The sequence below is a fragment of the Amaranthus tricolor genome, chromosome 1 (genome assembly GCF_026212465.1).
Source record: "Amaranthus tricolor cultivar Red isolate AtriRed21 chromosome 1, ASM2621246v1, whole genome shotgun sequence".
Taxonomy (NCBI): Eukaryota; Viridiplantae; Streptophyta; class Magnoliopsida; order Caryophyllales; family Amaranthaceae; genus Amaranthus; species Amaranthus tricolor.
In genome coordinates, this window is record NC_080047.1 from 17,758,377 (window position 1) to 17,902,555 (window position 144,179).

At 32.3% G+C, this 144,179-nt stretch overlaps 9 protein-coding genes and 1 long non-coding RNA gene across 16 annotated transcripts; 4 read left to right on the forward strand and 6 right to left on the reverse strand.

Moving 5' to 3' along the window:
* Positions 1-16,478: 16,478 nt before the first annotated feature.
* On the reverse strand, positions 16,479-23,213 carry LOC130825108 (mitogen-activated protein kinase homolog MMK1-like). Its single transcript, XM_057690530.1, has 6 exons — positions 22,800-23,213; positions 22,576-22,705; positions 19,236-19,373; positions 18,084-18,416; positions 17,361-17,541; positions 16,479-17,008 (listed from the first exon to the last, which is right to left on the reverse strand). The coding sequence occupies exons 1-6, from the start codon at positions 23,045-23,047 to the stop codon at positions 16,833-16,835; spliced, it is 1,206 nt and encodes a 401-aa protein (XP_057546513.1). The 5' UTR covers positions 23,048-23,213; the 3' UTR covers positions 16,479-16,832.
* A 7,197-nt stretch (positions 23,214-30,410) lies between these two features.
* Positions 30,411-31,067, reverse strand: LOC130806887 (uncharacterized). The gene is made up of 2 exons (XM_057672116.1): positions 30,896-31,067; positions 30,411-30,787 (listed from the first exon to the last, which is right to left on the reverse strand). Exons 1-2 carry the CDS (start codon positions 31,065-31,067, stop codon positions 30,411-30,413), a joined length of 549 nt encoding a protein of 182 aa, XP_057528099.1.
* A 2,360-nt stretch (positions 31,068-33,427) lies between these two features.
* Positions 33,428-37,155, forward strand: LOC130825840 (organelle RRM domain-containing protein 1, chloroplastic). 3 transcript variants are annotated; one of them, XR_009047101.1, is made up of 9 exons: positions 33,428-33,915; positions 34,031-34,128; positions 34,248-34,485; positions 34,582-34,679; positions 34,761-34,826; positions 35,425-35,499; positions 36,428-36,496; positions 36,604-36,705; positions 36,796-37,155. XR_009047101.1 is itself a non-coding variant. In XM_057691625.1 (9 exons), the coding sequence occupies exons 1-9, from the start codon at positions 33,506-33,508 to the stop codon at positions 36,868-36,870; spliced, it is 1,236 nt and encodes a 411-aa protein (XP_057547608.1). In that variant the 5' UTR covers positions 33,428-33,505; the 3' UTR covers positions 36,871-37,155. The 3 variants fall into 3 exon arrangements, 2 of the variants coding, with proteins under 2 accessions (XP_057547608.1, XP_057548424.1); XM_057691625.1 differs by having other exon boundaries at positions 36,599-36,705; XM_057692441.1 differs by lacking the exon at positions 36,604-36,705.
* An 18,603-nt stretch (positions 37,156-55,758) lies between these two features.
* Positions 55,759-56,643, reverse strand: LOC130806893 (uncharacterized). Its single transcript, XM_057672121.1, has one exon. The coding sequence runs from the start codon at positions 56,641-56,643 to the stop codon at positions 55,759-55,761; it is 885 nt and encodes a 294-aa protein (XP_057528104.1).
* A 15-nt stretch (positions 56,644-56,658) lies between these two features.
* Positions 56,659-66,399, forward strand: LOC130827403 (pentatricopeptide repeat-containing protein At3g18110, chloroplastic). 3 transcript variants are annotated; one of them, XM_057694683.1, is made up of 7 exons: positions 56,659-56,871; positions 57,068-60,383; positions 60,507-60,707; positions 61,016-61,106; positions 64,526-65,331; positions 65,829-65,909; positions 66,010-66,399. In XM_057694683.1, the coding sequence occupies exons 2-5, from the start codon at positions 57,205-57,207 to the stop codon at positions 65,090-65,092; spliced, it is 4,038 nt and encodes a 1,345-aa protein (XP_057550666.1). In that variant the 5' UTR covers positions 56,659-56,871; positions 57,068-57,204; the 3' UTR covers positions 65,093-65,331; positions 65,829-65,909; positions 66,010-66,399. The 3 variants fall into 3 exon arrangements, with proteins under 3 accessions (XP_057550666.1, XP_057549467.1, XP_057550149.1); XM_057693484.1 differs by having other exon boundaries at positions 56,659-60,383; XM_057694166.1 differs by having other exon boundaries at positions 56,659-60,383; positions 65,829-65,899.
* Positions 66,400-76,554: 10,155 nt separating this feature from the next.
* On the forward strand, positions 76,555-84,309 carry LOC130796956 (uncharacterized). Its single transcript, XM_057659741.1, has 3 exons — positions 76,555-76,832; positions 76,913-77,050; positions 83,863-84,309. Exons 1-3 carry the CDS (start codon positions 76,704-76,706, stop codon positions 84,049-84,051), a joined length of 456 nt encoding a protein of 151 aa, XP_057515724.1. The 5' UTR covers positions 76,555-76,703; the 3' UTR covers positions 84,052-84,309.
* Positions 84,310-84,427: 118 nt separating this feature from the next.
* LOC130797745 (uncharacterized) lies at positions 84,428-86,004 on the reverse strand. The gene is made up of 2 exons (XM_057660837.1): positions 85,797-86,004; positions 84,428-85,190 (listed from the first exon to the last, which is right to left on the reverse strand). The coding sequence occupies exon 2, from the start codon at positions 85,156-85,158 to the stop codon at positions 84,967-84,969; it is 192 nt and encodes a 63-aa protein (XP_057516820.1). The 5' UTR covers positions 85,159-85,190; positions 85,797-86,004; the 3' UTR covers positions 84,428-84,966.
* Positions 86,005-89,503: 3,499 nt separating this feature from the next.
* On the reverse strand, positions 89,504-90,353 carry LOC130806901 (uncharacterized). Its single transcript, XM_057672131.1, has 3 exons — positions 90,043-90,353; positions 89,755-89,931; positions 89,504-89,666 (listed from the first exon to the last, which is right to left on the reverse strand). The coding sequence occupies exons 1-3, from the start codon at positions 90,351-90,353 to the stop codon at positions 89,504-89,506; spliced, it is 651 nt and encodes a 216-aa protein (XP_057528114.1).
* A 1,545-nt stretch (positions 90,354-91,898) lies between these two features.
* LOC130798552 (uncharacterized) lies at positions 91,899-97,369 on the forward strand. Of its 3 annotated transcripts, none has more exons than XR_009039258.1 (7): positions 91,913-92,262; positions 92,861-93,031; positions 93,262-93,450; positions 93,641-93,798; positions 94,159-95,968; positions 96,033-96,447; positions 96,539-97,369. It is a non-coding gene; the product is annotated as an uncharacterized LOC130798552 (long non-coding RNA). The 3 variants fall into 3 exon arrangements; XR_009039166.1 differs by having other exon boundaries at positions 91,914-92,262; positions 93,262-93,798; positions 94,159-95,440; positions 95,516-95,968; positions 96,539-97,368; XR_009039153.1 differs by having other exon boundaries at positions 91,899-92,262; positions 93,262-93,798; positions 96,539-97,368.
* A 5,948-nt stretch (positions 97,370-103,317) lies between these two features.
* On the reverse strand, positions 103,318-110,229 carry LOC130799439 ((+)-neomenthol dehydrogenase). The gene is made up of 4 exons (XM_057662867.1): positions 110,079-110,229; positions 109,257-109,521; positions 104,838-105,020; positions 103,318-104,117 (listed from the first exon to the last, which is right to left on the reverse strand). Exons 1-4 carry the CDS (start codon positions 110,099-110,101, stop codon positions 103,722-103,724), a joined length of 867 nt encoding a protein of 288 aa, XP_057518850.1. The 5' UTR covers positions 110,102-110,229; the 3' UTR covers positions 103,318-103,721.
* Between the last annotated feature and the right edge of the window lie 33,950 nt (positions 110,230-144,179).

Sequence of the window (144,179 nt, forward strand, 5' to 3'; positions counted from 1 at the left end):
AATACGAAACACCCAATATACGTTGATGAATAAAAGTAAGAATAACCATATGATCATCATTAGATTAATACAATATATTCTTCACTTGGCAATACTAGTCAAAGATTTGCATCCTTTATGTAGCATTTCATTAGAAGGCCATGGTGATGATTTTGCTTTATGTATCAAGTTACCTGAGATTGTTCTCTCACGCGTGGATGGTTCGAACCACTGTCAGATCATACCCGGATCCAGCCATTACAATCAATATAGGTAGTTTTCAGGGGATCTGATTTATAGCAAACTATGATCAAATCGTACTTGAATCCAACCAATACAGTTAATGTAGGTAGTTTTCCGGGGATTCGATACAGATAGTTTGAACCACTGTCAGATCGTACCCGAATCCAACCAATACATTGAATTGGGCAATATTTGGAGTAATTTTTTCGACGGAAAGCACTTAGTTGCAGCTAGTTTGGAAATGTTCTACGGATCATTTAATCCTCTAGATAGTGCATCAAACCGAACTTCAACATTGGGACTAAATTTTTTAGTCATTTGAAGTTGGTTTTGAAATGTTCTACGGATCTAATAACCCATTAGAAGGTGAATCAAACCGAACTTGGGTCCGACTTTATAATAATACATCATGACAATTACTCAACTGGGTCTTTGATGATTCGGTCATAGCATAACTCAGCTACTCTCAATACTTGGAATATTTTGCGAAATTACTGGAGGCCCTTGGGGGGTCCGATTTTTTGATATTTCGGACAGATTGATGATTCGACAAAAGACAAAACTTGTATAATAACCTTAGACAAGAGAATCAGGCTATACGATGGTGCGAAACGACTCATCGCATCGGAATCCTCGATGTCACAGTTAACCAAAAGAGAACTCGACCATTTTTCGGGTTTAATTTGGCTAGTACAATTTGAGGGTCCAACTTTTTAATACTTGGCCATTTTCCTTGTTGAAGCTGGTTGAAAATATTCTACAGGTCATTAAACCCTTTTAAAGTTGCATCAAACCGACCTTTAATATTAGATGAATAAAAGCAATAAGATCGGACTTTTACATCCACGAATAGAAACAAAAATTTGGAATAATTTGACACAAAAATTCTCAATATAATAATTCTCGTTAAGTGTGTTGGCCCAAGAATAATTCAGCTTTCAATTTATCCCAATATATAAGATAATAATTCATCACTCTATTCTAATTTTTATACTGTGTCTCATTTCCCAGCAATACAATCTCTATTCTCATTTTGTAGTAATTGAGAACTACAAATTTTCAAGCAAGAAAAAAGTGGCATTTTGATAAAGCTGATGATATATAGCTAATTAATTAGACGGTCACATAGCTGGAGTTGACAAAACATGGTGAAATTGAAGAGCTGGACGGTCACACACGAGTGGGAACCTTTTTTTCCTCATAGCAAAATGATCTTCAAATCAAATCTTTATCATTAACAAATAATTTCCGAATCCTCAAAAATAATGGGTGCCGAGAAAAATTCAGGAAGTATTCACATACGGCACAGTAAAGAAGGGCTTCTGAAACTACCATCTAACGGAAGTCCTGGATCTGGGTATGATTTTTTTTAGACCGAAACCACTTAGTTGAAGCTAGTTTGGAAACGTTCTACGGGTCATCTAATCCTTTAGAATGTGCATCAAACCGAACTTCAACATTGGCACTGAACTTTTTAGTCAGTTGAAGTTGGTTCGGAAACATTCTACGGATCTAATAAGCCTTTAGAAGGTGCATCAGCCCGAACTTCAACATTTGATGATTTATGTTCATTGATGGTGAAGGAATGTATTAGGATTCAGCCGGACGTGAGCAAGTACAACTTAGTCAACCACGACAGAGAAATAATGAATCATCAGGATTTGTCAAATTAGTAATAGATAAAATCTATTAAGCTCCACTAAATCATCTAATGGAAAGTAATAGATAATGGCTAATAGATAACCGCCCACTAACTTCAATGATTTACGCCTAACTTAATCCTCCTATTTTAGAAACTGAACATCAGTTTTTGTTCACATGTGGATCGAATTCGAAGGAATAAATAGTGAGCAGTTGTCAGCAAGTAGCAGGATTTTATTATAGTTAGGAAATAATAATTAGGCAAATGGCTTTGGGAATAAGAGTAGATTTTTTTTGAATAATTATTTTTTTGCATTTGACAATTTTGGATTTGCAATTACGGTAGGGACACACGACTTTTATGTTTGTAATCCCCACAGACGGCGCCAAACTGTTTCGGTGAAGGAACAAGGAAGTGCAAAAGACATTTAAATACCTGGATATAAGGTGTAATCGAGGGGAACTGTCGGTATGCTGAAAGAGCTTATGATCCTTCTGTTGATGAGACCTCAAATCCTGCAATACAACGTTAGCCTTGTTCGGGAGGTGATTTCCCGGAAAACCCTCCGACGCTCAAGTCAGATCGGTAAAACGAAAGTAACGAATATATTATAATTAATGAATGTGTTATGAAAACAAGATTAACAGATTATAGGAAGAGTTCAGATCAATTGAAGGATAGTTGATCAAGAATATAGATTGTAAGTAGGAGGGCAGTGTCTTTTTTGTGGAGTAATGGTAAAAATATATAAACTTAGTCTAGTGCAAATGATGTATGCAACATGTATTTATAATGGTAGAATTGAGGTTGGATGGTGAATTAATGTGGGAATCATGAGTATGATTGGTGAGTGGTAGGTTATGGTGAGTAGTGGGTAGTTATTTTAAGAAGTTATTGGACCGAGCTGGGTGGTTAGGGTTTGACTAAATAAATTACGGGTTTATTTATTTGACCTCATAACAGTATCGTTTTATAAAAAATAATATGTATAACAACGAATTTTTCTAAGAACATAGTATCTTTATTTATAAATAGTCAATTTCATATAAAGAGACAGTAACTTATTAGTTAAAGTATCCTTTACTAAAAATATAATAACCTCTTCTAAGAACATAGTATGTTAAAAGGTTGTATATACTTAGCGTATCGCGAAAAGGTTGTATTATTAATGATAAATTTCCCTTATAAATATAATGGGTCATCTTATATTTAGCAAATATACCCAATACATGATTTTATTTAAAAATAAATAATAGGTGGGCTTATTGTTGTCATTTAAAGCGTATAATGGTTATCGGAAATTATAATTAATTAAATTAAATAATTGATTTAAATATATTATTTTGAGAATATCCCAAGGTTGCAAAGTTTCTGTTTTGAGCAAAAAGTAGTATTCACAGATCGTGAAACAACTCGCAGATCGCGAGAAAGGAAGGAAAAACTACTTTTTTGTGGGAGCAGCAGGTCACGGCTCGCAACCTAACTCGCGGCCCGCGAGTTTCGCTCTGTTTTGCGGGTTTTCTTTGCAATGTAAGTTTATCCGTTTTGTTAGTTTTAATGTAACTACCAACGGTTAAATATGGTTATATTAACAAGATATATTATGATGAATTGATTAAAAGACGACATTAGTTCGTGAATCGATCTTGTGTTTCATGGAGTAACGTGTTGCTTCGTGAAGAGGTGTAAGCTATTTTATAAATATAGAAGGCTTGTGTGGTTATTTTCTACATGCAATTTCTGATTTCTTTTCTTCTCTAGCACTTTCCATAGAGAACTTGCAATCCTCGATTGTAATTTTTCGTATCTTCTTCCATTTAAGTTTCTCTTACATCATTCTAAATTCTTTGTGCTAGGAATTTAGTGTAATTCTTTGTATCTCAAAACATATTTCCGGTTTATTCTCAAGCACCTTAGTAGGGAGGAAATGATGTTTTAAAAAAGAGCATCTCGCCTATAATTAATATCAGGTTCAAACAAAATCTTCTTGTTACTTTGTTCGAGATTGAAGATTGGTTTCTCGGAGTTCTCGGTGGTATACATAAGTATAGTTATTGATTGTCATATGTAATTTGTTTTCTACTATAAAATTGTAACTTTATTTTATTGTTTGTTTAATAAATTAAAGTAACATTTTACAACAATCTAAAACATCAGTTTTTCTTTGAATTACGAAATGGCAAGTCTCAAGGATTTGACTACCAACTTTGTCAAACTTGACAAGTTTGTAGGCAATGAGTTTAGCAAATGGAAAAAGCTTTTTCTCTTAACTACTTTAAAAGTTGCTTATGTGATAAGTACACCAAGGCCTAGTGAAAAGGAAAATGAGACTCCGGAGGATATCCGTGCTAGAAATAGATAGGATAATGACGACTTCATCTGTAGGGGGCACATCCTTAATGGTATGAGTGATATTCTCTTCGATGTTTACCAAAATGCTGAATCCGCTCAAGAAATGTGGTCCTTGCTTGAAACTAAATATATTATGGAACAATTTCATGAGATACAAAGGTTGTATGATAATCTTAAAAAAGCATGATGTTGAAATACAAAGAGATGGTCGAATGCAACAAGAGGGGGGGTGAATTGTTGTGTATCAAGCTTTACTACGTTTTTACTCTAATTTGCGGAATTTTAACAAACAAATAAAGCTTAAACTTAAAAAGCAAAAGATAAAAAGGAGACAAAGATTTTACGTGGAAACCTTCTTGGCCTAATAAGAAGGAAAACCACGACCCCCCGGGATTTCAAAATTCTCACTATGTTTTAAGCAATCAATTACAATTACATAAAACAGTTTGCTTCACTTGAAGCTTCTCTACTCTAGGCCTAATTCTCTTTCTCTACTTTCTCCTTATCTTTCTCTTCTTACGCTTCTCTTCTCTATTCCTTAGACTTTTCATAAGTCTAATTACAACAAATCACTCAATAACCCTTACAAGGCCAATTCTCAAGAGGATAAAAATTAAAATAATTACTTAAGAAAAATATAATAAATTAATTGGCATTTAAAAACAGAAAATATTTTTCTTAAATGATCTCCCTTTAATGGACACTCTTGGATCACCTCGGTTTGAGCAAAGTTCTTCCTATTTATAGTGGGAACAGCCATCAGTTACCTTAGACACACCTCCCACTATCCTCCACGTTCTCAAAAGAAAAAGATAGTGGAATTGCCAAGAAATAAATGTCCGGCTGTTATTTGCTCAAAGAGAAAAACAGTTTCCTTAAGCTAAAAATAGCATAGGAATTAAAAACACAAGATCCTAAAAAATAGGAGATCTCATCTAAAGAAAGAATAGGTCTGTAGGCTATTTTTAGATAACCTAAAAATAGTTTAGCCAATTAACTTACTAATTAATTTAAGCAACTAATTTAAGTTTTAATCGTTTACATCAACTCAAAACAGAATAATAAAATAACTGCAATTTTCCAGTCAATGTTTTTCTCCAGACCTGCTACGTGGGAACAGCGTATTGTCTCCATCTACAACTTCAGTCAGATTGTCAACTCTGGGAACAGTAGACCGTCTGTCTACCTTTAACGTCCTAAGTACTTATCTAACTTCTTGGATATTCTAAGACATGTACAACTTTCACGAACCAAGTCATAGGTTTCATCAACGATTTCAACAAAATCGGATATTCACCTACAAAACAATCTCTAAAACATTTTTGTTTATTTAAAAATGAAGTCATCATCAAAACCTTAAGAGCCAACACATGACATAAATGTGGATGAACTCTTTGTTGTGTCTAGTATTATTGATAAATTACCACAATCATGGAGAGATGTTAAGAGAACCCTCAAGCACAAAAAGGAGGAAATCGATCTTACCCAACTTGCCACCCATCTTTTCATAGATATTGGGATCCGTGAACAAGAGAAAAGGAAGGATCCATCCTCGGTTTCTACTATTAACATGGCAGGAGAAAATTCAAACAAGTCTAAGCTTGTGAAAAATAAGAAAAAGGGGCTCGAGTTCTTTTAAGGGGAAATCTACTAATTTTTCCAAGAAATCTACGGTTGGTGGGTGTTGGTTTTGCGAAAAGCTGGGATATCGCAAGAAAGATTGTTTTCTTTTCAAGAAAAGAATGGTAACAAGGGTGAGGCTTCTAATAGCCAAGATCCCGTGAATGAAGGTATTTCCTCACAATTAACTAAATTTAATTCCAATTTGGAATTAAATGGAAAAAATTATAATATTTGTTGTGTGCAGGATGATTCATAGTACATCGATTTGGGTGCCTCTAAGCACGTTTGCATGGATAGGAGATGTTTCAAGACCTTTCACAAGTGTGATGGTGATGAGTTTCTCTATATGGGAAATAATTCTACTCTTCAAGTTCTTGGGAAAGGTTCGGTTGAATTGCATTTCACATCGGAAAATCTTCTTACTTTGAAGGAAGTGATGTTTGCTCCTAAGATTGCAAGGAATTTAGAGTCGGGGCTGACCTTGAATCGCATGGGATATAAATTAGTATTCGAATCTAATCGATGTGTAATTAGAAGGGGTGATGTATTTATTGGAAGATGTTATTTGAATTGTAATTTATTTAAGCTTTCTATCAAGACAAATTTAGATAATAGTTTATTTCATGTTTACGATAATAATGTAAATATGTATGAATTATGGCACAATAGACTATGTCATGTAAATTATGAAAGTATGAAATATATGGGTAAATTAGATATTATTTCTATGTGTGGCTTTGATAATAAAAAATGTAGTACTTGCATGTTAAATAAGATCACTAGAAATCCTTTTATGAAAGTAGAAAGATCTTCTAACATTTTTGATTTAATTCATAGTGACTTGTGTGATTTCCATAGTACTCCATCTTTAGGTAACAAAAGGTACATGATCACTTTTATTGATGATTATTCTAGATTTTGTTATGTGTTTTTATTGCATTCTAAAGATGAGGCATTAAGCATGTTTAAAATCTTTAAGAATGAAGTTGAGGTACAATTGGATTCTAAGATCAAACCACTTAGAACGGATAAAGAAGGGGAATATTATAACCCTTGTTATTTCCAAGAAATGGGGATTGTCCATGAAACTACGGTGGGTTATTCACCACAATCAATTGGTGTTGCCAAAAAGAAAAATTGGACATTACAAGAAATGGTTAACTCCATGTTATCCTACTCAAGATTGAGTGAAGGATTTTGGGGTGTAGCGATATTGACTGCGTGTCACATCCTTAACCGAGTTCCTACTAGAGGGAAGAAGACTATTCTTTATGAACTTTGGTACAAGAGAAAACCAAACTTGACCTATCTTCAAGTTTGGGGATGTAGGAAAATTGTAAGAGTGCCCGGAAATAAAAGGAAGAAACTTGGTGAAAGAGGTTTCGATTGCATCTTTGTTGGCTATGCACATCATAGTCATGCTTATAGGTTCTATGTAATAGAATCTAATGACTACATATCGGTTAATTGGATAATTGAGTCTAGAGATGCTATTTTGATGAAACTCGATTTTCATCAATTGATAGGCTTAAAGACCTACAAGTTAGTACCAATGTTCAAGAAATTGATGAAGATCAACTTGTATCTCAAAATGTTTCATCAAATGATGAACATGTAGAGATTTCTCTTAGGAGAAGTAAGAGAGGAAGGATTGCCAAATCTTTTGGTCCAGATTTTGAAGTCTACTTAGTAGACGGTATAAGAGATTCTCTTTATACATCCTCACTTTAATGTTTAAATGTGGAGGACAATCCATCAACTTACGAAGAAGTAATGTCTTCTCGTGATAAGGCTTTTTGGGAAGAAGCCAATGATGTTGAAATGGATTCCATCATGGGGAATAACACTTGGGTCTTAACCTGCCTACCTCCAAGTTGTACTCCACTTGGATGTAAATGGATATTTACAGTTAAACGTAGACCTGATGGGTCCGTGGTTCGATTTAAAGCAAGATTAGTGGTGCAAGGCTTTAGACAAAAGTTGGGTATTGATTATTTCGATACTTATGCACTGGTTGCTAGAACTACTACTATTCGGCTCTTGATTGCCTTAGCTTCTATCCACAATTTGTTGATTCATCAAATGGATGTCAAAACGACATTCCTTTATGGTGATCCAGAGGAGGAAGTGTATATCCAACAACCCGAAGGGTTTGTTATTAAAGGACTAGAAAAGAAGGTGTGTAAATTGATTAAGTCCCTCAATGGACTTAAATAAGCACCAAAGCAGTGGCATCAAAAGTTTGATGACTCCGTGTTGTCTTTTGGTTTTGTTGTCAATGAGGCAGATAAATGTGTCTATAGCAAACTTCGATGATAAAGGAAATGGGGTTATCATTTGTCTTTATGTCGATGACATGCTCATATTTGGTACAAGTATAGAGCAAGTGGAAATGATAAAGGAATTTTTGTCATCATCCTTATCTATGAAGGATTTGGGAGAGGCTGACGTTATCTTAGGCATTAAGATAATAAGACATAATGGAGGTCTTATGTTGAACCAATCTCATTATATTGAGAAGATTCTCAAACAGTTTGATATGTTTGATAAATCTCTAGTTTCCACTCCTATGGATCCATGTGAGAAACTAATACCTTATAAAGGAGAGCTATTTCTCAATTGGAATACTCAAAGATTATTGGATTCTTGATGTATGCAATGACCCGTACAAGGCCAGATATAGCTTTTGCAGTGGGTCAGTTAAGTAGGTTTACTCAAAAACCTAGTCCTACCCATTGGAGAGCTATGAGAAGAGTACTTAAATACTTTATTAGAACCAAGGATTATGGTTTGTATTATCGCGGAGGATATTCTAATGCAACTTAGGCATCCAATTGGAATACTCAATTAGAATACTCAAAAACCTAGTCTTACCCATTGGAGAGCTATTTCTCAATTGGAATACTCAAAAACCTCCTATTTTAGAAGGATATTCTAATGCAACTTAGGCATCCAATAAAGAGAATAATTCTTCTACAAGTGGATGGGTGTTTATGTTTCGGGGAGTTGCCATCTCATGGGCTTCTAAGAAACAAACATGTGTTGCAGATTCTACGATGTGTTCTGAGTTTATTGCTTTAGCATCTGCTAGCAAGGAAGCAGAATGGTTAAGAAATCTCATGTATGAGATCCCTTTGTTGGTTAAGCAAATTTCACCGGTGGCTATCCATAGTGATAGTGATTCGACTTTGAATAGAGCGTATAGTCAAACACACAATGGTAAGTCAAGGCATATTGCTCTAAGACATAGTCTTGTACATGATCTTATCAAGGGAAGGGTCATTTCTATTGACTATGTTAATACTAAACTCAATAAGCTAAATTAGTTTACTAAGCCATTGAGTAGGAATTCTTTTGAGTTTTCGGCTAAAGGAATTGGTTTATTATCCCCATCTTCAACACCATGAGTGAAACCCAATTCAACGCTAGAAGAAAAATCTAGTCTTGAATTCAATGTGGATTGATCGCTCATCAGATGTTGGGAAGCAATTTTGAGACCCTTTAGTTGCTTTGTTCCTGATGTTGAATAACGAGGTAGTAGAATAGTCCCTCGAGGTCTCCAATTTCTAAAGATTAGAAGATCTCTAGGTTGAGTGCTTTATTCACGAAAGCATGGTAACCAGGAGAAGCTACCTACATAAGTTCAGGGTTTGGCCGCCTCAACGAAATCAAGGGGCATACTTATGATTTCATTGAACTTATGAATAGATATGGACACATAGCCTTTAACGTGTCACAGATGTGAGTTTAATGAATTATTTCATGTGTACTACTCCTTCAATTAGTTAGATATATCTGCTTAATTCAATCCGGAAGTACATTAGGGGATATGATCAATTGTAAAGATGCATGGTACTAGGTGTCAATTCAATCCGGAAGGACATTGGCATTGATGCATGAAATGGGTTGGAGATTATGGATCGCGAAAGAAGAAAAGGATTATACACTCTAAATGGGGAGGATTGTTGTCATTTAGAGCGTATAATGGTCATCAAAAATTATATTTAATTAAATTAAATAATTAATTTAAATAAATTAATTTTTGAGAATATCCCAAGGTTGCAAAGTTTCTGTTTTGAGCAAAAAGTAGTATTCACGGATTGTGAAACAACTTGCAGATCGCGAGATAGGAAGGAAAAACTACTGTTTTGTGGGAGCAGCAGGTCGCGGCTCGCGAGTTTCGCTCTGTTTTGCGGGTTTTCTTTGCAAAGTTAGTTTATCCGTTTTGTTAGTTTTAATGTAACTACCAACGGTTAAATATGGTTATATTAACCAGATATGTTGGGATGGATTGATTGAAAGACGACATTAGTTCGTGAATCGATCCTGTGTTTCATGGAGTAACATGTTGCTTCGTGAAAAGGTGTAAGCTATTCTATAAATATAGAAGGCTTGTGTGGTTATTTTCTACATGCAATTTCTGATTTCTTTTCTTCTCTAGCACTTTACATAGAGAACTTGCAATCCTCGATTGTAATTTTCCGTATCTTCTTCCATTTAAGTTTCTCTTACATCATTCTAAATTCTTTGTGCTAAGAATTTAGTGTAATTCTTTGTATCTCAAAACATATTTCCGGTTTATTCTCATGCACCGTAGTAGGGAGGAAATGATGTTTCAAGAATAAGCATCTCGCCTAGAATTAATATCAGGTTCAAACAAAATCTTCTTGTTACTTTGTACGAGATTGAAGATCGGTTTCTCAGAGTTCTCAGTGGTGTACATAAGTATAGTTATTGATTGTCATATGTAATTTGTTTTCTACTACAAACTTGTAACTTTATTTTATTGTTTATTTAATAAATTAAAGTAACATTTTACAAAACTTGTTCAGCGGATTAAGTATAGGTTAGTTTATTATTAACCAAACAATTACTAAATATTTATTTATGATCTTTTCTCTAGATTTGCTTTTAGACCAGAAACCTTTGAAAAAGTTTGCATAATTAACTGCAAAGACATATTATCAGCTCGAGCAAACAGTAAAAAAATCGATCTGCAAATACTATACGAGTGATATTGAGCCTCTGACATCTACAATGGAAATTTAAAAAAGGATATCCGTCAATATTTTAAGGTTTCTAAACCATACCCAAAACAAAAAAAAATAGAGGGAGGGAATCCCCTATAAGTGTACAAGTGTGGCCGAAGGTACTAACAGCCACGCTTATTGGCACCATCAGCCACCTTTATTAATCGTGCCCAAAACTTTACCAACACAAACAAAAACCACACATAATTAAGCTTGGCTAAATTTATTAGCCTCACATATAAGCATGCCTAACTGCATTTTTAAGCGTAGGTAAATGCAACTTTTTTGAATGTGTCTTAAACTTTTTTTAGCATTAAATGAATGAGAGGGCTCCTCATTGATCAACACAGAGTATGAAACTGTTGAATTGTAAGTCATAATCCAGTTAACAAAGATGGTAGGAAACCCCAATCCATGTAAAACCATTTTTAGAAACATGGTGGAGCAAAATTTAACAAATTATTTGAAGGCCCCATGCAATTTCAAAAATTATAATGTTTCTCTAATAACTTAATTTGTATCTCTAAATAATGTATTATATATTATATTTATATTAATTTTTAATATTGAGGCCTCTAATTTTACGGAACCCTATTCAATCGAACATGTTGAACTTACTTAGAACTTCCTATGTTTAGGAAAGCCCATTCCAGTGAATTAATACAAATACAAATATAATATAAAATGCATTACTTAAAAATTTTCAAATAATGGGTTTTGTTTTTTAAGTACTAGCATATGCGGGATAATTCAATTTATTGATTTGAACCGGGATCAATGTTATATAATGTTATAAAGCTGTGTCAGAGAAAGACTTGAGGAAGTTTTGATAAATCATTTTTATCTTATTTAGTTTAATAAATGTACCAATTAATTAATTTGAGTATTCTATGTGATAAATCTTTGTAAAGAAATCATTTTAGTTAATTATATGATATTTAATTCAATTAATATGACAATTAAACAATTTGATTATTCTATATGGCAAATCTTTTATACATGTAATTTTTCAATTTTGTTACTTAAAAACTTTGGATGAGCCTACTAGCATTCATTACCATTTATATCTCAAAATTATTGAATATTACTACCTCCAATTCAGCACTAACGTCTCATTTACTTTATGTACTTATTCAATTTTTAATATCTCTAATTGTATATTATTAAAAATTATGAAAAGTTGATATGAATAATCCTTGCATTGAGACGAATCAAACAAGATCCCACATGACTATGTTTTAACTTGTAGATTAATAATAAAATATAAATTAAGAATAAACTATGAATAATAAAAAAAAAAACACAGGGGAATGAACAGTAAAACAGGCTTTGGATGCTTTCTGTGATCAGCCCATTCCATTCATTTCCTCCTCTTCTGCTTCCCTTCTTGCTCCTCATTCAATTCATAATCGGTCATTTTTCTCAGTTTCTTCAACTTGCTTCTGATTTTGCTCATACCTTTTCTTATTCTTTTCTATTGAGTTGGAGATGGATCCACCGTTCTACTCAGATTTTCCTTACTGAAAATGTCTACAAATTCAGAAGTAATCCCTCTTTGCTCTTCCTACCAAATGGACACCTTCAATCTTTCTCATAGGTTAGCTTCAATCATCATTCTCATCTACTGTTATGAATGGTAGTGTGTGACTTGAATGCACATTAAAGGGTTGAATTCATGAGTGTGACTTTTGGATGGTGGTAACTAAATGGGTGTAGTTATGTGTGGAGTATTCATGAAGAATTATGGGTGTTAATGAAGATTAATGAAGAATATGTAAGGGTTTGATTTATTGTATGCTCGATCAAATTCTGACAGAGGAAGCAGTAAGGTCGCTCGACCTACCCGCTCGACCGAGCGAGTTATTTTGGTAGGTCGAGCGGTCAGACAGAATGCCCCAGTTTTGGCTGATACTCGCTCGACCGAGCCGCTCGACCCGAGCGAGCTCTCTGTTCAGTCGAGCGGTCTCTCTGATATGCGTGGGATGCTGTTTTTTTGACCTTCCAAGTTCCTAGAGTTATTTCATAGTATTCATTATTCAATATTAACTATGTATTTATGTGAGCCATTCATCTTCATGTATCTAGTACTATAAATAGGGCTCTCATACTCACACATCAAACACAACCCCTAAGCCAAACACATAGCCTTTCTTGTTTGTTATCTCTGTCTCAATTGTAATTCTTCATATGAAAGTGTTGTTTGTATTCTTTTGATATAATATAAACATAAACTACACACCACGGAGGACGTAGCCATCATTGGGTGAACCTCCTTAAATCTTTGTGTCCTTTTAGTTACATTGTCAAACTTTGTTTTGTTCGTTGTTGTTTGTTCTTAGCATCGTAACGTATTTGACGATCGTTTTCATCTACATTTTTCTTTGTTTAGTTTTGAACAGTAATGCATTTGCTCCACTTCCTTCTTCATTTTCATCTTCCTGCAAATCGATTATCCCCATTTTCCATTCCTGTTTTTCAGTTTCTTCATCCTTACAAATCAAAACCATCCCCATTTCCCCTGAATTTCATCCATCATTTGCTTCTTCCCTACCCATTTTTCCTGAATTTACTCATACTCATCAATTAATTGGTTTTCCATTTAATTGTAGATGATAAATTGATGATTATCTATCGCCACAAAATATTTTTCTCCTAATTTACTCACAGGCGTGAAGATCTGCTGCGATGTTGCTGTTGCTCTAAATAGCATCTCTTGATATTGTTATATCCCTGTCTTGTTTTCTTTGTGTACATATAATGTCCAGCGGGAAAATGGATGGATATGTATTTTAGCATTTGATTCTGCATAATTCAGGGCATTTATGATTGGTTATATTGTCTGCAACTCTATGAGTGTAATCCTTCTTTCTTTCTTTAATTTCCTTTTGTATTTTTTAGGGTTAAATCTCGAGGTTTTATCCAATTTCCCACTCTTCATTTTCATGGCTTCACATTGTATTAGATGTTTTGTTATGAAGGACGAGGCTAATAATCCATTGATTGCAGTTTTCCTTTATCAGTTCTAGCATCTACTTCGGCGTTAGCTTATTTTTGTAATGCCTCTTTTGATTGAATTCGGAATCTGGCAGCTTGCCTTGCCTTAGCTTATCGGTGATCGTTCAACTGTATTCCGATTTGGGCATTTTTTTAGTTTTTCTATCTGAATTACAAATGATCCTTTCCTTTCAATTCCCCAAATTTAGCATCTTCACACCCTTTTTCTAGTGCTTCACCCAATTTAGTAAATTTTTGTGTGTATCATTTTTTATCGTTAAAGTGCGCATGAAGTAGCACTCCCTCAAGTGAACCGTAATGATAATTAATAATGTTAGGAAAGGTGAAATTAATCTATGCTTTTTATGATTTTCCTACAATAATCTTATTTATTGATGAACTATAAATTATTTTAACTTTTGGGATATTTGCTTAAAATAAACTTAGGTAACCCGATGACCTACTATAGTAGGTAATTCACTAAAAAACTAAACTGAAAATTAATGTAAAATTAGAAAAAAAATTAAAAATTTACATAAAAATTTTTGAATAATAAAAAAAAATTTAAAAACTTTTTTGAACATTTTTTCTCACATTTTTTGACATTTTATTTAATTTATTTTTTTCTTAAAAAATAAAACTTGCTATAGCAAGTCTTTTGGCTTTCGGGTTTGTTGTAGAAAAATATCTTTTAAAGTTAAATCAATAAATGAGAATACTGTAGAAAATCATAAAAAGTTGAATTGTTTTAGGTAATTTTTCCCATTAATAACGTTATGTGTTAATCAACAGAAAAATAGTTCTACACGCTGTACTCCATCACCACCATTTTTGCAACTCAAAGTTGAAAATTTTCCAAAATATTTGAGCAAGAAGTCGTTGCGAAGTCGTTGTATATTAATTTCCGTTGGTGAGTAGTTTGTTACTCGCCTTCTTTCTTCAATTTTTCGTGTAAAAAAAAGGAAAATATAATAAATAGGAGTATTAATATTTTTATGGTTTTCATGAAAAGAATGTTTATGTGGATATGAAAAACTGAATCTTTGAAACAAGATTAACGATAATAGATGATGGAGATATTAGATAATAAAATTAACAGCTGATCTTGAACGAGACCATCTCAATATAAGATAGATAGTCCAATTAGCTCAAAAATAAGTTTCCTCAATATGCACTGAGTACTTGATCTATTTAAGGTTATCATTGATACCACCTTTAAGGTCAAAATTAATTTTTCAATTGATCATTTTAACGTCTGAATTGATCATTTTTTTGATCAAAATTGAAATTTTTTATAACAAAGCAGGCATGAACTCTTGATCATTTCCAAAAAGCATTCAGTAAATGGATCATTTTAAGGTTTGAATTGATTATTTTTATATTAAAATTTAAATTTTTATAACAAAAGCAACCATAAACTCTTGATCATTTTCAAAAGCATTCATTGAATCATTTGGCAAAACATAATGGAGATCAAGACTTCCTCCGTCTTCACTTCAAGGATAAGCAAACGCTACACCTTACAACTTTATTTCCAAGTCCATTATGAATAGAAGCTGTTGAGGAAAAAGCAATATCACTATTATTCATCAATGAATAAAGAGTACAAGTACTCTTATGTTTCACTAGAATCATCATATTGCATTGAATAAGAGTACTTGTATTGTGCAATGTTTTAACTTTTAACATTATTATTGATAGTTTTATTGACCATTCATTTATTGTTTGAAATTCATCTACAGGATGATAAAATAATACAATTTTATTAAACTTCGTTTTGAAAATTATGAAAATAGAACTATATTTAGGTAGATATTAATCAGTTTAACATCAAAATTGATCACTTATAGGTAAAAATTGAAATTTTTTATTTTAATTGATCTGTTTAAGTTTTACTTTAAGTTGAAATTGATACATTTAAGGTCAAAATTGATAAATACCCAGAAAATGAAAAAAATGAGGGTAAGCAAGTGAGGATGTTACACACGCGAATTGGGTTAGCCCAAATTGACGGTCTCATAATGAGACCGTCTCGTCCAAGTTTTTGTGTAAAATTAATAGAGAAAATATGAAGACTTATATAAGTATTTTTATGTAAATTTTTAATTTTTTTCTAATTTTACATTAATTTTCAGTTTAGTTTTTTGGTGAATTACCTACTATAACAGGTCATTAGATTATCCAAGTTTATTTTAAGCAAATACCCCCAAATATTAAAATTATTCATAGTTCATCAATAAATGAGATTATTGTAGGAAAATCATAAAAAAATTAGATTATTCGAAGTATTAATTTCACCTTTCCTAACATTATTAATTATCATTACGCTTAAAAAGGTTCACTTGAGGGAGTGCTACTCCATGCGCACTTTAACGATAAAAGTGATACACACAAATTTTTACTAAATTGGGTGAAGCACTAGAAAAAGGCTGTGAAGATGCTAAATTTGGGGAATTGAAAGGAAAGGATCATTTGGAATTCAGATAGAAAAACTACAAAAATGCCCAAATCGGTATACAGTTGAACGATCACCGATAAGCTAAGGCAAGGCAAGCTGCCAGATTCCGAATTCAATCAAAAGAGGCATTACAAAAATAAGCTAACGCCGAAGTAGATGCTAGAACTGATAAAGGAAACTTCAATTAATGGATTATTAGCCTCGTCCTTCATAACAAAACATCTAATACAATGTGAAGCCATGAAAATGAAGAGTGGGAAATTGGATAAAACCTCGAGATTTAACCCTAAAAAATACAAAAGGAAATTAAAGAAAGAAAGAAGGATTACACTCATAGAGTTGCAGACAATATAACCAATCATAAATGCCCTGAATTATGCAGAATCAAATGCTAAAATACATATCCATCCATTTTCCCGCTGGACATTATATGTACACAAAGAAAACAAGACAGGGATATAACAATATCAAGAGATGCTATTTAGAGCAACAGCAACATCGCAGCAGATCTTCACGCCTGATGAAATTCAGGATTGAATGCAAGAGCCTCACGATAGATCAATTCCCTCATCTGCTCTTCAGACAAAGCATGTTGCTCGAAGTCAAAGCTAAATGGGGTCATGCATACTGGCTCGTCGCTGATGTCGTGCAGCGAGTTCAGGTAAGGATGTGCTAGGGCATCTTCAACTGGGATACACAAGAAAACGTTCAGCGTCATGCCTCAAGAAATTATCAAGGAAGTCGATGATTGGTATACCAAAAGGAAGTTCTTTAACATTTTATGCTTTCTCCTTTTTGAGAAGTAGTTTTATCAATTTATGTTTTCTCCTTTTCGAGCAGTTAGTTAGAGTGCAGACAAGTTACATGTTTAGGAAACATTATGGTCAATTACATGAAAAGACGACATTGTTAGTTATATAAAAGCTCAAAGGAAAGAGGATGAGAGAAGATACAGTGTAAACTCATATGAGCTAAGAGCTTAGTGCTAATTCATTTAAATTTCTTCACAGGTTATCTTCTAATAAAGAAATTCAGTTACCTGTAATTCTCTGTCGAGGATCAAATGTGAGCATTTTTTCAACAAGATCAATAGCTGCTGGATGTACACGTGGAAATTTCTCAGCTAAAGACTGTTTTTGATACTGAGGAAGCTGACGAATATATCTCTTGGCATTTTCATTGAGAAATCCAAGCTCATGTTCTGAAGGAGTGCCTATCAGCTGCAAATTTCAGAGCTATACCATTTTAGCCAAAAAAAATAATTGAATTAAAGAAGGTATATAAATGATGATAAATTAATTTAAAATATGACCTTTCAGTGAGCATAAAAATACAAGTTTTCATGACCTTGTATGAACAAGTATTTGTTTGTTCATGTTCCAGCTCATCTAGGAAATAAACTAGTTCCAGGTCATTTCTAAAGTGAAAAAAGAAACAAGTTTTAGAATACAAGCTTGAGTAGTGAACCAAGAATTGACACTCCTAGTTTCGTTAAGATGAAGACTAGATGGGAACAGCCAAAGATGGTTGTGGAAGATAAAGTTTGGAGTAAATTAACAGAAAATCTCCACATGATCTGGAGCTGCCAAAACTTTTTTTACTTCAATTGTCAAGAGAAGCAGATTCAAAATAGTTCATGCATCAAAAGTCATCGGCATTTCTGGAACACTAGTATGAAAAATACATATTACGTTCAAAGATATTTTAATTGCAAGATTGATGATAATAATGCACTAAAATGAACCATGTCACTGTGAACTACCTCCATAAGCAGGCGTAGCTGGTGCACATGATCTCTGCCTGGAAATAGAGGCTTGCGATCCATCAGCTCCATAAATATACAACCTACTGACCATACATCAATAGCAGCAGTATAATCTGAAGAATTCAATAATAATTCTGGTGCTCGATACCATCTTGTCACAACATATTCAGTCATAAAATCTGTCTCTGATGTCACACGAGCTAGTCCAAAATCACAAATTTTTAAGTCACAGTTGGCATTAAGCAAGAGATTGCTAGGCTTCAAATCCCTGTGAAGAACATTGGCAGAATGAATGTACTTCAGTCCCCGAAGTATCTGGTAGAGGAAATACTGAAACAAGACATTTGCCAAGGCAGTTAGTGCAAACTACAATGACCTAAACAAGAGCTGAGTAGCATAATAAAAACAATTTAAAAAAATAAGGGATGCTAATGTAAACAAAAAATTAGGTGGTAAGGCAGTTACAAATTACAAAAACAAAAATAATTGACCAGTATTTGTTCTATAGCCACTGTCAGATATACGTTATCAGCACCATTGAGATGGGGAAAACTTGCTTTTGGAATGAGAAAGCAGAGTAGTCAGTTTTGAAGTCTTATGGGCATTATCCTAACCACAAGAAGTGGTAGTCCTTTTCAACATTCACCCTCAACTATGGGACTTTGCTAAAAGGAATTTGAAAACAATAGATAATTTGGGGAACCTGAAAATAATTTCAGGGAGGGTTGTGGAGGGAGGGAGAGAAGCTCTGGATCAATTAGATTATTAGAAGCGTATTTAGCAAGTCTTACATACATGAATTAAACAAGGAAGTAAAACTTCAGAAAATCCTACGAATGAACAGATGCTAGAACAATGTATTCTATTCACATGTTCTCATTGAACCTTCTGGATAAGAGATCATTTGGTAGAACAAACAAATTCATGAAAAAACAACATAAAAAGTAATGAAGATAAAGTAGGCACAAGTACATGTTCTTTATATCACACATGATAGATAAAGTAGGCACAGGTACATCCATACAGGAGTAATGAACATAGCACAAAATGAATATCAACATGGCTGTAGCATAGCAGAGAAACACAATAGACCAGGTTCAGGTCTCAACAACGATGATTTCCAAATTAAAAAGGGTTTTAAAATAATACCTGACAATGTTCTTCAGACAACCCTTGGTTAGAACGAATTATCTGATGAAGATCAGTGTCCATCAGTTCATATGCAATATATACATCATTAAATACTTCCCTTCGAGGAGGTGGTATGATATCTCTTATCGCAACAACCTGCAAGACAAATGCAAAGCAACACTGAACCTTCAGTAAATAACAATACTAAGTTATAAAAAGGAATCGTTCAGATGAGTTAATAAACAATCCAGCTTTAATGAGTTGATCAATAAGAAAAGAAGAATAGAATAAAGTTGGTATTTGCAATAAAGGGTGAATCAGAATATCAGATACAGTCTCTTTGCTATATGTCATTACAAGAGTAAGCATCCAACCTATCTTGTGTTTGAAGGATGAAGTCTGCACGGGGAAAAGCTCAATAAGATGGAGAATTACCGAATAAGAGACCTAAAAAGTCTTGAAGTCTGCAAGGATGCATTATGTGTTTGAAGGATGAAGAAAAAGGTGATCATCTTTTTTATGCATTGCAGCTTTGCGAAGGGTCTTTGGACTAGGTGTTTTAAGGTTGGCAAGGAACAAAGGGTTGCTCCAAGAAGAATTGGGAACTTCTTTTCGTGGATTTAGATGTAATAGAGACCTCAAGAAATTATGAATGTCGTTGTTATGCAAATCTATGGTCTATCTAGATGTGAAATTTTTAACGATTTGACTCTTGTATATAAAAATTATCTAGGATAAGGCAAAAAAATCAGCCTTGTTATGGATTAAGGCCAATGATCTCTTTCAATACTGTTCTTTAAACGAGCTACGTAAAAGAGATTGGAATATACTAATATAGTTGGATATATGAACCTTCAAGGGATCTCTCATTCATTTATTATACTACTATAGTTTCTTCATTAATAATATTTTTTCTTTTTAAAAAAGGAAAAATTGTTCAGAATAATCTCACCTATTGTCCATCCACTGTGAATAACCCCTACTATTGATCTAAATAATCCAACCTTTGCATATTATTTGCTGACACCTGACAGCACCCATTTCCACATTTTAAATGGCTATTATAGGTACCCACCACCAAAGAGGAGTAGGGTAAGACCAACGAAGAAGTATAAGGGGGAAGGAGAAGTAAGTGTAACGGCTAGTAGGTACCTATAGTAGCCGGATAAAATGTGGAAAGGGGTGTTGTCAGCAAACAATATACAAAGGTTGAATTATTTAGAAATAATCAATAGTAGGGATTATTCATAACAGATAGGCAATATGTGGGATTATTCTGGACAATTTTTCCTTTAAAAAAATAATGAAAAGAAGATGAATTTCAACCAAAAAAACTACGAGAACATATGTTCTTCTATTGGCTTCAAATTAATCTTTTAAGATTGGTAATAAGGAGAGTCATCCATGCTTATCAATCTTGATGAAGTTGGTTGTGTTTGGGAGACCTCAAGTTTAATTATGTGGTGTTTCTATATTGGAATTAGATTTGAGTTGCTTATTCAATTATTTTTCATTCATTCGACATTCATTAAATTATCCACAAAGAAATCAAAAACAAACCTAGTTCCATTATCCAAAAACCATAAACCCACCAAAGGGCTAATACATTTGGCCAATTCCTTAGACACAAACCCTAACTCTATAAAATTGTCTTTCCATTTTGACATCCCTAAAACCTAACCTCTTCCTTATCCCAAAAACCACAAAAAGTCTCTACCTTAACATCATCAAAGACTAGGTATGCAATTCCCCAAGCATCTCAACTTAATCCTAATTGTACTCTAATTAGGATTTCTAAAACAAACAAGGCTAAATACGAAATTCCCAATTAGGATTTCTACAACAAACGTGTATCACTCGTGATTATTCGGTGCAACATCAACATGTCAAAATAACCGAGACAAATTACACATCAAGAGTACAAAACATAAACTGGACTCAAAACAAAACTAAACAAAAATCAAAAAAAAAAAATCCTCAAATTTATCTAAAACTAATAAGAGATGGATGGGAAGCAATATTAAAGTGTTAAGATTTGGAATGCATTGTCAACGATTACAAAGTTTGTGAAATTGACCTATTACAAAACATTCGCACCAAAGTTGGATGAGATTCATGTAGATGCAGCAGTAAGATGGAGGAAGTGAGAGAGAAGATTTTGATAATTGAGAATTTGGGGCGTTAGAAAACCTTGGTTTAACTTTTTTGCTACGTCATCACTTTGTTGCTCTAAATTTAAAGAGAACTCATTCATGACCCTTAACGTATAAGAAAAATATATATCTTAACTTCATCTTCATCAAATGTGAACGGCATTCCATAAAAAAAAAGGAGGTTGACAAGAAGGTCAAAGCGTTCTTCTCTTAAAGCTGAAAGTGTAGAAGCTAAAATGGATCATTCATAACTGATGACTTGATGAGTGATTAGCATGAGAGAAAGATGAAGATTAGGGTAATGACGTAGTGGGGAATAGGGATGAAACTAGAGCATAGTGCAAAATATCACCTCGCAATCGTTTGGTAAAAAAATAGCTTATCATGACCGAAATATAGGCCTCGACTACCGTAAAACCAACCGCATTTATCGCAAAAATGTTTCATAACCGTTATCTCAATCAAAACATTTTTTAACTATGGGCTAGAGGAGGTTAAAATGTGTGGGGAGAATGACTAGGGTTTTGTTTGATATATGTATGTTTTTAAAATTATATAAATTTAACATGAATTGGGACAGCCTAATGTGGCACAACTGCTAATTGGGATTTAGGTTCTACACATTATTTTTGTAGATGTTACGCACTCCAGAAGATTTGTTTTTAAATATTCTATATATCATTTAGGAAAAACTAATCCTAGTAAACTTCATCCTCAGATCAAATCATACACAAAAACATCCTAAAAAACACCAAGACAACTCAGTACCCAAAATAATTTACTACTGAAGCAGCTGGTATGCAATAATGCATGTACGCAACTGGTTTCATTATCTTATGCATATTCCTTAAGATTTTAGCTAGATCTTTCTAGACAACTGAAAAGCTGTGTTCGGGTCTAGAATCCAGCTTAAAAATTGCCAGTTTTCAAACAGAAAAACAAATATCAACCTTCTTCTACCGACAAACAAGGATAATGAAAGAAAAAAAAAAGAGCTTTGCAGCATTAATTATCCCCACTATTCATTACATAGAGCCCTAACTAACTCCCCACCAAATTTCCAAATGATGGAAATGACTAATCCGTACTCCATTAATAAATCGATTATATAAAATAAGGAAAAAAAAAACTGAAACGAACTGACAAACAGTGAAAATTTCACCACATAGAACATACAAGGAAAAAAAAATTGATTACTCACTGACGTTTTCATGATCCATATGCCTAAGAAGCTTGATCTCACGCAAAGTCCTCTTAGCATCAACTTTATTATCAAAAGCATTCGCAATCTTCTTGATCGCAACATGCTCATTAGTCTCCGAATTCAAAGCAGAACTACACAACAAATTATCCTAAAACTTCAATCAACATCTTCAAACAGAAAAATGATTAATCAAACAAAAGAAATACTTGTAGAATTATAACATACCAGACGATGCCATAAGCGCCTTTGCCAATAGGCATAATAGGAGGTTTATACTTGGCAGTAACCTCAAAAACGTTGCCAAAAATGTTGTATTGAATAAACCTTCCACCATGGCTAAAAGTAGCCGGAATACTTATCTGCTGCTGTTGTGGAATTTGTGAATGATCGTTTGCCGGAGGTGGATTTTCCGGTGGAGGAATACCAGCATCCATCATATCAGTATCGGAAGGTTGAGGAGCTGAGGCATCCATGGATAATAGATGAGCTAGAGCCTAGAGCTGTGGATTTCTTATTTAATCAAATTGGAAGAAACCCTAGAAATTTGGGGAATTGAGGAAAGAGAGGATCTGTTTTCTGTTATTCTGTTTTCCTTTTTTCTTCTCCTTTTCTAAATCAGGATGGCTTTTTGGTAAATTTGGATTAATCAAAGTTCTTTAAGGGATTAGTTGATAACTACCGTAGAGTTGGTCCACTACGCCTGTCCCTTTCAAATCGCAATTAATAATAATATTTTTTCTCACAATATATTATTATTAATAGTGTTTTATCTGTTCTAAAATATTTATTACATTATGATTATTTTACTATATGTTTTTAAGGTTTGTTTTATATATTGTGGCTAATGTGTAAGAAAATAATATAACTAAATAAAATCTTATTTTAAATAATTTAATATATAAATAATCAAATTAATATATTTAATTGTGTAAAAAAATAAATGTAAAGAAGGAAGCAAGTAATTTAAAAGGAATCCAAAAAGAAATTTAAATAAAAGAGCCGCCTTAGGATAGTCATAAAGTTCATACATTAGTATCATATAATAAGTCCCCAACCACCCGTATCATCAAGACTCTGATTAAGCAAACAGTTTACAGTGTGTTGAAGTGCAACTACTGTATTTGTTATACTCAACTCCGGGTCTCCGGCTATTTTCATAATCCAATCATGATGTTATTATATTGTTTAAATGTTAAGAGGAATTTTACATCATATTTATTTGGAAGACTGATAAATTATTATTATGTGATTTAATTTTATAGGGGAAGTTTTTGGTGTTTTGATTATTTTTTTTTATTTTATATATTTTATTATTATGTTTTTTTTATGGTGATTTTGTAAATCACACTTATTGATTAGGATTTTTTTTTATTTTTACATATAAAAATAGTCGAGTTGATAGTTGACTAACTTGAATTGATATAAATTAAGTTGAAATGAATTATATGTCATTACTATAAAACTATAAGAGACCGTTTTTCGGTGAGATGGTATCAAAATAAAAAGTTCAATTGCTATTAATTATATTAATTAGGCTATTCAGCTTATATATGTAGAACATTTTACGATGAGATCGTTTCACACAACAATTTATATTACTATAATGGTAAGATAATTTTTAGGCTTCCATTTAAACTGAATGAATTGGTGAACGAATTTTAATTAAATTGAAAAAAGTGATGAATAAGTTCCAATAAATCTTAACAAAGTAGTGAACAAATTCCAATTAATCGAATGAAGAGATGAATTTATTACCGGTAAAAGCGGTGAAATGAATGGATTTAATGAAAAATAATCTAATTTTTTTTACTAATTTCTTATAATAATCTCAACTTTTTATAAACTAAAAATATTCTCAATTAGTGAATTGTGCTTAAGAGGTCGAATCCTTAAGAGACTTGGACAAATTTGAATTTTTGAATTAAATAAACGTTTAAGTTAAAAAAATTTTAAAATAAAATTTGAAGAAACTAATTTCCAAATTAAGTGTCCCCTTATTCGGGTTTAAAGGCAAAGTTTATTCACTGAACAAAATAAAAGTTGATCTTGAAATTCAACTCAAATACATCTTCACTATAGTAATAACGAATAAAAGAGAGTTGAAAAAAAAATGCTAATTTCAATAAATGGTCAATAAAATTTTCTTCGTGAATTCCTGACATTGCAACAATTGTTAATCCCAATTATTTGACTTTGATGGAAAATTATCTTTTCTTTTTTATAATTCCTTTGTATAATGCAATTAAATAAATAATACTCTTATAATTTAGCTTACCAATTATTTACTCGTATTTTTAATCTACTTCATATGAGAACCTATTGATGTCTGACCACTTACGACTCATTACTAGTCACCATCAATTCACGTGGTTCTGGTAACTATTGTAAAAATCTTTTGTCTTCTATCAAATATATGCACTAGTCTAATTTTTTATTTGTTTCTATGTAGGCACATACTATGGTCGATGTTGTCACACATAGATGTGTAGCATTAGATGCAGGAGGTACTCTATCACTAGAGATGGGGTATCTAATGTATTCCCAGACAAAAGGGAGCATGAACGCTCTAATGTTAGATGTGCTACAACAAGTTGGACATGGTCATCTTCTCCCGCCATACACCAGAACTCCTTAGTCCTTACGCATCTATTTTTCGGGAAGTGCTCCTTCTATAAGATTACGAGCTCCTTATCCTCGCCTGTAGTCCCAATATTCTATGTTCATTCATTTCACCTACACATGTAATAATGTATCTTCTCCACCTCATCCATCACCTCTAGAACCACGTGTACAACCATATCAATGTCAAGTACCATCACTTGATTCCATTAGGGAAGGATCTATACCAAGTTCCTCCTCGACCAGCCCAAGAAAACAGGGATGTCAACCTCAAATTTTAGGGATATGTGTCTTACACTATAAATAATTTGTTTTTGGTTCATGTATATATAAACTTTTATTCATTTGTCTATTGGGTGAATTTAGTTATAGTTGGATGGTGATTTACTATTATGTTTCAAGTGCGTGAATTGAGGTGTTATTGGATATTATTTTGGTTTTAATGCATGTATTTTTTTTTTTTGCTAATTTGAAAAGTTATAAGAACAAAATTTGCACATAGTTTTATTATAATATAAGTCGCTATTTGATGTAGCAATTTATATTTAGGTGAACCTCTGTGTGAGATAGCGGCTTATTACAGTATAAACTGGCATATTAGATAATAGTTTATATAAAAATAGATAAGTAAAAAATATATCAGTTTGTCAAATAGCGTTTTAACATTTAAAGTAAACCATTGTTTGATATAGCAGTTTATTCTGCAGATGTAAAATAAAAAATATTTTTGTTGGGCTAAACTTTGTCTCTTCCCATATCAGTAGATTGAACTTTAAATATTGCATTTGATATAGTAAACCATGGGTAGAACATTAGCGGTTGTTTTTTTAATTGGGTAGTGACCTGTTGGTTACTTGTGGTGTAGGTAAATTTGAATTTTTTTTTTAATTTTATTTTCCAAGCATTATAAAATCAAAACCTACCCATAAATCTTCTCTATTATTTCTTCCACAGTTAAAAGTATTAAAAAGTTGAACTTCTTGAGTATGATCCTGCCAGTTGGTTGTGAGATACATCAATCCACTACAAACTGGCCATATTCATGAAATCAAGAGGCAAGTGAGCTTTTAGACAATTGTTACTAAGATTCAAAGCAGATAGTATTGAATTCTTTGATCCAATGATCGAGGATGTGATTGATCCTTCTAGTCTATTCCTACAAGATGAAGTTCTTAGACCATATGAAGTTCGAACAAATGTGATGGAATTTCTCCACTAAGATGCTTCTCACACAAATCAAATCTTCAATCATTGCATTTAAAATGTGCAAACCGAAGAATTTGAGGAATAAGAAAGATAATGAAAGAGAATGACTCAAACACAACAATGGTAGAATTATGAGTAGAAGTTGAGTGAAAAACAAAGCATAAGCAAGAGAACAACAAACAATCAACAAAATGTGTTTATGAGGTATCTATGGATACCTCCCCCTCAAACAAAGTAGTATCATTAATATAATCTCAATCACACTAATGACTCAACTTACAATAGTTAAGAGCTCACTCTTAACCCATAAAGGTTTCACCTTTAATGGTATGTTAGAACAAGCATAAGAAGACAAAAGAGACAAACACAAGGCTTAAAGAGATACAGAATGAATCATGTTATTATTGATAAAAAATGAATGAATGAATACAAATACAGGAGAATGAGGACCCTTATATAGAGCCCAGAACAAGGGAAAAAAAGAGTTAGTTAAAAATAACTAACTGGATACAACTCATGACAACTAAGAAACAAACTAACTAACAGAATATAAAGACTAAGAGCTAAGGTGGATTGTTGTATGGTTTAACATCCCCCCGCAAACTTGACAGGTTATTGAACATGCCAAGTTTGGATAACAAGTCTTGAAAATGCTGAGAAAAAAGCACCTTAGTGAGTACATCTGCTAATTGACTAGATGTGGGAAGATATGTTAACTGGATAATACCTTCTATTACTTTTTCAAGCGTGAAATGGTGGTCGACTTCGATGTGTTTTGTTCTATTATGAAGGACGGGATTGTGAGCAATGTGTAAAGCGGTCTGGCTATCACAATGGAGCATGACAGGTTGAAGATTCTGTAGACCAAGATTAGCAAGAAGACACACAACCCAGGTTATTTCAGAGGCAGCAGCAGACATGGCACGATACTTGGCCTCGGATGATGATCGAGAAATAGTGTCTTGCCTTTTCGATTTCCAACTGACAAGGGAACTACCAAGGAGCAAAAGGTAACAAGTTACGGATCTCCTCGTGTCAAGACAGGCAGCCCAGTCTGAATCAGAGAAGGTTTGAAGGGTTATAGAATCAAAGGCTTTAAGGAGGATACCTTGATCAATGGTGGAGTAGATATAGTTAAGCTGGTGAAGGAGGGCTTGGTAATGAAGTTGAGAAGAACATTGCATGAATTGGCTTAATGTTTGCACATACTAGGAAAGATCTGGGCGAGTATTGGTAAGAAAAGTAATTTTTCCAACTAGAGATCTATATAAGGTAGGATCAGAAAAGGGAGGTAAGTTGTCTTTATGTAGTTTGGTGTTTAAGGGTAGAGGAATGACAATATGTTTAAAAGTAGAAACTTGGGAGTCACGAAGAAGCTCCTGGGCAATTTTTATTGAGTTAGGGCAATACCATGAGGTAAATTACTAACCTCGATCCCAAGAAAAAAATTGAGAAGGCCTAAATCCTATGAAGGTGAGTTTTAAGGTGGTTGATTGTGGAAGTATCATTCCCCGTAACAATAATGTCATCAACGTAAATGGCAAGGATAGTAATAAGACCACTAACAGTTTTAGTGATAGAGAATAGTCTTGTTTAGATTGTTGAAAGCCTAAGTGAACAAGTTTAGTATGTAATCTTGCAAACCAATTGTGTGATGCTTGTTTGAGGCCGTCAAGGGATTTTTTGAGTTTACAAACCATAGATGGCGGGTAGTGCAAGCCTTCATGGGGTTTCATATAGACCTCTTCACGCAAGTCCCCATGGAGAAAGATATTGTTGACATCGAGCTGATATAATTTCCAATATTTAGAGGCTGCCATTGCTATGACACATCTGACTGTGGTCGTTTGAACAATGGGAGAGAAGGTTTCAAGATAGTTCATACCATACTCTTATGTATATCCTTTAGCCACTAAGCATGCTTTAAATCTCTCCAAAGAACCGTCAGTCTTCAACTTAACTTTATATATCCAACGACACCTAATAGCTTTCTTGTTTCGTGACAAAGGAACTATGTCCCATGTATTATTGGCAGCCAAGGCTTGGAGTTCTTTAGTTATGGCTTCAACCCACGAGGGATCTTGAGATGCTTGTTTATATGTTGATGGTTCAATCCATTGTTGAGGGCATGTGAGATATTTTTAATGATGTATAGGAAAGGTGGAAGCATTCACCAGGTTTCACCAATGTGATGTAGCAGTAGAACACACATAATCTTTAAGATAAGTAGGCTTCTTATGGTGTCTTAAGGATCGTTTGAGAAGAGAAGGATCAAGATTCTGAGAAAGATCAAGCACTTGATTTTGGGGTGGGTATTCAGGAGTGAGAGGAGTAGGTAATAAGGGAGCATTAGTGGACCGTGTAGGAGGAGCTGGGAAAGTAGTTAGAGCAGTAGTAGGGCAGATAGGTGCTATGAAGTCTACTTGAGTAGGTAAATAAAAAGTGGAAAAAGGGGAAGTAAAATTATCCTTTAAGTGAAAAGGAAAATGTTGCTCATGAAAGGTTACATCTCTAGACACTACAATCTTGTTTGTTGTGAGGTTGTAGGTTTTATAGGCTTTTTGACCAAGAGGATAACCAATGAAAACCGATGCATCAACCCTTGCATCAAATTTCTTTCTTCTCTGTTTGTTAGTAGTCACAAACATCCAAAAACTTTTAAGTGACCATTATTAGGGGGTTTACCATATAACTTTTCACAAGGAGAGATAAAATTTAAGCATGAAAGGGAAATTCTATTAATAATGTATACAGCAGTAAGAACACAATCCCCCCAAAAACATGAAGGCAAATTAGACTGAAATTTCAAAGCACGTGCAAACCTCAAGTAAGTGGCGATGTTTACGTTCCACAACTCCATTTTGTTGTGGTGTATAAATGCAAGATGTTTGGTGTTGTATGCCATGTTTATGATAAATGTGTAAGATTTCTCCCTTGCACAGTTCTTTAGCATTATCAGCGCGAACAATGTGAACATGAGCATTAAATTTAGTATGAATAGAGTTAAGGAATTGTTGAAAAATAGTAGCACATTGACTCTTGCGTTTTATCAAATAAACCCAAGTAGCTCTAGTGTAATCATCCACAATAGTGACAAAAAAAGTACAATCATTATACGTGGCCTTTGAATATGGACCCAAAACATCCAAATGTATAGTCTGAAAAGGTGTAGTAGTTTTTATAGAATTCAAAGGAAAAGATTTTCTGGTTTGTTTTGCTGCGGGACAAATGGTGCAAATAAAAGAATTCTTAAAAAAAAGTACTATTAATATCAGGGTACAAAATATGCAATTGTTTTATAGACAAATATCCAAGTCTAAGATGCATCAGTTTAGCTTGTTGTAGACTTTGCTCCTTACGAAAATTAGTAGCTATCATGCAAGAGTCATCTACAACATCTGTAGCTTGATTACTCTCTGTATCAGCATAATATAGGCCATGGTTTAACCTACCAAGAACTATAATCTCCTTCGTTGGAAGGCCCTGAATGATACACTTGTTAGCAGAAAAAAGTAATGATACATTTAAGTCAAAACACAATTTAGGAACAAAAATGAGGCTAAACTGAAATTCAGGGACATAAAGAACATTATGTAAGAGAATATGCTAAGTTAATTGTAAATCTCTTAGGTGACGAACACATACTTTGCTGCCATCTAGTATAGTGATGGTATGATTAAAGCTATTAAGTTTTCTTAAATTGAGAAAGAGTGTGATATTATTACACATGTAATCACTAGCTCCACTATCAATAATCCAACCAGAGGAATCATTGTTAGACAAAAGACAAAATGTACCTGCTACATTAGATGTACTAGCAAGTGTAGTAGGGTCATCAAGAGGGTTGTGGTCGATTTTGTGTTGTTGCTTGCGTTTAAGAAAAGATAAAAGATCTTGGAATTGATCTTTTGTCATACCTGTACTACCAATATCCACTTGCATGCTTTTGTCTACTAAGTTAAAGCTTTGTACACATGTAGTTGCCCTCTTCCCTTGATGAAATTTATGTCCTTATAGGTAACCATGTAGCTTAAAGCATTTGTCCTTGGTGTGGCCATTAGTTTTGCAGTAATCACAAAACAAAGTACTATATCTCCTCGATGTAAGATTTTGTCCAGAGGCAGAAGGCCTATGATGGCCATTAGGATACCCATTCTTGATAAATCCTTTTTTATCAGAAAAGAAAGCAACACTATTAGTGAGAACAAGGTTAGGATGACTAAGTTCTTTGTGGGTTTGTTCTTGGAGTAACATACGATATGCAAGGGTAGGATTTGGTAATTCTGTCATCATAAGAATTGTGGATCGAATTTGAGCATACTGCTCATTTGCTTTCATCAAGAAATGTAACAGGCAATGGTCTTCTTTTTCTTTATTAACTCTTTTTGCTAAACCATATGTACATTTATCACAAGTACATGTTAGTGGAGGACTTACATTATCAATTTCATCCCATAAGGCCTTTCTTTTGGTATAGAACTAAGCAATGTTCATACCGGATTTTTGTGTGGCATTGAATAATTCCTCTTTAATAGAATATAATTGGGAAGAACTAGTCTTTCCAAATCGTTCTTCAAGATTGCACCAAATGTCTTTAGCCGTTGTGTAATACATGATGCTCTTAGCAGTCATTCTGTCCAAGGAGGCAATTAGCCAACCAATAACCATGTCATTGCATCAATCCCATGCTTGTTGGGTAGATTCATCAGATGTGGGTCGTGGAAGTGTGCCATCTACAAACGCCACTTTGTTCTTGGCGGATAAGGAGATCATCATGAACCGTCTCCAATCACAAAAACCCGTGCCATCAAGAGGGACAGAGACGAGTTTGGTGTTTGCTAGATCAGCAGGATGTAGATAATATATGGAAGAGGGATTTTGGGTGGAGTTTGAAGAAGGAGAAGGGCTGGTCATGAAGTTCAAGAATAGAAAGAAAATAATCAAGATTGGAAGAAAAGACGGTGGGATTAGAAAAAAAATGCAGATCAGATTAATACCTGCTCCGATATTTTGTTAGAACAAGCATATGAAGACTAAAGAGACAAACACAAAGCTTAAAGAAATACAGAATGAATCATGTTATTATTGATAAAAAAATTGAATGAATGAATACAAATACATGAGAATGAGGACCCTTATATAGAGCCTAGAACAAGCGGAAAAGGAGTTAATTAAAAATAACTGACTGGATACAACTCATGACAACTAAGAAACAAACTAACTAACAAAATATAAAGACTAAGAGCTAAGGTGGATTACTGTATAGTTTAACATGGTGAAACTCCACAAATAGCACTAATACAAAGAAAACACTCTAATGGCCAATGCCCTAGCTTCTCTAGTGTATTTGCCTCACCTCATGCTTCTAGTGATGTTCAAAGACTCTCTTATATAGCCTAGCACATATTAGAAGCCCTAGGACCAAACCCATGAAGCCCCAAAGAAAACAGCTCGCAAAATAGAATGTCGCAAAAAACAGGTGCTGAACCTCGCTCAACCGAGCGGACTGAGCTTGACATGTCGAGTGGCTCTTTAGGAGCCTTTTGCCTGCTTCTCGTGTGCTGCCTCGAACAAGCCACACTCTCCTTGGTCCCTAGCCTTGATCGAGCACCTATCAAGGCCTGTTTGGTGCACCTTCTTGTATTGATCAAGTCCTTTCTTGTCTTGGCCAACGCATCCCAATTGCACCACACTCTTCTTCTTCTTTACACCCTCATCATGGCACTTCGAAGACCAGGGTGATTTGGTGCCAGCTCTAACAATAAATTTAACCATTAAATGGGATAGGTAGTTGAGGAAGGAGAGTTATTGAATTTTTTAACATCTTTTCAAAGATGAGAAGTTATGAAGAAGGAAAATTAAAAAATACCATTTGTTAGGGATGAGATGGGTAGCATTTCAACGAAAAAGAACAAACTTGGGATAGGGTGACCGGAGTTTTCCAGGTGGGTGGCCGTATTTTTATAGGTGGTTAGTACATATGGGGGGGGGGGGGGGGGGGGAGGGGGGAAGAGGAATGGGAATGGGAAGGTGGTCAAATTTTGGGTTGGTGGGTGGCAAAATATTCTGGTATAGAACGTGAAGAAGAGTAGAAATTAACTTGCTATTCAAGTCATAGATAAAAATATTCAATTAAAAAAGCTATTTTAAAGTTAAAATTACCATAAATAATACAATATTTCGTTAACTTTCTTACAATAATATGAACTATTGATAACCATAAATAACACCAACTTAAGGGGGCTTTTTCCTATAATAATACCAATTTTAATTTATTAATTAATTATCAATTTTTTGTCATATAATCTTCTATAGTTTAATTTTTAAAATGTTAAGGATATTCTAGGAAAACACTTCCTTAGTTGGTATTACTTATGGTTAATCAATAATTGATATTATTAAAGAGAAATAAGCAAAATGTTGTATTATTCTTGGTAATTTATCCTTTAAAGTCACTTAAAGTAATTTGCAAAGTTTAGTCTATTAATATGAAAAGACACAAGTTGAGTCCAATCATTGTGTCCAATCATAAGACATCTGAGCATAGACAGTAGACATTAAAGAAATACTCTTCCTGTTTTCATATGTTCTTCTCACATTGCATTTACGAATTTTAATGTTAAACTTTGACAATAATTCTTATTGATATATATAAAAAACATTTCAAATGAGATCTTAATAGATTTATTTTAAAAGACACAAGTTGAGTCCAATCATAAGACATCTGAGCATAGACACTAGACATTAAAGAAATATTCTTCCTGTTTTCATATGTTCTTCTCACATTGCATTTACGAATTTTAATGTTAAACTTTGACAATAATTCTTATTGATATATATAAAAAAACATTTCAAATGAGATCTTAATAGATTTATTTGGAGATTTATTTTCTTAATATCAAGTTATTAACTTTTTTGAATTTTTGAAAAATTCACACCTAAAATTATTTGTTTTTTACAAGTAATTAATTTATCTCCATTTTCAAAGTGATCCTTTAAGTTTTTAAAATAGCGTTATTTTGGCCAAAGATTCTCACCGCCCAATCCGCAATAATTCACAATAAAAATTCCTCCATATAATACAAGTATCTATAAACACCATTACCATGGAACTCCTTCACTCACCTGCAGCACTCCAATTAAGCAGCAGACATTTACAGCACTTTCTTTATCACCGAAAACCACATTTCCAATCCTACCTTTGCAATTCTATCATTTCTACCAATTCATTTGGACCCAAAAAACCAAAATTGTCAATAACCCAGCAAAATTCAATTGACCCATTAGATATCTCTCTGTTATTTCCTCATAATTTCACGTTGTACAATACATCTTCATTGTCAAGGATTACCCCTTCTATTTCATCATCAACAGTTCCACCCTTGAGTTTTAGCGCATCAAATATCACTGAAAATGTTCATTGGATGGTCATAATTGATAAACCTCCTCAAGGGATTCAAACTAAAACTGAAATCATCAATTATTATGTCAGTATTTTGGTAAAAACATTTGGGAGGTGGGTTTTGTCTCCAAATTTTATCATATGCTGGCATTTTGTATATTATAGTCCTTATATGAAGTAATTGAATTACTGATTGTTTTCATTCAATTTGAAATTTCCATTTTTACAGTGAAATGGATGCACAAAGTTGCATATATCACGCATCCTGTAGTACCCATTTCGGATTCTGCTGCATAATTGGTGAAGAAACTGCTCGTTTTATTGCTGGTAATCTTGTTTAACCTTTTTAAATTGGCCCCTTTATTTGATTTACTGGAGTAATGATTGCTAGAATGTTTTCACATTTGATGGGTTTTTAAATTTATCATTTTGCTTATGTTCTAAAGGTCTGCCTGGAGTGCTATCTGTTAAGCCTGACCCTGATATAGAATCTGTTAATAAGGATTATGATGTACACAACAATCACATAGATTCTATGTCAAATTCACTGAATCACAATGCATTGCTGTTCCCAAAGGGTTCAAAGTACTGGCTTGTACGCATCGAACCACTGTCTAGGAGAGTTGTATCAAAGGCAGATGCTGTAGACTACTATGTCAAGTTACTGACCAAAGTTTTGGGGAAGTAAGTTTTGGACTCAGATGATTCTTTATGAAGTATATTCTGTATTGGTATATGAACCTATTCATTTTGCTGAGAATGTAATTTGGTTAATGACAGTGAGACGGACGCGCAGATGTGTCTGTATCATGTATCATGGCAATCTAATTTTGGGTTTTGCTGTGTTCTTGATGATGAATCCATGGAAGAACTAGTTTGTATGTACTTGTTCAGATCTTTGGCTACTAAGTCCTCATTTTGTGTTCTTTTTCTTACTCTAGACCTTTATTTTTGTGCAGCTGTACCTGGAGTTTTGTCTGTTCAAACAGATGAGCATTTTGAGTCAGAAAATAAGGATTATGGAGGTTTGTATGCTCTATTCAATTTTTTTGGCAATTGGCTGATAGTTGTTAGCTGTTGGCTTTTTTAGTTGGCTTGTTTGACCAGTTGGAAATGTTGGGTGTTTTGTTGGCTTTTAAGTTAGCTGAAAAAGCTAGATGTTTGGTAAATTTAAGTATTGGTTGTTGGCTGTTTATTAGAGAAAAAGTGGAGCAGCCTTTTCATTTTGGCTTAAAATCTAGTTTTGAGCTGCTTTAAAAGCTAATTTACCAAACACTTTTTTGGCTGTTTGACCAACCAACAAGCCAAAAGCCAAAATCCAACCAAAAAACTAAACTAAAAGCTAAGAACCAAACACCCCAAAACTATTGCTGTTTTTCCCTTAATAGGAGTTGAGCATTCTCTTTATTTTCTTTTGTTATGGGCAAGATGTTAGGGATCATTGACATTGGTTTTTAGTTAACGGACAATTTCGGTTTTTCTTTGAGCGGAGAGTATAAAATAGTGTTTGGAATTCTATGTGGTAACCCTGAATTTTGGCTTTTCCACGTGGTGACCTTGACACATTGTATTAGCAGACGTTGTTATCTTTTGTTAGATGACTAGAAAAACATTGCTTTGCAGGTCATAGATTACAATCCAGTACTTCAGATTTTGCTCAAGCAAACGACATAAGCAAAACTAAGCTTTTTATAACAGGTATTTCTTTTGTGTGGATTTTATATGCAAATGAACTATTCTACAAAGGGTACTTCATGAAAGAAGAGGATCATACACTGAGACATGGGACAATCGCTGCCATTTGATGCCACACTTTGTCAATATGGACCTCTCAAAGTTTGGAAATGGAAGTTGCATAAGGAAATACTTAGCTACATGTTCCGCTATAGGTCCTTAAATGTTGTATGATGTTAAAATTGTGTTTCTTCGGGGATCTTCCTTCTTGAATGGCATCGGTAATATAAGTTACAAAACCGTCCTTGTTGAAGATGGGAGAGGAGAGAGCTCCAGACATAGTTTTCATATAACGATATTATTCGCAAGCTCAGGAGCCGTACAATCATGCTAATGTATACAGCTCTTAGGCTCTCATGTAATTAATTGGGTTTCTGTATTAAAATTTTGTAGGTATATGACTCATGACGTCTCACTAAAAGATTTGCATTGCTCAAACTGATGTATCTAGGAAGGGCGTATGATTCGTGGCTCTGGATTTCCCAATTCGCCAATTTGTCCCTCGATAACTCTAGAGACATAAAACGACCCTAAACACTTATTGGGACACCACATTGGATATGTTATATAAGAAGCCTTGGAGCAATAGGTAGAGATCGTGACTGCCATGGCAGTTCTTTTCCTGATTTTAGTGTTTCATTTGTGGGTTAGCAATAGCTAGTCAAATGTTGGTTGTATCATTATGTGTTGCTTCATTTTTTACATTTGAAGAAGGGTTTCTTGAGGTGCGGGAGGGATATAGAATAAATATCCCAAAAGGCATGCTTTGACAGTAAAGTCCAGGGAAAATCTAAGGCACACGAAAAGGCCCACATGCATTCGTGTAGGTCATCTACATTTGGTAATTGGTATCATGTCATTGTGATTAAACGTAAACTATGTTTTCTTGTAGGTCTCTCATTCTACACATCCGAAAAGACTTTACGTGCAGCCTTCGAACCCTTTGGTGAACTAGTTGAAGGTAAGTTTATCTTCTATAACAGGAAAAATTCCTTGCACACTTTCCGTTCATTTCTAGATTTAGCTTATATTGAGCTAACGATCTTTATAATATCCTCTATAGTTAAGATCATCATGGATAAGATATCAAAACGGTCCAAAGGATATGCTTTTGTTGAATACTCTAATGAGGATGCTGCTACTAAGGCTCTCCATGAAATGAACGGAAAAGTAAGCTTACATAATATATGAGGAATTGTAGTTAACATTTTGGACTACTACAATTAGCCTAAGCTTCACACTTTTGCTGGTTCATCTCAGATTATTAATGGGTGGATGATCGTTGTCGATAGAGCAAAGAGGACGCCACGACGTATCAGGGAACGTGCGAGATAGATCGTTGTTAGTTTCAGTTCAATTCATCGGTAGGCGATTGGCAAGATGCCCAAGTTTGAAAGCTTCACTTGGTGTCCATCAAACGTTGAGCAGAAGAAAATGCTAATTAGACACTGAAAAGACTCAACAGTTAGCACATACTCCGCATTGTTGTGCGTGATGAATTTTGTCAACTTTTACCAAAATCACGCTTATTTACAATCATTTCTGTTCTATTTTTTTTATACATACGCTAACATGAATTTCTAGAATGATTAGCAAATATAGAGTTCAAAAAAATAAAAATTTTCACTTTGGTGTTTAATGAAAACTATTTCTCAAAATAATTTTCTTATTGGTAAGGAGCTATTCTTTTTTATTTGAAGACTTCAAACATCTAACTTTGGATATAACAAAAGCAGAAAAATATTCGAAAATCAAATTCTTAAATTACTTTGGATTATATGATGCGCTTAGCCAGGAAGGTGTTGCAAAGAATACTAAAATTATTGCAAATCCTACATAAAAATCAAAGTAAATAATCTAATAAAGTTTTAGGTATTTAAATTATTGTTTTTACTTTTTTCGTTTGTTTAGAGTTTTTTTTTTTAACTAACTTAACAAAAAGAAATGTAGTATAACAATGATGTATGGAAAAAGACTCATATATGACAATTTCATACTTGTATGATAATGATTACAAAAACACAAAATTGTAGACTCAAACAAGATAAGTGTAACATGATCATGACTTTCTTTGAATTGGTTTTCTCACCATTAATTAATCACTATAAGCTTGTGCACTTATCACGATCGGCTATCAATAGGGACAAGCTGGTCTCGTATGAGACTGTCTCACAGTGAGACCATAAATACAAAAACACAAAATTGTAGACTCAAACAAGATAAGTGTAACATGATTATGACTTTCTTTGAATTGGTTTTCTCACCATTAATTAATCACTATAAGCTTGTGCACTTATCACGATCGGCTATCAATAGGGACAAGCTGGTCTCGTATGAGACTGTCTCACAGTGAGACCATAAATACAAAAACACAAAATTGTAGACTCAAACAAGATAAGTGTAACATGATCATGACTTTCTTTGAATTGGTTTTCTCACCATTAATTAATCACTATAAGCTTGTGCACTTATCACGATCGGCTATCAATAGGGACAAGCTGGTCTCGTATGAGACTGTCTCACAGTGAGACCATAAATACAAAAACACAAAATTGTAGACTCAAACAAGATAAGTGTAACATGATCATGACTTTCTTTGAATTGGTTTTCTCACCATTAATTAATCACTATAAGCTTGTGCACTTATCACGATCGGCTATCAATAGGGACAAGCTGGTCTCGTATGAGACTGTCTCACAGTGAGACCATAAATACAAAAACACAAAATTGTAGACTCAAACAAGATAAGTGTAACATGATCATGACTTTCTTTGAATTGGTTTTCTCACCATTAATTAATCACTATAAGCTTGTGCACTTATCACGATCGGCTATCAATAGGGACAAGCTGGTCTCGTATGAGACTGTCTCACAGTGAGACCATAAATACAAAAACACAAAATTGTAGACTCAAACAAGATAAGTGTAACATGATTATGACTTTCTTTGAATTGGTTTTCTCACCATTAATTAATCACTATAAGCTTGTGCACTTATCACGATCGGCTATCAATAGGGACAAGCTGGTCTCGTATGAGACTGTCTCACAGTGAGACCATAAATACAAAAACACAAAATTGTAGACTCAAACAAGATAAGTGTAACATGATCATGACTTTCTTTGAATTGGTTTTCTCACCATTAATTAATCACTATAAGCTTGTGCACTTATCACGATCGGCTATCAATAGGGACAAGCTGGTCTCGTATGAGACTGTCTCACAGTGAGACCATAAATACAAAAACACAAAATTGTAGACTCAAACAAGATAAGTGTAACATGATCATGACTTTCTTTGAATTGGTTTTCTCACCATTAATTAATCACTATAAGCTTGTGCACTTATCACGATCGGCTATCAATAGGGACAAGCTGGTCTCGTATGAGACTGTCTCACAGTGAGACCATAAATACAAAAACACAAAATTGTAGACTCAAACAAGATAAGTGTAACATGATCATGACTTTCTTTGAATTGGTTTTCTCACCATTAATTAATCACTATAAGCTTGTGCACTTATCACGATCGGCTATCAATAGGGACAAGCTGGTCTCGTATGAGACTGTCTCACAGTGAGACCATAAATACAAAAACACAAAATTGTAGACTCAAACAAGATAAGTGTAACATGATCATGACTTTCTTTGAATTGGTTTTCTCACCATTAATTAATCACTATAAGCTTGTGCACTTATCACGATCGGCTATCAATAGGGACAAGCTGGTCTCGTATGAGACTGTCTCACAGTGAGACCATAAATACAAAAACACAAAATTGTAGACTCAAACAAGATAAGTGTAACATGATCATGACTTTCTTTGAATTGGTTTTCTCACCATTAATTAATCACTATAAGCTTGTGCACTTATCACGATCGGCTATCAATAGGGACAAGCTGGTCTCGTATGAGACTGTCTCACAGTGAGACCATAAATACAAAAACACAAAATTGTAGACTCAAACAAGATAAGTGTAACATGATCATGACTTTCTTTGAATTGGTTTTCTCACCATTAATTAATCACTATAAGCTTGTGCACTTATCACGATCGGCTATCAATAGGGACAAGCTGGTCTCGTATGAGACTGTCTCACAGTGAGACCATAAATACAAAAACACAAAATTGTAGACTCAAACAAGATAAGTGTAACATGATCATGACTTTCTTTGAATTGGTTTTCTCACCATTAATTAATCACTATAAGCTTGTGCACTTATCACGATCGGCTATCAATAGGGACAAGCTGGTCTCGTATGAGACTGTCTCACAGTGAGACCATAAATACAAAAACACAAAATTGTAGACTCAAACAAGATAAGTGTAACATGATCATGACTTTCTTTGAATTGGTTTTCTCACCATTAATTAATCACTATAAGCTTGTGCACTTATCACGATCGGCTATCAATAGGGACAAGCTGGTCTCGTATGAGACTGTCTCACAGTGAGACCATAAATACAAAAACACAAAATTGTAGACTCAAACAAGATAAGTGTAACATGATTATGACTTTCTTTGAATTGGTTTTCTCACCATTAATTAATCACTATAAGCTTGTGCACTTATCACGATCGGCTATCAATAGGGACAAGCTGGTCTCGTATGAGACTGTCTCACAGTGAGACCATAAATACAAAAACACAAAATTGTAGACTCAAACAAGATAAGTGTAACATGATCATGACTTTCTTTGAATTGGTTTTCTCACCATTAATTAATCACTATAAGCTTGTGCACTTATCACGATCGGCTATCAATAGGGACAAGCTGGTCTCGTATGAGACTGTCTCACAGTGAGACCATAAATACAAAAACACAAAATTGTAGACTCAAACAAGATAAGTGTAACATGATCATGACTTTCTTTGAATTGGTTTTCTCACCATTAATTAATCACTATAAGCTTGTGCACTTATCACGATCGGCTATCAATAGGGACAAGCTGGTCTCGTATGAGACTGTCTCACAGTGAGACCATAAATACAAAAACACAAAATTGTAGACTCAAACAAGATAAGTGTAACATGATCATGACTTTCTTTGAATTGGTTTTCTCACCATTAATTAATCACTATAAGCTTGTGCACTTATCACGATCGGCTATCAATAGGGACAAGCTGGTCTCGTATGAGACTGTCTCACAGTGAGACCATAAATACAAAAACACAAAATTGTAGACTCAAACAAGATAAGTGTAACATGATCATGACTTTCTTTGAATTGGTTTTCTCACCATTAATTAATCACTATAAGCTTGTGCACTTATCACGATCGGCTATCAATAGGGACAAGCTGGTCTCGTATGAGACTGTCTCACAGTGAGACCATAAATACAAAAACACAAAATTGTAGACTCAAACAAGATAAGTGTAACATGATCATGACTTTCTTTGAATTGGTTTTCTCACCATTAATTAATCACTATAAGCTTGTGCACTTATCACGATCGGCTATCAATAGGGACAAGCTGGTCTCGTATGAGACTGTCTCACAGTGAGACCATAAATACAAAAACACAAAATTGTAGACTCAAACAAGATAAGTGTAACATGATCATGACTTTCTTTGAATTGGTTTTCTCACCATTAATTAATCACTATAAGCTTGTGCACTTATCACGATCGGCTATCAATAGGGACAAGCTGGTCTCGTATGAGACTGTCTCACAGTGAGACCATAAATACAAAAACACAAAATTGTAGACTCAAACAAGATAAGTGTAACATGATCATGACTTTCTTTGAATTGGTTTTCTCACCATTAATTAATCACTATAAGCTTGTGCACTTATCACGATCGGCTATCAATAGGGACAAGCTGGTCTCACTCTCGTATGAGACTGTCTCACAGTGAGACCATAAATACAAAAACACAAAATTGTAGACTCAAACAAGAAAAGAGTTGTTAACTACTTCTAAAAAACCAAAGGCTTGAAATCTCCAAATATAATACTCCTAAAATATAGCTCGTTACAAGAACATCAATTTGGGAAATACAAAAAGCTACCAGAAACCAGAAAGTCTTGTATGAGACTGTCTCACGGTGATTGGACTCATACAAGCAGCCCAAATGATTTATATTTAAAAAACACTAAATAAAAACTGTTTTTCTAATTAATGTTTTGAGAAAAGAAAAATTGGGCTAGCGTATAGTAGGCCGTCTCATCGTGAGACGGTCTAAATAAAGATTTCGTCAAAAGCTAGAGGTTTAAAGTCTCTTAAACCAAAAAAATATATAGCTTCTCATTACCTACAACACCAATTTGGAAAATATTTTTTAATAAACATCAAAGTGGGAATATTTATATTTTCTAACTCTATTTTAGCAAATTATTCGAAATTCTAAGATTATAACCATCATTTTAGTCCCAATAATTAACACATACTCTTATTTAGAGGTATTTATTCGGATCATGGGCTTTGTTTTAAATATAACTACTCTTATCAACAAAATTAAAATTAGAGCTATTCAAAAGTGACCCGACCCGAAAATCCGATCCGAAATCGAACGTAAACCGACCCGAAAATGTGTTCATTTTTAGGTTTATCGAACCGACATTACCCGACCCGAAGCTAAACCCGAACCGGTTGACAACCGAAAATGAGAAAACTAAACCCGAGTTGTAATCGATTTTTCTAACCAACACATAAACGTTAACCGAGATTACCCGAACCTAATAATGACCGACCCGAGTCATATCCGACCCGAATCATGCTCGAGACCGAACTCGATCCGGCTAAATCGACTTAACGAAGTTTAGATCGAACTACTATAAGCATGAACCAATTTTTTACATAGAAATATGATCGACTCATATTCAATCATCTTATTAGTTATTTTAATAACGTGATAAATATTTTAATAATATAAATTTTATAAATACATGGTTTCATATATTTACAGTTAATCAATGGTCAATGTTTATTTAACTACTTTTAATCAAATTAGATGAAAATTGATAGAACTTTATAATTTTAATTTTTGGTCAAACAAGTAAAAGTAACAATGTAATAATAATCAATAATTAATTTGCATTTTCACTATTTTGCTTTAAGTAAAGGAATCTTATCATCAATTAAAAAATGACTAACGACTTAATCTGATACTGACTCGATCAATAGTAATTAGTAATTCGCAATTCGTAGCCATTCTACTTGAAAAATACCCTAACCCGATCTGTACCTGGTAAAATCGAACCAATTATTAACCGATGACAACCCGAGACCGGTTGAAACTCGACATGAACTTCAACTGACACCGAATTGATTCTAACCCGATAGCTCGAATAACCGATCTTCAACCGAACCGTAACTAACCAACCCAACCTGAGTGTGACCCGTCGCAATACGCATTTGAAATATAACCGATTCGAAATACAATCGAATCGAATGACACCCGTCCAAAACCAACCCGATCACCTGAATGAACACCTCTAATTAAAATACATCAATGCTTAAATTCGTACTTCTGACAGGATAGTATGCAGCAAATGCAATGATTACTAGTAGATCTCTCAACGCCAACGTACAAAATGTTGTGCAACATAATCAATTAGTAAAAGTCTCATATGGATCTAATGTTAATTAAATATTATCCACCTTACAATTTAAAGAGTCTAATCAAGTAATTTAAGTAGAAAATGAGACAATATTAAAAATGATGCATACTATTGTAATGTTAATTAAGTTCCAACCTCAAACTTGTGAGTAGGCTAGAGGTTTCACACCCATGGCCCAGAAGACAAGGAGGGTTCAAATGTGATTATTTGAACAAAATAACCATTTTTTAAAAAAAATTCTCAAAGTGACCTTGACAAACTTTTATTTTCCAAAACAATTGTTTTCTAGCCTAAACTTAAGGTATGATAATGTTTGTTTGCTGTTAATAACAGCAGACGATTACTTAAACAATTAAATAGAATTAAAAAAGTCAGCCTAACAATTGTCTGCTGTTATTAACAGCAGGTGATTGTTGAGCTGACTTTTTGACACAATTTAAGTAATCGCCTGCTGTTAATAACAACGGGTCATATGCAAACAGAAGTTTAGATTACGGTATATGAAAAAACAATTGCTCGCTATTACCAATTATTGACCAATAACATCCAAAGTCAACCCAACAATCGCCCCTTGTTATTAACAGCGGGCGATTGCTAGATTGACTTTATTGACTCAATTTTAGTAATCGCCTGCTGTTAGCAACAACGAATATTACCACACCACAAGCTTGGACTGGAAGAAGCTTATTTTGGAAAATAAAAATTTTTCCAAACTTATTTTCAGAAAAAAAGTTTAATTTGTTCAAATTTTCGCTCAAATGTTGTCTATGATCCACCGAAAAATTGCAACCCACGATTTTTCTTACTTTATGTGATTTATTAATGATTGTACTTAAATGAGTTTTATTTTTTAAGATAAATATGAAGTCCTTAATGCATTTATCCACTTCTATAAAATAATTTAAACCCAATTTAATACACAAATTCACATCTTAAAATCTGATAATAGCGGTAGAATATATTAAACTTGACATAAAACATTACATATCCACAAATGCCCTTATTTATCAAACCTCTTGTTCAGGTACTCGGTACTCCAAAAAAAATGAAGTAGCTAAACGAAAGAATCATATCCCTTTACAAACTACCACATTCTTTATGTTCGAATTCCAAGTGCCAAATCATTTTTTGACCCGCAGTCATTGATACTGTTAATATCTCATAAATTGTCTTCCACCAAAGAAACTTAAATATAAAACTACTCTTGACACTCTTAGATCTTATATGTTTATCCCACCCACTCAATCTCTAACACTATATGTCATTGTATGCACGATTTATGTCCATCTGCCAAAATAAAATTGGAAAAAATTAAATTTTAGTGCAGTTAAGTGTATCTTTGTTGAGTATGACACGAAAAAAGGGTATAAATGTTTTGATCCAGTCCATAATAAAATGTACACTACTATAGATAGTGATTTCTTTAAAAATTCATATTATCACTACCTTCAATATTAGAGGGAGAATTCCAATGATGATTTAAGTTGGTTGACATATTCTGTAGAGTTAGTTCATGTTCCTTTGAAGCAAGTAGGCAAAACCTCGACAATTATTTCTGATACTACAATCTTCTTCTCTTAGTATCCCAACTTCTACTTCATCTGATGAGAATATGGATGAAGAAAGAGTTGAAGAAGTAGATGAGGAGATTGTTAGGGAAGTTAATCAGAAAGTTCTTAAAGGAGTTAATGAGGAAGTTAATGAGGCATTTTTTTTACTAATAATTATGTGTTACAAGCATTTGAAAACATACTAACAATAAAGTATATAGTAGGTATTAATTATCTCCTAGAGGTACAAGGGGGTTTCCTCCAAGGAGAGATGATCCATGTTTTAAAGCTCAACGGTCTAAGTATCCTATTGATCATGTTGCGAAAGTGAAACTATCAAAAACAACTATTGATTTTTACACTTCTCTTTATCCCGTTAATATTCTTGAAACCATTTAACAAGCTCTTAAAATTGAAAAATCGAAAAAGGTAATAGAAGAAGAAATTACCGTTTTACAAAATATAAAATATAGGGAAAATGTACTATTTAAAAAGGCAAGAAATAGTAAGGAGGTGGGTATTCATAGTAAATTATCTTGCTGATGGGATTATTGAAAGATATAAAGTTCGTTTGGTAGCAAAGGGTTATACTTAGAATTATGGGGTATATTATTCAAAGACTTTTTCTTTAGTGGCAAAAGATTACTGCAAGATGAATTTTGTTCTCACTTGCTGCTAATCAAGATTGTCCTCTTCACCAATTTAATATTAAAAATGCTTTCCTTCATAGAGAAATTGAAGAAGAAGTGTATATGGAGTAGAAGTGTTTATTGGGGTCGGGCCCCGTTAAAAGCCCGTGATCCGGTCCGTTTTTAACGGGCTTAACTCGTTATTTTTTTTAACATTTGCTTTGCCACATTTGTATTTAGTCGAAAAAGTGAATGTTTGTAAAAACTCCACCCATTTTGCATGCCTTGCATTCAACTTCTTTTGCCCATGTATGAACTTTGAGGATTCATGATTGAATACAAAACAAACAGTTGTCGCCTCAAATAATGTGACTAACGATCAAGAGCTCTTACCATAGCTTAGAAATCCTTGTCATAGGTTGAATAATTAAGCTTTCCTTGCTAAGCTTCTCACTAAAGTAGGCAACTACACGTCCCTCTTGAATCAACACAACACCAACTTCTTTGCCATTAGGGTCACAGTCTAACTTAAAAGGCTTTATGAAATCAGGAAGTGCTAGAATAGAAGCTTCACACATCTTCTTCTTTACCAACTCAAATGCTTGTTGTGCTTGAGTGGTCCATGCAAAGGTACCCTTTTTAGTACACTCGGTGATTGGAGCCATGAGCGTGCACTAGTGGAAAAAACCTCATTTGCTGCGGTTTTGGCCCCAAGCATTAGTGATAGCAGCAGATGGCCTACTTTAAATGCTACGGTTTAAAACCGCAGCAGAAAAGTGCACTATATGCTGCGGGCCTCCACAAAACCACAGCATATAGTGTAAGACTATATGCTGTGGGCCTCCCTAAAACCACAGCATATAGTCTTACACTATATGCTGCAGTTTTAGGTGGCCCGCAGCATATAACATATTTTTTTTTTTTTTTTTGCTTTTTTCGTTTAATATTAATAAATAATCCAATGATTAATGTACAACTTAATAAATAATGATTAATGTACAATGTAATAATCCAATGATAATCACCAATTATCACCAATAATCACCAATAATCTCTTTGTAAATTGTATATATACAATATGTACATATACAAATTAAAGTCCTAAATCTAAACTAATTACATTATTTACTAAGAATAAAAATTAGCAAGATACGCGACAATCTTGTCTTTCAATTCCCGCATTTCCCCATCTCTCAAAGGGCGTGTTTCCCTTGGAGTGTCGTATAAAACCTATAATATAATATAAAATTAATTGATACATAAACATTAGATTTTACCAATAGTAAATATATATTATTATAATTTAAGAACGTAACAAATACTTACGGCATCAATGTTTTTGACTCCCACCTCCTTCACGGATTGTAAGATATCGTCCATGTATTTGAGAGTGTAGTAGCCGCAATCAACGGTATTATAATCTTGTCGAAAGCACTAAGAGAAAATAGATGTTGGTGCCAAAAACTCTTAAAATAGATGTATTATAATCGCAACTTAGCACGTAATTTCTAGCATATGACTATGATTTTTCAATTCTAACCACTTCAACACAATAATATATACCAAATAGTGTTGTGTGCCAAGTTTCGTGCAAAACAAACCAACTTAACAAGTAATTTCTAGCATATGATTATGATTTTCAATTCTAACAATTTGGTCCTCTTTAGTGTCATAACTATGATGCTCATTATCTGAGGTATCAATCTCAGGGGCAATTTCGTCTTTGAAAAGATGCATTGTATATGAGTACCTGAAAGAGTATGAATAGAAATATATTTGAACATAGGAACGTAAATTCAATTCTAACCACTTCAACACAATAATATATACCAAATAGTGTTGTGTGCAAAGTTTCATGCAAAACAAACCAAGTTTTATCTACTTTATGCACGAAAGTGCCAAAAAAGCTTTAAAAACCCTTAAAATCGCAACTTACTAAGTAATATTAAGAATATGACTATGATTTACAATTATAACCACTTCAACACAATAATATATACCAAATAGTGTTGTGTGCAAAGTTTCATGCAAAACAAACCAAGTTTGAACTACTTTATGCGCGAAAGTGCCAAAAATATACAACTACATACATAAGTAAATTATTCACATTCAAATATACAACTATATACATTCAATCTAATATAAAAATCCTAATTAATTAAAATTATTCACATTGAAATATTCAAGTACATACATAAGTAAATTATTCACATTCAAATATAAATTACATACCTTGGTAATTATATATGATAATTTTGTTTCTGCAATAGGATTATGTAACCTACAATGAATACCAAAATCAAAATTAGTATTAAAAAAGACTAAATCCTTAAAACACAATAAAGCTATTCTTGAAGAACTTAAACAAAGATCGAAAAATTTATACCTTGAAGAAGAACAAGACTTAGCCCTAATTTCGTGGCTTTTTAAGGAAAAGCAACAATGGTGACTTGAAGAACTTAAACAAAGATGGAGAAGGAAATTCGTGCAATGGGTGGTTATCGAAGCAACAAATTTCAACAACACAGTAACAGTAGAGTCGTGGGGTTTGGAAGAAATGAAGAGAAGAACACAGTAGAGTCGTGGGTTTTTGAAGAGCTTGAAGAGATTTTTCGCGGGTTTTTGAAGAAATTTTTGAAGAAATTTTCTTAAATTGAAGAGCTTGAAGAAGAAGACAGTCGTCGTGTGTTTTAGGAATACAACAGTTATATGAGGGTTTTAAGCAATTGAACGTTGAAACACGGGTTTTAAATTTTTTAGACTGACTATTTGCTGCGGGCTAGAAAAAACCGCAGCATATAAGGGGTTATATGCTTCGGGCTTATTAAAACCGCAGCATATAATGGCTTATATGCTACAGGCATCAGGTAAACTGCAGCATTTGTATTATATTTTTTTTTTGCTATTTAATGCTACGTCTAAGGAAAACCGCAGCAAATGACACGCAGCAGATACGTTTTTCTCCACTAGTGGTGCTAATATTTTTGATAAGCCGCCTATATAAGGAAGTTAATCCATGAAATGCTCGAACTTCAGTTATGGTCTTTGGAATTGACCATGAAGCAATGGCCTCAACTTTACTTGAATCAACTTTTATGCCATCACCTGTTACAATGTAACCAAGAAAAGTGACCTCTAACAACATAAAATTACATTTTTCTAATTTTTCACACAATTTGTTCACTCTCAAGACCCCGAACAACTCTCTAAGATGAATCAAATGTTCCTCCTAACTCTTACTATATACTAAGATATCATCTAAATACACAACAATAAATTTCCCTAAGAAAGGTCTAAGTACTTCATTCATCAATCTCATGAAAGTACTAGGAGCATTAGTTAGCCGAAAAGGCATTATTAACCATTCATACAAATGTTGGTTAGTTTTGAAAGCAGTTTTCCATTCATCACCTTCTCTTATTCGGATCTGATGGTATCCATTTCAAAGATCAATCTTTGGAAACAAAGTAGCACCACTTAACTCATCCAACATATCATCAAGCTTAGGAATTGGAAACCTATACTTGATTAACAGCCTACTATCAATGCACATACGCCAAGTACCATCCATTTTTGGCACCAACAAGGCTGAAACCGCATAAGGACTCATGGATTCTCGAACATAACCCATGCTCATCAACTCACTGATTTGGCTTTGCAACTCTTTAGTCTCCATAGGATTACATCTATAAAGAGGTTTGTTTGCAAGGGGCCCACCTAGAATGAGATCAATTTGATGCTCCATTCCACGAATTGGAGGCAAACCTTTAGGCAACTCATTAGGAAACACATCAACAAACTCCATAATCAACTCAGGAACTTTCGGATTTTGTGCCATAAGACTCTCATGCTCTTCTTTTGTAATCAACAAATACACCTCATCATTTCCAACAAGTTCACTCTCAAATTGTTTTAAGGTTAAAAGGGTGATTTTTGGTGAATTAGGAAGGTTCTTTTCAAGGGAAGGTACGGTTTTTGAGGGAGAGGGTGAAGAATTTTTTTAGCACTTGATAAGTGATTATATAGGTATTAATTAACCCATCATGAATTGATTTTTTATCACTTTGCCAAGGTTTACCAAGCAATATGTGACAAGCATCCATAGGAATGACATCACACAAAACTTCATCATTATAGGAACCAATGGAAAAAGAAACAACACATTGTTTTCTAACACCTGTGTTTTTACTTTTGTCTAGCCAACTCAATTTATAAGGGTGTGATATCTTGTGGTTTTTAGTTTTACTTGTTTAACAAGACCAACAAAAACTACATTAGCTTCACTACTGCTATCAATAATGAGATCATAAACATCACCATTTACCTTGCACTTTGTCATAAACGCATTCTCCCTTTGGGCAGGAGCTTCTTCCACCATGACGTGTGCTTGCAAAGTCCTCCTCAACACAAGGTTGTGCCTTTCATTCTCTAGAAAAAAAAAATCATCCCCTTGATCATCATCTGCATCACTTTGAGAATCATTTTCCTCCTCTTTAATTTTGAATGGGGTAGGTTAAGCAGCTATATTTTTCAATTCTCTTGCATTCAAAGCTCTTTGATTAGGACAATTTTTTTGTAATGTCCTTTACCAAAGCATTCGTAACACATAGGTGTTAAGAAAAGAATGTTTCTTTTTCAAAAGGAATGTTATTTCTTTCGGAAAAGTTAGGATTTTCTTTGGAAGAGTTTGGTTTAAGAAAAGAAGGATCTTTAGAAAAGGTTTGTTTTCGAAATTTAAGATCATAAGAAGATGCGGTTACCTTCTTTTTCTTCCTTTGGTTGTCAATTTGTATTGCAAGTTTACAAGCCTTATCAAAGGTCAAGTTTAGGTACAAGTGTATCTTTCCAAGAATCTCCTTGTCCAACCCAACTAGGAATCTAACCCATCTTCAACTCCTCACTTTCTTCAATCTCACACACAATTGCCAATCTTTCAAACTCCTTGATATACTCTTCAACTAAACCCCCATGTTGTTGTAAAGTACTTCACTTCACATACAAGAATTGTTTATAGTTTCTAGGAATAAAATGAGCCTCAATTTGTTTTTTCCCAATTTACTCCAAGTAGAAATTCTCTCTTTGTTTTTTGCCTCTCTTTTCTTTTGAAATCCCTTAAGCCATGTCTCCGCATAGTTAGAAAACTTCACCTTTTCTACTTTATACATTCTCTCCTCCTTCTCTATGTCATTGTACTAAAAGTACCTCTCTAGAGATTGTTCTCATTATTGATTGTAACACCCCGTAATTTATCGGGTTTAAAAAGATAATATAATATAATAAAATAAATATGTATTATTAAATTATATTATTTTACATTATAAGAAATAAAGTAAGTTAAATTTTAACGGTAACAAGTTTTATCGCGTACGATGTTATCGCGTGGCGTTTCTTTTCTGTTTTAACAATATCATGATTAATTAATTAATTAATTGAAAAAAAATAAAAAATAAAAATTAGGGGATATGAGGGGGGTGGCCGGTTGTGGAGCATGGGAGGAGTCTTGTAACTCCTCTCATAATTGTGTGTTATGGCACAATTATGATCATTGTCTTAAGTTGCCTATTAATCTTTAAGCTTCCATTGATTTCATCACCATTTTAAAACTTCAAGTAAACACAAAAAAATTCAGAAATTTTTCTCCCTTTTTGCTCTTTGGTTTCGGCACATTCAAAAGAAAAAAAAAAAGTTCTTGTTGTTCCATCCAATCTTTTGGCCAAAGGGTAAGTTTATTGAATTGTTAATTATAGATTTTATATACAAGATTTTTAAAATGAATTATATTTTATGTATGATGATATCCTATGACTTATAGGAGGATTGAGTATTTTTCTTTTATATATGAAAATTTTCTCTAATAATCCTTTAATAAACTTTAATTTGTTAAAAGGATTAAGAAAAGAACTTCTTGATCAATATTCTTTAACAAAATTTAAATTTGTTATAAGAATTAAGAATTTAAAGTTATATTGATATTTAAATAAATTTTTTATGATTTACTTTTCTCTAACAAAATTTCAATTTGTTAGATGAAATTTAAATGGTAAAGACCAAGTAATGTAGTTATCCAAGAGTTTATAAATCCTTTAGCAAAATTTGATGTGTTTGAGGGATTGTGTTTATATATATATATATGTGTGTGTGTGTGTGTGTGTGTCTTGATTTAAAAGGGTGAATTGGTTTTGTGATTCTCTACAAAATTTTAATTTATTAAGAGAATTAAGTATTTAATTTAGTTATCATAATTTATGAAATTGTAAGTCTCTTGAAGGATTTTGTGGATGGGCATGTTCTTTTTTTTACTTGATGACTTATATGCTTGTTGATGGGGTTTTGTGTATTAATATATGTGTGGAAATATCAAGTGGTTATGTGATAGAAAAATTGGTCTTGTTTGTTTATCTTAGTAGTTGTGAATGTGACCTTGTTAGAGTTATTTTGGTCATGAGATTTAAAGGGTTAATAATGTATATATGAAATTACAATAATAATAAAAAAAATATATAAAAAAATTTTGGGCAGCGGCAGTTTCTGCCTCGGTAATGGTGCTCATCGGGAACGTTAGTCGTGTTCCGTTGTTTTATGTACCGATGCGTTAAAAACTCGTTAAACGCTTAAAATAATTAAAAATAGTAATTGGATGTTAGAAATTATGAAATTTGGTACCCAAGGTAATTGACGCGTTCCGAACGCAACGGCGAAGTCGGATTTTTCATTTGAATTTTCTAAACTACCCAAATCGATCATTTAAGTTTCTGGTTAAAATTTAAAATTAGGAACTTATGGGAATTTGACGAAAACATTTAAAATTATCAAATCCTAGTGATGTCTTAGTAGTATGGAGTGGATTAAATGTGTAAACTCGTTCTAATACGTGATTGTTTTGTGTGTGTGTTATTTAGAACCTCGATTCATAAGAGGGCGAAATTTCTATCGTGGTTAAATATCGTTTGGTTGCAGCGCTTAAAGGTACACGCTTATACCATACTGTTTATGTGGTTGTGCAAGTAGTGTTGTTTCATTTCTAATCGAGACATTGTAACTCACATAAGGATTAGACACTTCAAATAATTTGAAAGAAATTAATTGGATATTGAGAATTTATGTGTTTGTCACCCAAAGAGGTTGACGTTTGGTTGTATTATGTTACCCAAAGGGGTTAACGTATGGATTTGAATTATTACAATAATTGTTCCCATGGCAGTTTTGGATCATTACGGTCTCCATGGGGGTATGCATACTTTTGCCTTTGACGACCCGAACAGGACGGGCAACGTCTTAGGTCGGTGGTTTCCTTGGGATTAGCTCTCCCAAGTGTATTCCTCCAAAAGATTTGGATTTATACTTGAACGACCCGAACAGGACAGACAACGTTACTAGTTGGGATTAACTAATAATGAATGTATTAGAGCCTATGCATGCTAGGATAAACACATTGCTTGTTTTCAACCTGGTTGATATCAGTATGAAGTCTCTGACGTGTATTGGATTGTTTCTTTGGAACCTACTGCGTGTTGGCATACGACTAGTAGGTTGATTGCAGGTGGGAACTGGAGTGAGGTCTCGACTTAGAACCCGTAATCATCAAGACTATGTTTTTACCTTTTTGTGTTGGATTATGAGTAGAAAGAAACTCCGAACTTATGTAACAAGAGATAGTGTTGTTTTCTTTTCGCTTTCGCTTATTTCAATTAGTTTGTCTAGAGGCCTTTAGGCTCTCGAGTTGTACGTAAGAGCTTCCGCTGACTTATTTTCTTTCACGCTGGTACCGTTTTCTGTTTTAGTTATATTTCTTTCTCGACGGAACGTTGACGATCCTAGAGAAGACTTTTCTCTAGAGTCCAAAGAGTGAATCGGAATTTGTATTTTCATAAGCATTTCCGGGTCACTTAAATCAAGCCGTTACATTGATATTTTTCAGGATCTAAAGTACCATCAAAACACTCCACATCTACTTTAAAGTTTCTGTCATCCTTTCTAGGTGCGTTGTTTTCTCTATTCTCATGGTTCATCATACGAGCCATCAGTTGCCATCATGTTTTGTACAAGCTGTTCTTGGCCTTGGCATGAGCCGATTTTTATTTTATTCTATGTTTGTCAATCTTATTTAATCAAGAGTTCCATTGTATTGTTGGTTCTCCATTAGGAAAAGAGCAATTGTGCCCTCCTACTTGACACGCCAAATGATGTATAATATAAAGGGATTAAATTAAAAAAAATGGCTTTCCAAATGTAACAAGGTTAAGAAAAAGAATGTGTTTGGCTTAGAAGGTCTAGGAATGAAAATGGAAAGATTTTAAAGGATTTATGTGGGTATAATGTCGAATAGAAAAGAATGTTTTGGGTTCGACAAGTGTTTCAAGGTTTTTAGACAGGATTTAAAAGATTTTCTAGAACAAGTTCTCAACGGTTTGAGAGACATTTCAAAAGACTGTTTTTCTTGTTTCATATTTTAGAAAATAAACGAACAAACTAAGAACACCCACTAGATTGTTGGGATACAAGGATATGGAAGCAATGAAGACTCATTTATTCTTGCTAGTATGTACTCTTAATTTGAGGAACCCTCACTTGAATTAATCATACAAATTAGTATGTTTGAAACCTCAACAAACTCACTAATTTCTTCAACGATAAGAAATAAACCTCACTATTGGAAAATCATTCAAAATATTTAATCACAAGTATGAACAAATGTATAAGACAAAGCTTTGATTAGAATTCAAATTGATGATTTTATTCACGAAAATAAGGCATTTATATAGGTTTACAAAATCACAAATTCTTGTATGAGACAATCTCACCGTGAGACATGCTTTATACTTGAGTTAAATAGCCAATAGTAGAAATTTTTAGCTTATGGGTTTCTTATTTTGAGGTTGTCTCACCATGATACGGTCTCATACAAGATGGATGCTACAAAATATAAGAAAATTCTAGGAAAAAGACCGTTCACTTGTCTACACACAATCAAGTGATTACATTAAAACATAATTAGAATTCTATGAAACCCCTTTCGAATTCCACTATAGAAATTAAATCCTTCTTTAATGAAAGATCACTAAACAATCATACTACTAAATACATAAATAAAAAACTTCAAATTCCAACCATTGAAAGACAATAATTCGTCCCTTGTGATGCTTGATATCCAAAAACTCTCGGTTGCTCATGGAATGCTTCTAATCTTTGGATAGTGTTCTTGAATTCCACCAATAAAGATGAACATAAATTAGTCATATTGAAAGGGAATGAAGAGCCGTAAGAATTCAACCATAATGAAGGAATAATTCAGCAAAATATAAAGAATGGAATAATAAACTTGTCATACTTAACCACTGAATAAATGAGGAAATAATACCCTCATGAATATTTCCATTTAAAGCTAATTAAAGGCTAATATTGACTGGCTTATTTTAGGTAAGAAATTCAAATAAACATCCCTTTTTATTGTATGGAAACCATAGCTCTCTTGCATCCTTAAGGATGAATTTTGCTGCACTTTGAACTGCCTACCAAGACCTTGAGATACAAATCAAAGAAAGACTCGTAATAAAAGTACCATTTAACTCATAAGAGTCAAATGAAGACGCTTCAAAGAATTTAGTTAGAGTTGTATAGCTAGAATGTTCTTGGACTGATATTACATCACTATCCACCAAAAGTTAGGAGTAGCCCCAATGTCAGTATAAATAATTAGGGTTAAAAAATGAGGGAAATGTGAGAGAAATAGGGTCTAAAGAAGTTTTATTAAGCATAACATATTCATAATTTTTTTTATTAACAAAGGAATGGCTAAAGCATGACATATTTATTGTAGCTAAAGTAGTTTTTTATAAGAATGACATAAATTTAACTTCATCACACGCTAATTCATATATCTTTGATCGTAAAAGCATTTAATTCTTTTATGATTCTATGATATAGAAGATACTATTTGGTATCTATGCAAACACAAATCCATTTGAATTTATGTCAGAATAATCTATTATTTGAGTTTATTATTTATGTTTTATCTTTAAATTAACGTTGTTTAACTAGTATATATCTTACATTTATTAAAATAGAAGCCTTTATTGACAATTGATTTTTGTTTTGCTACATCTTTAGTTGATTTTTGATTTTTTTTTTACTTTTGGATTTTTCGATTGCGCAGTAATTCATAAAAGGTATTTGGTAAATAATGTTCAATCAAGCAAAAAAGTTGACTTTAATTTTTATCAACATTTAGATTACTTTTTTTGTAACAAACAAGCAAGAACCAACAATTGAAATTATTACCAAAACATCCATATAATAATTGTTTTGTTCAAATGTAATATCTATGAAAAAAAAACATTTATAAGTATTGATCAATCAAGCCAATAACTAATTTTCCAACAACCTAAAATCAAATAGTCAATAAAATAGTGCGCAAAAAAGATTAAAATTAGTAGCAAAAAACAAATATTAACCTTTGTTGTTTACAATTGTATTACAAATATCAAGAAAATTGAGACTCTTTCCAAACATGAGTCAAAACTTCAACAACACCGTCGAAGCAACTAAACCTAGAACTGACCACATCAACCCTAACACCTAACCTCTCAGCCCCAGATGCAGTAACAGGCCCATGGGCCGCAACAACAAGTCTGGGCCATCTCTTTCTCATCTCGTCCCAGTCAAGCCCAAACTCTTTCAAGCTCTTCAACAAACCTTCCACCTCAGCCGTACTCGTAAATACAAGCCCATCCAAATCCGACACTTCTAATAATTTCTCCACACAGTTCGGCCCAGCCCATCTCGTCTCATACGCATCAACCCGAACAGCAATCCAGCCCATTGAGCTTAGCTCTCTCAAAAAATCTGGCACAACTGGAGGCTCTTTAAGGCCCAATACGATAGGAACCGGGCATAGAACTCGCCGACCGAAACCATGACCCAGTGACTCAACGAGTCCACTCGGTATTGGATTTGAAGGAATGACGATTCTAACTCGGTTACTTTTCATTGGAAGTTTCGAGATACATTCCGGTGTAAGAAGCTCCGCATCTTTTCCAAGTGCACAGAGTAGAAGTTCCTCTTCGGAGTAGGAGGAGGGAGAAAGAGGAAGTGATTCGTTAATGGCGGAGAAGAAGGCGGAGATTCCTGCGCGGGAAGTGAAAGCGACGGCGGAGAAATGTTGTAGATTAGAAATGTGAAGAAGGAGAGAGGATTTGGTAGCTGAAGTGGGGCCTACGACAATTGTTGGGCAAGAGAGAGGGATGAAGTTATGGTTATGGAGGAGGAGAGAGAGTCGTGATGCGTAGTTGTTTTCTGGGGTGGTGAATGCTATTGTGCGCCGTGGTAATGAGAGTGAGGTTGTCGTGAGTAAAGAGTTTATCGTCATCTCCTTCCTTTTGTTTGTTTTCTTTTATCTTGGAATATATTGACTTTGTTTGAATATTTATTTTATTTGACCTTGTAAATAAATAAATATCCGGCCAACAAGAAAAATATCCAGATTATCTAAAAGAAAATTCTCTAGCTCAGGAAGGAAGCTTCAATGGCGGTGGCCAGTAGTGGAGCTTTTGTTGCAGTATCGGCCTCTTCCTTGAAAATTGATGTACAATCCAAGGTACGTAGATGTATTTCTTGTCATTCTATTGAAAATAATAATGGAGAACTGAACTCCAACCAAAACACAAACTCGAACCATACTACAAAGTTTCGATATAGTAGGGCATCTCCTTCTGTGAGATGGCCAAATTTAAAGCTAGGAGAGATATATGATTCAGCACAAACTCATTTAAATGTCACCTCTAATGCACCAGCGAAGAAGGTGAATGATACGGAAGTTGTTGAGGAATTTGGGGTTGAGGATGATAATGTGGATGGTGTAGGGAATGTTAATGTGAGTGATGAGAATTTGGAGGTTTTGGGTAGGTTTAGTAAGACTAAGGCTAAGAAGATGACTAAATTGGCATTGAAAAGGGCAAAAGATTGGAGAAAGCGGGTTCAATTTTTGACAGATAAGATATTAGGGTTGGGGCCTGGTGAGTTTGTAGCTGATGTGTTGGATGCGAAGTTGGTGCAGATGACTCCTACTGATTATTGCTTTGTGGTTAAATGGGTGGGACAGTCGAGTTGGCAGCGAGCATTGGAGGTTTATGAATGGTTGAATCTTAGGCACTGGTACTCGCCTAATTCTCGTATGCTAGCCACCATATTGGCGGTGCTTGGAAAGGCAAACCAGGAAGCGCTGGCGGTGGAGCTTTTTGTTAGAGCGGAGCCTTCTGCTGGTAATACAGTGCAGGTCTACAATGCGATGATGGGGGTTTACGCTAGGAACGGTAGATTCTCAAAGGTACAAGAAATGCTGAATTTGATGCAAGAGCGTGGTTGCGAGCCAGATCTTGTAAGCTTCAATACCCTGATAAATGCACGTTTAAAATCAGGACCCTTGGGGGAAAATATGGCCATGGACCTTTTAAATGAGGTCAGACGATCTGGTATTCGACCAGATACTATAACGTATAACACTCTTATTAGTGCTTGCTCTCGTGAGTCCAATCTGCAGGAAGCAATAAAGGTATTTAGTGATATGGAGGCTAATAATTGTCAACCTGATTTATGGACATATAATGCCATGATATCAGTTTTTGCTAGATGTGGGCTTGCAAGTAGGGCTGAGAAAATTCTTAGAGAACTGGAGACTAAAGGGTTTTTTCCAGATGCTGTTACATATAATTCGCTCTTGTATGCTTTTGCTAGAGAAGGTAATACTGAGAAGGCAGGAGAGATTTGTGAAGAGATGTTAAAAAGAGGATTTGCGAAGGATGAAATGGCATACAACACTATCCTTCACATGTATAGTAAGCAGGAGCAACACAATGTGGTGCTGGATCTCTATAGGAATATGAAATTGTCTGGACTAGTTCCTGATGCAATAACATATACTGTTCTGATTGACTGTCTAGGAAAAGCCAACAGAATGACCGAGGCTGCAAATTTGATGTCAGAGATGTTGGATAGTGGGGTTAAACCTACGCTGCGGACATTTAGTGCATTAATTTGTGGGTATGGTAAAGCTGGGCTACGAGTAGAGGCTGAAGAAACCTTTAATTGTATGCTGAGGTCTGGAATCAAGCCTGACAAGTTGGCGTATTCAGTTATGATGGATATCTTGTTGAGGTCTGGTGATACAAGAAAAACAATGGCGTTGTACATGGATATGGTTCGTGGTAATTTTACACCCGACTACAACCTTTATCTTTCTCTGATTCATCTTCTCAAGAAGCAAAACGAAGATGATGGTCTTCAAAGAGTCATCTCTGATTTGCAGCAGTTATGTGGCATGACTCCGCTAAATATATCTTCCATTCTTGTTCAAGGTGAATGTTTTGACGAGGCTGGTGAGTTTTTGAGGTTGGCTGTTGCTCATGGCTATGATTTGGACCACAAAATTCTAATGAAAATCCTCGGTTCATTTAGTTCATCTGGTCGACACGTGGAAGCAGAAGATTTGCTTAATTATTTGAGGGATAATGCGTCTTCATCTCGGGACCTTGTTGAAGAGGCCTTAGTAATCGTATTTTGCGGTGCTAACAAACTTGATGCAGCCATGAAGCAATACGATAGCATCAAGGAGGCTGGCTTATTTTGTGGAAGCTGCATGATGTATGAGTCTTTGATAATTTGTTGCAAAGAATCTGAACGCTTTGCTGATGCATCTCAAATATTTTCTGATATGAGATTTTTGGGGATTGAGCCATCACATAACATATACCAAAGTATGGTGCTCATATATTGTCAAATGTCCTTCCCGGAGACAGCACAATGGGTGCTTCATGAAGCAGAAGCTAAAGGTATGATTTTTAAAGATGGTGGCGTATTTGTTAGTCTTATTTATGCATATGGGAACATAAAGGAACTGCTGAAGGCGGAATGTGCTGTTTCTCTCCTAAGACAAAGGTCTAAGATTGTGGAAAGGAAGGTCTGGAATGCACTGCTAGAAGGTTATGCTGCATGTGGCTGTTATGAACAAGCTAGGGCAGGTTTCAATACAATGATGAGAGATGGACCTTCTCCAACCATAGATACAATTAATTTGTTGATGCAAGCTTTGATTGTGGATGGAAGACTAAATGAACTATATGTGTTGATTCAAGAGCTTCAAGATATGGGTTTTAAAATTAGTAAAAGTACCATCCTTTTGATGCTTGAAGCATTTGCTAAAGCTAAAAATATATTTGAAGTAAAGAAAATATATAATGGGATGAAGGCTGCAGGTTATCTCCCAACGATGCATGTCTACAGGATTATAATTGGGTTGCTATCCCGGGGAAAACGAGTTAGAGATGTTGAAGCCATGGTTGTTGAGATGGAAGAAGCTGGATTCAAGCCTGATCTTTCAATTTGGAATTCATTGCTAAAAATGTACACTGGCATTGAAGATTATAAAAAGACTGCTGAAGTTTACAAGAAAATTCTAGAAGCTGGACTTGCTGCTGACGAGGAGACTTACTGTACTTTGATACTGATGTATTGCCGAGACCGAAGACCTGAAGAAGGCTTATCTCTAATGCATGAAATGAGGAGAAAGGGTTTTGGCCCTAACTTGGACACTTGCAAAAGCTTGATTGCAGCCTGCAGTAAGCAGCGTCTTATAAATGAAGCTGAGGAGGTCTTCAATGACTTGCAAGCAAAAGGGTTCAAGTTGGACCGTTCTTTTTATCATTTAATGATCAAAATGTACAGAGATTCTGGAAAATATGATAAAGCTGAAAAGCTACTTAATCAGATGAAGGATGCCGGAGTTGAGCCCACTCTTGCAACAATGCATTTGATGATGATGTCTTATGGAAGCTCTGGACAACCTAAAGAAGCTGAGAAGGTCCTTGATAATATTAAATTTTCAGGTCTTAATCTTAGTACACTTCCCTATAGTTCAGTGATCGATGCCTTCCTAAAACATGGAGATTATGACATTGGAATTCAAAAGCTTATGGAAATGAAGGATGATGGTGTGGAACCTGATCATAGAATATGGACTTGTTTTGTTTATGCTGCAAGCTTATGTCAGAGTTCAAAAGAAGCTATGATTCTGTTGAAGGCATTGCAAGATGTTGATTTTGATCTTCCAGTAAGGTAGTTGTTTGTGAACATCAAACTAATAACTGACAAGAATGCATGATGTTCTGTTCACTTCTATAATTTTTGTGTGATTAATATTATTTCTCAAGTTCTGATTAGATTGAGTTCAATTTACAGGCTGCTTACTGAAAATTGGGAATCATTGGTCACCATCTTGGATAATTGGCTTGAGAGATTACAGCCACTTGACGACAATGCTGCATTCAATTTTGTGAATGCTTTAGAGAACCTGTTGTGGGCATTTGAACGCAGGGCTACAGCTTCATTGCTTTTCCAACTGGCAGTAAAGAGGAATATTTACCAAGATGGTGTGTTCAGGTACAATGAATTAAATTATGCCTTAAATATCTGTTACTGTTTGGTGCTTAAAGGATACTAGTGATTTATATCAATATTATGCCTCTGGTAGAGCAGTCAATGAAGGTGACACTTATAACTAGTCTATCTTGTAGCAATTTCAGCTCTTTTAACTTTAGAACTTGACACATTATGAACTTCTAAGATCTCCTACATTGCTGCATGCATCAATTACTCTACTTCGACGTTTACACCTTCTGATCTTGCATGTTCTGTTGGGTAATTGATCATCTTGTGTGAGAATTATTGTTTAATGTGGGTTCTTGCAGAGTGGCTGAAAAAGACTGGGGAGCTGATTTCCGAAAGTTGTCTGCAGGTGCTGCTCTTGTGGGTCTTACATTATGGCTTGACCAAATGCAGGCAAGATTATCTTCCTGTTTTCTGTTTTACTGTGACTAGAATTGTAGAAGATGATGAACTGACCTGTGTCAAGAGTCCAGTGTGTGAACTGTCGTTACAAATTTCTCTTACAGGAAAGTTTTAGCTGTTACCCTGTTACCGATTCAACCTATTGGAAACTTATAAAGAAAAGCTTTGAGGTGTAACTTTCCCTCCTGTCTTTATTTTGTCATGCTCCCTAAATCCAACAGTCTAAAAACTGTTTTCCATTGTGGGTTCATTGTTCACCTGTAGTTGAATGGGTTTCTTGTTCCACTGTAGTGAATGGGTATGTTGCTCACCTGTAGTTACAATGAACTTGAGTTAGAAGGCTTTCCAAACCCCTTTTTTTCTTAAAAATGTATCAGCAAACAGGGCACATATTAGATTAAAGGCCAACCAAATATAGTTTTTTTTTCCAGCATAAATGAGGCTGCTTATGGCTAACCCTCTACTCTGACTTGGGTAGGATGAACACAGTGCGGTTTGGTGCTGTTTGGTCTCAAAATTAGACAAAACTGCAAATTGTTCTTTAGAAAATTTGCTAAGCCGCACCAAACCATTTAACGCCTCAAATCGGGCCGTATCAAGCTGTTTAATATGGTTTGGTTTGTTGCAGTTTGCATATTTTCATTTTTCTTAACCGCGCCATTTCACTATTTGTAAATATCAACAAAATAAATGAAATGAATAAGAAATTCTTGGATTCAAAATATTAGCATGAATATCTGGATAGAAGTTGTAATTTAATCATGCATCTATTACAGTTTAAAACGAATTGGTCATGAAAATGAAGGTTGCAGTTTGGTTTGGTCTATATTTTCAGAAATTGGATAAATCCACAAACTCCTATTTATAATCATTTAAAACAAAAAATACTTTTGGTTCGGTTTGGTTTGGTTTGTGGTTTACACCCAATTTTATGCAAATTGCAACCCTGAGTGGGGTATGTTGGCGTTGAAGCAAGACTTGTAAACCCCTAACCAAAGGTTAGACTTCATGGTATGTAAGTGATCTAGAGAAGAATGTGGGTAAACCCTTTTTAGGGCTTAATGTTTCAGTTGCTCAATGTCTTGTGTTGTAGGCTTCAGTATGTTCTAGTCAATTAAAAAAAGAAAAAAACTATAGTCCTTCAAAATTTGTCAATCAAAGTATGTCTTTCCACAATTTTTTTGTCTTTAAATATTGCGTATTAATTGTTTTTAAGGTCTTGATGGTTGGGTCTAGGGAAATGTTACCAGAAAGAAAATATGATATGGTACTAGGAACGGAAATGGAACGCAAAACATTAATTTAGAGCTTCCAAATTAAGATCAATTAAACGTTAATCTGGATTTTTGGGGGAATGAAGTTTCCAAAACGTTAATCAAGAATTTCGGGAACGAAGTTTTCGAAAATTTCCGGATAACTAGGGTCTAAAGTTATAATTCCTAAAGTAACCATAATTTTTTAAGGCAATTGGATGGAGGAACATGTTATTGCTTCTTGGGGAATCGATTTTTTTAAAGTAGCACGTAGCTTAATATTGGATAGCTGATTTTATAAAATGTTGTTGCTTCAAATGTTATTGATTCAAATGTTATTGCTATATAATAGGTTGAGTCTAAAACGAGTCTGATGGGTCTAGCGGATCTGGATCTTAAATGGGTTTGGGTAGGATATGGGTCTCAAAAAATTAAACTCAGACCCTAAAAATAGGGGCGTGCCAAAAGGGTCTTGGACCCATGACTGTACTTCCATCTAGGTTATCATTACAACTATGATAACGAGATGTGGCTTGTGAATTTGGAAAGAGCTAGTACTTGTTTTTTGGAGAAATTTGCAGAAGGCTTGACATACATGAACTTGAAGTTGTTTATAAAATTGGAAAATTTTGGCAAGATTTGAAGAACTCTTGGATTATTCCCGTCAAAGGGATTGATATCATTTATGTGATCATGGATGAATTTTAAACTTTGATGTCATGTCCAGCAGGGGAACTGAGCTTTCAGTCACCTTGCTCTATATTCAAGGATAGTAGTCGTTGTCTAGGTTCCTTGATTTATCTCGCGAAAACATTAAATAGCAATGCAATATCTATGAGATGCCAATGATTGTGAAAAATTCATGAAAAAGTGATTTGTTGGATATTATGAAGCTGGGTGTTCATTTTCAAGTTTGAAGGAACATGGTAATTTATATGGCAAATGGAAGTCTAAATTCTTGTGAACCCTAATATATAGGTGTGACGTTATTTCATACTTCCCCTTGTTTCTTTAAGTGCACTATTTTTTCATTTGGGAAATGTCTAATTAATTGTTCTCTTTCTTTTACATTGTTGTAAGGAAACGGTACTCCATGTTCACACTACAACTACTCACTTGGGGCCGCTTAATGCCTCCCTCTTGTATTCACATGGGGTTTGTGGTACACACTCTCTCATTGTTCCATATTTTGTGTACCCAAACCTAATAGCGCACTTAGGATGAGGAAGTATAGATTGCTAAATAAAGATGGTTTTGAATAGTAGTATTTTTAGATTGGGATTGGCCGTCTTTACACATTCAACAGTACCGCGAAAGTTGGGAGCCCCTTATAGGTAATAATAACCATCAGCTACAATTTTCTATTGCTGCTGTAGAAGCTTAACCTTTTGAAGTGAGGGAGTAATGAGGCCATGTAGCATTCTTAAGGTTAAGCTATGACAACTCTGGGGACTATTAAAATTGCTCATCAAATCATGTGCACTTATATATGTGAAGTTGTAGATGATGTTGCTACCAAGGGTCAATCGTAAACAATTTTTTGTTGTCACTAACAAGGTAACGTACATCGGACCTCTCAAATTCCACCTAGGAGCCACTTATTGGCGTTGAGGTAATGAAATTTATCTGTGTGGGTTGAGGGGTTGTTTGATCACTAAGGTTTTTCTTAGAACCTCTAGCTTAATTTTTCTGTTCTGCTCAAGAAGCACAAACTCATGCCTTCCATGCATATGTATATTTTGAATTTGTTATGTCTCTTGTATAAATTGCTATTTTTGCAAATTACTGGTTATTGCTCTTAAATATTTGGAGGGTAGGATACATGTATCAGGTTTACATCTAGAGGAAAGCACTTCCTGTAATTTCTTGTATGTGGAATTTGGAAAGCTTATTAGTACTAATTAGAAGTTGTTGAGTTGTGCAATTGTATCTTAATTACTAGGTTTACTTGTTTGGTTTTGTAGTAACAGTTGGCCGAATGATAAGCGACTAAAAGTCTTAAGACAAAGTTGCATAATAGATCCATGTCTTATGACATTTGAATTACGAAGATATGGAGGCATTTTTTAACACAAAGGGATCTAATTTGGTTGTTTGGTTGATCTAGCCAGCTTTTGCAGAACAATGTAATGTTCTAAAGTAGTCTTCATTGTGCAGGATGCATCATTGGAGGGATCACCAGAGTCCTCAAAATCAGTTGTTCTAATTACAGGGACAGCAGAATACAACTTGGTCTCATTAAACAGCACACTGAAGGCATACCTTTGGGAGATGGGATCACCATTTTTGCCTTGTAGGACAAGAAGCGGAGTTTTAGTTGCAAAGGCTCATTCTCTAAGAATGTGGTTGAAAGACTCCCCATTTTGCTTCGATCTTGAATTGAAAAATGCCCCTTCACTTCCAGAATCAAACTCTATGCAACTTATTGAAGGGTGTTTCATGCGACGTGGCCTTGTACCTGCTTTCAAGGACATAACTGAAAAACTAGGAGAAGTACGACCAAAAAAATTTGCCCGATTAGCATTGTTGTCGGATGAGAAAAGGGAAAAGAGTATCCTGGCAGATATAGAAGGAAGGAAAGATAAACTAGAGAAGATAAAAAGAAAAGTTGGTGTAAATTTGAAGAGGGGGATAAAGCACCAGAAAAGACAGTTTGTCAGTAAAATAATATCATTAGACAGACACCAGAGAGTTGCTTCCTCCGTCAAATCTGCTTCCAAATAAGTGTGATACCGTAATTACATCTGTCTCTGATGAGTCATGAGATATTTTCCTCCCTCTTCAACATCATGCATATCTAAGAAGAAAGGAAAAGGCATGGCTTTAGGTAATGTTTTTATCGCAATCCTTCTTGTTCACAAAAGATGAGCGTAGTGCTTGGATGCCCGTAGGAATTATTTCCACGCAAGATTGATATCAAATCCAAGGACCATTTTCATGCTTAGGCAGCTGTAACTTATCAGGTAGAGCTCTTGCTATTTTCTCATGATGGACAAGTATGAAAATAATACAATTAGATAATCTTTATGTTGCACTGGTTGTATAAAGTTTTGGGTTCTCTGCTAGTTAATGTGTTGAACTTCCTTTGCATTTGTGAGGTTTAGTGTGTAACCGCATGATTACCTGACTTCATAATGCTTGGTGTTATTTTAATGGTTTTACCCTTATAGTTGTAAATTGAACCTCACTTTAGTTCTGCTGCCTGCATGAATGGTGTATATTGAAGATGACAGAGAGAACATTTTGTTATATTCTCTATCAGAAAATTCAGCTTATCCAAGTTAGAGTTAATGCTTCAGTGATTCTGTATTATTTTAACAAAGATTTTCATCAAGATGAACTTGATGCTATCTACTGGAAGAAAATCACCAATATCCCATACTAAACTAAATTGTGCATTGTTAGGGCAGAGAATAATCTTTTGGTAACATGACAGTTGAAAAAAGGATTGGTGCTGCAGGTTGGTGAAGGATGGATGGAAAATTGGTAATGCTTTATTCAAGGAAGAAATCTAGAGGAGGCTATGCAATAGTATGAAATGGTCATCTTACTTTCACTATTCCAACATCATTTTTTGTTTTTTCTTTTTCTTTGTGTTGGATTTCATAATTTTCATTTGTTGTTATTGTTTGGTGCATCAGGATTCAGGCTATACCATATATGGAAGATGTTTTCATTTTTGGCTTTTTGGGAGTATTGTGATATGGCTTTGATGTCAAGAATCTTTGCCTTCCCAAAATGGCTGAAAAACTGAAGTGATACAACAAGGCTATGTATAGAATTGTTTGTGAGTATCTCTATTTTATCTCAACAAGATGGATTTAACTTGCTCGGTGATCTGGTAGTGGAGGCCTAAAATGATATTGTTAAAGCATTAAAAAAGTTTCTGGTACGGAAAAGCTATTACAAAATTTTAAGCCTGTTTGGTTAACGGTACTAATCGGTGGTAACGAGAATAATTTGTATTGTAAATTTTCATGATATATATCATGTCATTCCCATGGTAATAAAAGTTTGATCATATTAACGTATTTTTATTCACAATTTTACTTTACCATAATACCATCAAATTTAAATGATAATGCATTGAAATGAACTTTGTGAAGAAAATGAGATTGTTGAAAGAGAATAAACATGATCATTAAATTTGTCAAAAAATTTTGTATCAGAATTACATTAACTTTTCATTATCATTTCCACTATTTAGTTCTGGTTACCATTCGTGCTGTTAGTTCGTGAGGTAGCTATTATAATATGTAAATAAGGCTGCAAAGTGTAAGTGCTTCTTATTTGCAGTTACAAATCTTTGTTCGAGACTCCATGTTGATATTTAGACACAAGGGGCCGTTTCTTGTATCTCTGTCAATCATACAATTTACTAATTTTGATATATAATATTAAGGGGCAAATTTAGGACGATTGTGTCGTTTGTCATTTTTTTTATTGGATTAAAAGTGTCAACATTGCCATTTTTAATTAAGGAGATAATTAATGATTATATTAATTAAATATTTACACAATTTAATCATATATTTGAAATTAGTCAATCACAATGTGTCGACTATTATAAATATGATAAATCATTTACAGATACTAATGCTAAATCCCTTTTCCAATTATAATTGCATTTAAGGAAAAAAATTAATGATTATTGTAATTAATTTGCATTTAAGGAAAAAAAATATGGACTATTACAGTTAATCAATTAAATAAGAATTTTGAAGAGTTTAATTGTTTCAATAAAATATTTTACATGTAAGGAATTATTTTTTAAAAATATATTAATTTAGTTTATTAAATAATATTTAAATTAGGTTAAATTTTAATTAGATTTAAATTAAAATCAAATAAATTAATTTAATCGACTGAAAATAAGCTTAATTCATTCATGAATAGTTAGTTTATTTTATCTAATGGAAGATACCATCAAAAATATATTCTAATATAATTTTAGATTTAAATTAGTTTAAATATTTTAGTAAGTTATCCAGAGTAATTATTTTATTAAAATATCAGGCCCTCTCTTGAAAGACCGTTTATAGCATAAACACCTCTCAAAAGAGCCCAGCCCACATTCCCAATAATTAAAAAAAAGAAAAAAAATTTAAAAACTTACACGTGCGGTTGAGCCTATTTGGAGTTGGTATTATAACCTATTGAAGTTGGTATTATAACCTATTAAAGTTGGTATTATAACCTATTAATATTGGTATTTGGAGTTGATGTTATAACCAATTAAAGTTGGTATTATAACCTATTTGGAGATACCAACTTTAATAGGTTATAATACCAACTCTAACTGGTCATAATACCAACTTTAATAAGTTATAACACCAACTTCAAATAAGATTACACAGCACGTATTTTTTTTAAGTTTATTTTCTAAGGCCGGCCCATTTGAGACGCGTCTCTTATAAAGACGATCTCAAGTAAAAATTTGTGTTAAAATATATAGTATTTATATACTTTTCTTAAACAAAGGAGTATATTTTTCTTGCATCATTCTTTGAAAATTTAATTTATAGATATCTCTACACTAAATTTTGGGGTGCAATTGGGAAAATTAGTTATAATGGTTAAATGTATTCCCTCAATTTCTCATGATAACGTCATAAAGAGACAGTTATCTTAATTATTCGAAAAAAAAGTGGATATGAAGGGACTTATGTTTATCAATCTTTAACCTGATATCAAATGCGGATAAAAAAGAAATTCATTCTTCAATGACTTCTGAATTAAGTTGGATGTCCATGGGTTTCCGCCCCAATTCAACATTCATTTGTGCATATTCTATTATCACCACTTCCTTTAATGTACGTTATGGGATATTATTGGAAAATTTGAATAAAATAACATGTTTTAACAATTTAATTTAAAAAATAAGCTTCGTAAAAACTTAATTTCCAAAATAAGCGTCCATACATCCAAATCTAGCCTTGGAGTGAATCGCTGTTACTAACAGCGACTTAGAAAAAAATATATATATATTTTTTTTAATTTTTTTTAAGTCGCTGTTAATAACAGCAACTTAATGCTTTTTAAGTTTTCAATTCTCAGTTACTTCCTCATTCCAACCTATGAAATTAAAGAGTTGACCAGTTAACCTTAAAGTCGCTGTTAGTAACAGCGACTTATGGCTTTTATTTTTTTATTTTTTTTTTTTTTTTGTCTTTCGCTGTTAGTAACATCGATTTACTTCAAGACTAGGTTTGGATGTACGGACGTTTATTTTGGGAATTAAGTTTTCACGAAGCTTATTTTTGAAATTAAATTGTTAAATAGTCTTATTTTTTATTCAAATTTTCACATTATTGTGGAATTTTTCTAACTTAGGCGTCATGTCATAAGATCCAGAGTTAAGCAAAAAATCAAACTTTGTTCTTTGCCTCTTCTAGCTGTCAGGTAGATCTCCTATTATCTTGTAATTCCGAAAAAGTGTGCAGTTACACTATATTTTCCGTTTTATGGTTCTTTTAAAATCTAATGGGCCAGTCTAATTGAGGTTGACTCTATAGAAAACGGTTTCTCACAACTAAGTATTTTTGACTCTATATATTTGCCTAGTAAATCTCCCAAAAAACAATATTAAAATTAAGATAACAAATATATAAATACACACTAAAAAGGATGAATGTGGAATTACTAAAGTTAAAGAATAATGATATTATAATCATTCTATTAAATACTTTTGTTGCTAAATAACAAATGGCAATCTAACAGTCATTTGTCAAATGCAGCAATCTTATTGGTTAAATGAATTTGTGTGGCAATAATATTTCCAAATATAATCTGCAAAAAAAAAATATTTAAAAAAAATGGTAGATTGTACTATTACCAAACAAATTCCTTATATAACAATTGTATCCAAAGCTTAATTTTATCTTAAAAATAAAATTTGTTAGAACAATATGATCAATAGATCTTTTATTGCAATCAATTTTATTATCGTAATAAATATCAAAAAAAAAAAAGTTAGGCATAATAATTGACATGATCTTTTAAATTAAGTATGTCTTATTAGACTGATTTCAACATAATCTTCTTCTATTATTTGTTCTTATGTTAAATATTTTTGAAACATATGCTAATTAACTATATTTTTTTTTGGAAAAGATTTCTTAAATTAAGTAGACAATATTTTTATCAAACATGAATGTAATTTGAAAATGGGTTTTTAAAAATAAAAATTTGATATTTAATTTGAAAAAAACTTTTTATTATTTTTTAATTAACTATTTAGTAAGTGTTCTTTTAGTTAAATTCAATTCATGATTATATTTAATTTTGTTATAGAGATATACTAAATGATATTACTACTTAAGGTTTATACTGAATTTAATAAAGTACACATTAATATATATTTAATTAATTAATACCCAAACTATAAGAATATAATTAAAAAAGAAAATAGGGATAGAAATATATATATATATATATATATATATATATATATATATATATATATATATAATTGCATCTTTATCTTAAATTTACATTTAAATATAATTTCAGACTAAAAAACACCGTGCATTGCACGGGTTTTATACTAGTACTCTATAAACTTATTAGTCTATAAAAAAATAGTTTAAATAATGGTTTGATCCCTTAACCATAGATTACAAATGTATTACTCCAATCAATGAGTTGTAGTAATTTTTCTTATATTTTTATACTCTTTAAACTATATATCATATTTTAGTAGGGGGCAAAAGAAAAAATATACAGATTACATTTTTGGCAAGTGGAGCCGAACCTCCCCCGGTACCCCATGTAGCTTCGCCTATATCAACAAATGTATAAGTGGTTATGGGTGGAGTTAAAACATTAATAAGATACTAAGCAATTAGGATCTCAAATAAGAGTCAAAAGAAATGAAAAATATGTAAGTCATTTAATCTTTAGGTCCTTATTTATTTGTTTATTTGTGATAGAATATGCAGCGAAAGCTGACCTATGTGGTTTTGTTTTTTGAAACTATTCCTAATGGGGAGGAGCAGATAATGAAGAAGAGTTCGCCAACAATAAGTAAGAGACAAGTTGGAGATAATAACGCTATCTTTATAAGGCTTTTCGTTTCTACCAAGATAGAAATTGTGAAATATTATAATATATTATGTAAAAATATTTTCCAAACTAATATTATTTTTACCCACATAACGAATTATATCTTGTGCATTTTATATAATCATGTAATTATTTAGTCTATAAGAACCTCTATAATAGCTTATAAATGACATGTTTTCTTTCTGGTAATATAAGTTTGACTTGTATTAGTGAAGTAACAGTCTTGTAAATTACCAGTTTCAGCTATTATATAATATTATTTATATTTTAAGTAGGTTTTAAGGGCGATTACAACACCACCACCACCCTCCACCCTAGCGCCGCCCCATCTCCCACTTTCCCAACCAACCACATTCCCGATTCTCCTCAGGTAAACCCCTCCCTTCTCCTTCAAAGGTCGATTCTCAACCTTAAAAACAACCGTTTAAATTGACCAAGAATCATAGCCTCACTTGAAAACTCATTTTCAGTTCAACGACGTTGAAAGCAACATCCCTTTCAAAGCAACAACCAAATTAGAGTTTCAATATACATCGTTATTGGAGGTGGTTGTGTTAGTGGTGGTGGGTTCGAACGCAAAACTCGATTGTGAAGGATTGGCAAGAAGTGAGCTATGGCTTCATGATTGGGTAGGGGCAAGTCTCGAAGATCAGGTATGGTTAGAGGTTTGGTTTCGGTTGTTTGCAAGGGGGGAAGTAGGAAGGTGGACGAAGGTGGTGTGGTGTAGTTGTAATAGATTCGAAATTCCTAGACTTAATCATTTTCGACTAATTTTTAATTCCTTAAATTTAATTCCTGATCCTCGATTACTAAGCTCCAACTTCATTTAATTTATAAAATCTTATATTCCAACTAACTATATATTTATTGATTTTAATTTCTTATATAATTTCCAATTCGATTTTCAAGTTCTTTAATTATTTTATGTTCATTCAAATCCTAATACTTGCTCGATTTCTTAAACTACTCCGAATATGAAATTTTGAATTTTTAATATTTTCAAATAACTTTTTTTTTAGTCCAAAAGTTTCGATAACTATTTTCTATTATAAAAAAATTCAAAATCATTTAATTAACATTTGGTTTACGAAAAATTTACGTTTAAAAATTCTTATCTTCTTCATTAATTTCGTTAACGATTATTTTAACGACTTTAACACTTATATTTAAATTATTTTAAACTACTCCTACTATATTTTTATAAATAAGTTTAATTAAGATTTTAAGCTAGTTTTGCACCTAAAATAATCGTAATTACCTAAATCTATTAGTCAAAACCTACCTATATTTTTTTATTACTTATTTATTTACATAAGTAAAGTTTGAAAAGAAATCAAACTTCATCCTTACCATCATGTTGGATGGTTATGGGTAAGATATGGAGCCATGATTTTTTTGTTTTTTATCCAAATATTATAAGATCTTGTCCCATAAATGTCTTCTTTATATACTAGCTATTTTCCTAACATTCTACCTTGCAAAATTAAAACTAAACTCACTCAAAATATATCATTCTAGTTGTGTAGTATTACAGAATTAAGTCATCTACTTTTCTTCCATTTACTCCTAATTTCACTTCATCATATCAATTACTAATTCTCTAATATATTAATTAGTTGAAGAAAATCAAGAAGAAGCCTAATGCATCACCTTAATAGCTTAAATTATCAATTTTCTTTTTGGAGCATAGTTGGGTATTCTTTTGGGTACTTGAAAAATCAATTTGGAGCTTGGAGGATCATACTACTAATTTTCTTTGGTGTTAGTATGGTATAACTTCTTACCCTACTCTTTATGTGAAATTTTACATTATATTTACTTTATAATATGCAAAGTATGAGATATATTGAGAATGTTTAAGTAGGAAGTGAGTTTAAGAAAATTATGATTAACATTAAATTTGGTGTAGTTATGCTAAAAATATTTTTAATATCTTAATTAATAATATTTGGACATGTTTAGGAAGTTGGGTGAACTATTAATTAAATTAAGTTGTTTTAAGTGAAAAAGGCCAACAAATATTCATAGGCCATTCGGTCACTATCATATAAAAAAAGTGTTATTTACGAATTTAAATTATTACAAGCTATTTTTATGATAATAATATAAATAACAAGTTTAAAAAAAGGTATAATTTGGAAAATTCAAGAAGGGTTTTCAAGAAAAAAAGCCATCTTCTTCAAAAGGCTCTCTAAAATTTCAACCCACTAGCACTACTACTCCTTTAAAAAATATAAAAAGAAAGGTGAAATTAGCTGATCTTTATCCCTCTTTGTAATGTTGGTAAAAATGTTGTTGGTAAATGGTGATGTAATTTTTGGGTATTCTTGGTAATGTTGTTAAAAATGCAGAACTCGCTGTTTGTTGATGATTCGTTGGGTATTTGTCTAAGTATGCTTGAATTAGTTGTACACTTCAATTAGTTGTAATCCTTGTTTCTTGAATTATTTGTCTAAGTAAACTTATTTCATTAACCCTTGTTTCTAGTCATTTGTTTAACCCACTGAGTCTTCCATATTTCTTGAATTTGTCAATGGTGAGTCTTCCATATTGAGGAAAGATTACAATATAAAGCATTTGAATGATTGTTGTCATAAACTTGTGTGTATTTATGAGTAGCATAGAAGTTTATTCATTTGCAATCATATATGTTTTCGATGATGAATAAGGGCTAAACTGAGACTATTTCTTATAAATTTGTCAATGGTGAGTCTTTCAAACATTCATTCCATACATATTATTCATGTATTCCTCTCCATTTGCTAAGGACACACAATCCTTAACAGCCCATCGAGGTGTTTTTACTTGTTCTTCAAGGTCTCCATTGTCTTCAAGTTGTTTTTTCTTGTTGTGTGGAACATCATAGTTGTTGAAACCCTTAGCCTTTAAAATTTCATTCATTACGTATTGTAGTGACATCCAAACATTACTTAAAGTCTTAGGATATAACTCATTGTATGCATCTTCAACTGCTTGAATTAAGTTGTCTATTGATTTTGGCATCTTCTTGTGCATAAGAGATTGAATGCTCCTAAAAAAATCAAAGTCTAATATGTTGCAATCGGGGCTAGTAGGTGGTTGTTGGGTCAAAATGAATGTGAATCCATCTTGTTGGTAATGTGATTCCCATTCTTCATCATCTTGATAAATATGAGCTCTAAAATTATCTTGTTGAATGAAAATTACCTTTGGTCCCTCATTTGGCCACTTTGCTTTGATTGCCGGTATGTTTTATGTATGAGCATGTTTCTTGTGGCTTGTTTGTTAACAGATTGTGTTGGCTTTGTCTCCGATTCACCTTTTTTCCTGTTTTTTGATGACCTTTGTGCGAGAACTATTTCCATGAATGGGAATATCTCAATCTTACCATCAAAGATACATTGTCCCCGATCACTCCATCTTGGTCTTGCAACACATCCCATGAACATAACCTTTGGAATGAACTTACTTGATTTGCCGGATCTATAAGGTTTTGGTTCATTCTTTGCTAAATAAACTCTTTGTGATTTTCTTGATAAATAAAACCATTTTTCCTCAATGTATACACAATCAAATAAACATTTATATTTTGGTGTTGTGGTGATTAAAATATGATCAAGTAAACCAAGAATCCAACGAATTCTTACCAATTTGTTTTCTTCCGATATTTCAGGGTGCATAGCATTAGAATGAGGCATCAAATCTCCCCTCTTTTTCATCCTCCATACCGTGGATGGTGCTAAGTCTAATTTACTCACCAAGTCCCTTATACAAGTTCTATTTCCCATTTGAATGCTTGCAATGTTTGCATATGGAATGGAGACCCTTTTTCTACCACAATTATGATAGTTGTGATCCAATGCTTGCTTCTGTTTTTCTGCTTTGTTCCATAAAAAACTAATGCTTCGTCGGCTATAACCGAACTTTACGGCTGTTTTTTTATTGAACCATGAGGTAGTACACCATTAACGGAGATGTTAAGTAAATGAAGCAATATTTGTTGTCGCATTTGGTTGGTAATTCTTTGTTTATGATGATTTGGCTGATTTTGTGTAATTGGTTCACTTAGTTCATTTGATTGTTGTGGGGATGGTGGAGGTAAATTTAGGTCAAATTCATGATCTACAATTTGATCATTTAAGTCCCCTTCAACCAAATTTTGGTTTACTTCTTCAATTGAAGCTTCCACTACATCATCTCCATGTAAATTTGGACGACTTTCAAAATCATAATCTGAAGAATGCTCCATGAAATAATGCCAAAAAGAAGCTATTTTTTTATTACTATTGTTGACTAGTATTGCTATTTTTGGGTGTGAAATAATATGGGCATGGAGTACGTATCACTGTTGAGTACAGTAGCTGTACATGAAATTGGGTTTACGATGCTGAAATGTGAGTTTCTGACGCTGAAATTGGATTGTTGATGTTGTCCTTATCTTCATTGTTGGGTATTTATACTTGTGTAATGTAAGGGATAAAATTAAGTTTAATTTTGTTTATGTAATCTAATGGCTGAAATTTGTTATTTAAATGTAATCTAAAGGCTGTAATTTTTTTGTATCTTCCAAAACAGCCCTTAATCCTTGTATTTGATTTTGAATGGTTGAAAAAATCAATAATGATTTGTAATTAGGCATTGTAATTGTAATTTTCAGATTTAATTTAATGATTTAATAGAAAAACCTTTCAAATACCCCTTTAACATCAAATGTTTTGATTTCATATTTCAATGTATCTAATCATTTCACTTATTGCATTATTACAAATAAAGAAATCTCTTTAACAATAATGAGTTTCTTGGTTCCTTCCCACATTCCAAATGGGAAGGACAAATAAGATCCGATGGAGTAATATTTATCATTTCTAATAAATATTTTTTTTTTATTTTAAAGGTTTTTAGCAGATCAGCATTTTCAGACTTCCGCATTATTTTATAAAAATTTTCATTAATATTAATCACCCTTATGCTGAGGTGGAAGTTACAAAAATGCGTATGCTGAGGGGGATGTGTGGGCATCCATTGATGGATCGATTTAGGAACCAAGAGTTTAGGGACAAATTAGTGGTAGCCCCTATATCTAGAAAAATACGCGAAAATAGATTGAGGTGGTTTAGTCATGTGCAAAGAAAGACTTTCGACGCCCCTGTGAGGAGGGTAGAAAGCATCATAGTAGAGGGTAAGAGGAGTCGAGGAAGACCCAGGAGAACTTGGGATGAGCAAATAAGAGTTGACTTGCATGAATTAAACCTCTCTGTGGACCTGACTAGGGACAGGAATAGTTGGAGACACCATATCCATGTCTTAGATTACTGATGTCCTCTTAGTCTACCTTTTAGTGTCCTTAACCTCTTGCATTTATCATTCGTTTCTATTAGTTCTTTTTTTCTTTTGTAGTGGTTCTACTTTTTATAGGTCTTTAAGTTGTTTTGCACGTGTAATCACGTCTATTTATCTTCCTCGAGCCGGGAGACTCCTTTGGCCGCACTCTCCTTTTTGGGTATGAGTTGCCGCCGTCTTTCCTTCTCCAGACCCTGGCCTTAGTTTTTCTATGAACGGAATATATTGGGTAGGATGATAATAGTGATTAATCACCCTTATGCGACACATTTTTCAAAAATATGTTCCAAAAAGTATTTAATTTAACAAAGAACTTAACCTTTTGTCTAGCACATGAAAAAGTTGAAAGGTCAGAGTCACCATGCAAATTTAAAAAAATGTTTGTTTACCACGTGGAAAACGAAAACTCAGAATTACAACATGAAATATTCTGATAAAAAATGTACTCCTTTCGTTCCTTAAAGAAGTTCACACTTTTCATTTTAGGGTGTTCCATTTGTTATTCCCATAAATCTTTTCATTTATATCATAAATTTTGAACAAAAGTAATTTTAATCATTCTCATGCTTATGGTACCCACATATCTCCCACTAAATTTTAACATTTTTATATTCCTTAAGGTTCCAATATGTTTCCCACTAACTTTATAAAAATATTTTTTTATTAGTTGTGGTCTCTATATCTTTTTCCATTAACTTTCGTTTAATGATCCATACTTTTCTTCCATCAAATTTATTTATTCAAAAATTTTATTTTTCTTAATTTATGCATACATTCCTTCCTTGCGAACTTCATTAAGAAACATAGGGATTAATTTTTAAATTTATGGGATAAGAGAGTAGTAGATTTGCGTAAAATCTTGAAATATTACAGGTTGAAGTTGCGGAGAGGAAGGAGCAAAAACCCTAAACCCTTCCTCGTTACACAATAAGCGAGAGTGGAATACGGAGCGATGAACCACATTGGCAATGCAGAAGAGCAAATTGTAACTGAGAGATTGAGGAGAAAACTCAATGAAGTTAATTCTTCTGCTCAGCAACAGCTTTCTGGGGTTCAGGATCATATCAATTTTACTCTCCAGGTTCTTTTACTTTTCTAAATTTTTTTCATTTTAACATTGATTTTTAGGTCAAAAATTTACTAAATCTTGATGATGCGTAGAAAGCGTACTTCAAGTGTGCGTATAGTTGCTTCGATAGGAGTCGAACACAGGATGAGATTAGCAATTGTGTAGAACATTGCAGTGTTCCTGTTATGCAATCTCAGAATCTCGTCGAGGGTGAAATGGCTAAGTTTCAGGTATTTTTTTTACTCTTTCTCCTCAATACTAGTTTGTTCCACTCTTTTTGCTGGGTCTTCAATCTTTGTATTTCAAGAATTTAAGGGGGAAGCTTCTTTTATTTTTTTGTTACTTCAATTAATCAGTTTTAGGGGTTTAATTATTTTGGAGTACCTTTGCTTGTGTTTTTGAGCTAAATTTAAACTCTTGCATTATCAATGACTCCTTTATTAGCTCTTTCATAAATGTTAGTAATGAAGATGAGTTTTTACCACCCATTTGGCTGTTGTTTTGGACTACCTTTGCTTGTGTTTTCGAGATAAATGGGGATTGGATGGAGATATAGGAGTAGAGGGACAATGAAGAGTGGTAAAAGAGAAGGAGTCCAATAGTGGATAGTGGCTTCAAAGTGGAAGAGCGGAATATTTTTACTCTTTGAAATGAAATTGATTTTCCATGAAATGTACTCGACGAGAGGTAAATATGCGATGAGATTGAAGGTCAAGACAATGATATGCATGTTGGGTGGAGGGATACCCAATGAAAACACGTGGCTTTGATTTTGGGTCTAGTTTGTGTTGGGTGTAAGGTATTAACCATGGAAAACAGAGGCAATCGAAGTTGTTCAGGCAAGTGTAATTTAGAGGAGTGCCATTCTAAAGATGAGGTCTTTGTGCTTGAGAAGACTTGAGGAAGTTGTGTTTGGGCTTGGTAGACACCAAAAGAAGAGGGACCTTCAAAGAGCGTAGATTTGATCTTGAGATCCTTCACAGAAAAATAGTGATATGAGAAAGTAATATTAACATTGTTATCTTTGCATAATTGTGAAACAAAGATTATATTTTGGAGATTGGAGGCACTATTATGAAGGGCCAGTGAAGGGGAAAAAGAAAGAAAGCCAAAATGAGTTATAATTAAGCCCATACTATCACCGGTGATGAGTTGAGTTTATCGGCACCATCATGCGTGGCATGCAAAGACATTTTGAGAGTTATGTTACATGGTGAGAGGCACTGTTGTCTAAAAGCCTAGAGGATACAGTCAATGGTGAGTGGAGTTGATCCATATGTGCCTGTGGTTCGTGAAGCTATGGAGGAAGAAGAATGACGTTGGAAAAAGCTTTGAGGAGCATGGGGCATGCTGCGAGTACATGGCCTTAAATCTGAGGTGTTTTGTAAGTGGAAGAGGGAGTAGGGAGTAGCCCAAAGTTGTTGGTTCAATGGCAAGGGGGGTGTCTTGGTGTGTAGGTGAATAAAAGTGGTGGAGGTGCTTGTTGAATGGAGAGTTCTTTTGTGATTAGTTTTTTATGAAGTTCTTTGAATGAGAAAGGTGTGTCTCGGGCATATATTGATTCAATGACTGAGTTGTATCCATCATCAAGCCCAAGTAGGTCTTCCTGATCAATTTTCTTGCCAAGGGAGGCAAGGTGACAATCACAATTTTTATGAGTTTGCATATATTTAGTTATGGTGGTGTGACCTTTAAATGTGCATTGGAAGCCATCTTTGAGTTGTTTTATGTGATCACAACTCGAGATGGCATAGGTTTTGGAGAAAGCATCTCAAATGACTTTAAAGGTGGTAATTTGAGAGATGAGAGTGCCTAAGTCTTCGGATATGGTGCCCATGAGAGCAACTCATAGAATTTTGTGTTGCCGAACCCAAAAATATGAGGGATCATCATAGCCCACTAGTATTGCTTCAACTTGCATTTTCATGGAGAGATAATCTTTTGGAGTGAGTTTGAGAACATTATGAAGATTGAGAGAAGTGAAGGGTTTGTTAGGGTCTTGCATGTTGTGAATTTGAGAACAAAATTGAGCAACGCAAGAGGATGATAGACGAAAAAAAGTAATGGAGGTGATCATGATCAAGCTGTTGAATCTTGATACCAAAAAGAGAGTTTGTGAAAAGATAATTATTATTCATGTACAAGATAGGTATATAAAGATACATAAAAATCTATTCTAGGAAAGAATAAATTACAATTCTATAATCAAGGAAGGAAATAATACAATGATTGTAAACAGAAGGTGCAATCCCTACAATTGAGGAGTTGATTTAGTAGGTTATTCCTCATCAAACATTATACTCATGCATTAGCAATGACCGCCCTTTATTTGCTCTTGATAAATCTTAGTAATGAAGAGGTGTTTTTACACCTTTTAGGTTATTGGTATTAAATAGTAGTAATTAGAATGATTTGTAGTCTAATTTTTCATGAAATAGACATACTAAATCATTCACATGGTAACACAACTTTGATCATAAAAAGGGTTTTTTGTTCACAAAATTTCATCGCCACATAATATTATTTTTCCAAATGGTAATGTATTAAAATGATTTTTGTGAAGAAAATAAGATGATTTAAACAGAACAAGCTTGGCCATTTTAAGTGTGAGGAGATTTTCCTTTAAAATAACATTAATTCTTCATTATCATTCTCACCATTTAACACCGACAACAGGCTATTTGTGTAATTATAGATTACAAGTGTTTTTTTTCTATAAATTATTATTGTTATCTATGAGGAAAAAGTAGATCTTTGGAGTTGGACAAGCATACCATGAGTGTTTGACGTAAAACCTTCGTTGAAAAACTTAAAACAAAATTGCATTTTTGTTCCAATGGCACATCAATACTAATGAATAACTTGTTTGATACATTTTGGATTTAACTATAAAGCAAACTGTTAGAGACAAGGATTTTGTAGTACACTACGTTCGTAGTCAAAATATTTTTAAACACCTTTAGTATGAATACTTCACTAAATTGTTTCTCCTAAACAATTGCTTTGCTCGTTAGGAATATACCTTACTCACAAGTTTTTGAGTGGTTTTGAAATCTTTCCTACTTCACTCAGATTCATAAACAAGACTCTTCAAGCTTTCAAACTTTGCATTTTGTTTCTCTCGAAATATAAGTTTACTCAAATATCTTAATTCATAATCTAATTACAAGCTCTGATCTATGCTAATCTAGTAATGCAAGTCCTGAAAAGTACTACTTTCACAAACACCAAAATTGTAATCCTAGAACTAAATTATTAGTGAAGTCAAAATTAAGAAGTAACACTAACTTTTGATAAAATTATACCTAGTACCTATTACTCGGACTCTTATAACCATAATCGATTTGGATCTTTACTTGGGCTTTTTATGAAAGAAGATTAATATTTTGAACCAATATTAAAGTGTCCAAGTGTTAAGGGTTCAACATGGTTAATTGAGTCCGTGAAACAAAGCCTAGCACAACTGAAGTAAACGTCTAGTTGGCTCAATTTGGGATATTTTCATGTTGATTAAGTTGAAGTAGCTGTATTTTTGCTGCTTATATGTTTTTTGAAGCTATTTCATAAATTGTGGATAGTTTTGGTATGTTTTTAATTGTAAGCTTGTAATATTAGTTTTAAAACTAAAAGCCTTTAGAGCCTAGGCGCAAAGCGCAAGGTGAAGGCGCAAGCTTTTTGTATGCGAGGCGCCTTTTTTCGCTAAATCTTAAAAATCAATTTTAAAACATATATAATACTTCAAACAACATGATATTTGTATTTTAGTATCAAAAAACTTGAAAACATTTATTATTCTCGCGATAAACACCACTTTAGCACAAAACTATTATAATGAGATTACGCAGGATTCCCATAGTTATTTTCTTCTTCGCATGCTGTTTGTTTCTCTTAAAGAAGCAATGGTTTTTCGATCTTTATATTCAAGTAAATTTGAGTTTTGAGTTTTACCTCTTTTTTGAACAAACAAGCATAAGTTAATTACCCAACCCAACAAGGTGCACAAGGTGTGAATATACTTGGACAAAGATTTAAAAATTGCATCAATTAAATAATTTAGAATATTTTAGGTACTATTGTGGTTAAGAAGGATATAACGTGGTGGAAGAAGAGGTCAAGCCAATGATCAAGGAAAAGAAAATATGATATCTTACATTAGGAAGAGGTCAGGCAGTGATCAAGGAAAAGAAAATATGATATCTTACATTAGGTAAATGCTAGGATGAGAAAAACTTAGCCGAAATGTTTTTGGTAATACTAATTGAATGGTTGTGATTTAAACTTGTGATATGTTTCTAATTGAATGCTTTTTTAATGAAAATTGTGTATTGATGATGATATTATGGAAAAACTTTTCACCAAAGTGTGATTCCGTGTTTTAACCCCATAGTTCATATACTTCTATTTTGCTAGCCCAAAGTTTAGATTTAGCACTTGGTTGCTAGCTTAAAAATCACAAAATTTACAATTTTAAATTAGTGATATTTTACTTATTTAATTGAAGTAACCAAGTGATGTGATGTATGAGCTAACAATTTTGCGGAAAAAGTTGTTAAAGAAGCTAATTAGAAGATAACTTTCTGGATACATGGACAATGATGTAAAAATTGCATCAATCGAATAGCCAAGAAGATTTTAGGAGAATCAGGGGTTACTATTGTGGTAAAGAAGGATACGAAGTGGTGGAAGGGGAGGTTCAGGTAGTGATCGAGGTAAAGAAAAAAATGATATCTTTCATTAGGAAAATGCTTTCTTGAGAAAAATTTAGCCAAAATATGAAGAAATTAAAAACAAAACAAAATTATCAGTTTGCAAGGCAAAATCAAAGGCATTGAAAGAGGTGTTTGACAAACTAGATTCTAAAGAAGAAAAAAAATATATCTATAGGATGACAAATAGGAGACAAGGAAATGGCATAGGTGTAGTTTAGTGTACTCTCTCCCTCTTTGAGTTTGCTAATGGGAGTGAAAATTTTCATACAACATGTCGCTCTTATTTGCAAACGCAATTGGACATAGGGAGTATAGAGGAGAAGGATTAAGGATAAGAACATTCTAGTTTAGTACGAGAACAACAAGGATCAATGTACAAAGTATTTTGACGAACTATAAAATGGAGAATAAGAAAATCTTGTAGGGGACACCAATCACTCTTTTGGAAGAAAATAAAGAATATATGCGAAGAATATAGAAGTTAGAAATGGTGAGGACTTTGAAGAAAAATGAAACTAAACAAAGCAGTTAGATCGTATGGTATATCTATTGAGGTATAAAGATGTTTAGGGACGATTGAAATCACTTGGCTAACTAATCTCGTTGACAAGATTTAGAGGATAATCAAGATGCCTAAGGATCGGAGAAGAATACTTTAGTGCCTATTTACAAGAACAAGGGAATATCTAAGATTACTTCAACTATGGAGATACTATGAAGCTATGAGAATTGGGAGAGAGTAATAGAGATACGTATGAGATGATGCACCAGGATATTAGAGAACCTATTTGGATTTATTTCGAGGAGATTTACAATGAAAGCAATTTATCTCACGAGACAAATGATGAAGTACTATAGTCTATAGAACTAGAAAAAAAAGTCTCTGTACATGGTTATTTTTTTCAAATTGAACTTGCATATAATATTTATTAACTTGGAAAAAACATACGACAAGGTGAGTAGTAACAATAACAAAAAAGGATATTTTCAAGAAATACATTAATATATTGCAAGAAATGCATTGAAAAGTGAAGACAAATATTAAGACATGTGAAGAGGCAATAGAGGATTCCATTATCAAAATTGGAGGATGCCCTGTTCACAATTGGCTTTCATTAAGGTTTGATCCTGAGTCTCTGTCTCTTTCTTTTTGCAGCTGTCTTTATGAGATCACTCGATCGATACAAAGAGATGTTCCTTTGTGCATGTTGTTTACCGATGACATTGTTTTGGTTGATGAAATCAGGAAAGGGTAAATCTAAGTTATAACAATGGAAACGAGAGTTGGAGTTACAAAGGTTCAAATATGTCGGAACAAAACGGAGTTATATGAAGCGTAACTTTAGCATAAATAAGATAACGTGAGTTACTACAAAGCTAGAAGAGAAATAAATCACTCCAAGTGGATGCTTTAAATACCTTTGGTCTGAGTAGTGGGGACCATAGTGGAAAAACAAGGCCATGTTAAGGTTTTCAGAAAAACGAACGGGTATTTTCCGCGTTGTAATGGTGTAAAAAACTTTTTTTTTGGTTGTATCAAGGGATATCTCAATCTTTCAACCAATCTTTAGGTGTTATGATAACCGCATCGCTCCTGTTATCACATCATTGTTCTGTTACCGCTATTGCAAATTCGCGACAATTAATGCCTTTTTGCACTATATAGTGAGGACATTTAACAAATTGTAACCCATAGAATTAAGGGTGAGTGGTAAAATGGAGAGCGGCTACTTGGATATTATGTGATCGAGGTGTATTCTTGTTTGGCTTCCTTTTTAAGTGAAAGTAGAATTGGTGTTTGGAGTTTGAACCTTTTGTTGTTTTCTTTATGAGAGCTGTAGTGACTCCTCATATTTTTTCGAATTATATTCAATTTCACACCTTCTGCAACCTCTCTTGAATATTAGAAGCAGTCTTGAAAATGCTTTTAAGAAAGGATTTTTTAGATGTGACTAGCAATGTTGTGCTTTTTTGTCTGCTCATTATCCGGTTGGCATTTCTTATTCATAGGAACAGCAAAAATCTTTCCTCCAAATATCCCTAGATACTCAATTCCTCGCAGAATTCTATGAAAAGATAAGAGGAGCAGAAGAGGGTCGTATATTTTTCTCTGTTCTTTATTGCTTTCGATATCAAACAGTCATAATTGTCCCCCTCTCCCCAAAGAAAAGAGCGAAAATTGAAAGGGCAATAACTGGTGAAGTGGTTTTTACATGTTTAGCCAACTTGTAATTGTTGTAATAGTACTTGTCACACTAATTCACTTCTGCATAATTGATATTTTTGAAGTGTGCATGATTGATATTGACTTGCACTTCATTTATTTCTTGTAGGAAAGGTTGCAACGAGCGTTGATGGTGTGTCAAGACAAATACGAGTCTTCAAAACTGCAACCCGGCCAATCAAAGTCCATGACTGACCTTGAGTCATGCGTTAACCAGTCAATTGACGACAGTATCAAGACTCTACCATCCCTTGTTGATAGATTGAAGACTAGCCTTGGCATGAATGACAGCACTTAAGGTTGCTCGGAGGACCTAGTTTTAGATTTTGTCTTAAAATAATTCTAGGCTCAAGAAGACCTTTTAGAATGTCGAATATACTATCTTTGTGCGTTTTTGCATTATTTAGGATGGAATTTCACATTTGCATCATCAAGTAGGCTTGTCACACATTAGCTCTTGAATGATGGATGATATATGTTCATTCAGCCAAAATGAGAATGGATATCCAAATTTGTTAAATTATTGGCCTATTATATAGGCACACTTAATTGCTTATACTTCCAAGTTTTATATTTCATGTGATTCCTATTTCTCATTCCCTAAAGAGCTGAGAGAAGATTATCCCTTTTGAAATGTGGATTAGTGTATACGATCACAAAGATGGATTACGAATAGGAGCAGAACCAAAGATTGGCAGTATCCTGTTCCGTCTAAATTTTACTCACATTTCTCGCACCTTCGGCCTCGTCCCTCCTTATCCCTAATAGGGAGGTGAGAGGATCTTGTTAGATTTGTCGGACAAAATGTCGGGTGGCAGGAGTTAAGACTTCAGAAAACAGCGGAAATCTAGTTTGGTTCTAACGCTCAGAGTCCATTCTTGATGTCATTCAAGCTAAAAAAGCCAAATCAGGAACATCATGCTTGCAATTTCAGCCAAAACCTGGTGTTAATAAAGATTCAAAAAATAGCAACAGAAGTAACATCGTCTATAAACTATACAATGTCTCAACACATAACGTTCCTCAACATTATTATACTCTTGAGTCTTAACGTAGCCTTATAGAATCCAACTGAAGCTAGCATACAGATCGGTCAGGCCAATTATGCGGAGTTACGTCGCAGGAGAAAACATGCTTGAATTGCTGCATGACAGAACCTAATTATCAGCGTGTTGCCAAATCAGGAGTGCACAGCATGATTGAGCATGTATCCCTAATTTGCTTTGGACTCACTCTGGTGTTTCTGGTCTTCAAACTTGTCAATGGCCACCTGAAGTTCATCGGTACCTCCAACAGCTCGCATTGTGTAAAAGTACACTCCAAAAACAAACGAAGTCAGTCCCCCCGCAACGATCAGGTTCTTAGTTTTGGGTGCAAGGGCACCAAAACTTGAAATCCCAGCCATCTTGATATTAATTCAAAGAGCACCTTGAAACTCTACACATCACCATTATCATCGGAGTAAATATCTATATAATGTTTACTCTAATGTGCAAAAAATAAAACTAGTTGTTGGCGGATATTCATCACACAATTAAGCTTCCACCACATTTAGAAGCTAAAAAGTCTGAAAGCTTAGTAATAGAGGATAAGTTACTGTGGCGCATCATCAACGCAAATAATCTGACTAACGTCGAATTCAGAGCTTCACAAAGCCACACATAAAAATTTAAATCATTGGATTACAAAATATTGGAAGCAACCAACATGTGCAAATTGAACAAAGTTGGGACATAATAGTAAGAGTAACAAAGAAATTGGTGATCAGCAAAAACAGATCCCGATACATACAGAAAAGGGTGTAGGATTCAAAGTACCATATGAAATCTAATTGACATACAAGGGTGCAGCCCATAGTGCAAAATCAAAAATCAAAATCCCCTAAACGTGAACTCTAAATATCAAAAATCCCCAAAATGAAAACCCTAAAAATCAAAAATCCCCAAAAGCAAAAATCTTAAAAAATAGAGTTTGATTTGTTTAACCCTGACAAATCCTACAATAATCAATAAAAAAAATAAATGACAAGAGAGGACTACATACCGGCGGGTGACGGTGGTTAGGGCAGCAACAAGAGTGCAACACGGAGGTGGATATGCGGTGGTTGGGACGGAGCAGCGAAGGTGAGACAGAGAGAAAGAAGAGCAGTGAGACGAGACAGGATGAAGGAGAATGAGGATTTGAGGGTTTGAAATGACTAAAAATTCATTGGGGAATAAGGACGCAGGGTTTGAATTTTTTTGGGAAATTTAATGGTAGGAAGAAGGAACAAGTTTTTCATTAAATGTCAATAATAACACTTTTGAATTATTTAATCTAACTGTTGTAGTATGTTCTATTAAATTCTTATTAATTTCTATTTAATTCATCATTTTGTAATATTCTTTCACATGGTAGCATCTAATTTTTGCTTTCAAAAATATTTAGTTTACCATTTTAACTTTTAATTCACCGATTAATTTATTAACACCCTTCAATGTTGTAACAATTTTATTTTCATTCATAATATTATAAAATTCAAAAGGTACATTACAAACGCTAATAAATAATTCAAAAGGTGCATTTTATAAGTTCAAAAGGTGTATTTTATAAGTTCAAAAGGTGCATTTCAAGCACTAATTCATATCTTAATTATTACAACATTTAAGGGCGTTGATAAATAAATCGGTGAATTAAAAGTTAAATTGGTGAATTAAACATTTGATAGCAAAAGCTGGATTCTACCATGTGGAAAATCTTACAAAATGATGAATTAAATGAAAATTAACAAGAATTTAACGGAAAATGCTATGGCAATTAGATAGTGCATAAACTGGATGCTACCATGTGGAAAAATCTTTAAAAAGTATTACCACTGCCGTTTCATGAAAACTGGATGCTACCCTGTGAAATTTCCCTTTTATAAATCCACTTATTATTTTTATAAATAAAAATACATATTAGGTATATTTGATAAAAATAAACTCATATATATTTTATAACTACTCCCTCTATTACCTGATGAAGTTCCCAAAATGAATGTTCATGAGAATTAAGAAAAAGAAAATATTTTAGATTGTGGATATATTATTTAATTGAATAATAAATTTGATTAGAGAAAAGTAGGGACCACAAGTATTAAAAAATATTAAAAGAAAATTAGTGGAAAAAAATATGAGAACCACAACTAATAAAATAATTATTTTATAAAGTCAGTGAGAAACATGTGAAGACCATAAGGAACATTAAAATGTTAAATTGAAGTTAGTAGAGGATATGTGAGGTACATAAGCATAATAAAAATATTCGAGTGAATATGAGTAAGTTTATTTTTGTCCAAAATTTATGACATAAATGGAAATATTCTTTATTGGAACAACAAATGAAACACCAAAAAATGAGAAATGAGAACTTTTTAAGGAACGGAGGGAGTATATTTTAATTTCAACCAATTAAAAATAAATATTAGTTTAATTGAACGAAGATTAATTTATTTTGACAATTTTTTCTAATATAAAAATGATAAAAAGTGATAATAATGAAATTGAGAAAGTACTTTACTTGAATTCTGATTATAAAAACTGAACGGAAACAAAAATTCACACTTTCACTCTCACTCTCACTCTCACTCTCACTCTCATTCTCATTCTCACAGCCAGTAGAGTAGTCTCCATTCTTTATACTCCCTCCAATTCAACTTAATTGTTCCATTTAATTTGGGCGCAAATATTAAGAAAAAGAGGAGACCACCTAAAATGGTAAACTCATATGCAATATTGGGTGATTTTAATATTAAGTTATGGAGACGACCACCTAAAATAGTAGACCCATGTGAGATATTTTTAATACTCCCTCCTATTCAGCTTAGGTGTCTCATTTCCTTTTATGGTCAAGTCACCTTAAATGTCCCATTTCTATTTTTGGCATGCATTTTTGACTATTATACCCTTAGTACTTTATCTTATTTTCAATTATACCCTCCATTACCCTTACTAATTTTCCCTCCCTTATAATTAATCAACATACTTAAATCTTAATTAATAACCACCCATTTACACACTCCCTCCCTTTATAACCCTAAAACCCTACCCATTCCCCATTCCCCATTCCTCTTGCCGTTTTGTGATAATCCTGGGTTGAAGCTTCACCTTCTTCCTTATCTTCTTTCTTGTTCTTCTCTGAAAACCCTAAATTTGGGTTGAAGGTTCACCGTCTTCCTTAATTTCTTCTGTGTTGTTGTCTGATAACCCTAGATTTGGGTTAAAGCTTCACCTTATTCCTTAATTTCTTTCGTGTTGTTCTCATGGCGAACTTCAGTTCGCCTTTTAAATCCCCCCTGAAGAATCCTAACTCGACAATCAACTCACCCATGAAAAACCCTAACTCGCCTACTTCTTTACTTCTGAGGATCCCCAAATCTCCTTACAAATCGCCTTCTAAGATAGACTTTAAGGGGTTCGATGATGAAAACCCTAGATCTGGACTGAAATCGTTTGAGGAAGAGTCTTTTGATTACTATGATGACTCAACTTCTGTTGAGACTGATCCTAAGTGGGGAAGAGAACTTGACTCTGAAGGTGAACTGATTTACACACCGGAGCCTGATATGTATCCTGATCGTGAATATTCTTCCATTGATGCTGTTTTTTCGAATACTGATTGTGAAGAAGAAGATTGGCTTGATAAGCTAGGTCCTTTCTCAAGTGAGTTTCTGTTCGTGTTGGTGCATGTTCATTTTGACTGATGATGATTTTTAATTTAAATGTTTTTGTATGCATTTTATTTCATTGCTCTGTGATCTGAAAGTGAGAGCATTTTTAGCCACCATAAAATCGAACAAAGGGGGTTTGGATTGTTTTCCAACGTTTAATGCACAAAGATGTTCGATTTTCTACTCAATGATTTCAAAAAAAAAAAAGTTTACCTGAGAGTACTAAAACAACCAATTTTTTCATTAATGTATATTTGAATAAAAATGTTTCATTGAAAACAACATAAAATTTTTGTTGTTTGCATCTGAAACATCCCATGTTAAAGATCCCAAAAATATGTCCAAAGTCAAAAGGAATTTACATTTCACACATGTTGCTGTGTTGGTTAAGGTTGTGTTGGCTGATCTTCTGTGCTGTTGTTGCTTTCCTCTGTGTCCCAAAAAATTTTGTTGGTTGCTGTTCTTTTGCTCATATGATGATTTCTGTTGCTCCTGCTGAAATTTGTTGAGATTGGTTATTGTTGTTTTCTGATATTTCTACATTCAAATCCCCTTCACCAATCCCCTCTGCATAGCCAATGAGTTCCACAAGCTTATTCATTTTTTCTGTACTTAGCTTTGTGAATAAATATTGAAGTGAATCAACAACCAATTGTTTGTCAATACTCAGGTAATCTGGTAAAGTCCCTTCCCTTGCTGCCTTTGTTTTGTTCATGTGAGGAATGTGATAGTCAAACCCCCCCTGTCTTTTCATGACCTCTATCATACAAGCTTGTAAAGTGATGAATACAAACCTTAAACATTGTGGACTTAGATTTTGAAATGCATTATTCACAGCCCTAAGTAATTCATTAACATTGTAAGCAGATTTTTGATATTGCAAAGCTTGAATTGATCTAAAAAAACCTAGATCTAGCACGTTCATGTCAAGGGAATTTGGAGGTTGTTGCACTAATTGTATATTAAATCCATCTTTCATTGCATCTTCTAAAAATTCTCTGTCATTGTGTGCTATATGCGGTTTGGCATTGTCTTGTTGAATGTAAATATGCTTTGACAATTATGCAGGCCATTTTGCTCTAATGGTTGGCAGCACATTAGTGATAAGCATTGCTCTAATGTGCTCTTTTGTGATTGATTGTATTGGTTTTGTTTCCAACTCCCCCTTTTCCTGTTCTTTGAGCTTCTTTTTGCTGGCTCCTGTGTAATAAATGGCCAAATACCTATCTTACCATAAAAAAAAAAACATCACCTTCTGTTGTAAATATAGGCTTTGTAACAGCACACATAAACATGATTTTTGGTATAAACCTTTTTGATTGACATTCTCTATGTGGTTCTACTTCACCCGGAGCTAGATAATAACTCTGTGTCTCTCGGGTTAGATAGAAGTGTTTTTCATCTATGTGAACAACGTTAGTATATGGCTTAAACTTGAATGCATCATTGTGTTCATCATATTCACATTTAGATAATGCAAAGCTTAACCTGTGTAACTTGTTGTTTTCATTCAAAGTCGGTTTGATTGCGTTTGTGTGCCTTCTTATGACTTTGTTCCTCTTCCACCTACATACTGTTGATTGTGACACTTCCATCTACTTTGCTACTGAATGCTGAGTACCCTTGAGTTCATATTTGATGACCTTAAATTTTTCTTCATCGAATTTTATTTTGTTTGCTGCTTCTCTGCCCCCTCTCTTACTGTTGAGGTTAATGACTGTGGTGTTGTTTGTCATTTGCTTCTTGACATCATTCCACAAACGTGTGATTGTTTTCCTACACACTTGAAACTCATTCGCAAGTGCATTGATTGTGCCTAGCATTGGTTTGCCCTTCTTATTTAATGCAGACAGCAGCTTCTGCATTATGTGTTCTCTTTGTTGTGTACTTAAGTTTTTTGTAGGAGCCATTGTTTTAGATGAATGTGTAATAAATGACCATTGTCATTGTCTATTTATGCTTTCTGTTTTTTCATGTGATGATTGAGTTTTTATTTTTGTTGGACATTTCAATTTTGGCGCCTTATTTCTGTTTTCTCAATTTATGCTGTGCTTTGAAAATTTAGTTGAATTCATGGCGGCAGACATCAATATGAAATCTTGCTTGGCGGCAGTTTCTGATTTCCTTCTGAATTCCTTATTTCTGGACATTTTAATTTGGGGTTTCAAATTAATTTGGGTAATGTGATGTTTTTTTTCATCTTGAAAATTTGGTTGTTTATAAATTGGAGGCTATTTAAGAAATTATTAATGCATTTTTTTGGTAATTTGGAAAATCTGAAGTCAATGATCGCAAAAAAATTCGCACTCACATGATCAGTAACGAATGCAACTACACCGAAGCTGTTGAAGAATTGAGAAGGCTCTCGGAGATACCGTAATTGATATATTTAATTTTTAGTACTCTTGAGAAATTTATGTAATTTCCAAAAATTATTGTAAACGTAGGACTTAATTATGTAATTCAGGACTTAATTATATTATCAATGTAATTTTGGCGCAAAAAAATTTCAAACTTTTGGTGCCAAAAAAATCAGCTTTTAAATTGGGCTAAATTGGTGGGAATCATTAATTCCTTAATCCTTACAATTAAAAACCCATAATATTACTCTCTCTCCTACCCTTAGGGTCTGATTTTGACTTTTCTTAAAATCTGTGAAAAGTCAAATGAGACATTTATCCTGCATAGGAGAGAGTATTAAAGAAATGAGGGGACCATCTATAAATATAGGTGTTAAAATAGAAATAAAACAAGTAAAATGAACTTATCGAATAAAGAAATGGGACAAGTGATTTTTAAAATAGAAAAGAATTGGAGGAAGTTATTTTTAAAAAACAGGGTTAAAATAAGAGTCTAAGGTATCTGATACACGGACACGCCAATTAACAGACGTGTCCCGTGTCGGACACGTGTCGGACACGGATACGCGACGGACACGCGAAAATCTGTGTCCGACACGCCAAATGAAGTGTCCAATATTTTAATATTTTTCCGGACACGCGGACACGGCTAGGACACGCAAGGGACACGGCAAGGGACACGACAAGAGTGAAGGACACGTTTTTTAAAAAAAATAAAATTTAATGTGATTTTTTCTTAAGAGTTCAATTCTTAATTGTGGTTTTTTAATGTGTTTGTAATTTGATTTTTAAATTTTTAAATTTTTTTTGAATTTGTATGACTTATTTTAAATACTCATGTTGTTTATTTGGTACTTATTTGCATTTTATGTGATTTTTATGTTTTTAAAGTGTTTATTTACAAATATCAAATGAAAGATTGTAAAATTATCTTTAATTTGATATATTTATTATATAACCATTTTCGTGTCCCCGTGTTCGCCATTTTTAAGTTGGCGTTTTCCCGTACCCGTGTCGTGTCCGTGTCCGTATCCGTGTCCGGTTTAGTGCAACCTAGATATTAGTTGGTAAAGGGCTTGTAATTACAGGCTGTGCATCACAGGTCCGAATCCTCAATACTACATTTTGCATTTCTAATTTTAAATTTTGAATTTCAAAAATGAAAAGGGAGGGGTAACCTGATTCCTCCTTTCCTTTCATCAGTCTTCTGTTTTCGAAAACCCTAACCATTTTCCTTCGCCTCTTCACTCTTCTACTGCGCCTCCTCCTCTCTGCAACCCGCTGTTCCGCTTCCTCGGCCCCTCCTCTCCTCTTCACTCTTCTGCTGCGTCTTCCGCCTCTAGAATCTAGCCTATTCCCGTCTTCTGCAGCGGTTCCGCAACCGCAAAGCGCCTGGAGTCTGCCCCAACCTCTTATATTCTTATTCTATTCAATGTATGTCTGTACGTTAATGTACAAGGTATGAAACTCCGTTTCTTGTTCCTATTCACTTATTCATTATTGTTTTCTACTTTTCGATTATTCACTTATTTAAAGTTTTATAGGAGTAGTAAACTCTGTACATTAAACACTATTCACTTATTTACATTTCTTAGTTAGTTGGTTTCTTGTTTTCTAGTTGATAGGCCATCATCTATTAACTGTACATTACTGCAAATTCTATTAATCAAATTAGGTTTAATCAATCATGGTATGATAAGCATTTTAATTGTTTCTGAGTATAGTACAATATAGCACTATACCCTTGTAAATTATTTTGAAAGTGATTTATTTTAAAATTTGTCAAGTGATTATATTATGCGCTGTTTTCAGAATATGAAAACTCGACGTGAACAATTGTGAAAATCAATTTTGTTCAATGTAATTTTTTTAAGGCAGTTGATTGTATTTTTTTAAAATTATATATTGACATCCTTTTTATTTTTCTGGTTTGGCCGCTGACTCCTTGCAATTTCTACTCAACCTTAACTTCTTCAAGCAAATGTCCTAACCTAAATATTAAACCCTTTCTCATTTTTTGTTATGTAGAAGTATGATTGTTTGATTCGTTGAGACAGATCAGGAAGAAATGACGAGCTTCGAAAAGAATTAGAATTTCAGATTGAAAGGGAAAAACATGGGAAAGGGAAACAAAGACATATTAAGGGTGCGTCTTCGTCTGGAGAAGGTCGTAACATCATAGGGCAGGAGCGTCATTCTCCACCGTCACCAGATTCATCACGGACAATGTATGTGTTTTTTCTTTATTGTTTTATTTAATTTTTATTTGAAGCTTTGTTTCTCATATGCGAATTTTATTTTTGTTTTACTTTTTTTTTAGCCAAGTTGATTATAACGAGATTTCTTCAAATTAAAAAAAATTCTTCACTTATGATGATTGTGCGTCCATATAAAAATACAAAGTTATTATTAGTCAGTTAAAAGTTATGTATTGATTTAATGGTTCTATATTACATAGGATTGAAAATCTCAATTGAAAGGATGACCGTGGAATGAATATCCATTGGTGGAGACACTACAAAAAACAACTGAATTAGCGATGAAAAATAGCGAGGGGAAGCGTTCGTCGCCCATGGCGACGGCAAGGCGAGAGAAAAGTTGATCGCGAAAGCATAAAGAATTATGGCGACGGGAAAGTTCGTCGCCAGTAAGTCGCCCACTGCCATTTTTTTTTTTAAATTTTACTACATGGCGACGGACTATCCTGTCGGCATTTCGTCGCCAAGGACGACGAAATTTTTTTATTTTTATTTTGATGCATGGCGACGGGTTCTGTTTGTCGCCACTTAGTCGCCATATTTGGTTTTATTTTTGGTTTTATTTTTTTTTAAATGTAGGCGACAGTTCTGTTGGTAGCCCTTTGGTCGCCATGTTTTTGAATTTGAATTTAAAAGTGGCGATGGGTTTGTAATCGTCGTGTTGTCGCCATGTGTTCTATAAATAAGCTACGAATTGTTGTGCATCGTATATTTTGGAAGCTAAAGAATTAGAAGAGGTTAGTGAGTTTTTTGTTTTTTCTCTTTATATGAGTTATTTTTATTTATTTTTATTATTTATATTTAGTTTCTATTGTCATTAATTTGATTTAATTTTATTATTTAATTAGTACATATTTTATTTTCTTTGTTATTTACTTGAGTTTTATATTTACTTGATTTAATTTTATTATTTAATTTCTATTGTTATTTACTTGAGTTTTTTATATTTTTTATTATTTTATATTTTAATTTTATTGACATTAGTTTGCTTTAATAATTTTTATTAGAATAATTATATTATTATTATCATATATTGTTATTGTCATTAACTTACTTTATTGATCAGTTGAATAATTATGTTATCATATTATATTTAGGTGTTAAAAATGAGTTCTAGGCAAGAAAGAAGTTGGATGTACAACCGACAAAAAAATAAAAAGTTTAGTTTAAGATTTATGAGAGGGTTGGAAGAGTTTTTAGAATTTGCTCGTACACAAACCATGAGTTCTGAGATTAGATGTCCTTGTAAAAAGTGTAAAAATTGTTGTTATAAGGAACCAGATGAAATAAGAGAATATCTAATGAGAATGGGGTTTGTTGAAAATTACTATAAGTGGTAATATCATCAGAACACAGCGATAGGAGAAGAAATAGTAAGGGTGATAAGGTTTCGCGGAAACAATTTCATTATTTCCTCCTAGGCCCCAGAATACAAAGATTGTATGCTTCAGAGGCAACAGCTAGGCATATGAGGTGGCATGCAGAGCACCGCACTAAGGATGGAGAGATGATACATCCGTCCGATGTTGAAGCGTGGTTCACATTTAACGACATACATCCAGACTTTGCATTGGAGACTCGAAACGTGCGGCTTGGTCTGTGTACAAATGGTTTTAACACTTTTGGAAGTTCGGGTCAACAGTATTCATCGTGGCCTGTCATTTTAACACCATACAATCTTCCGCCATGAATGTGCATGAAGAAGCCGTATATGTTCTTGACCGTGATTGTATATTCTTCAACCACTAATACAAGAGCTGAATATGTTGTGGGAGGAGGGTATTTGTACATTTGATGTGTCAAGAAAGGAGAATTTCCAACTACGAGCAGCTTTAATGTGGACGATCAATGACTTTTCGGCTTATTCGATGTTGTCCGGGTGGAGTACTGCGGGCCGATATGCTTGCCCTTACTGCATGGATGATTCCCAAGCCTTCTACCTTACGCATAGTAAGAAGGTGTGTTGGTTTGACTGTCATAGAAGGTTTTTAGATAAAAGTCATCCTTATAGGAGAAATAGAGCAAATTTCAGAGCAGGCATTGTTGAGAAAAGAGACCCATCTATTATTCGGACAGGACTTGAATTGCTTGATGAATTAGACCAGTTTGGTTTTTTGAGAGTCAATGAAGATGTACCGAAACATAATAAAGAGGTTAGTAAGTACTCTGCTGGATGGAAGAAGAGGAGCATATTCTGGGATTTGCTATATTGAAAAACTAACATGATTCGACATAATTTGGATGTTATGCACATAAAGAAGAATGTTTTTGATAACATTTTCAACACTTTGTTTTGTGTGCCAAGTAAAACAAAGGATCACATCAAGGGTAGACACGATCTGCGTGAACTTGGTATACGTTCAGAATTGCATTCTATAGGTTCGTGTATTCTCAAACCTTTATAGAATTAATAATTAATAATTTCATGTAACATGTTATTATGATTAGATACAGGTACGTCTATTCCTAAAGCTTCCTATACGTTAAATGGACAATAGATATGTGCTTTGCTTCAATGGTTTAAGAGTATTAGATTTCCCGATGGTTATGTGTCAAATATGGCAAGGAATATTGACATGACCAAGCATCAATTGTTTGGCATAAAAAATCACGACTGTCATGTTTTCATGCAACGCTTAATTCCAATTGCATTCAGAGAATTGCTACCGGTGAAGGTTTGGGAAGCTCTTACCGATTGAGCTTATATTTTAGAAGTTTGACAACCACAAAGCTATGTGTGGAGGATTTGAGGAAGATGGAAGCAGATATTCCGGTTATCATCTGCAAACTAGAGATTATCTTTCCGCCCACATTCTTTGATAGCATCGAACACCTTCCTATCCATTTGGCATATGAGGTTAGAATTGCAGGATCGGTTTAACACAGATGGATGTATCCATTTGAGAGGTATATAAATCATATATAATTAATTTTTTCATTATTCTACCGGTGAACTAATTTTTCCGTACAGGTACCTTACACATTTGAAACTGAATGTGAAAAATAAAGCTCATGTTGAAGCGTCGATATGCAACGCATATTTAACCGAGGAAGCATCGCATTTTGTTTCCCATTATTTTGAGCCACATGTGCGATGCATGGTCAGAGACCTTCCTAAGAATGACGATGAAAGTTACAACAATATTGTAACTGGTGTATTCACAATCTTCAGTCATCCAATAAGATTTCATGGAAAAGGAAAAGCATATATTTTGGATGAAAGAGATTACTAGATTGCACATAGATACGTGCTAATGAACTGTCCATAGGTGGATGTATTTGTATCTGAGTTTAAAAGTTCAATTCAAAGACATCAATCGAATTGGTCAAGTCAGAGGATTGAAACGTTTGTGCAAGAGAATTTCACAAATACGTTCAGAACTGTAGTATGTTGTTCATCTCTTACGTTAGTTATTATGTATGTATGTTAGTATTACGTTAATTAAATTCATAAAGTTATTTCCATTTATCTGACAGGCAAGACAAGGATCATTCGATAACCGAATGAACAGTGAAATTTTGAAGCAGATGGCTGAAGGACCACTTAAACATGCTCGGAGTTACAATGTCTGTTACACAAACGGATATAGATTCCATACAGTACGTCATGCATCAAATAAATTCGCAGACAATAATGGAGTGTGCGTCAAAGCTGCTGACAACAGTCGTGATGAAGAAGATTTTTACGGTCAAATGCTTGAAATCGTAGAGATTGAATACCCGGGGATACCTATCAAAAGAGTAACGTTGTTCAAATGTCATTGGTATGACCCAACTACTACTGGAAATAGCCGCGGAACAAATATTCATAAACGATATAAGTTAGTTGACATACATCAAGGTCGCTCGTATCGTTTATATGATCCCTTTGTGTTGGCAAGTCAAGCATGTCAAGTATATTATTTTTCATATCCGAGTACAAGACATAATTTAAAAGATTGGAGAGCGGTTTGCAAAGTCAAACAAATTAAATTTGACAAAGAAGTAGAAAAAGAATCCAAAGATGCTGCTTTCCAAGAAGAAAATAGGGACCGTATTGAAATTGAAGAAGATGTTTCCCAAACACCGCTTCTTGATCCATCTGGCGAAATTGTTCAACGGGTGCATGATAATGATGAAGATACTGATAAGGATGTGGATCTTGTATTGTCAGAAAACAAACAATCCGAAGATGAAGATGTTGAGAACGACGACTATTTTAGTGATGAAGATTAATTTAATTTTTTATATGTAATTATTTAATATTTTGTAATATTTAATACAATTTAATTATAATCTTCCGAATTATTAATATTTTGTAGTAATAACAATGATAACAACAACAACAAAATAATAAATATATATCAACAATAATCAAAATAACAATACTAATAATAAATAAAAACACTGATGACGATAATAATAATAATAATAATAATAATAATAATAATAATAATAATAATAATAATAATAATAATGATTTTAACAATAATAATAATAATAATAATAATAATAATAATAATAAAATAATATAATAATAACAACAACAACAACAACAACAACAACAACAACAACAACGGTAATAATATTAATAGCAGCCGAAATTTTCACCGCTGCAGCACGCAAAGCCTGAAAAGTCAAAGAGTAGTCTTGTCAAAGCAGGCAGCGACGAACCAGCGACCACATAACTCGTCGCCAGCTCGCTGCAGCCCTGAAAAGTTTTCATGTGATATATATTTTGCACACTACAGCACGCAAAGATAATTATTACCGAGGTACGGGCGACGAACCAGCAAGTCGCCCACTTCAGAAGACAAATCCGTAATATGATGCCCTAATTCCTCATTTCCTACCACTGTATCCTCAATTCCATACTTATTCATTTTCCTTCTACTTTACCTCTGAATTTTCTTTTCCTTCATTTATCTCAATCTCTATAAATTTTCTTTTCTCTCTTAATCTTTTCCTCATCATTGCTATGGAGTACATTATCATCTTCAACATGTTTTTTCTTGTTATTTCATGATGTTTATGTTGAATTATGTATGTTTTTTTTTAAAATTTTGGATTATGGTATATTTTGAGCATGTCTAATATTATTTTGTTTCGTCATTTTTTGTATGTTTTTAACATTTTCGAATTATGGTATAACTTGAGCATGTTTAATGTTATTTTTATGCATTTTTTGAATTTCGGAGTAATTTATTTTTTTGAATTATGAATTTGGTATACTTTGAGCATGTTTTATGTTATATTTTTCTACATTTCTTTTATTTAGAATGTAACTTTGGAATTATAGAGTAATTTATATTTAATATGATGTTATTATCTAATTTCGAAAATTTTTTATTTTTTTTATATTTTTGATTTTTTGAGTATGTCTAATGTTAATTAAAACAGTTTTTTTTTTAAAATTTTTAAATGTAATTTTCGAATTACTTTAATAGTATACGTAGTAATGTTTAATTTGGGATGAAATAATTCATTATGTAGATAAAATTGGGACATTTTCTGGTATGGATAATATTGATTTTAGTTGAAAATAATATTAGGGTTTGAAATAAATATTATAGGCAAAATGAGCAGCGACCCTAATGATTGGGCTAGCAACTATTTCTTGAATAATTTGTCGACTAGCAACGACAACAATAGCGACGAAGACAACAATAACCCAATTCATGGGAATAGTGAAAATACTCCAAGTGATTCCATACATAATATGGAAGAGGACGATGGAGACGATCCTCGTCCGAATCTTCCATGGCTACCAACAATAAACAAGTAAATGTTTTTATCATCTTATTATCATTAATATTTTTTCAATATTAAAATTTCTTTGTAAACTAATTTTGTTAATTATTGTAAGATTTAATCCGATATCCGGGAACACCATTGCATCCAAAATAAGGACTACCTTTAATTATAGGCAAGATGTCGAAGGTAGTAGTTGGAAGGGTGTGACCAAACCCACCAAAAATTTTTATTTTAATGAATTTAAGGTAAAATTATTATTTTGTTGTTTATTTTTAGACATTTTTATATAAAAATTATTTTAAGTATTTTATTTGATGAAATATTTATGTATTTAGAAACAATACAAATGTGACCCTCACCTCGAACATGTCGTTTGAAGGTCAAGGGAGGAAAAAGCCGTAAAGCGCTATGCGAATATGCTTTTCAAATGGCGCATGACGTTGAAAAGCAAGCTTGAATTTAAACCTCCTTCCATCGATAATGAGACCTGGGTGCGATGGAAGGCTGATTGGGAACGCCCAGATAATAAAGCCGTTTCGGCTAGGAATTCCTCCAATAGACGTGGAGGAATTCCTCCAATAGGTGGCTCAATCCCGCACGCCAGAACAATGCCGGATTTGGTGAGTATTTAGTTAATTAAGTAGTATTATATTGAATTTTTTTATTATCTTTTGTTTAATTTTAAGTGGTTTTTTATTTAATATTTCAGGAACAATCAAAAGGTCAAAGACCCACAGCTTACGAAATATTTACACGAACACATGGGGTCTTTGACAATAAAACAGGGGATTGTTCTAAATGGACGAATAGCAAGTCACAAAAAGTTAACGTAATAATCTATTAAACTTATTTATTTATTTTTATTATCAACTAATACTTTGTTTATTGGTAATTGATTTCTTTGTTTTATTGAAAGATGAATATCGTTCTTTGATGGAGGAGTATCCAACTCGCGACCCAAGTCAAATTTGGTTTGATGCTATAAAAAACGTAGAAAGCAGTTCAAACAAAAAAAACAAAAAAAGCAAAGAGGTATTTGGGGTTGGGTTCGCGTCTCAAATTATTTATCCTCCTGAGCCAACGGATATTCCGTCTTCTCAGCCTGCACAACCTGATTATGATGCCATTATACAACAAAGGTTTGCGGATTTAGAAGCCCGGCAAACGGATATTTCCAGCTCTTTTATTTTAATTTATTTGTTTTATGTTTATATTTTTTATCTTAATATTATAACTAATACAATATATATATATATATATATATATATATATATATATATATATATATATATATATATATATATATATATATATATACATATATATATATATATATATATACATATATACATATATATATATACACATATATATATATATATATACATACATATATATATATATATATATATATATATATATATATATATACATATACATATATATATATATATATATACATATACATATATATATATACATATATATATATATATATACATATATATATATATATATATATATACATATACATATATATATATATATATACATATATATATATATATATATATACATATACATATATATATATATATATACATATACATATATATATATATATATACATATACATATATATATATATATATACATATATATATATATATATATATATATATATATATATATATATATACATATATATATATATATATATATACATATACATATATATATATATATATATACATATATATATATATATATATATATATATATATATATATATATATATATATATATATATATATATATATATATATATATATACATATAAAAATGTTGTCGTTAGCAGCAGGCGTCGAAAAGGCTATCAGAAGGTGGTCGCCATATTGGCGATGAGACATTTGGTCGCTGACTGGTCGCCAGGGCTGGCGAGAATGTTGGCGAGGAGGTTCTTGTCGCCATGTCAGACACGATCTTGGCGATGAACTCTTCGTCACCTCTTGGTCGCCAACTTTTCTTTAAAAAATGGCGAGGATATGACATCCATTTTGGTGTTAGCGATGAATGAAAAGGCGACCACCACGAACCCCGTCGCCACGGCAACTTTTTGACCATTTAGCTATGAAATGGCAACGATAATGTGTGTCGCCTATATATATATATATATATATATATATATATATATATATATATATATATATATATATATATATACATATACATATAAAAATGTTGTCGTTAGCAGCAGGCGTCGAAAAGGCTATCAGAAGGTGGTCGCCATATTGGCGATGAGACATTTGGTCGCTGACTGGTCGCCAGGGCTGGCGAGAATGTTGGCGAGGAGGTTCTTGTCGCCATGTCAGACACGATCTTGGCGATGAACTCTTCGTCGCCTCTTGGTCGCCAACTTTTCTTTAAAAAATGGCGAGGATATGGCATCCATTTTGGTGTTAGCGATGAATGAAAAGGCGACCACCACGAACCCCGTCGCCACGGCAACTTTTTGACCATTTAGCTATGAAATGGCAACGATAATGTGTGTCGCCAATTTAATAGTTTTTTGTAGTGAAATTGAGGTTATAACACTATTGAACACCCTGTAAAATTCACTATTTTTTAAAATGAACTTTATATTATTGCTTTTTACGGTAAAAAATAGTGTTATTTTAATAAGTGCATTTATAAGGTTAAAGGTGGTAAAGGTTTTACGATTTTACGAAACTTTAAAGGATTTTACACTATTAGCAATAAGCTATAGGAAAAAGTTTGGACTTGGGCCAATAGTAATGATTAACAACGTCAATCACCTTGCCACTGAAAAGCACAATGGAGATATAACTTCTTTTGTCAGAGTTTTTGAGTTTTTTTTTTTTTTTTACATTTATCAGAAGCCGCAGGATTTTATCCCGTTGAGTTTTATATTTGCAAAACTCTTAATACTTTTGGTTGTTAGTGGGCTATTTGACTAGTACACTTGCGAGAATAATGCCTAAGTCCTTGACAATTAAGTTCTTGAATATTGTGACATTTATTCTTTAGCTAAGCAAATGGATCGATTGATTTTGATATTACTAAAGAAAATTTTGAAGTTATTGAAAATCTCATAAAAGTTATAAATGTTTTAACAAATATTGTATATTTACTCATTGACTAACAAAAGTTTCGGTGAGATGAATAAAGATGATATCAAAAGATTTCATATCAAGTGAATAAAGAGTTTAAGGTGCACTTTTGCATTTTTGTGTAATGTTAACTTAAAGAAGTTCGTAGAAGAATGGATAAAAATCACTAAAGAGAATTACAAGAAAATGGAAGGCCGAGTTCGTGACCTTCAACAACATGATAGAGTTATGTCAATTACTGTCTGAAAACACGAGAAGGTTTAAAAGTTTGAGTTATGGCAACATGCTTATAAAAGTTTTTCTTCGCCTACATTAAACCTTCTTTCATTTTCGGACAATAGTTTTTATAACTCTAGCTTGTTGTCGAAGGTTATGAACACGACCTTTCATCTACTTGTAGACCTCTTTATTGATTTTCAGCTTAGAAATCTATTCTTTTAAGAGCTTGTCCAAGTTAACGTTACACAAAACCGCAAATGTGCTGCTCAAACTTTTTATTAATTATATTTGAAATCTTTTAATATCATCCTCATCTCAAAGAAGCTTTGTTAAGCAATGAGTAAATGTACCAATATTTGCTCAACTGCTGTAATTTTTTACGAGATATTCAACAATTTTATGAGTTTCTTTGGTAATATCGAAATTAATTAGTCAATCTATTTCAATTTTGTTAAGCTATTAGTATTTGTACATGTGGGTGTAGCTATTAGTATTTGTACATGTGGTGTAGCTATTAGTATTTGTACTTGTGGGTGTAGCTATTAGTATTTGTACATGTGGATGTAGCTATTAGTATTTGTACATGTGGGTGTAGCTATTAGTATTTGTACATGTGGGTGTAGCTATTAGTATTTGTACTTGTGGGTGTAGCTATTAGTATTTGTACATGTGGGTGTAGCTATTAGTATTTGTACTTGTGGGTGTAGCTATTAGTATTTGTACTTGTGGGTGTAGCTATTAGCATTATGCATCCACAATGTAGTTTAGTAGAAGTACTAAAAGATATTGTAAGTGGTAAAAATTTGCAATTTTTTTTTTTGAGAGGAAAATAACTTATGTTGTTTTATATTTCATCGAATATAGTTGCTATTGTAACACATGGTGTCTTTGCTCTCTTCTGTGCTACAAAAATTGTTAGCCTTATGAAACTGAACTGTTGCTCATAAAACAAAACCAAACTGATGACGATCCAAACCCGATTGACAATGAACCGACACTGAACCAGTACGAACCCGATAACTCGAATATATGATCTTAACCGACTTGTAACTAAACAATCAAACTCGAGCATGATCCGCCTTGCTACAGAATCAAAATAAATTTTAGTAATTCAATTATCCAAATAAACACCTCTTAACCTTAGGTGGGATTATAGGTTATATAAATAGTACATGTTTGTGTGGTCCAGCTATGCATGTTTGGACCGATTTCTCCTGATAGATTTTCAATGAATACAATGGGTTTGACTCCTCATGTGCTAAGGTTGGCCACAAGCCCTCAGTGGTATTTGGTACATCAAGTGGAATTGAAAATGGGATTGTAGGCCTTGTAGAGGAAATATTGCAAAATATTAATTTATTTTCAAAATCCACATATTCTTTGATTCATATGAAGAAATTACTAACTACAAAGATCTAAAAAAATGACAACATTATTATTAGAGCCATTTTTGTAAGAGACCGTCTTTTGCTAAGACGACTTCAAAATAAAGAGCCTATATATTAATAATTTTTATGAACTGGACTATTCAATTCATATATAAGACACGTCTCTTAGTAGTAGGGGACGAATGGATTTCAGAACCTAGAATGTAAGAAGAGAGATTGTCCCTTAGTAAACTTGCCAGTTTGTAGTTGTTGAGGAGGAAGAAGAGCAAGTTTAGCAGCAATATTAGCAGCAATATCAGCAGTACGACTACCTTTACCACCAGTCATACCAGTTTGTGTAAATCCTGGGCAAACGCAGTTTACAACTATGTTTTTATCTCTTAGTCTTCTTGCTAACATTTTTGAGTATGCATTTAAAGCTACTTTTGACACTGCATAATCTGTCCATTCCTTTGGCCACCCTTCATTTTCCCATGTCCCTTCTTTTACATGCTTTAGAAACATCTTTACCACTCCTTCGATTCGCTCCTCGCTTAGATTCTCCTCTTCTTCTAGTATTCCTCTTGCTTCTTTATTTCTAACATTCTGCAAATTTAACGAAAACAAATATACTATATTATGTTGGAAAAATAACTCATGTGATCTCGTATTGAAGAATTAGAGAGATATTGACTATTATATGTACTTGATGGGCTACTTCTTATACCAATTGGTTTTAGGATGAAACCTCATCGAGTTGTATGCAGTTAACTCTCTTCTAGTGTGGGCCTTGTTGTGTGCAAGTCTAATAACAAATTTATAATAGTATCAGAACAGATGGTTTCCGATCAAATTGACTAGCATAAGTTTGATAAGCTATTTCTCTTATTACAAATTGGTTTTAGGATGTTACATTGGAACCTCATCTGGTTTATGTGTAGCTAACTTTCTTCTTATGCGAGTCTTGTTGTATGCAAGCCAAATAATAAATTTATCATATTTATTACGTTAAAGAACCAACTCAATCAAAGATTAAGCTATAGTTGCCCCTCACACAAGAGTCCTTTGGATTAGAAGTGTGAATGCAACATAGATCTTCTTTGTACGGTCATACTTGACACCATATATTCCACTTTAAATGAAGGATAGTTGAGATTCAAAATCGTAACCTCTTGTCATGCTGGCTCTGATACCATATTAATAAACCAACTCGACCAAAAGTTAAAGCTAATAGTAGAGGCACCATAATATGTTATATACTCTAACAAATTAATGTATCTCGATAGTATTATGTAAATTGTAAAGGATGATCAGATGAATTCATACATTAAGTAAACCAAGCCTTGAGCTGAAGTTGACAATGCGACTTTTATAGGAACAACACCGGAAGAAGGGCAACAAAGCCTCAATCAACAGTTTTGGTCCATAGTAATTTGTCTTTATCACTACCTCCGCGTGTTTTACCGAGTTTTCGTGGATGCCATTGAATGATACTGCAGCATTGTTAACCTGCATTTTATCGAACTTTTATAACCGATAGTTTGATTATCCAACCGTTAAATAAGCTACAATTTTTCAACAAGCTAGTTATTTTGCCGAACAATAGCCATATGTAGATGATGTCAACTAGTAATCTATAATCCAAACAACAATTAATATTTTGTCTTCTACATATCTATAATTGGACTTGATTTTGTTAAGTGAGTAAAGCAATACTTTCAGTTTCAATGGTTAACTCTTGACGACTAGTGCAGATTTGATGGGTTGTCTTGATAGCCAAGTCACAACAACACTAAAAAATGCTAAAATTCTAATATTAATACAACTGAAAGTTTGATTAAATTGGTTGGATAGTCATCTTCCACACAAGTTGCTAGGAATCAAACCGCCACCATAAACAAGATGTTACATTCCACTTGTATATTTTTTTCACTTATTATATTTTTGTGTCCGCACATGCTTAATAGACATTAGTAGTGAGTAAAAATGTTAACTTTCAGATTTTGCAAGTGAGAAAAGCAATAATTGATGCTTGGTTGTGTGGAATACATGTTCTAATTTGAAGTGCAATCTGCCCCCCAACATGAGAAATGGTGTTCTATGTTAGGAATTTATGTTTCATTGTCACTTGTAAATGCTATATTTCTTTAGTCTTTATGCTTTTAGAATGTATGGTCTATTTCTTTCCTTTTCATAAATAAAAAGTATGTCTAGTCCATTTCTTTCTCCACTTTCTGCATCTCTTTGCTAGCTTTTTCACTACTTTTTTTCTACAAGTATTTTATAAGGGGAGAAAAAAAATTAAAAATCTAACCCAAAATCTTTCATACTCTATACTTTAATTGTGATAGGACCCAATTTTCATATTTTCATAGTTTTTGCTACTTTCTCCTATTCAATTTAAGTGTTATTTTTTTTGTTGTGTCAAGGCATCCTAAATAGTTATTTTTATTTGGGACGTATTAACTTTACCAATTTATCCTTACTAAACTTAAACTTTTTACCCCTTTATACTTACCAACCCTACTTTACCCTTATTAAAATTTAAAAATACTACATCTTTCTCTTTCATATATTAATCCTATTTAACCACTTAAAAATAATAAAAAGTGAAATGACAAACTTAAGGTGAATAGAGAGTAATACTTTTTAAATGTTTTTTATTTTGAGCTATTTCATCAATTAATTACAGCTTGGATTACTAATTGAAAAAATATTAGTCCTCCATTGATTTTGATTTTTATAATTAGCAACTAGGAGTATTAAAAATGTGTGTGTTGATCAAATTTGTAATAAACAATGGTGCTAATGCGTATCAAGCTGTTACAAGGTCAATTCATGCCACCTATATGATTATTTCAAGATGGGTTTTTTTTTTTTTTTTTTTTTTTCTTATCCTAAGATAAACTTATACGTCCACTAATTTGAAAAATAATATCCATGTTGTGTAGCAGTCATTTATTTTATACTTGTATCACTTTCTTCATTCCAGAGCATGTTTCATTTGCTATTGTACTAATGTTAAGAAAATGTAGGTTTGTGGATAAAAAATAAAGTTGAAATAATATCTTGTTCTTAAATAAATAATATCGAAATTTTGAATTTTGTCTAAGTTGAAGTAAGTATATACTCCCTCCGAATTAATTTAGATGTCTCATTTGCTTGGACACGGTTATTAAGGATGGTGTGGGGTCCATTAAAAAGGGTAAGTAGTAAAGGGTAAGTAATGAAGGGTAGGTAGTGAAGGGTAGTTGAGTAATTAAGGTATATAGGGGTATATTCGTAATTACTTGTGTGAACTAAGGATATTTAGGTAAAAAAGATTGACAAAAATAGAAATGGAACAACTAAAAAGACTTTGCCAAATAAGGAAATGGAACAACTAAATTGATTCGAAGGGAGTATTATATTTTCAAGCAGGAGCGAATGCAGTTCAGTTCAATGCTAATAAGTGTATGAGTTAAGTTGCTTGTGTTACAAAATTGTCTTAGGTTCAATGCAGTTCAGTTCAGTTCAATACTATCAATATTTTTTAAAAACAATATTTTAATATATTGATATTATTTGATTTTATTTTAGATCAGCCCAGGTAAGAATATAAAATCGAATCTTACTTGGTCCTTTAATTACATTCCTTCGGCCTATCCTATAATCTCACTAGTAGATGTCAACGTTTAGAGGCAATTATTCTTAATAATACTTGGTAGTTAGCAATGTTAATCATGATAAAAGTCAACATTATAACCTACAAGTTTCTTTTAAAAAAATATCATGTACATTAAATAATCATAACTTGGCTCTTAAGTTTACAGGCAATTCAATGCATTTGCTCATGGGAGTAGGATGGATATTATTTTTTAATTGATGAATAAATATATTTAATTAGAACATATTACAGAAATCTACTATTAAAAATATCTCAAATAATGTTTATTATGAGGTGGTTTGGTAAATCAATTTTTGGTTTTTTCCTTTTAAATTTTGGCTTTTATTTTTCTAGTTGGTCTACAAGCCCAAAAAAAAATATTTGATAAGTAACTATATAATTATTTGTAAAACTAATTTTTAAGCTAAAATGAAAAAAAAAAAAACTTTGGTAGCTTATTTCAATGACTTTTTGTAGCTAATTTTCCTTTATAATTAACCAATAGCCATTAAAAGAATTTATCAAATGTCCCTCTAAATAGCTAGTTCATCCAACTAGCTCATTAGCCAACAAAAGATAACCCATACTTTCAGCTAATCATGAAATTCAACTAAAAAATTCCAACAGTCAAAAAAACATTTGTAAAAGACACCTATATGTGTTAGAATTAAGAAATGGATGTCATCAACCAAAAAAGGTGGAAAAACGACAATAAACTTTCAAGCCTAAAAAACGTTCAACGAATGTAAATAACCATTTGCCAAACACCTCTTTATGATATTCATTTAATTCTATCCTTGTCCATAGGGGCTAACTCAAGATACTACTATGAGTTGAGTTGAACACTCATCTCAAAAATAAGCAAATGAGAGACTTTCATAAAATTTAATGTAAAATGGGGAATGGAATGTTTTATTATGTAGTGGACTAACTTGTTTACCTTTTTTGAGTTATGTAACACAAAAGAATATTAATAGGATTTCTAATAAATTAACTTGAAATATAATTTAGGCAGATTTAAATCTAGATTCACCCCATATTTATTTATGATGTTATTAAGTTGCATTTATATCTAGAAGTCTAAAAAGATTCAACAAAGGTCAATAATCATTCGCCAAACACCCCTATATGTTATTCATTTGATTCTATCCTTTTTCATAGGGGCTAACTCAAGATATTGCTATGAGTTGAGTTGAACACTTGTCTCAAAAAGAAGCAAATGAGAGACTTTTTAAAAATTAATAGAATCGAGAACAAAATTTTTATTATGTAGTGGACTAACTCGACTGGTTTTTTGTTTTTTTTTTGTTATATACCACAAAACAGAGAAACTCTTGTGTGGACTTGGTACATACTAAAATAGTCTGGACCAAATCGTAACACTCTTATTTCTATTATCTTCACTCTCTTCACTTTTTACTACATTCTTCAAAATAACCGGAAAAAAACTTTTTGAAAAACATAATTTTAATTTTATTTTTTTAAATTTTTTAATTTTAATTTTAATTTTTAAAATTTTAAATCTTTTTTAGTTTTTTAAATTTTTAAATTTTTAATTTTAAAATTTTTAGTTTTAAAAATTTTAATTTTAAAAATTTTAATTTTAATTTTTTATTCTTTAATTTTTAATTATAAATTTTTTAAATTTTTATTTTTTTAATTTTAAAATTTTTTTAAGAGTAGAGTGCAAGAGTATATGAGTAGAGTAGAGTGGAGTGAAGTATGAGTATAAATGTGGAGTGAAATGGAGTGAAGTATAAGAGTATAAATGTGGAGTGAAATGGAGCAGAAGAGTGAAGTAGAGAGGAAGCAGAGTGTAAATATTGATATAAACTAATATTAGTGTGGAATAAGTCCATAGTAAACTTAATCCACAAAACAATACTAACATGATTGGTAATTAGATAAGTCAAAGTTTAACTTAGATAAATTCAAACTTAGATTATTTATTTATGATGTTATTAAATTGCATTTATATGTAAAAGACAACACAATTAATGATATTCTATATACAAAGTTGTACTATCACCTTAAAATAATCCAACTTGTGAAATAAAAATAGAAGTAATGTTTTGAAAAAAGAAAAAGAAAAAACTTACAAGAATATCAAGAAGTCCAAAGTTGAGCTTAAACCAAACAGCAAAAGCTGAAATAGAATGAGGATCAGAGACATCAAGGATACAGAAATGGATGAAATCTGAAAGGCCTTCATTTCTGAGTAAATCCATGGCTTCTTTTCCTTTGTTGGCATCTCTTGCAGTTAGAATGACAGTTACTCCTAATTGTGCTAACCTTTTTGCAAGTGCAAACCCAATTCCTCTATTTGCTCCTGTTACTATTGCTCTTGTATCCTTGCCCCACCATCTATATTAAATCCCAAAAACAAAAATTTCAATACATTTTATTCAAAACATTTTTGATTCACTATATTATATTAAAGCTCCAATCATCAGTTTAAGCTTTGATATAATTATCATCATCATATTTAATATCCCGCTTCAAAGCAAAATTTAGGTGAGGAAAGGTGACAAATAATTCATAACTGTACTTTCTTCACAAGGAGTACTAGAAAAATGCGGTCAATAACCATTAGCCAACTTAGAGTGAGTAAACAAATAGATTTTGTTAGAGTATATAACATATTTTTTGGCAATAACCATCAGCTTAATGAGATGGGTGAGGCCTTAATATATGTTATATACTCTAACATGTCAAAAATTCAATTCAACCAAAAACTTAAATTAATAATTGAGGTCTAAAAATATGTTATACGCTCTGATAAATTAAAGTATCATCAAGGAGTAAAGACGAAAGATGATTCAATGATTGCGATGGTGTATATTGTGCGACTTCAATCATCAGTTTAATTAACAATAAAATATAGAGTATTAATTAGCAAGAAAAAGGGAAAGAGAGAGTACCCGGTGGAAGATGGGGGATCCATGAAATGAGCCGAGGGCTGAGGAGGTTAAGCTTGAAAATTGAATATATAATAATATGGGAAACTGGAAAGCAGGTAGCTACCCACATACCAATTCAATGATGCATTTATATACACAACTGTAAGTTTGGAACCAACTATAGTCTACGAGACTTAGATATGTAATAAAAGATTATTTTTATTATTATTCTTATTCTTTATTATTATTACCTTCTTAATTTTATTTTTCGAATTACAATTATTAAAATATCAATGCTACAACATTCAAGTCTATTTATAAGATTTCGACCACTAAAATGCTCAAAATCTTGTAATTTGATCTAAAATTTTAAAAACATTGAGACTGTAATGTGTAAATTACCTAAACTTTAAGGCTTTAATTCGCAAATAATTCTTTTTCTTTTTATTATTACTCTCTCTAATTCACACCAATTGTCACATTTGATTTTTACACTCTAATTCATACACTAATTCAATCTTAAAGATCTCTAATTGTGTATATTTAAAATTGTAAATAGTTGATATTATTAAAATTTACACTAAAATGAATAAAAAAGATTTTTTTAATAATATTTTAATATTTAAATTAATAATAAAATACAAATTATGAGTAATTAATAAGTAGGGTAAAACAACAAAATGTGACAATTACTTTAAATTTGCGGGATTATTATATTGAATGCACTTATAACATTAATTTGTATTATATATTCACCTCCACAACTACAAAGGTCTCCTCTTTTTGGACTTTATAAGGATTTATTTATTTATAGTTTATAATGCTACGAGCCTACTATGTAATCGGGACTTTAATTTTCTTATGCAAAATTATTAAATTATACTCCTATTTATACACATAAAAATTTTGACTCATATTTCCTTCATTAAGATTTAAGAGTTTTTATTTTCTTGAGCTTAGTATCTACTCACTTGAAAATTGATGATTAATTGGTAAATAATCAATTTTATTTTGGATAGCTTGTTGGTGAACAAAGGTTTTCCCTTATTTATTCACGTGAAACTTAAACATAAAGTAATTTTATATAAGATTAAAAGTCAATTGTTATTATGGCATAAACTAGTATATGGATTCGTGTAGTATATGAATATCTTAGTTTGTATTTTATTTAAATATAATAACAACTTAGCAATTAGATACAAAATTTGTCAAACACTAAATTTGAGTCAAATTTATATTTTCAAATGAAATCATTATTCCTAAACATAAAATTAATAAATTCTATTAATAACCATTGAACTTGTAAAGAGTTTTTCCTGTTAAAATTACATTAAGTTTTCATTATCATTCCCACTATTTAGGAGTAAAATTAATCACATTCCTTTGAGTCTCTTTGTAGGGATACGGGTATGAATAATCTCTTACCTTCTTTTACCCAAACTCTTTTTTGATTGGAATATTAAATTAATAATGATGATGATTCCTACCATTTAATTTCGAAAACCAAATTAGGCATCATAAATTTTATTTTTTATATTGTTATCACTAAGCAATAGGGACATCTTTTCAATGTTGCCATTAATTAGTTTCAGTCATGTGAGCTTAGTGTCAAATAAATTTTATATAATTATTTCCTTATTTAAAGTGAAATATTATTTAACGCCCATAATGAGTAGACACTGTCTTGCATGGTGCATTCACGCTTCTAACTCAAAGAATCTCGTATGAGATTGCGTATTAGAGCATATAAACTATTTTAGTGTTGTAACTATTAGTTTAAACTGATGATCAAGACTACATAATATGTTATATAATTTTTTTGAAAGGACATAGTATGTTATATATTTCTATATATATATATATATATACATACATATATATATATATATATACATATATATATATATATATATATATATATATATATATATATATATATATATATATATATATATATATATATATATATATATATACATATATATATATATATATATATATATATATACATATATATATATATACATATATATATATACATATATATATACATATATATATATATATACATATATATATACATATATACATATATATATATATATATATATATATATATATATATATATATATATATATATATATATATATATATATATATATATATATATATATATATATATATATACATACATATATATATACATACATACATATATATATATATATATATATATATATATATATATATATATATATATACATATATATATATATATATATATATATATATATATATATATATATATATATATATATATATATACATACATATATATATATATATATATATATATATATATATATATATATATATATATATATATATATATATATACATACATATATATATATATATATATATATATATATATATATATATATATATATATATATATATATATACATATATATATATATATATATACATATATATATATATATATATATATATATATATATATATATATATATATATATATATATATATATATATACATATATATATACATATATATATATATATATATATATATATATATATATATATCTATATATATATATATCTATATATATATATATATATATATATATATACATATATATATATATATACATACGATACATATATATATATATATATACACACACACACACACACACACACACACACATATATATATATATATATATATATATATATATATATATATATACTATAACAATTTGTGTGATTTTTCATGTTAATTTGTCGGTATTTTAGGGTCGGAATTAGATCCTTGCTTGTTGGCTACTAAATATAGTATAGATGATTAATTTTGAATTAGGTATTTACCCGTGCTATGCATGTAATTATAAAACTATTTTATAAAAAAATTGTAATATTAATTTAGACATTGTTGTTAAATCAACAAAAATGTTATTTTGAACAATTATATCTATAAAATTTTAACATAATAAAAAAAATATCAACTAACTATAATACAAAATATCTTTAGTTTGTGTTAAGTTTATCAAATAACCTAATATTAGTAGTTTTTTAATCAAAAATATTTACTAACCCTTGAAAGGAAGTGATATTTAAAACAACAGTCGTTCTCCTAAGAGACAGTCCCTCAAAGAGACGTCTCCTCAGGCTCAATCCATTAAAACTTAATTAAACTAAAAGATGATAATGAGTTGAACAAATTGAAAGAGACCATCTCTCACAAGAATTTGTGTTAAAATAAAAGTTACTCATATGCTTACTAAACTTGATCTTCATCATAACAACATATATTTGATCATTATGGCATCTATAACTACACAACATGTCAACATGAAAACAAATTAAACATCATCTTCATTAATATCTTCTTTCTCTCTGCTTCCATTTCATCTCCACTCAACTCTTCAAAATTTGATCTCAATTTATAAACCATACTTTATCCTATATCTACACTCACAAAATTTCTGAGATAAAATTGCATATTCACATAGCAACGAAACAAATACCCATATATTTCTCCAGTTTTATCTTAATTTTCATACTAATTGAAATTATCAATATACTCAACTCTTAAAACACTATCTACTCTTTCTTAAATATGTGGGATACACTAAATGAAGACTTTGAAATTCCATATAAATAAGGCAAGCTATGTATGTGAAACTAAAAAATCTTGAAATTTTGTCTTTTCATCTTTAGTATAATTAAATTTAGAAGACAAAGAGTTTTATTTTCTAGCATATGATACAAAGAAAGATGAATTAAATTGATGAAGACTGAGTTTCAATATAATTAAATTTAATTGATATTTAAGAGTTTCAATGCAAAAAAGATATGAAAATGAAAAATTGTATAAATTTAAGCAGTAAATTATGTTATATATGAATAATACGTGGCATAAAATTTACTGGATTATAAAATGTATATGAGGACTGGATTGATTAAATATGGAGCTACTGCTTGTACAATCGGTCATCTATTGGATGATTGGATCAATAAACTTTGGATTACTTGTTGTAACTAGCCATTAGTTTCGCATTAGAAATATCTTCATTACCTTATGTTAAGATTTTAATATATATTCTAGAATAATGAAAAATAAAATTTTCAAATCTCTTATATTTTTTTGCATCAAACAATTTCAACTATTAAAATAGTAATCGACTCTCCATCACACTGAATGGTATTATTTGTACTTTAATACCAGCAAGAATATATCATTCTTTACAACGATGAATTCAAATTATTAGTATAGAATAGGCTAAACATTCTATATACATGTATGTTGAATGAACCTAAATTTCTCCTATTACCTATGATTTGATGGAACTTATAGACAATAATTATCCGTTTGATTATTAGTGTTAAACAATGATAATAAAATGATTTGTAGTGTAAATTTTATAAAATGGATCATGTTATTCCCACGGTAATGAAACATTGATCATAAAAAAAATTATTCATAAATTTTCATTACGATAATGCATTAGAATCAATTTTGTGAAGAAAATAAAATTGCTGAGGGAGAACAAGTATGATCATTAAATCCGTCAAAAAATATTCCAACCAAATTTACATTAATTTTTCACCCTTTAAATCCAACTACCAAACCGGCTGAATTGACTTGACTAAAACGTGTAAGACAAAGTATAAGAGGATTGCAAATGGGATAAAGCATGAGTATAAGTTTGAGAAGGTTGGCAGAATTTGGCATGTGAGGCATTAGTGTAGCTTGTTTTGTAGTGGGAAGAAGAAGATAAAAAGATGACAAAAGACAAAATAAATACTCTTAACAAACTAAGCAATCCCCAGTTTCAAAACCATTTGTATAAATCATTAAAATTGGAGTATCAAAAGTTATTTTTATATTAATCAATCCACACTAATTATATGCTTTCTACCTCACTCTTTTTTTTAATCTTGGTTTTGGAGAGTTTGTTAAGTAGAGTTTATTAATCTTTTCTTAATTGAACACAACCACTTGTGTTTTTTTTTTATTATTATTAATTAAAGTGGAGACTTGTGGTGATGAATTAAAGTGTGCAATTGATGATTAAAACACTTAATTTTGGAATTCCAAGATCAATGAAAAAGCTTCAATTGATTTTAGCAAAATTGAAATAGAAACCCTAGAATTATTGCATGTATATTAATGTGAGCTACAACTTTTCTAGCCTAACGTGTTTGTTAATTGATGATTTGGGTAGTTCATGTTGAACATATGATCCGTTTGGTTAGTGGTATTAAATAGTGGTTATGTGAAAGATTTATAGTGTAAAATTTTATCAAAAATACCATGTCATTCCCATGTTAATGAAACTTTGATCACAAAAAAAGGTTTTTTGTTTACAAATTTTCATTACCACCTAATAACACCTCTCCCAATGGTAATGCAGTAAAGTGAATTTATGAAGAAAATGAGATGATTGAAGTTGGACAAGCATGACTATTAAGATAGACTAGAGAAATTTCAACCAAAATTACATTAATTTTGATTTCCATTATCATTATTTATTGCTACCTACCAAACGGATCTTGGAGAAGAAAATTGATGGTTAGAGGTGATTACAATGAGAGATAATATGCTTATAAAGGATTACTTTGGCTAATCTATGTGTTAGGAGGTATTTATAATAGATACTCCCTTAACACTTGCAAAATAGACTAAACGCGAAAAAGAGAGCACGAAAATACACTATATTTACATATCAACTACCTACCATACACTATTGTTGGCCATCAGAAAAGTCAATTTGAATTTAAGGAAACCACAAAGATTTTTGAAGTCCAATTTATAATTTTTATATGTAATTTTTCCCTAAAATCTAACAATTGATGATTACCTAAATTCACAAACTGATAATTTGATAATATCTGATTGTGTTTTTGTGTAAAAAATTCTGATATATTTTTATTCTCATTGAAGCATATTGTATAAATACATGAGCATTGTAGTAACTGCTACGAACATGGGTAGTAACTGCTATGAACATGGGTAAGTGCCTCTAATGTAACTACCTAAGAACAAATCAACTGTAATGACTAAGGTAACTGTAAAAGATAACTGCTTTCCAATACAAACAATTTGTTAGTTAGTAAACTTTTCTAAAAATTTTAGAATTAAATTACGGTGAATATTTATACGATATTTTTTGAAAAATTCCAAAATATTTAGATAGTCTCTATATGTTTTGATAAAAATAATAATTGTGATGTTAATAAATAAGTTAGGTATAAGTATAAGAATCAAAATGTTTGAAGTTTAGAAAGGATTATAGTCAAAAAATGAGAATAGCGGAAATGTTAATGTTTTGATGGATGAACTGGCATACTTTAAGGGATAGAATTCGAAACAAAGATATCTTAAAAGAGTTTAAGAGTCGCAAAATTAAAAAATGAAAGGGAATCATTTATGATGGGTTGAGCTTATGAAAAACAAGCGTGATAGATAGAAATTTAGAAGTTAGAACTCAAGGAAATCAAAAAGAGAACATGGAAGAACATAGATGATTTTAACGGTTCACTTAATTAGTGGTAATAAATAGTAGTAATGAGAATAATTTATAGTGTAAAATTTTATCAAGTTCTATGTCATTCCCATGGTAATGAAACTTTGATCACATAAGTTTTTTTGTTTACAAATTTTCATTACCACTTAATATTAGCTCTTCAAATAGTAATGCACACTAAAATGAATTTTATGAAGAAAATGAGATAATTAAAGTTGAACAAGCATGAACATCAAGGTAGCAAAGAAAATTTTCAACCAAAATTACACTAATTTTCATTCCTATTACCACTGTTTATTTTATTTGTTTTGGTCTCCATTTTTCACTAACTTTATAAAAATATTATTTTATTTGTTTTGGTCCCTATTTTTTCCAATAACTTTCTTTTAATATTTTTTTCAATATTTATAGTCTCTATCTTTTTTCCCCATCAAATTTTATTCAATATAATAATATATCCACTATCTAAAAGATTTTATCATAATTCTCGTAAATATTTCTTGTGAGAACTTTATTAAGGAAAGGAAAGAGTATCATATAATGTAATAAAAAAATGTAAAATATTAAATGTTAGAATTCTAGACTATTTGCCACCTGGAATAGATTTTTTGGATAATTTATATTGACATTATAATGAATTTTGACAACTTTTTTTAGTCTTAATTTCACGGTGGTATCTGTCACTAAATTGGATTAACTTTTAAATTTAATTAAATAAAAACTTTATGTTATCAAATATTAAAAGCGAATTTATTATTCATTCTTGGATAAATGGTTCTAATTTAAGAAAAAAAATATTCTAAATTATTATATTAGTTACAAATTTTGTATAATAATTGGTGACAAAGTAATACACTTTTGAAATTCAAACATTTGTTACCAAATTCTGTAGTATTTGAATATTTTTTCATTCAATAAATCTACTTAAGAGAAATTATATTCATATTATATATGCTTCATTTTTCACATCCAATTATCAATTGTCACATTGTTACATTATTAAATTAATTATCTTTTTTATAGAAAAAAATATGAGATAGATTGGTATAATTTACACTTGCGTCATTGTTTAAAAATGACTTTTTAAAATATATTAAAATTAATAATAAAAAAAAGAGTTTTCATACTAGTATCCTAATAATATATAATAAGTGCAAATCATTTTCAGATTACGTATTAATAAAATGTATGCATGAAGATTAATTAAATCCTAAGTGCTAACAATAAGTGTATCCATTATGTTAAAAATTAGTATAACAATTCACACGTTATGTAAGTTCATTTTTAATGCCTACACATGTGTCAAAAATGATAATTTAGCCCAATGAATATTATTCTCGCTTTTTAAAATGAGGACTCCACATTCTCCTAATTTGTATTAGTTAAAAAGTGCTTAATTCATACTTCTATATTTTAAAAGTTGCCAATAATAGAGTGCTTTATTATATACTCTCTTTATTTTTTTATTCTTTTCATTTACTTTTTACATAATTTTTAAAGAAAATTTTAATTATCTAAAAATAATCAATAATAATAAGGATTATTCACTGTAAATGAACAATAAGTGGAATTATTCTGGATAATTTTTCCTATCTTTAAATACACATAGTAAAAAATTATAAAAAATATATAAAAAAAAGTATATACATTAAGATGAATTCAATGAGATCTCATATAGATACAATTTTTCCGGTGTCTTATAAATCACACTTTTTTAACTCACTTTTATCATTTTCTTGATGTGTTTAAGTTTGTCGTTCTAATTACTGCCCGTTTGATAAGTGATAATAAACGATGGTAATGGGAATGAAAAATTAGTGTAATTTTGGTTGAAAAATCTCTTGCCTACAGTGGTGGGCATTCTTGTCCAACTTCAATCATCTCATTTTCTTTATAAGATTCATTATAATGCATTACCGTTGGGAGAGGTGGTATTGGGTGGTAATGGAAATTTATAAACAAATTTTTTTTTTGTGATCAAAGTTTCATTACCATGGGAATAATATGAAGCTTTTGATAAAATTTTACTCTATAAATCATTCTCATTACCATTATTTAATATCACTAATCAAACGGGTCGTAACTGAAAAGAAAGAGTAGTACTAGAGTTTCTTCATTGAAAAGAAATCTGAGGCTGGTGAGGTAGTATCGCCGCCACCGTAGGGACGTGATTTTGGACCTATTACCTATAACGGCACGCACTACTATACTGCTTTAATGCAGCCACTCAGACTATCCATTTGGTTGAATAAACAGGATTTAAGTACATTAAATCCTTAAATTAATTGCACGATATAAAATAAATTTACACTAATTCTATTTACTTAATCTAGAATTTAATGTGTTTTATTGAATCAGATTACAGCCATATCTAAAGAGTTTTTTTTTTTCGTTAAAAAAAAGGAGTCCTAGTGATCCACCGAGTTCGGGTCTATAAATATTTTTAAATTTCGGATCCAAATCTGTCAATTAAAATGAATTCAGATTTAATTTGGTTCCAACTGGTCTAAAATTTTTGAACCCAAACATGTAGAAACATATTTAGATTTACGGATTTTGACCAGGTCTAGAACCCATTAACATCCCTATTTCCGATGAATTTTAAATAAGATTCCCTGTTAAACTTGAAATTTACCTTTAATTGATCGAAATTCGCCGTTAATTTCACCTAGTTAATCTAACTCATCCCATCATCTTATGATCTCAATTACGCAAAAAAAATAAAAGAAAAAAAAAAGCTTTGAATTGTAATTTAAAACGTGTCAAACCTTACGGCTATTTATTAACAAAATATTCCAAAAACTAATTGCTTTTTTATTAAAAACTTTAGTTTTATCGTATTTGTTAGGTGACAAAATAAAATAAATAAAATTATACCTTTCATTAAAAAGATTTTTAAAAATATTATAAAATAATTAGAGTTGAGAAAAATTATAGATTTAAAAATATTAGTTTTATTATAAAATAATTTATGGTAAATATTACTGGTTAAATTATGATAAATATTTCACAGTTATTCTAAAATTATGATATAGCGATTTTTGTGCAATTCTATTACTCGCTCCGTTTTCTAATATTTTTCCCGTTTAGAATATTCTACTTTGGAGAGAGAAATTTAATTAAGATTTTTAAGACATATACAAACGATAGAATATATCCATATGAGATCTCGTTAGATTTGACTTAATGTATACTTTTTTATTATATATTTTTTATAATTTTTTATGATGCGTATTTAGGGATATTAAGTCTCAAAATTTACTTTGAAAATAGTGCAAAAAATAAACGGGAAGAACATTAAGAAACGGATGGAGTATTTGTTATGAAAACCATTGTTTGCATGTTTCAAAACTTTTGAATATTAGACTATATCGTTTAAGTTACTAAAGCTATTGATTGATAGTATTCCATAAAAATTGATTAATAGTGAACTGTATATGATATTATTTTTTATTGATAAAAAAAGAATTACGCGCGTGCAATTTCTTGTAAGTAATTGCTTACAATTTCTACTTTAGATTGCTAATATTCTTTTTTTTTTTTTGCTTATTTGTTTTGATTCTGAATTGACAATATTCTATAATGTTGGAATTGCTAAATTTTTGTTACTTCATTTAAATTGTTATCTTTTATCTTTGATCACTTGATATTTCTTCTTAACATTGATAATATTCTTTAACCTTTGATAATTATAAATGATTGTTGATTTCAAGTTTATTTATAATAATCAATCTCTGATGTATATAAAAATCAAATACTATGCTCGTATAGTTTTCGATATTGACAATAATTTATCTTTTATATTTCTAGAATGTAAATTTTTGACTTCTAATAATTTTCTTACTTTATTAATTTAGGAAAACTTTTCTTTATAGGGACGCTATTTGTAATTTCTTTGTGTTAATATTCGTGTGAAGACTTTAATAACTAAAGAACTCTCATTCTTTGTGTTAGATCGGAAAATGAGTAATTAAAAGTAATATTCATCTCTTTGGTTATTGGTAATAACTAATAAGTAATGATTTTTTTCCAATAATTTATATCATCTGTTTTTTTTAGAAGTATATATCATATATATCATCCCTTTCTTTAATTAATTGTCTAATAATATTTCATAAGACGATTATCTTATAATTTATACATAATCATATGTCCTCTTAAATTATTTTCTTAATAATATTTAATTGTCTAATAATATTTCATAAGAATGATCTTAGGAATATATTATTATCAACCTAAAATTAGCATGAAATTGATAATTAATGATCATATTTGATTGATTAACGTGATTGATATAAAACAGAAAGAATTTTCTAATTAACATATTTAGCCGCATGAAGGAATTTTCTAATATATACCCTTTTGTCTTTTGGAGAGAAAATATTGAATGTGAGAATGACATGTGTCCTATTGAAGAACTCTTTTAGTATATAGTAATAGATAGAGAATTACATAGTTGCTTTTTGCCAAAAAAAAAAATAATGTTACAGGTAATATAAAATATCCAAAAATAAAAAATATTGCGAGTAAATTGAAACGGAGGAAGCATTTCCAAGTTGCTACCTTCTATTTGCGCCATCTCAATCGACAGTCCCAGGCCCCATTAAGCCACTACTCCTATGTTATGACTTGAAAGTGAGGACCATCAGTTCATAGTCATAATCTAGAAAATATATGTACATGATTGTAATGTTTCAGGGCATGATAGTTATGGCACATAAAAAAGCTTTAAAAGTAGATGATGATGAAGTATAGGCGTAATTGATACACATGATGATGTAGTAGATGGTGATGTAGTGTTTCAGGCGTAATTTTAAGAAGAATAATTGATACAAAGGCACTAATTTTTTAGATTATGAGGAAAATGGAATAGGTTTCAATTAGAGGTGTTCATTCTGATTTTTAAATTGATTTTGGATCAGGTCGTTTGGGTCGGTTAAAAACAGGTCTTATGTCTTCATTGATTTTTACATATTTCTAAATTCATTTTGAAGTTGGGTCAAATCCGATTCGGTAACACTGTCAGATAAATATTGGATCGTCGGATCTGTTTTGAGCACCTCAACTGCCAATTAAACACAGAACAATTATAGGGAAAAAGTAATATTTGATGTAAGTGAAATCTGATTATTGACACAAATCAACTAATTGGGTAAACAAAAATTCCTAATCAATCACTGTGATTTATAAATCATCACAAAAAAAAGAATAATAATAAAATAAACAAAACTAAAAAAAATAAATTAAAATAACAAAACTCTCACCCTATCAAATCTTACCACATAAGGACAATTTATTAACCTCACTAATAATTTGTATAAACAATGGTGTCAGATGGAAAAAGGACCTAATTAATGTTGGATGTTATAATTTATCGCCATCTTTCTCATTTTATCGCCACCCCCTAATGAAATTACGAGTTTGCCCTTATACTTTTAAAAATTACGAAATTGTCACAGCACTTAAAACATGTTTAACAAACATGTTTATCACTTAATAACAATATTATTAGAACTCTATATATATTGAATTTTCAGAGGCGTTCTTATAGTATATACGAATTTAAACACGGTACTATCTTTCTAAAAACACTAAGTTAACTGAAATAAGCTAGAACTTTACATCGAACAACAATGGCATACCAAAACGAGCATGATAACGATTCGGTAAGTACATTTTTATTAAAAAAAAATTTCCAGAAAGGCCAGTCGCACAAAAAAGTGCGACTGGTTCAAATTATTATTCTTTTTATTTTTTTATTTTTTTGAATTTCGAATTATAAAATTTGTTTCGTGTAATTAATTTATTTTTAAAGTTATTATTTAATAAATGTTGTAATAAATTAATTTATTTTAATTTATTATATTATGATAATGTTATTATAATAATTAGTGTAATAGTGTTGAATATTATAAATTCGAAAATTTTTTTTTAAAAAAATAATAATAATACCAGTCGCACAAAAAGTGCGACTGGACCTAGGCTGAGTCGAACAAAAAGTGCGACTCCTAGACCTAGGTGGAGTCACACTTTTTGTGCGATTGGTAAATTTTTTTTTTTTGAACTTCGAATTATAAAATGTATTTTGTTTAATTAAATTATTTTTTAAGTTATTGTTATTTCATAAATGTTGTAATATATTATTTTATTTTAATGTATAACTATATTATGATAAAGTTATTATAACAATTAAATTTGAATTGGAGGGATTAATTTATTTAAATGTTTATTTATTTTTTTGAAAAATTATTTCTTCTTATTTGTTATAAGTACTTTTGAAGTTATTATTATTTATTAAATATTAAAGTAAATGATTTTATTTACTCATATACTTTAATATATTATTATATTACGATAATGTTATTATAATTATTATTTGCAGGACTTTGAAAACTTAGGGGATGATGTAGATTATTCTGATAGATTTGTTACCGATAGAGAATTTGATTCCGTAGATGATTTACATGCTTGGGCTGATGAGATAGTTCTAACAATTGGTTTTCAATTTACACGTGCTTCATATAAACAAAAGGAAGGACGTTCTAGAGTGAGTTTGTACTTAAGATGTCACCGCTACGGTAATATAAAGGGTGATTTGCATAACTTAGACAATGCTGCCTGACCTGGTTCCAAAAGTAGGGCTTGTGGGTGTAAATTTATGATTATAGGAAGTAGTCGTAAACCAGGAGAAAAACCTTGGATGGTTAGAGTATTTCTTGGTGAAAAAGGAAGACATAACCACCTGTTCTTCATGTACAGAGATGGTCAAATAAGAGTAAATAGGATGACTGTCGATATTAGGCAGCACATACGAGATCTCAGTGCAACTGGAATGCAACCAGCGTTTATAATGACTTCGATTAGAAGGAATTTTCCTAGTTTTTTTGCTAGTATGAATCAAATTTACAATGTAAGATAATCAATAAGGAGAGAAGAGATGGATGGTAGGATTTCTCTTCAACACTGTCTATATATGGCTACGGAGCATAATTATGTAGTCTGGACAGACTTGGATAGTGAGGGGCAGTTGAGTAGATTATTGATTGCGAATCCAACATCTATCCAGATAATACGTTTGTGGCCCCATGTTGTGTTGATAGACACAACGTACAAAACGAATAAGCTAAAGTGGCCCCTTTGCGAAATCATTGGAATGACGCCAACTAATCATAACTTCTTGGTTGCGTTCTGTTTGATGTGAGATGAGGCGGCTGTGTCTTATTCTTGGGTGTTGGAGAGGTTGAGGGATATTTACGGCAGAGTCCAGACGCCCGATGTAATCGTAACGCATCGGGATGAGGGTTTGTCTGCAGCTATTCGTGCTGTCTTTCCAGGTAAACAGGTTTTAATTATTAATTATTGTCGATCTATATATATATATATATATATATATATATATACATATATATATATATATATATACATATATATATATATATATATACATATATATATATATACATATATATATATATATATATATATATATATATATATATATATATATATATATATATATATATATACATATATATATATATATATATACATATATATATATATATACATATATATATATATATATACATATATACATATATATATATATATATATATATATATATATATATATATATATATATATATATATATATATATATATATATATATATATATATATATATATATATATATATATATATATATATATACATATATATATATACATATATATATATACATATATATATATATATATATATATATATATATATATATATATATATATACATATATATATATATATATATATATACATATATATATATATATACATATATATATATATATACATATATATATATATATATGTATATATATATATATATATATATACATATATATATATATATATACATATATATATATATATATATATATATATATATATATATATACATATATATATATATATATACATATATATATATATATATATACATATATATATATATATATATATATATATATATATATATATATATATATATATATATCAATTAATTTTAAATTTATGTTTAATGCAGATGTACAACATTTATTATGCGTATGACATATTGGTAATGACGTGGAGAACATGGTCGATAAATTTTGCGGCGGCAAGAAAAATCAACAGGGGCAGATATTCAGGCAAATAAAATGGAACCCCTTTGTTAACAGTTTGACGATCCCTGAATTTGAAAGCAGATTGGAAGGGATTGTGTTTACTTGATCGATTAGGAACAGGAGGGTCGTGCGATATTTGGCTGGAACATAGATTCCTCACAAAGAGAAATTTGTGCGTGCGTGGACGAATGATTGTTTGCACTTGGGTAACCAGACTACCAGTAGAGTTGAAAGCCAACACTCTTTGTTCATGTACTACATGGGTAGCGGTAACAGCTCATTCGATACGCTCTTTAAAAGGGCACACGCACAAATAACGAATCAACAATCGAGGATAAGACAAGCTCTGGAGGAATCTATGAATTCCATTTCAAGGACATCGTGACTTAATTTTCTAAGACCGTTGTATCGTCATGTTTCAATATTTACCTTGGACAATTGATGATGCAGCACAACCGTATATTAATTTTGGGTAGTTGTGTTTTTGAAAAATGCGGTTATACCACAGATTACCATGCGCGTGTTATTGTTACTTGTCAATCAGGTCTCATGGTGCTTTGTACTTGGACGATATACATCCATTTTGGAAAACGTTAAAGTACTTAGAGGCAGAAGAAGATGCCAGCGAAGAAGTACGGCACGTAAACGCCGATGATAAAGAGTATTTTCAATCGTTGGTGGATGAAGTTTTAAAAGCCGACCCCTCAGTTGTACGATGCGTGTCTCAGGTACTTGAACATGAACTACACCCTGATGATAACGATATACCTGAGCCACAAGCAAGTCCACCGAGGAAGGGAAGACCAACGACAAGCAGAACCCTGAGGAGAAACAAAAGTGCGTTTGAGTACAAAAGATCGTCCTCAAGGGGTCGCGAATCCAGATCTTCATCACGCGGGAGATCTAGTGGTAGATCTAGCAGCCGACCGCATCAATCGTCAGTTGGAATTAACTTCAGTTTCAACTTATCTGGTACCCTTATTTCTTTTCATATAATCATATATGTTTTAGATCAATTGAATGATATTAATATACTGTTATTTTTTCAGATGGTTCAGTAGGTCGTGATTTTTCACTGTTTCCGTGGTCAAATCACATTCCATTTATTCTTCCACTATATCTGTTTGATTGGATTGATGTTATAGGTGACAGTAATTGTGGATTTAGAGCTATTACCGTCACAGAGTTAGGGCGCGAGGAAGCATGGCCTCTTTTACGACGTGCAATGAGTTTGGAAATGGAAACGCATAGAGATCAATATGTACACGTGTATCTATCAGCAGATTTGGTGGATGAAGCTATATATAGAATTGATGCCCACAGCAAAGGACCTGTTTCGTACAGTCACTAAATGGAAATGACAGCATTATATTCCGTAGCAACGTTTATCAACATAGCAATTGCGTATTATGGCTCTCCCGATGGTAATCCAATGTATAACTGTTTAGTGCTTCCGTACAGTTCATAAGACATGTCCTGAAGTCTAATGATTGCATCCAACGTCCTCTTCCTAGGACGACATTTCAAAATCGGAGGGGTGCGCTCCGATCCCTCAAATATAACCTTTGCTACGTTCCCACCGTAGCTGGGTATTAAAGTGGTGTCAACAGGGCCCTTGGGTTGGGGTGATGTGATCAACCAGTCCATGTCCGCGGACTATGAGCGCCTCCTCCCCGTGGAGCCGTATCCTCAACCTGGCTGACTCCTGCGTGATCAGAAGTGCCGGGCAAGGTATGCCCTCTAATCCTAAACTGACCGGCATGCCCTTTGACGAGTGTCCAATCAACAGAATGACCGGCAGACTCATCCTGACCGAAATACTCTTCCCAACTAACAGAATCATCGTAATCAGTATCATCGTCACCTGAGCCGACCATATGACTATGCAGGCTACTCTGGCGCTCAAAGCGACTACGCACATGGTCTAGGTAGTTGAACATTGGGCCTGACTATGTCTCACCGCCTGTTCTTGCCTTGCTCGCCTTGCAGATCCCGTAACCCCCCTCTCATGGAGATCCCCTCTCAGTAAAGTCGGCCTAGAGCTATTGTCGCTCAATAACCATTAAAAAACCCTTTTCCTTTTCTTTGATTTCCAGCCATTTACTACAATTTTTATGTTCTGATTTTTATGATCTGGGTTTTGGTTTAATCTTGATTTTTATGTTCAAATTTTACTCATGAGTTTTATGTTCTGATTTAGTTTGAGTTCTGATTTTGGTCTTTATGTTCTGATTTTAACTGTGGTATGATTTTTATGATCTATTTTGTTTTGTTTCGATTATCATGATCTAATTTTTATGTCAATATCGAAGTATTTGTTCCGCTTATTTTGATTATTTTCTGATCTGTTTTCGGTTTATGATAATCTTACATGTCTCCTTTTGATCTATTTTCGGTCTATTTGAAGTGAATAGCTTGCATGTTGTTTTCGGTGTATCTTAATTAATTGTGATTGTTTTTTTTTTATCTATTTTCTTTCTATTTTAAAATTAATATTTTTGTTTTGTTTTGATCTGTTTCGATTTGATCTATTTGGTTTGATCTATCTTAAATTCGCTTGATCTATTTTAAAGCTAAAAGGGTTGGATTGTTAACAAGTCAAGATGGACTTGTAACAATCAGCACATCAAAACATTGATGTGCTGCATCTATAAGTTCTGTGGAAACTTCTAGTTGTCTTGGCAACATACCCAACCTGTCCAATCTTTGTTTTCCAATGTGTGGATTCTTGTAATTATTACCACCTCTAACTTTCAACACCTCTAGCATGCATAGTTGATATTGTATCCATGTGTAGTTCAATAGTTTTGGTTCAAAAGTGTCATATGCATCATTGACCGCCTTGATCAAATCCTAGAGGTCTTTCGGGAATGACTTAAATTAAATTCATTGTAGCGCACTAAACAAACCCAATTCTAAGATGTTCATATCTGGACTAGATACCGGTTGACGAACTAGTCTTATGTTAAATCCATCTCTGTTAGCTGCTTCATTGAATGCTTGATCATTTGTTAAAATATGTGGCTTGGCATTATCTTGATGAATCCAAATATCTTTGACTCTATTTGCTGGCCATTTGGATCTGATTGCTGGTAGAACTTCATTGAGTAGTTTATCCCGAATAATATCTCGTGTAACTTTTGTTATTGCTCTTAGCTGTGATGTCCCTGCTGGTCTTTTTTTGACCTGCTTATTGCATAATATGTCTCTAGGAATGGAAAAATTTATATTTTCCCATCCCACAACACTTCTCCATCAGTACTAACACTAGTGGAAAAAAACTTATATGATGCGGTTTTATCCCTATTATATGATGTGGTTTTGACCCACAGCACTTGTGATAGCAATATATGACACAATATTATATTCTGTGGTTCAGAACCGCAGCATATAAGAGACTAGAAGAACCGCAGCATATAGTCCCCTTTTGTTTTTTTTTAAAAAAGGGGACTATATGCTACGGTTCCTGAAGAACCGCAGCATATTGTGCATATATATATTTTTTTGATTTTTGATTTTATATTTATTCGCCAATAAATATTAAAAAATATATACATAAAAATTATTACACTAATAATCTTTTAATATTTCCCCAATAATCACTAAAATTTTCTCATACAACTCCAAATCAATCATTATTACTTAATCATGTATATAGTGATGGATGACGAATTGTAATTAACATATAATAATATATATTTTATAATAATTGTAATTTACACAATTGCATAAATATATATCTTTACAATCTAACAATATCACACACACACACACATATACACACATACACACACACACACACACACACACACACATATATATATATATATATATATATATATATATATATACACACACACACACACACGCACACACACACAAAGTAGAAAAATCTATACTAATTACTCTACTACCTTACGCAAAAATTCGGTTGAAACGCGTTGATCCAGCTTGTCCTTCATTTCATCGATGAGTTGATGCACGTCAAGGAACGCAAATTTAACACTGTAGTTAAAAAAAAGAACATGAGATAGAGGATAGATTACTTACAAAACGCAAATAACACAATAATGCATAAACAATCGTGCACAACCTACTACATTTTGCAGCCAAATTAATACAACAAAATTTCAATACTAAATTAAAGATACAAAGACATTCTCAAGAATAAAGAAGATATATTGCTTACCAAACGCAAATAAACTTATATTTGTGCAACCAAATACTTATGAAGTTGTAAACATATACATTTGCAAACCAAATTCGTACTTATACTTCTTCATACTTATACACAAAAAAAAAACTTATACACAACATTCAAGTTATAAACTTATACTTACAAAACTTATACACAACATTCCAAGCTATAAATTTATACTTAGAAAGTTATAAAGTATACTTACAATCATACATTCATACTTGTATATACTTCTTCATACATAAACACAAAAAAAAAAAAAACTACTTATACACAACATTCTAAGTTATAAACTTATACCTTTAAATTCATACTTATACATAAAAGCAAACTTAGAATTACCCAATACTATATTTCTTCTCTTATCATATATCCATCAACTTGTCAAATTATCAACATTCCATGTTATAAACTTTACACAACCTATATAACAAATTAAAAAAATTAATCCGCAAAAGCACCTCACACTAGTGGAAAAAACCTCGTTTGCTGCGGTTTTTTGGTCAATTTTTGCTGCGATTTTGGCCCCCAACAATAGCGATAGCAGCAAATGTCCTACTTTAAATGCTGTAGTTAAAAACCGCAGCAAAAAATTACATTATTTGCTGCGGTGAAAACAAAACCGCAGCAAATAAGGAGGAGTATTTGCTGCGGTCAGAGGCAAAACTGCAGCAAATAAGTGGGGCATTATTTGTTGCGGTTTTGCTTCTGACCGCAGCAAATACTTCTATTTTTTTTTCTTTTTTCGTTTTATCCTTATAATAATCCTATAATAATACAATTTAATAACAATGATTAATCCAATGATAATCACAGATAATCAACAATAATCTCTTTGTAATAATAAACTCTCGCTCGTATATATAATATAATATTATGTATATATATATATATATATATATATATATATATATATATATATATATATATATATATATATATATATATATATATATATACATTAAAGTCCTAAAAAATAATCTATACTAATTACAATTTATCAAGGACAAAAATTAACAAGATACGCGACGATCTTGTCTTTTAATTCGCGCATCTCTCCACTTCTCAAAGGGCGTGTTTCCCTCGGAATGTCGTTTAAAACCTATAATATAATATAAAAATAAAAGATTAATATATAAACATTAGATTTTACCAATAATTATTTAAGAACGTAACAAATACTTACGGCATCTATATTTTCGACTCCAAACTCCTTCACGGATTTTATAATATCGTCCATATACTTCAGCGCGTAGTAGCTGCATTCAACGGAAGAAGAAGGTTGTTGAAAGCACTAATAGAAAATAGATGTTAGTGTCAAAAACGGTTAAAAACGCATAAAATCGCAACTTAACACGTATTTTCTAGCATATGACTACGATTTTTAGTTCTAACAACTTCAACACAATAATATATACCAAATAGTATTGTGTGCCAAGTTTCGTGCAAAACAAACCAAGTTTAAGCTACTTTACGCGTGAAAGTGCCAAAAACGGTTAAAAACGCATAAAATCGTAACTTAACACGTAATTTTTAGCATATGACTTGATTTTCAATTCTAACCACTTCAACACAATAATATATACCAAATAGTGTTGTGTGCCAAGTTTCGTGCATAACAAACCAAGTTTGAGCTACTTTCGCGTGAAATTGACAAAAACGCTTAAAAACGATTAAAATCGCAACTTAACACGTAATTTCTAGCATATAACTATGATTTTCAATTCTATCCACTTGAACACAATAATATATACCAAAGAGTGTTGTGTGCCAAGTTTCGTGCAAATCTGATATAAATGTGGTTGTATGAAATGAAAATACCAAAGGAGCCCACACAAGGCTGCATACAGACCTCACGACACAGCAGCAAACTACTGACCAGACCACCTTGCATGACACGTGGAGACCAAACCTATGCATCCAGGACCTAGGCTAAAGTGGAAATGAATCTTGGTACTTGGATCTAGCTATCAAGGTTCTAAAACCATTCTAACATTCCCCGTGGACTCCTAAAAGCTGAGCTGAAGGAGGTTTGCTGTACAGTTTCCTAGATCAGAATTGTCTAAGTGTGTTGTGGTTGTTTCGTGTTCTTTTCATGATCATTTGTAGTTTTTGTATGTGTCATTAATCAAAGCTTCTGCACAACATTAATGCTTGCATAACCAAGGCCTTAATCAGCCCTGGTTTCGTATCAAAACCAAGTTTGAGCTACTTTATGCGCAAAAGTGTCAAAAACGGTTAAAAACGCATAATTAACACGTAATTTCTAGCATATGACTACGATTTTCAATTCTAACAACTTCAACACAATAATATATACCAAATAGTGTTGTGTGCCAAGTTTCGTGCAAAACAAACCAAGTTTGAGCTACTTTACGCGCGAAAGTGCCAAAAACGGTTAAAAACGCATAAAATCGCAACTTAACACGTAATTTCTAGCATATGACTATGATCCTCGACTCCCTCCATCATCTCATTAACACGATCCACATCCTCATCGACATTCTCTTCATCTGTCTCATATCCATCAACATGATCTACTACATCCTCATTGACATCGGCCACATTATTGACGTTCTCAACAACACTTTTCTCTTTGTAAACTCCCTCCTCACCATGCCAAACCCAAACATGATATTGAGGCCTAAACCCACGTCGAAGTATGTGCTCCCTAAGGATATCAACACTATCTACCTTTGATACATTGCCACAACTGACACATGGGCAATAAAAACCAACTTCCCCCGTCCTAACTTGATGTTCAACCGCAATACTACAAAATTCTAATACGCCATCAATAAATTTCGACGATTCAATGCTTCCATACATCCAAGAACGATCTTTTGTCATCCTAATTAGTGTGATTAATTGATTCAAAACAAAATTAATACACAACTTTTAAACATATATACTTAACGAAATCTAACTAACCACAAAATTAAGTAATAATCATTCATTTAACACTAATTAACCTAAATAATTACACAATGTTTTTTAAACTGACCAAATGATGTTTATTGTAGTAACCATAATTAATATTTATATATATTAACAACGTATAAAAAAAATAAAAATAAAATCACATTCATAAACTTTGACAACTAATTAACATTCGTATAAACAACTCATTCATTTAACCATAAACAACCCTAATTAAACCTATTTTACAAACTAGAAAAAAAATTACGATAAATTTAAAACTTAAAAACCACACACATTCATAAATAAAATGAAGAAATTACTTAAAAATATAACAAAATATGATATGTATGATAAATTTAAAACTTAAAAACAACAAAAACATACACATTCATAAAGTATGACAAATTTAAACCTAATTTACAAACCACACACAAACCACATTCACAAATAATTACTAAATATGCAAATAGTTAATTAACAAACCACATTTTTAACTAAATTACTAAATTCGTGAGTTTTGAAGATGAATTTTTGTCTTTTATTTTTGTGATATTAATTGATTTTTATGGGTTAATGACGGTAAAAAAACTAGAACAAAGAGGTGATTTTTAAGGCATCATGTATGTTATTATTATCATTATGCCACGTACATCCCATTCACATTGAGTATGATTGAAGAATGATGATGATGATGAACAAGAACACAATAGAAGAATAGTAGGGGATTTATGAAAATTCGAAGTTTGATGATGAACAAGAACAGCAGCAAGGATTTACCTTCAGAAACCGTTTGTGAAGATGAACAGCAACAAGAATGATGAACAGCAGCAAATGACCGTTTGTGAAAATGAAGATGAACACAAGAAACGAACACAAATCTTGATGTTTAATCTTATACGTTTGTGAAGATGAAGAAGAGGAACGAAGCAAATGAAGATGAAGATGAAGCGTTTTTTCAATGAGGAACGAAGCAAAGTACTGTATAATACGTATTTGAGAAGGGATTTGTGAAAAAAGAAACTGGCGAGTTTTTAAGAAAATTTTGTCCAACGGTCATTTGCTGCGGTTCAAAACAAATCCGGAGCAATTACAAAATTTGTGAAGGGTTATTTGCTGCGGTTCAAGCAAAACCAGAGCAATTAACATTTTCATGAAGAGTTATTTGCTGTGGTTCAATCAAAACCGGAGTAATTAATATATTTTTTAAGATTTATTTGCTGCGGTTGAAGAAAAACCGGAGCAATTAATGTAGTGTGAAGGGTTATTTGCTGCGGTCAACTGGAAAACCGCAGCAATTAATATTTTTTTTTCTGATCCATTTTCCTATTTTTTGCTGCCAATACACAAAAACCGCAGCAAATGATGAGCAGCAAATATATTTTTTTTCACTAGTGTCATTTAATCCACAATCACAAACAAACTTAGAATTAACAACATTCTTTCAAGCCTATGTATATTCTAATAACAACATTCATTCAATCCTAGTTAACCCTAATAATATTACAAACCTAATTAACCCTAATTAACAAACTAATAATATAAACTAATAAAATGTAAAACTTCAATGGAAAAACAAAACTTATTAATATACGAATAGAATTTACCTTGGTATTTGAATGATAATGTTGTGCTCTATATTGTAACCTACAATGGAAAAAAAAACAAAATTATATTAGTACACAGGATAAAAATGAAGAAGATGAACAAGATGAAGAAAAACAAAAACAAAATTTAAAAAGAAGCCCTAATTCATGGGTTTTAAGATGAGATTGCAATGGGTTAGCAAGGTCAGATTTCAATGGGTTTTCGTGGGTTAGAACAAGAACAAAAAAAAACAAGAAGAACAAGAACAAGCAAATTTTATAGGTTAACAAAATGAAAAATTTCAAGGTCTTGAAGGTTGAAGAACAAGGCCTTAAAGGTTGAAGATAAAGGTTTTCGTAGGTTCCGTAAGTTGAAGATGAAATGAAAATGAAAATTTTAGAGGGCTTTTTTCCTTTACATAAAGTCGGAATTTTGAACAAAAATAATATAATAGTATATGCTGCGGTTCTTTAAGAACCGCAGCATATACTATATATTTTGGTTTTTCCGACTACTTATATGTTGTGTCTTTAGAAAACCGCAGCATATGTGACGTAGCATATAAGCTTCTTTCCACTAGTGTAATTTGAGGTCTTATAACAGTTGCTATAAACATTACTTTACCAATGAAATTTTTGTTTTGCACACACCAATATGGTTCTTCCTCATTCGAAGGGAATAAATAGTACCTTTGTGTTTCCCTTCTCATGTAGAACCATTTTTCATCGATGTGTACAACATTGTACATCAAACTAAACTTTGGTGGGGTGTCTATAGTAGGTGATATTATTTGGGATAGAATAAAATTAAGTCTCCTTATTTTGTGGTCATGAGAAAGTTTTGGTTTAATTGAATTTGTATGTGCTCCAATATTACCAGATTTCATCATTCTATAAAATTGTGAATGTCCAATGCCCAATGCACTTGCCATTGCTCTAATTGTGGTCCTCTTTTCAATAGGAACAACATTAAGTAAAGTCATGCCAAAGACTCTTGGTTTCCTACCAACTCTTTTCCTTTTTCTATTATTAACATTAACAACAATACCATTTTGCATTGCTGTTTTGGCTGATTCCCAAAGCCTTGCTACTGGCCACCTAGATGTGTTATGTTGCAATGCAATTGTTTTGATGGTACCCCTTGGCAAGCTTCTATATGGTTCTTTAGAAAAATAAGTTAATTCCTGTACAATTAACTTTTTTGCTCTGTGTTGGCAATACTCTCTTGTGATCAATTGATTGTTGTGTTGAAGTTTGTTGTTGGTTTGGTTGTGCTACACACATTACAACAATACGCTAACAACAGCTTGTTTTTATTACTCAATATAGATTCTGAATTTGTAGATCAAAAGCTTAGGAATTTCAATACGCTAACAACAACTTGAGGTAATTTTAATCAAATTTCATTTAAATTATTCAAAATAATTATTATTAAAAAAAAAAAAAAGAAAAGGCATGGTAAACCGCGGTGCTACTTTATTACTCATTATTGCTTGCCTTTTCCATTACCTAGGTAAGCAACTACTATTACCAATCACAAAATTGATCTTTTAAGTTTGTCACACACACACACATATATATATATATATATATATATATATATATGGAATTTTTAAATTTTTTTGTTGTTAATTCAAGAAATTCTATTTTGAATTAGTTTTAAGTCTTGGTCTTAAGTCTATTAGCATTTTTTAAAGCAAAAACCAAAAAAATATTAAAAGTAGCTAGGTAAAAACTAGCATTTAACTTTTAACTAAACCATTCATAACATCTTTTCTTTAAAAAAAAGCATTCATAATATCTTAGTAAAACAACTAAGTTAAATAGATTACTCATCAATTAATATTTTCAACTAATTAAACTAACTAATAATTAATAATTATTTTTCAAATAGATCCCAAATATCCGCTCACTTGTATACATTACAACTTCCAAGTGAATAAAATTGGTTGTCTATTCAACAATCCTATTTCCACATAAAGCGTGGTGAACCAAATAACAAAATGATTAGAATATAATTGTTTCATTTCATTAATTACTACTCCATTTTTAGTTACTTTTTGTGTGATTGTTAGATCTCTGAAATTGACGTGTTGAAAATTTCTCAAAAGTTTTGCGTCATCCTAAGCGATTACCATCGTAATTTACACGTGACAAAAAAAAAATAAAAATAAAAAAATAAACGTTATATATCTTGGAGTATGTAGTACAAATGTATGATATTGAAAAATACTTTCTCCGTTTTATATTATTTGTGATATTAGAAATATAATCATATTATTCATTTGTTATTTTTAATTTGTGATTAGTTTTAATGTAAGTTAAAGCATAGTCAAGTGAAATCTTATTTGATTCGTCTCGGTACAAAAATTATTAATGTCAAATTTTCAAAATTATTTATCATACATATAGAGATAGTAACAATTGGATTAGTGTATTAAATTATGTGAAAAGTCAAATATTATATGATTTTGAAACAGAGAAAATATATAATTATAAAATTTAAAAATACTTCATATGTTAGTATTCAGTTTTGACGAATGGGAGGTGTGAAAATAAAGCGATTGTAAAAGAAACTTTGATATGAAAGTTGAGAGGCTTGCAAAAGTTATTATCCTTGTAATCTAGTATTTCACACATTCCCAATACAAATAATTTACATTCTAAAAGATACGTATTGCCATATTAAATTAATTGCCATATTAAATTACATTCTAGAGTTTCATTAGGAAAATATCAAATGGGAATTAAGCAAGAAACCTAATTAGAATGATTATGAGTGGTAAAATAAGGTATTTTGTTCTCTTGGCTTCTACACTCTTGCAGGGGTATTCTACTGATTTCTTTTGATATGCAATTGGTTCAATCAATGAAGCTTGTTGATCCTTAATCTTAGCACTTTTTCATCCTTTGCTGCTAAGTTGAGACTCTTTATTGTTGTGAGTACTATGGCTAGCTACATTTGATGGTATGTACTTATTCCTTGTTATGAATGGAATGTGTGACTTGAGTGCACATTTAATGGGTGTATTCATATGTGTGACTCTTGGTTTTGTGGAATCCAAATGGGTGTAATTATGTGGAGACTATTCATGAAGAATTATGGGTGTTAATGAAGATTAATGAAGAAGTAGAAAGGGTTTGATTTATTGTAGCTCGATCAGAATTCTGACAGAGGAAGCAGAGAGGTCGCTCGACCTACCCGCTCGACCGAGCGAGCCATATTGGTGGGTCGAGCGGTCAGACAGAATGCTCCAGAATGTAGCTGATGCTCGCTCGACCGAGCGAGCTCCCTGTTCCGGTCGAGCGGATCCTCTGATGTGCATGGGATGCTGATTTTTCGACCTTTCAAATCCTTGAAGTTATTTCATATTATTCATTACTCAATATTAACTATGTATTCAAGTGAGCTATTGATATTCTAATATTAACTATGTATTCAAGTGAGCTATTAATATTCTAGTACTTAGTACTATAAATAGAGCTCTCATACTCACACATCAAATACATCAAACACAACCCCTAAGCCAAACACATAGACTTTTGTTTTATCTCTTACTCAATTGTAATTCTTCATTGAGAAGTGTTGTTTATACTCTTTTGATATAATATAAACAGAAACTACACACCACGGAGGACGTAGCCATCATTGGGTGAACCTCCTTAAATCTTTGTGTCTCTTTTGCTTAGATTACATTGTCAAACGTTGTTTCGTTCATTGTTGTTCGTATCGTTCTTAACATCGTAATGATTTTGGCAAACGTTTTCAATTGGTATAAGAGCCAAGTTGATTTTACGGTGTCTTAAGAAGTTGTTATTTGAGAATCATGACTGCAATGAAGCTTGACATAGAGAAGTTTGATAGAAATGTAAATTTTGGCTTATGGCAAGTCAAAATGAAAGCCATTTAAATCCAAAATGGTGTGCATAAGGCCATTGATGGTGTAGATAAGATGCCGGAAGGAATGACCGCATCAAGGTGGGAAGAGATAGACTCAAAGGCGTTGTCGGCAATTCAATTATGCCTTTCCAACGAAGTTCTAAGAGAGGTTGTTAAAAAAACAACAACCAAGGGTATATGGGAGAAGTTGGAATCACTCTATATGGCCAAGAGTGTTACCAATAAGCTACTTTTGAAAAGTGGACTCTACGATCTACGCTTGGAGGAAGGTAAATCCTTGAAACCTCACTTAGATGAATTTTATTCCATTGTAATGGATTTGCAAAATATTGATGTCAAGCTTGATGATGAAGACTTGGCAATTTACCTCTTATGTTCTCTACCCCCTTCTTACAAAAATTTTAGAGAAACTCTACTCTATGGTTGAGATAATTTGAGTAGTGATGATGTGAAGAGTGCCTTGACACAAAGGGATCTCATCGATTCACAATTATCACAAAAGTCACAAAGCAATGCTAGTGATGGTTTGTTTGTGAGAGGGAGGTCACAAGAGAAAGGTTCCACTAGTGGGAGTGGAAACAAGGGTAAAGGGAGGTCCAAGTCTATTAGGCCAAATAAAAATAAAACTTGTAATTATTGCAAGCTTAAGGGCCACATCAAAAAAGATTGTTGGAAGTTAAAGAAGAAAATTGAAGAGGAGGCTAGGGAAGGAACTAGTAATGCCAATGCTAGTTATGAGAATGATAGTGATGATGGTGATGTTTTAGTTGCCACACATGAGTACAAAGATAACGATGAGTGGATTCTTGACTCGGGGTGCACATTCCACATGACTCCCAACAAAACTTTCTTCCATACATTTGAAAGTATTGATGGGGGAAATGTTACTATGGGGAACAACACGATTTGTAAGGTTATTGGGATTGGGAACATTAAAGTGAAGATGTTTGATGGAATTGTGAGGACCTTAACCGATGTAAGGTATGTTCTGGGCTTGAAAAAGAATCTTTTGTCTTTGGGTACTCTTGACAAGATCGGGTGTAGAATCACTTGTGAAGGTGGAGTCATGAAGGTTGCTAGAGGTTCGCTAGTTGTGATGAAGGGTAAGTTGAATGGGAGTTTGTATGCTCTTCAAGGTTCAACCATCTTTGGCTCGGCGAATGTTTCCACAAACACAATGTCCGATCATGACACCAAACTTTGGCATTTGAGGCTTGGTCACATGGGAGAAAGAGGCATTGTCAGACATAGAACTTGTGCAGGTCGTCCTCAACAAAATGGCGTTGTAGAGAGAATGAATAAAACATTTTTGGAAAGGGCTAGGTGTATGCTAAAACAAGCGAATTTGGGGAAGCAACTTTGGGCCGAAGCGGTGGGTACGACATGTTATTTGATCAACCGCTCACCTCATACCGCCTTGAAATTCAAGTCGCCATAAGAGGTGTGGTACAACACTCCGGTAAATTATTATAGTCTTAGAATCTTTGGTTGTCCAGCTTATATTCATGTAAATGAAGGTAAGTTAGAACCTAGGGCTAGAAAATGTATTTTTGTGGGATATGGAGTGGGTGTAAAGGGGTATAGGGTGTGGTGTAATGAATCAAAGAGAATAACTGTTTTTAGAGATGTTGTTTTTGATGAAAATAGCATGCTTGTATCTAGTGTAGAAAAGTCTATTGATAATAATGTAAATAATGATGCACAAGTGGAGGGTCAACCTCCCAATATTGAAGATGAGAAAAATGATGATGATGTTCAACAAAGGTCTCCTTCTTTGTCCACAACTAGGCAAAGAAGGAAGATTGTGGCTCCAAGGAGGTATATTGAAGAGTGTGATTATGTTGTATATGCTCTCAACATTGCTAGCGAAGTCGAAGGGTTACATGAACCAAGTACGTACAAGGAGGCTATGGCCTCAAATGACTCAAGCAAATGGTTGATAGCTATGAAGCAAGAGATGGAGTCTCTTGCAAAGAATGGGACTTGGGATATCGTTGAAGCACCAAAGAAAAAGAAAATTTTTGGGTGCAAGTGGATATTGAAGAGGAATGAGGGTCCTTCTAGTGACATTCCTCCCATCTACAAAGCAAGGGTAGTTGCAAAGGGATACTCTCAAATTGAGGGTGTTGATTTTCATGAAGTTTTCTCACCGGTGGTGAAACACTCTTCTATAAGGGTATTGCTTGCTTTGGTGGCGATGGAGGATTTGGAGTTACATCAATTGGATGTAAAAACGGCTTTTCTTCACGGGGAGTTTGAAGAAGAAATTTTTATAAAGCAACCGGAAGGTTTTGAGGTAGCCGGTAAGGAAAATCATGTGTGTAGATTGAAGAGGTCATTGTATGGGTTGAAACAATCTCCGAGGCAATGGTACAAAAGGTTCGATTCCTTTATGATTTCGCATGATTTTATTAGAAGTTCTTATGATAGTTGTGTCTATCTTAAGAAATTTGAAGATGGTTCGTTGTTATATTTGCTCTTATATGTTGATGACATGTTAGTAGCATGTAGCTCTTTGTTTAAGGTGGAGAACTTGAAAGAATTGCTTTCAAGTGAATTTGACATGAAGGATCTTGGTGAAGCCAAGAAGATTCTTGGGATGGAGATTTTGAGAGATCGGGCTAAGGGTATACTATACCTTAGGCAAAGGAAGTACATTGAGAAAGTTGTGCAACGTTTCTCTATGGATGACGCTAAAGGTGTGTCTACTCCTCTTGCTTCTCATTTCAAATTATCCAAGAAGTTGTGTCCACAAACAAAGGCGGAAAAAGAGCAAATGGTAAGAATCCCATACACTAGTGTCGTTGGTAGTGTTATGTATGCTATGGTATGTTCTAGACCCGACATTGCCCATGCGGTGAGTTTGGTGAGTAGATATATGTCTAATCCGGGGAAGGGACATTGGGAGGCACTAAAATGATTATTGAGGTATTTGAAAGATACTTCTAAGTTCTAATGTTTGTCTTATGTATGGGAAGAATTCAAGCGAGCTAACCGGGTTTTGTGACTCGGACTATGGTGGTGAACTAGATAATAGAAAGTCCACAAGTGGGTTCGTGTTTACTTTGGGTGGTTCGGCGATAAGTTGGCAATCATCTTTGCAAGATGTAGTTGCTCTTTCAAAAACCGAAGCAGAGTACATAGCCGTGGCCGAATCATTTAAGGAGGCAAAATGGCTTAAAGGTCTTGTTGGTGAAATGTACAACAAGGTGTGTGAGGTAAGTCTGCATTGTAATAGTCAAAGTGCAATTCATTTGGCTAGGAATCAAAATACATTTCATAGAAGGTCCAAGCACATTGATATTAAGTATAATTTCATCCGGGATGAAGTTGAGCACAAAAGGGCGTTATTAAAGAAGATTGACACTACGGAGAATCCGGCCGACATGATGACAAAGTCATTACCTACAACCAAGTTTGAATTATGTGTTGACTTGGTTGGTTTAGCTCCTTGTTTGAGATAATGCCTTTTGGGCATTTGAGGTGTGTATGTTTTTTTTTCTCTTGTTTACGAAGTGGATTGATGAATGTTTTGACTTGGGTGAACTCAAGTCAAGGTGGAGATTGTTATGAATGGAATGTGTGACTTGAGTGCACATTTAATGGGTGTATTCATATGTGTGACTCTTGGTTTTGTGGAATCCAAATGGGTGTAATTATGTGGAGACTATTCATGAAGAATTATGGGTGTTAATGAAGATTAATGAAGAAGTAGAAAGGGTTTGATTTATTGTAGCTCGATCAGAATTCTGACAGAGGAAGCAGAGAGGTCGCTCGACCTACCCGCTCGACCGAGCGAGCCATATTGGTGGGTCGAGCGGTCAGACAGAATGCTCCAGAATGTAGCTGATGTTCGCTCGACCGAGCGAGCTCCCTGTTCCGGTCGAGCGGATCCTCTGATGTGCATGGGATGCTGATTTTTCGACCTTTCAAATCCTTGGAGTTATTTCATATTATTCATTACTCAATATTAACTATGTATTCAAGTGAGCTATTGATATTCTAATATTAACTATGTATTCAAGTGAGCTATTAATATTCTAGTACTTAGTACTATAAATAGAGCTCTCATACTCACACATCAAATACATCAAAAACAACCCCTAAGCCAAACACATAGCCTTTTGTTTTATCTCTTACTCAATTGTAATTCTTCATTGAGAAGTGTTGTTTATAGTCTTTTGATATAATATAAACAGAAACTACACACCACGGAGGACGTAGCCATCATTGGGTGAACCTCCTTAAATCTTTGTGTCTCTTTTGCTTAGATTACATTGTCAAACGTTGTTTTGTTCATTGTTGTTCGTATCGTTCTTAACATCGTAACGGTTTTGGCAAACGTTTTCACTTATGGATGATCAGTCCCAAATCCCAATGTGCTATGCTATGCAAAGGATTCAGTCAAAATGCCCCACTAAAGTTGATTCGATCCTATTTTTTATGAGGATGCATTGCTACTGCTACTGCTACTGCTGATCGACTGTTGCACCACGTGTGGTTATGAGTTGCTGAGCACTTTCTAGTGTGGGTTGTGGTGATTAGTGTCACTTAATGTCTTTAATTATGGTTTAATATGTGGTGTTTTAGGAAGGGGTAAAATGGTAATTTCAGACATTTGATATAAGACTTTAAAGGAAGAAGTCTCATTTGGAAACAGAAGAGAAAGCTATGTCGCTTTCCCCCCTAAGGGAAACCGACTCGGCTTTGGATGTTGGAACATGTTTCTTGTTTTGTTTTTGATTTTCTTGATTTGCCTTAGGATTATTTGTAAATGTTTGACCCTATAAACTATAAATAAGGCTAAACACATAGTTTTCTATGATAGCTTTCATACCCTCATTCTCTCTCTACATATTTCTTTCTCTATTCTCAATTCTCTTCTTCTTTAATTGTAATCATCATCAAGTGTACATTTCCATTGGAGAACTTTTGAAAGGAGCAATAAAACATCTAGATTAAGACAGTGGACCTAGCCCAATTAAGGGTGAACCACTTAAATCTTAGTGTGTTTATTTATTGTGTTATTTGTTCTTAATTGTTGTTCTTTGTTGCACATATCCATATACTATTTTGGGGCATTGTGTGAGATGGATTCTTGAAATCAAACCTTTGATCTTTGGATGTATAGTGGATAATTTGGTAATGGGTTGTGGTAAATAATGCTGCACTTGCTACTGATTTTGGCCCTCAGCATTGCTAGTCACTTACTTTTCAGTTGAATAATGATTGTGTGATCACATTTTGTCCAACTACTTAAAATGACAATCTATGCTTGCATTATGTGACAGATTTTTGGTATAGGGCCTAGACCTTCTGTAGGTGTACTTAGTAGAAATTTTATGTAATTTTAAATTACTTGTAATATTTGTTTTTACAGAGAAAAAATATTTTTTTATTTATGTTATTAATCCTATTTGATTTTTTATAACTTTTTAGATGTTTAAATACGGGCATACGGCCAATTGGTAAGGAGAGAGAGTGGGGTTTTAATATGTTGTTGATTCTCCATCATTAAATTAATTGTTCCCTCCAAAAATTAATATTTCCCCCCCCAAAAAAAACTAATATTCTATTTCCCACCAACTATTTTGTCTCCAAAATATCTAAAAAATTGATTTGCCACCCAAATTTTCCCCAATTTCACTATCCTCAGAAAACAGAAAATTAAAATTAAGAAAGCTTTTTAACATACATTATTAAGCACTAATTAAAACTCTAATTAATGATATATTACATAAAATTGTTCGTAATTTAAATCTACCAAATTTCAAGATAAATGTATTTTTTGCAGATCATGTGATTGTGTTTTATTTCTTTCATTGACTTCAGAAACATAAAACCAAAATTTAATGCATTAATATTTTTGCCACAAAATTAATTAACCAAACATCTTTTCGAAATTTGGTGTTTCATCAAGTATCCAAAATTACATTTGACAAACTGAATGCAACACTTAATTGAATTCTCTTGAATATTCATTTTTTTAATTATATTAAATAAAAGAATTATTTTTTAAATATTTGTTCAAATAATCTTAATTAAATATTATAACCAATATTTTTTATTTTGGGTCTCTAAAATCTTGTTTAAGTGAATTGAGTTTATTATTACAGAACTCAACTAAAGTTCTTAGTAATGAAAATTAGTTTAAGTTTATGTACTAAAATAAGAATTTAAATGAACTAAAAAAGAATGTAACTATTGAGTTATTGCTTAATAATAAACTCTTCCTAAATGAGCTTATAAGTATAACAATAATATCATACTATTTAATAATTTTGCTGAAAAATAACAAATGACAATTCATAAGAGCTTAGCCAAATGTCATTATTTTAATGGTTAACATATTATTATGTGTCAATAAATTAAATAACTTATTGCCCAAATCAACACATTATTTATGAAAATTTTCAAAAAAAAGGGTTAATTATTCTAAAGATCCTATGACAACAAAAAATTATACCTAAATAATAAACTCTAGCGAATAATTGGCCATCGTACATGCATTATCATACCTCGGAATTTATTTTAAGAAGAAGAATGGAGGAGGAAGAAGATAGGGGTAAAATGATAATTTCTCAACATAACGGAAAAATAAACGTTTTTTCTTCATAATATTACTGTCGCTCATTATTTAACAGTAAAGTATTATTTTATGAAATTTTCTTTAAGAATTCCTAACATCGACCTTTTTCAATAGTTAGTGACTACCATATAAAATATAAAAAAAATGGTGTGTAATGAAAGCGGAACATAATAATTAGACAGAAGGACTACAAATTGTTTTAATT

Bases quoted from the DNA above. Each gene is read 5' to 3' on its own strand.
- LOC130825108 (XM_057690530.1), bottom strand. From the start codon at position 23,047: ATGGATGCCTCAGCTCCTCAACCTTCCGATACTGATATGATGGATGCT. The intron at 22,706-22,799 runs GTATGTTATAAT...TTTGTTGTGTAG, and splicing joins GGCGCTTATGGCATCGTCTG to TTCTGCTTTGAATTCGGAGA. The intron at 17,009-17,360 runs GTAACTGAATTT...TGTGTATCCCAG, and splicing joins TCCTCGACAGAGAATTACAG to TTGAAGATGCCCTAGCACAT.
- LOC130806887 (XM_057672116.1), bottom strand. From the start codon at position 31,067: ATGGTTATTGGTTGGCTAATTGCCTCCTTGGACAGAATGACTGCTAAG. The intron at 30,788-30,895 runs GTATGAACATTG...CATATGGTTTAG, and splicing joins CAATGCCACACAAAAATCCG to CAAAAAGAGTTAATAAAGAA.
- LOC130825840 (XM_057691625.1), top strand. From the start codon at position 33,506: ATGGAACTCCTTCACTCACCTGCAGCACTCCAATTAAGCAGCAGACAT. The intron at 34,129-34,247 runs GTAATCTTGTTT...TATGTTCTAAAG, and splicing joins AACTGCTCGTTTTATTGCTG to GTCTGCCTGGAGTGCTATCT. The intron at 36,497-36,598 runs GTAAGTTTATCT...TATCCTCTATAG, and splicing joins CTTTGGTGAACTAGTTGAAG to TTAAGATCATCATGGATAAG.
- LOC130806893 (XM_057672121.1), bottom strand. From the start codon at position 56,643: ATGACGATAAACTCTTTACTCACGACAACCTCACTCTCATTACCACGG.
- LOC130827403 (XM_057693484.1), top strand. From the start codon at position 56,800: ATGGCGGTGGCCAGTAGTGGAGCTTTTGTTGCAGTATCGGCCTCTTCC. The intron at 60,384-60,506 runs GTAGTTGTTTGT...TTCAATTTACAG, and splicing joins GATTTTGATCTTCCAGTAAG to GCTGCTTACTGAAAATTGGG. The intron at 61,107-64,525 runs GCAAGATTATCT...TTCATTGTGCAG, and splicing joins TATGGCTTGACCAAATGCAG to GATGCATCATTGGAGGGATC.
- LOC130796956 (XM_057659741.1), top strand. From the start codon at position 76,704: ATGAACCACATTGGCAATGCAGAAGAGCAAATTGTAACTGAGAGATTG. The intron at 76,833-76,912 runs GTTCTTTTACTT...GATGATGCGTAG, and splicing joins ATATCAATTTTACTCTCCAG to AAAGCGTACTTCAAGTGTGC. The intron at 77,051-83,862 runs GTATTTTTTTTA...TATTTCTTGTAG, and splicing joins GTGAAATGGCTAAGTTTCAG to GAAAGGTTGCAACGAGCGTT.
- LOC130797745 (XM_057660837.1), bottom strand. From the start codon at position 85,158: ATGGCTGGGATTTCAAGTTTTGGTGCCCTTGCACCCAAAACTAAGAAC.
- LOC130806901 (XM_057672131.1), bottom strand. From the start codon at position 90,353: ATGGCTCCTACAAAAAACTTAAGTACACAACAAAGAGAACACATAATG. The intron at 89,932-90,042 runs GTAGATGGAAGT...CAAGTTACACAG, and splicing joins ACTCAGCATTCAGTAGCAAA to GTTAAGCTTTGCATTATCTA. The intron at 89,667-89,754 runs GTTTATACCAAA...ATGGTAAGATAG, and splicing joins AGAGAATGTCAATCAAAAAG to GTATTTGGCCATTTATTACA.
- LOC130799439 (XM_057662867.1), bottom strand. From the start codon at position 110,101: ATGGATCCCCCATCTTCCACCGG. The intron at 109,522-110,078 runs GTACTCTCTCTT...GATTTAATATAG, and splicing joins GATCCCCCATCTTCCACCGG to ATGGTGGGGCAAGGATACAA. The intron at 105,021-109,256 runs GTAAGTTTTTTC...GATAAAATGCAG, and splicing joins TTGGACTTCTTGATATTCTT to GTTAACAATGCTGCAGTATC.